General features: G+C 36.6%; 1 protein-coding gene across 1 annotated transcript; it reads left to right on the top strand.

Annotated features, from left to right (window-relative positions):
• The first annotated feature begins 33,967 nt into the window (after positions 1-33,967).
• Positions 33,968-136,118, top strand: Scml2 (Scm polycomb group protein like 2). Its single transcript, XM_036175461.1, has 32 exons — positions 33,968-34,034; positions 44,399-44,444; positions 46,756-46,833; positions 51,761-51,831; positions 52,625-52,859; positions 55,296-55,384; positions 57,251-57,494; positions 67,220-67,303; positions 73,672-73,758; positions 78,803-78,886; positions 90,298-90,381; positions 94,048-94,131; positions 96,241-96,324; positions 98,272-98,361; positions 99,660-99,743; positions 101,032-101,115; positions 102,494-102,577; positions 103,915-103,998; positions 105,371-105,454; positions 106,819-106,902; positions 108,250-108,333; positions 110,352-110,435; positions 113,111-113,194; positions 115,009-115,092; positions 115,371-115,454; positions 116,007-116,311; positions 118,784-118,898; positions 121,050-121,253; positions 122,149-122,331; positions 124,380-124,493; positions 132,973-133,124; positions 134,477-136,118. Exons 1-32 carry the CDS (start codon positions 33,996-33,998, stop codon positions 134,603-134,605), a joined length of 3,525 nt encoding a protein of 1,174 aa, XP_036031354.1. The 5' UTR covers positions 33,968-33,995; the 3' UTR covers positions 134,606-136,118.
• The last annotated feature ends 8,061 nt before the right edge of the window (positions 136,119-144,179 follow it).

Here is a 144,179-nt window from a genome sequence, read left to right as displayed (position 1 = left end):
CCATATTCTGAGGTCTTTGAAGTGTTTACATACCATCGATCTAACAAAATATATCTGTTTAACGTTAAAAATATACCTGATATGACTACAAATTTGATTATTGTAGAAGACTAAATACTAACCTGTATCTTTTAATTATGCATTACATTTTAAAATGTGTTTCATTAGCATAATATGCCAAACATGAGTAGAAACATACACAGAGTATAGCAAAAATAACTTTAAATTTGTATCAATAAATGAAAATCCATACTGATGTAAAATATTTTGAGATTAATAGTTCTTTGGATTAAAGTAGATTCAATAATTTACCCCCTTTTCATATTATTCCTATATCATATCTTCTTTTTCCTTTAGAAAGAGACCTTTGAATTTGACTCTTTTGGTTAGCTTTTTCCTGACTATGACCAATAACAACTTATAACCAACCCCTTTGAAATGATGACAAATATCCATAACCAATGTTTTGGGAATGTGGGCCTTGTTTTTTCTAGACTGCTTCCTGTTTTCTGGGGGTGCTGGAATATTTGTGGGACTCTAAGACAATTTAGGATAATGGTTAAGTCTTGGCTGGAGTAGTTTGTGGAGCTAGATCATCACAGCCAGCAGCCTTGAAGATGTTCTGGATGCAGAACTCTGAGGAAACTGCAGCAGAGGCATTTAGATTTTTTTTGAGCTGAGGACCAAACCCAGGGCCTTGTGCTTGCTAGGCAAGCACTCTACCACTGAGCTAAACCCCCAACTTTAGAGGCATTTTGAGATGCTGGATCACCTGGGCCATTTGTTTTCATTGGTATCTGGTACCCTTGCTCTGAAAATACATAAACTTTTAAAGGTAACATTAATACAAGTATAGACTGTGTGTTGTACACAAGTTAGCCAATGATTATTTTTTGTTTTATGTTTGAGCAGGTGAAATATACATTACATGTTTTGTAGCTTTTCTAGGTTTATTTGTTTATGTCTGTAGCCAGGATTTTCAGGGGATCTTCCCTGACCAAACTGATCTATATCAACCTGGGAGGAATCCACAGCCTCTCATTTCCTGTGGAAATAAAATTATAACCTCTTCCCCAAAGCAACATATCTTTTGACTTCCATTTTGAAGTCAAGATATTTTTTAAATATATAAGTTTGTTTAATCTAGCAGCTTTCATAATCCAGTGTCTCTTAGCACCTATTGCTTGTTTATCAGCATTCAAAAAAATACAAAGACAACACAATAACATACAGGATCCAGATTCTCTGTGTATTTCACATTTTTGCATGGCTTATTATTTTTTATTATTTTATTCATTTTAAAGCACTTTATTACTTTTAAACTATTTATTTATCTATGACTATATATTTTTCCTCTTTTCTCTCCCAAGCCTATGTATATTTTTAAATACACTGTAACCTGTTTAGAGGTTTCTTTCCCCTTATGGATCTGTTTTTACTGAGTATCTGTATTGTATTTTGATCACATGAGACAAATCTTAAACTGCTATGTCAGCTGATGGTGAGGCTCAACTTAGTGCATAGTGGTACTGCATGAAGGCTGGCAGCTGGTTCCATCCCACAGGCAGCTGCTGGGAGATGTGTCTCTGTACTGTGGCTGGCATGAGAGACACAAGACTAGGAAGCTGCATTTGGCTCCATTTTTGTGTGTTTAGAACATTTTTTTTTTTAGCTTTCTCAGGTCTTATGTGAATGTAGGTGCTGAATGTCCTGCTTCCTCTGCATGTGACTCCACCCTTCTTCTTCCCAGTGTCCTAGTCTGGCTCTCCCACCCAGTATTTTCCTGCCCAGCTATAGGCCAGTCAGATATTTATTAACAAATGAGAGTAATACATATTTACAATGTACAAAGATTGTTCCACAGCGGTTCGTTATATATTATAGTTGTTTGTGTTTCAGAAATGGTCTCAGAAGTGTGGTAATTCCTATAGCTCTGTAAATAGTTCAGAAGTATGGGAGAAAAGGACTCCTTGACACTTTAGAGGTATTGTGTTTTAGTTTCTTTCTTGTAGGAACCTGGATCTGTGATTATCTTCTGTAAACAGATTTTTCTTTGGGCCACCAGCTCACAAATAATGACACAAAGAATTAATTATAAAATCTCAGCCTTAGCTTAGGCTTGTTCCTAGCTAGTTCTTATAACTTAACACATATCTTTTAAATCTACATTCTTTTATGTAGCTTGGTTACTGTTACTCTGTATTCTGCCTATCCTGATTCCTCCATGTCAGGTTGATGACTCTGTCTTTCTTCCTCTCTGAGTCTTCTCTGTCCCCAGAAGTTCTGCCTAACCCCTTCCTGCCTAGCTAATGGCCATTCAGCTCTTTATTAAACCAATCACAGTGGCAAATCTTCACACAGTGTAAAGGAATATTCCACAACCTTTCCCTTTTTTTTGTCTAAATAAAAAGAAAGGTTTTAACTCTAAAATAGTAAAACAATGTACAGTAAGAACAATTATCATGCAAGAATTATATTTACAATGTCCAGTCCATTTGCATTTGGCACATTTAGAGAAAATACTTCATTATCTATCCTATCTTAGTCCAAACTGTATACCTAAACCATTTTTTGTCATAACTTGTATTACCTTACTAAAAAATCTTTTTAGACCTTAAAACATTTTTTTTTAGATAAACAACTTTAAGCTTTTATGTTTCTCAACCTTTTAAATCTTACATCTCTTATGGAAGATTCTTTTTAGTATTGGTAACAAGGAAAATTGTAAAACTATAACCATCTTGTCTTTAATCCTCCCTAAAGAAGGATATATTACTTGACTAAACAGGAAGTACAATGAAAGCAACTTCCAGAAGTATAGAAAGGACAGAGTCATCTGTATACCTTGGGGACAGTCACCCCAAGGTTCCTCTGCGATGTTAGGGTATCCATCTTTGGTCTATAGGCCTAGAAAAATTGAGAGACTTTTCTGTAAAGCAGGAGGAATTTTGTGTAGATGAATTTCTAAATGGTCTTATTAAATAAAAAACACAGAGCCAAATACGGGGGTGAAAATTTTAGAGAGATCAGGGAAACAGGAAAAGTCACCAGCCAACCTTACCTCACCAACTTGGCAGCTTCCAAATGCGAGTTACTTCCACGCCTTTATTGCCTTGCTGTTCTGCCCTCTCATTGGTTATCTTAGCCCAGCTACCTCACTTCCTTTTCACTGTCTGTCTGTACAGACCTCCAGGTCTCTATGGTTGGTACTGGGATTAACAGCATGTGTCATCATGCTTAGCTCTGTTCCCTAGTATGGCCTTGAACACACAGAGACCCCGCCTGATAAGTGATTTGATTTTTGTTCTGCCTGCATGTATTCCTGCAAGCCAGAAGAGGGCACCAGATCTCATTACAGATGGTTGTGAGCCACCAAGTGGTTGCTGGGAATTGAACCAATGTGAAATATTTGAGACTCATGGTTGTTCAAAAGTAGGCTCAACAATCCACCCTTTTATCCCGTTATTTCTATACTATATCCCCCTTTTTTTCTCTTCAGAAAGAGATCTTTGAATCTAATCTCCTTTGTTTAGCTTTCTCCCTGACCATTACCAATAACAACTTGTAACCAACCCCCCTAAATGATGACAAGCAATGATAGCCTATCCAATTACCAAAATCCACCCACTCCATCTCTTGGGAATGTGGGCATCATGTTCTCTAAACTGCTTCCTGTTGTCTGGGGGCAATGACATCTTTGGGGGACTCTGAGAAAATTGGGATAATGGCCTAGTCCTGGAAAAATATCCATAACTTTTGTTGTTCAGTCTCTGTACAATGGGAAAGCACAAGGCTTATCTGAAGTCCTGGTTAGAATAGTCTGTGAGGCTGGATCATCTCAGCAGCAGCCTTAAATCTGTTCTGGATGTAGAACTCTGAGGAAACTGCAACAGAGGCATTCTGAGAGGCTGGATCACCTGGGCCACCCATTTTCATTGTTTTCTGTTCTCCTTGCTCTGAAAACATACAAACTTGCAAAGGTAACATACATATCTGCATTAACACAAGTATGGGCTGTGTGTTGTACATAAGCCAGCCAAAGTGCTTTTTTATTTTATGTTTGAGCAGATTAGATATATGTCACATCTCTTGTAGTTTTTCTAGGTTTTTTTATGTCTGTAACCAGGATTTTCAGGGAATCTTTCCTGATCAAACCTGATCTCTGTCAACCTGGAATGAATACAGCCTTACATTTTCTTTGGAAACAAAAGCATAACTTCTCCATCAAAGCAATACATTTTCTGACTTTCATTTTAACGTTAAGGCACCCCTATAGTATCTAGGCTGGTTTAATTCAGCAGTCCCTGTTACTATCCCATGTCTCTCAGCAGCTGTTATTTGCTCACTAGTAATCAAAAAATTCAAAGTCAACAAGACACCACATAAGATTCAGACCCTTTGTGTATTTTCCCTCTTTATGTGGCTTATCCTTTTTTATATTTTATTCTCTTTTTAAAGACTTTATTATTTATAAACTATTCTTTCTATGACTGTCTATAGTCATTGTCTTTTCTTTCTTTAGCATCTAGGCACATTTTTAAACATACTATCTGTTCAGAGGTTTTCTTGGTCTGGACTGCTTTACTAAGTGTCTTCAGCCATACATCTGTGCATTTGTAGCATCTCTGATGCACTTGGGCCAAACCTTAAATTGCTATGCAGTGGCTAGGCCCTCTGCATCTAAGACATGGCCTGGAGGCTGGCTCCTCCCACTTCAGGTTGGTGAGAGCAAAGCCTCATGCCTGAGGGCCCAGCCTGGAGCCTGTCTATCTGCCCAGCTTCTACTTAGTTTCCCACCACCAAGTAGCATGTTGCCCACTGCTCATAAACCCCTTTTAAGTGCTCAGTAGCAGGGCCTCTTTAAAGAGACGTGCCTCTATACCTCAAGCCTACCTGAAAGCTTTCTCAGGCCCTATGTGGAAATATGTGCTCCCATGTTGGGTGTCATTTATAAATGGATTTTCCTTGGGGTTCCAGCTCACAAATAATGACACTGATATGGAGACTTATTATTAATTATAAAATATCAGCCTTACCATAGGCTTATTCTTAACTAGTACTTATAACTTAAATTAACCTATATATTTAAATCTATGTTCTTTTCTATGGCTTTACTCTATACTCCCCATTCTATTTCCTCTCCGTCTGGCTGGCCACTCCACTTTTCTTACTCTCTGAGTGCCATCTGTCCCCAGACATCCCACCTAATCTCTTCCTGCCTAGCTAATGGCCATTCAGCTCTTTATTAAACCAATCACAGAGACACACCTTCACAGAGTGTAAAGGAATATTCCACAACAACTTTCTGGGAACAATTGCTTTTATTAGTCCCCCATATCTTGGTGCTTTTGGCAATGTCTGTCATTTTGGTTATATGATGATAATGGAGGAATTATTCCCATTGGTGCATAGTAAGAACATGTCAGGATGCTACTGGGAATTTAGAGTAAGGAAGCCCAACTGAAACAAAATATTACTCCATCCAAAGTATGAGTCTGGCTGCATGTGGAAACCTCCAGTAGAAAGTTTATTATGGTCAAGTTCTTGGACTTTGAGGTGAAAATATACGATGGAATTGTGTTGGTGATTTTTTTTCAAGACAGGGTTTCTCAGTGTATCTTTGAGCCTTTCCTGGAACTCATTTGGTAGCCCAGGCTGGCCTTGAACTCACAGAGATCTGCCTGGCTCTGTCTCCCAAGTGCTGGGATTAAAGGCGTGCACCACCACTGCTCTGCCTGTGTTGGTAATTTTATGGTCCTTTAATCTTCTTTGTGATAAACTGGTTGAGTGTGAATCAGTTGTGTCTATTATGAACACATGTGACTTGTACAGGTTAGTAGATCCAGCATGCCATACTACATTCATCAAATGTGTGAGGAGTTCATCTGTACTTGTTTTCAAGCTACCAATTGTCCACACAACCAATGTGTATTCTGTGTATGTTTTTCTTTTCCTTGACAGTCCCACTTATTTTAAGTTTTCCTCTCTAATTTGTTTTGGGTTTATTCTGTGTTTTCTAACTTTAGTTTTAAGTCTCTCTTATTTCCTTAGCATATATTGCCATGCAAGTTTGGCCACAAAGCATTATAGTAGTGATATTAGCAAACACTCCTGTGTTTTGTTTCCTTATTTGGAATATGTCTTTAATTTTTTTCCTTATAACCCATTTTCTATTTCTGTTTTGTGTGCCCATGTCTTCTGTGCACCTGTCTATTGGTTTTTAACAGGTGAATGGTATTTGTCAAGGGTTTCTCATGCCTTGCTCCTAAAAATGACTTTCTCATGAATGTGTCCTGTGATCAAATAGGTTTTTAATTGAATACATAGCAGGTAAAAAGAAATTTTGTGTCCAAAATTAAAGCAGGAAACCTCATTATGATTCTGAAAGAAATCATGTTATTTTCCAGAAAGCCAAAGCTTAATAAATCGAGAAGAGCATGAAGAATTTATGTGGTTTTGGGAGCTAAATCAGTCAGGAGATTGTGTGGCTAGTTCAGCAAGTGGAATTCTAGATAAAGCTATCTAATAGAGGATGGGACACTTCACAGATACTTGAGGGACTTTAAAAATATTCCTTCAGTTGTCCTTGAGAGCAAGTCAAAGTAGGTTTCCTAGGCTGGCCTCAAACTATCCTGGGTTTAATCACTCTTCCTTTATCAGCCTTTCACGTTACTGGGACTACAGGCCCCTTTGACAGGCTCCATTATTGAGTTTTGCTTTCAGTTTGTAAGGAATGGAGTAAGGAGAGCTTCAGTGCTATTACTAAGCCTGGTAGACAGGCATTCAGGTTTGTGTTCAGTGAGAATGCATTTTCCTCTGTGTGAAAGTCTAATGTAAAGAAGCCATTTGAGACTGGTCTCATTTATGGCAATGGCTCTGCTCATTTCCTTCTCTTCAGAATCTTTGAACATTTAAAAACAAAATTTCATGGGAATGGAGACTGTCTTGTGGTTGTTTGGCACTGGATTCTTCTTCCTCTGCCTCTTGAGTTTGCTGTGGATATCTCTTTGTGTAAATAAAGTTCTGATTGGCCAGTGGCCAGGCAGAAAGTATAGGCAGGACAAGAGAGAAGAGAATTCTGGGAAGTAGGAGGTTGGAGAGAGACACCGCTAGTTGCCGCCATGAAAGCAACATGTAAAGACACTGGTAAGCCACAAGCCATGTGGCAAAGTATAGACTAACAGAAATGGGTTAATTTAAGATAGAAGAAGTAGATAACAAGAAGCCTGCCACGGCCATACAGTTTGTAAACAATGTAAGTTTCTGTGTGCTTTCTTGGTTGGGTCTGAGCGACTGTGGGACTGGCAGGTAAGAGAGATTTGTCCTGACTGTGGGCCAGGCAGGAAAACTCAACTATATGAGTTCTTGGATTATAGGCCCAATATGCCTTTATAAACCTTTCTAGTTTTTTCTTTATCCCTTTTCTAGTTATTTCTTTACTACAGTGTTCTCAGGTTTGCACCTAAACAAAGTGACTATTTTCATCCTCCTTTCCCTTTTTAATTTTGAGACATAATCTCCTCAGTTACTCACACATCTTTCTAATTGTTCTGTCTCTAAAGCAGTCTTTGGAAGTTGTGATACTTTCTCTTCAATCTCTTAAACAGCTGGACTATGCCACAAGCTAGATCAAACCCACTTGTTCTTTCAGTGGTGATGTTCTTTAGAAGTAAGTGTGTATAATGGTTTGGAATATTTGCTTTCCTACACATTCAAGGAATGTAATGTACATGGGATTATCCTTATATGATCATGTGCTTATAATTTACAGACACTGGTATTATGTGATATGGAATTCAATGTATGTCCTACTTGGATTTAAAAATTCTTGTGGGGATATGGGATACAATCAGAGTTTTGCTATTATGTCCTCTGGTGCTCTGAGTATATTTACCTGACCATAAGAATCACAGGGAGCTAATTTCTCAGTCATAATTCATAAGTAGGATGGATGAAACAGTAGGTGATGGTTGCCACATATATCATAGCCTTAGAATGTGTTCTAAGTGTACTTATCAGTTTTCCCTGGGAAGAATGTATAAAATATTCTGTTGATATGTATTCATGTCATTTCTTATTACCATCAAAAGCTTGTTTTGCCTAGTTGTGAACATTTTGGAAGTAAGTATTTGTGGTATTTTTTCATTACTTGAAAATTTCATACATGTGTATTATGGATTTTGGTTATTTCTGCACCCCTTTCTATTTCATATTCTGCTACTTAAACCATCTTTTCTCAAAATACCATTTGACATTTATACACATTTCTATCTGTCCCACTGATTTTGATTTGGGTTGCTGGCATGAGGACAGGTAGGGTATTATTTACTTGTGTATGAATAACTTCTCAGTGATTGTGGTACTGAAGAAAATGAAAGCCCTCTTTAATGACCACTGGTCCTGAATAGCACTTCCCCTGTCTGTGAGATCAGGAACAGAGTTGCATGTCATGTCCTGAAAACATAATTTCACAACATTTCTCCCCATATTCTGGCCTTTTCCCTTCATCCTATTCTGCTTTTGAGATGTTCTCTGGGCTTTGAAAAGTGTTTGTGTGATGGGATATATTCCATTCATTTCTTTTTCTTGGGGGGGGGTGAGCACTCAAACAATTAACTTATTTCCAGCCCATTGGCCTGTCATAAATCTGTATTAACTGAATTCACTGCAAAAAGAAGCGTTTCTCTTGAAGGCTTGAGAGAGTATGACCTTACGTATTTATCAAACAGTTATACATAAAATGTTTTAAATTTCCACTCGTAATGTTGAATGCATCGACCAGTTTCTGTGCAAACAGCTGGACTTATACCCTTTACCCATGAGTGGTCCTCCTGGTTGAAGATAACTGGGTCTATTCTATTGGAAATGCTTGGAAATGCCATCTTCCTTGATGATGAAACATAGGCTCATTGGGGGAAGTTCATAGAAAAAGAAGTGGAAAAGTATACTTAGCCTAGTCAGTATATTTAGGGAAATCAACTGTGATAAGAGTTTGCAGATAATTCTACACTAATCACCCTTTCTTCCTCTCCCCAGTGACCTTATTTTGAGACAGACTCTATTTTATATGTTTGCATTTCATTGTCATATGTGGGTATATACAAGGGTTTGTGCACCTGTGTGCGAGCCATGAAAGCATGCATACACATGCATTGCACATTATGTATATGATATTAGACACATTGAGGTAATAGGAATCTCCTTTCATCATGTTGGTTCTAGACATAGCACTCAGGCTTGGTGCCATATGACTGTATATGCGGAACCATCCTGCTGTCCCTTGAGACAGCCTTTTGCTGTATCTTTGCCCAGAACTGCCTCTCATCCTGGATCTACTTTCTTAGTCTCAGTATTATAGGTCTGTCACATTATGAGAAGTAGAAACTACAATTAGAATATACTATATGAAAAAAAATATTTCCAATAAGAGAAAATAACAAGTTGTATTTCTCTCTTTTTTTTCCAGCTATGGAAACCCTGTCTATCACGTATCAACCTGTATTATAATAGATGTCTCTTACAATGCAGATCAATGATTTTCTCTTTCCCGCTCCTGGGAGCTGATCCAGAGAGCAATATGGCATGGTCTAGCAGTGTTTACTGTTCTGTCCTGATTTGTATTTTCAATGTCTTTCTTTTGTTTTCCCTGCAGTTTGCTCTGTGCCTTCTCTTCACTTCAGTTGCTCTACGCTGTCCCCTGCCTGTCCTTTCCACTGCCTATGGCTCTGTCCTGCACATGGTCCTTTTGCAAATGGCTCTTCCCATTCTGCTGCTTCTGAAAACATCATCCCTTTCTCCTGTGCCCCTCTTATGTCCCATGTCAATGTATCCATGTTTTTTCTCTTCTCTCTCTCTCTCCTGCTTCAACCACATTTTCTCTATTTTAAGCCTCTTATTCCGTTCCCCCTGTGCCTGTCCACTTTACCCTTTACTACATTTTGCATTCTAGCTTTCTCATTCTTCTTAAAAAGTCTAAGTCATTTCAAACTTTTTAATGCAGGTTTCCTTATGGCATTGCTTTTATTTCCAAACTTTTATTTTGGTTTCCAGGGTCTAATAGAGTTCCCTTTTAAAAACAATTCAAATTTCTACTTAAAAATCATTACCCCCTTTACAAATTTTTAACCCCTTTTTAAATTTTCTTTCCTCCTCAACTCTTTGGTTTCTTTGCTGTCACTTCCTATGTCAGATCATATTCATAATACATTTTAACTTTCTAAGCACATTTGAAATATTTTCCCACTATTCCCACTTTCTCATTTTCTAAAATGATTTCAGAAGGCTTATTTCCTCCCTTCAATTCCCTGTATTAATTCTAATCTTCTGTCCTTACTACCATATTATTTTATCCTCACACTCTACCTATTCCAACATTAATTCCTGTGACAACAACATTTCTACACAGATATTTACAATATTAAAGTTGGATTATTGGAGAGACATTTATAAGTAAGACTCTGAAAATATGTGATTCTTTGAGAGGTGTCATAGCCGTTTAAGTCATTTTCACTGCTTAGTATGCTTTCTGATCCCCCTGGTCCCAGTGACACCCATTGTGTGTCCTTCACTCGTTGGATCGTTCAGTTGTTCATTGGCTCATCCGTGCTGTCTGTCCAGAACTCACAACTTTCCTTTTTCCCTCCTGATGGCTACCTCCCAAGGGCTGGATGGCATTGGCCAGCAGGGGTTGACTTTCTACCCCGAGTTTGTGTTTTCAGTGTCCTTTCTCTTTTCCCTCCCTCACCTTTGCTCCTCCACATTCTCTTGCCTTCCCTTCCTCTTCTGCATCCCCTTCCCATCCTTTCTTTCTGCCTATTGCCTTGTCCAACTCCCTTGTCTTTTGTCCTGTGTCTCCTCCTCTCCTGCCTCTTCTTGTAACTGCTCCCTTCCCGTCGTTGGTTGCCCAAGTCCTCTGCCTGTTCTTCCTTTTCCCTTGGGTCATTACTCCCGTTTGCCCGTTTCCTACTGCCTTTCTCTATTATAAGCCCCGGTCCTTTGGTCACTTGACCAGTTTTACTCCCCCCAGACCCCAACCCAACTTGGCATTGTCTTTCTCTCTTCCCACTTACAAAACGCTAAACCATTTTCCCATTTCAAGGCAGGAGAAGCTTCACTACCACTTTTCCGCTTTCTAATCCTCCTTTGACTTTCCGGCCTGCCTTACTTCTCCGTCATTTCATTTCATTTCATTTCATTTCATTTCATTTCATTTCTTTTTTGTTTTATGGAAAAGATAATGATGTTATTATCTTCACCACCATGATTATTACGATTGTTGTTGTTACTTTTATTTACCATAGAGATAGGGCCTGTCCACGTGCTTCTATTCCGGGGATTTCGTTGTGTAGACCAGGGTGGTGGGTCTCGAATTCAGAGAATCTCCTGTTTCTGCTTCCGGAGGCCTGGGAGTAAAGTCCTGTGCTGGCCTCCTGGCCAGATTGCCATTTTGAAAATTCGCTCCCATTTCTCCTTTCACAGTCCTTTGCGCGTGTCCCACCCTTTCACTCTCTGCCACCTCTTTCCCCATTCCCAACCCCTTTTCTTCCTTTTGCGCTCCTTCTCTATCTGACCGCTTTCCCTTCACCTTTTACCCTTCCCCCATGCTTTTCCACATTCCCTCCCTCGTGCCCTCCTAAGCCTACTCCTCCTAGTTGAGAGATTTCTCCCCTTTCCATACCTCTATCAGTTTCTCAACCTCTTCCTCTCCGTGCCCTGTCCCGGGTGCTCAGGAACACCTCCCCCTGCAACTCACCCCCACGTTTGCAAAATGCCTGTTGTTTGTTTCCCGCCTCTTTGTAAATACTTTGTTTTCGTTGACGAGCACTGCCCATCACGGCCCTTTCCCCACGGTAATAAAGCTTTCTCCCCTGGCCCCTGGGAAGGAGGGTGATCTTTTAGAAAAGCCCCAGGAGAAGAGATGAGGAGAGCCCTTCATCTTCAGTGTCCGTTAAAGGGACTCTTCTGTGGTTTTCACCCAAGGCTTGGTTCTAAATCCCGTGTGGGTTCTTGTAGTATCCCTGCTACCCGAAAGTCAGGTCAGTGTTGGGGCTGGGAGCCAAGTCCTCCAATTCCCTCTCCAAAGTAAGCTGGAGGGGCGAGCTTCTGCAAAGCAGGCTGTGTGGCCTAGGACCACAGGCTGTCTGTGCCGCCCTTCCAGTAGGGGGCGATGTAGGAGGTTGCTCACTTCCGGTTTCCCAGAATCCCCTGGTGTCTGACGGACCATGGGGGCCATTGGGCCGGCAGCTGTGGCGCTGAGGCGCTGAGGCCTTTACGGGTTTCACGGCCGGCTTTGTGGACTTTCTGGGAGTTGTGGGCTCTTTCCTTGGATGCCGAGTGCTGACTTCGGCCCAGTGGAGCCCTCTGCTCGCCATGGCAGTGAGTAGACTTGTTTCTCGCGATTCCTCCATCCCAAGGCCCCCGTTTCTCCTCAGGCGTCGTCTCACTTAGGACTTGACCGTTGAGGGCCTTCTGGAACTTTTCGAGTTTTTTTTTTTTTTTTTTTTTTTTTTCTTCCTTTTTTTAAGGCTGCCAATATTTATTTATTTATTTAATATTTTTTTTTACGTTTTTTTAAAAATTATATTTGTTTTCTAATTTTACGCATCTTTTAGCCCCAGGAGTTGGACTTGGTCACGCGCTTTCCCAAGTAGATTCTATTACATACTTGAGTTGTTTATCCCCATTCTTTCTGTTCTAGGTAGGTTTTAAAGGTCTTTGCCGATTGTTGGGGAGCGGCTTCTTTTCCTCTTTACCCTATCCAACCGCCCTTCCCCCTTCCTCACTTTCCAACACCTTCCTCATGCCTTTCACCCCTCCCCTCCACTGTGCCTAATTCCAAGCTCTGTCCCTCCTTCCCAGGCCTACCTCTCTCCCCTGCTGTCATTAATGCCCCCTCACACCCTCCCCCCACCCCCCCCCCTTTTATCTGCCTGCACTGTGCTTTCTCCCTGCCCAACACTTTCTCTCTCACTCTCCTCTCTCCCTGTGTGCCCCTCCTTCCCCCTCTCCCCTGATTTCTCCTGACAACTCCTAGAGTGTCTGCCCATCTTCCTTTCTCCACTTAATAATACCCATTTGTACCTTTTTCATCCTGCTCCTCTTTAGAAGCCCTTTACCTGGTTCCTTCTGTCCTGTTCTTTCTCTTTTCCACCCTAACCTCCGTTGTGATACCCCTAACCCCTGTCCAATTGCCCCATCCCTGTCCTCTTCCCAAACTATCACCACTTCTCCCTTTCCAGGTTCATTTCCCTGTTCCCATAAACTGGCTCCTTCCCATCCATTTCCTACCTCTTCTCCTTCTCCATTCTCTTTCCTTGGCACCACTTCTCCACATCCTTTGTATACCATTTGCTTTTCTAAACTCTTTCTCCTTTGCAACCCCTTAAAATTTCTTTCTTTTTTTGTTGTCCTATCCCGTTGTGTTTTTCAATTTTTCCTGTCCTAACACTTAGTCCTTTGCAACCCTGATTCCCATGTCCTCTTTAGCTGTCTTTCCCCTTTCCTAGTGCTTTCTCTCTTCTCAGCCCCTGTTCTTCTTTAGGCACCGCCCCCACTTTCTGAGTTCTTCTCTGCTTCCCTAAACCATTTCCCTTTCCTATACTTTCCCGGCTTCTCCATTTTCAACCCCCTTCTCCCCTCCAGTCCCTTTGCAGCTCCTTTCCCACTTTCCTTTTCTTTTATAACCTCTGCTTTTCTCCACATTTGTCCCTGTCCTTAGATCTCTGTATTTTTTCCGGTCTATTTTGGGGGTGGAAGTCGTGTGGTGGGGATTATATACCCTTTGCAATTGACGAATCTGGGGGGAATCAGGTGTTATATAGTCTATCAGTTTCCACTTAAGCACAATATGGAAAGGATTACTTTGATCTGTGATCTTATGTCCATCACTGGGTAGTGCCAGATTTAAAGTGATTCAATGTATAGATTTCACACAGCCTTAGACTGTGGTATCATCTTGAGAGGCCATCATCATGTATGTCTTAGTTTTGTGTTCATTCTCTCTCTCTCTCTCTCTCTCTCTCTCTCTCTCTCTCTCTCTCTCTCTCTCTCTCTGTGTGTGTATGTCTCTGTGTGTGTGTGTTCTCTCTCTCTCTCTCTCTGTGTGTGTGTGTGTGTGTGTGTGTGTGTGTGTGTGTCTGCAGGCGTGCGTGCTTTTATATTTGGTGTGCTTGTGAGAACCTGTCAGTTTTGTGTTGCCTTTACAGCTCTGAGTCCCTGGGAATGTAATTGCTTGTACTTACTTTAGCAATAGATTCGCAAGAAGAGCTACCTGGAGCTGGTTCTTTCAATCCACAATGTAAGATTTAGGATTGAACGTATTTGCCTTGTTTTATACCAAGCTGCTTTATGCAATTGTCCACTTGACGTTTCCTTACTTTTATTTATTTTACTATATATTTGTAGTTTCTTCTAAGGAGTACAGTTATTCTCACATGCTTATCTGAGTTATGGTCCTTTTTACGTGTTAATGTGGAATCAGGCTCTTTCTCGAGTACCCAGGTCAGGCTTCAAATTGCTGTGTATCTAAAACATGTGACATTGATTGTCTTATTGTGTCCTTGTGTGGACTGAGAATCTGGATCCTCTTGCCACTGTGTCTGCAATGCTGTGATGTCAGGAGTGTTTCACCCTGTCCACTCTGGAAAAAAAATGTATGTTTTCACAGCAGGGTTTCTTGGTGTCACAGTTTTGGTAGTTCTCAATCTTGCTTTGGAGTCCAGGCTAGCCTCGATCTGAGAGAGATCCCCATGCCTCTTCCTCGTGAGTGCTGGGATTTCAAATGGCCTTTTTGTTTTTCTAAGAGAGTATGACCTGGAAACTGGAACCTGTGCTCTGCTGACCTGAGGTACAACCTGATAGCCACTGCTGCCTCTTCACTAGTTCTGGGATTGTAGGTGTGGGCCTTGAAAGGTATACGGTGCTAGTTGGTGGTGCTGGTTACCAGTGGGATAGTCACAGGCCATGGCCATGAGTACCAGAGTTACAAAGAGCTTTATTAGAAGGAAGGGTGGGATAGGAGGGAAGAGATCCAGGTCTGGAGAGAAAGAAAGATGGTGGGAGCAGAGCTGAGCATGGCAAGGAGAGAGAGACAGAGAGAGATGGCACATGCAGAGATCAGAGAGAGAGAGAGAGAGTAGGGTGGGTGTTCGTGTCTGGCTTTTGAAGGCAGGTACATAATCACCAGCGCCCACCGATGATGTAAGACGAAAGACCCTGAGCTGTGCATGTGCGGGAGTGAGGGCAGGATCCCACATTCCAGCTTTTTTGCTTATTATAAAAAGTGAGTGAATAGGAATAGGGGCGTCGTCTCTCCCGGATAGACTGCTTGCTGCTGATGTTATGTGCCTTGGTTGGCAAATAGGGGGCTGTAGGGAAGGAATTTTTTTTGAGGTAGCAGGCATCTTGGCATGGTGGGCTGTCCTTCTGCCTTGGATCCGTCCATCCCTCTTGCCTTGGCACCCTGGCCGCTTTTGTGTCTGACAGGATGTTGGGGAGACAGAAAAAGCATGAAGTAGATGCGACCCATCCAGATGGATTTAAGCTAGTTTCAGGAGCTTGGGAGAATTTCGAACATGTTAAGAAGTAGCCAGGAGAAAATTAGTGACCATGGAACTATTTAGTACTCTGCTTATGTTGGTTAGTGTTAATGAGAGAGCAAGACAGAGACAGACAGACAGACACACACACACACAGAGGGAGGGAGGGAGGGAGGGAGGGAGGGAGACAGGGAGAGAGAGAGAGAGAGAGAGAGAGAGAGAGAGAGAGAGACAGAGACAGAGAGAGAGAGAGACAGAGAGACAGAGAGAGACAGACAGACAGACAGACATGGAGAGAGACAGAGATTGGAACACATTTTTAAGCTTTATCAGAGACAGATTATTTAAGGCACCCGTTTCCTTTATTAGTTCTTTGGAATTAGGGACAAGGCAGAGATCAGGGCCCTGTCTGTGTGTATGAGGAGGGAGAAGCACTTCTGACAGGTCTGGAGTAAGGCACGTGGTGGGAGCAATGAAATGAAAGCTCCTAGCTTAGCTGGAAAAATCTTTCTCATTAAGTAACCCTGAAAGTACAATTAAATCTGGTGAGGTGGGTAAGGCTGTCCTCTCTACCCCAACAATAGGGAAACGAGGAGAGGTGAGACCCCCAAACTCCCAGGACCAGGTTAGTGGCCCTGGTGTCCAGAAGGAAAGAAATGGATCGCTTCCATGGTGAGTTCTGGGTTCCCTGTGAAGGAGCCTGTACCCAAGCCTAGGTCAGCTGGAGGTCTTTGTCTGTCCCCCTGCCTCTCTGTGCCTGGGGGCGGTCAACTGACTGGTTGTCTTTCTGGGTGGCGCTTTGAATAAGGCTCAACCGATGGCCTGACAGGGCACGCAGTAGGCCGCGTGGTCTGCCCCTACCCTCCCGCACTTAAAACAGGGACCCAACAGCTTTTGGGAGCCAGCATGTGCCACTACAAGCAATTCTGGTCTCGGGCTTTTTTTCCTCTCTGCCCTGGCATACCTTAAATGACCCAGCTGAAACTTCCACCTGTGGAGTCAGGAGCCTTGTTCTACAGATGTTTAAGTTTTAGTCCTATGTATGGGATGTCTGTCTGGGGGACAAGAGAGAGATTTCACTCTGTGTCTCGAGTGGCTTTTTTTTTTGTTGTTGTTGTTTGTTTGTTTGTTTGATTTCCTTTCATGTCTGCTGGCTTGAGGACAGCTTTAGGAAGACCTGACACTCGGAGGCAGACTGTAAAGCCCGATATCTGCGAAATACTATTTCATGATGATTTTCACACTCATCTCTCGACGGCTTGTAGGCCTTTTACCCATCATGTTTGGTTAAGCTGTTTAAACTTTTCTTACTCATTTCTGTCACTCAATATGGTTTATATAGTGTTGTCGTTCTATGTATGTTATTACAAATAATGTATTCACTGTATGTCTTTAAATAGTTCTGGCCTATGTGAGGTGAAGTCTCCTGGAGACTTCTGAGTCATCCAGTTTTGGTGTGTCTCCTATAGGATCCTAGATGTGTGCTTATCTTTTGTGGAACAAAATCATGGCTTTCTTTAGTCCTCCGCATCTTGATGGCATATGTCACTGAGTGTGCGTTTTGGTTATGTGTAGATGATGGTGGAATGATCCTCACTGATGCATGTCTTAGGCCTTTCTTATTTCCTAGTCGTCTTTGGACACGCAGGTGACGTTGTAAAGACTCGTGCCAGTGGTACCTGCTTACCTACGTATAACTTGATTTCTAATTCTGAAAACCCCTTTATGTATTTTTCTTCCTGTTTTGCTGTCTTCTGTGCATCAGCCTACCAGTTTTGGGTAGGTGAATGGTGTTTGTCAGGGTTTTCGTATGCCTTGCTCTTAAAACCTGTGACTGTGAGTTACCTATGTCTTATGATTGGTTATGTTTGTAAATGGATACACCGTGGAAACAGGAGTTTTCCTCTTGAAAATAGAAACAGGTATCCCCTTTATTATCGTGAAAGAACCTGTCCTGTTTCCAAGAAAGCCAGGGCTTAAGTAGAGAAGGTGGTGCAAAGACATAGGATTGTGCAGAACTCTGGGAAAATGGTCAGGAGAAGGGGGAACAGTTCAGGTGGTTGGATTGTGGATAAGGAGTACCTCTAGAGTGTGGGGCCCTTCATAGCTCTTCGAGTGACTTGAAAACTATGTCTGTTCATTTGTCCTTGAGAGCAGGTCTCTTGAGGTTTCCCAGCTCCGGCCTTAAATTCCTGGGCTTAAGGCTTCTTCCTTCATGAGCCTTCCATATTTCTGGGATTCAGGGTCCTTTGACATCCCCAGAGTTGTGGTTTCCACTCAGTTTGTATGGAATGGATTAATGAGAGCTTCAGTTTTGTATCTACTTCTCGTGTTGTATGCAGTGCCATTTTGTTTTAGACCTGTGTCAAAGTCTACTATAAAGAGGCTGTTTTGAGAGTGTGGTCATTCACAGCAACGATCTTATGCCTTCTCTGGGTACTTAACTCTGCATAGGGATGGATGCACGTATGCGTGGACGTCCATCGATTTTACAGTGCTTCTGAGATGGCCATCCCTCTCGCACTTTGAACCCTGGGCTCTTCCTGCTTTGCCTCTTGAGCTCCAGGATTTCAAGACCAACATACCTTTATGAATATTTCTGTTGTATTTTATTAGAAGTTTAGTCTTCGGACCCTGTTGTTGCCCCTGACTTGTCTGGGGCTTCCCCTGAGGCGCAGATGTGTGGAGAAGGAACTTAATTCCTGGTCTAAAGCCAGCAACACGTTTCACAAGGCCAGGAATGACCTGGAGTGAGGCCCGCACGGGGGGTGGTGTCTTTGGATCCCGAGAACCCTGGTCCTCCCACCCGTACAGGCTGTGCTTCTCATTCCTCTGGCTTCTGTCTGCTCAGTTTGGGTCTCACTGGAGGTGCTCTGTGTTATGTTTGTGCCTCGTGGCTTGATTGACTTCCTGCTGACTTTGTCCCCTTGTATGAGATTTTTGTTTTCTGAAGCTGTCCCCTTTTTTCCTTTTGTGAAAACTGAGTATAGGATGCAGCATTTCCTGATAACCCAGTGATTGCATCGGCAGTCAGCTTTTGTGTAAGCATGCCTGAGCCCCAAATGTCCTATCTTCTCTAACTTCTCATTTCCTGGTCATCTCTTTCTCAGCAACCTGTCACTGGAAAGCCACCTGCTGGTCTAGGACAACTGATTCCTGAACATGGACCCCAGACTTCCAGAGGAGGAGGAGGAGGAGGAGGAGTAGGAGTAAGTATGGCCGTGATATAGACAAAAATAAGAGAAGCCAGGCCAGAGGGACTGCCTGGAGGAAGAGGCAGAGGGCTTGGGAGTAAAATACCATAGGACACGAGGATTCTAAGGAGCACGTTCTCTTCCCTCTCGCGCTGCTTTTGCTGTTGTGGACCAGTTCTTGTGTTGTATTGCTGAAGCCCTTAGGGTCTTTACTTTCATTGGAGAAATCTGCCTGCCTTTGCTTCCCTGAAAACGTTTCAGTAACTTTAAAGACATGGTAACAACGTACAGCTGAGACTACAAAGACAAAATGTTTTGTAACAGGGTCAAATGAGTTTCATAGTGATGGGTTTTGTGCTGTCTGTGTAGAAACAAGATTGCCCAGACCCACAGTACGAATATGATTTGATTGTAAACTGGTACCCTCATAAATCTGGTCAGTCTCGTGGACAACAAACAGGGGTACACAGGATTAAAAATCAAAATTGTAAACAACAGGGAGGAAAGGGACTGAGGAAGTAGTAGCTTAAGGTCTTAAATTTGTCTTGCTTCATGATGCCTGAGAGGACCAGGACATTGAATCGTATACGTATATATTTATACACATACACACAGACACTTTAGCGTGTGTGTGTGTGTGTGTGTGTGTGTGTGTGTGTGTGTGTGTGTGAAATACATGTATCCATCATACGATGTACATATTACCGGATTGAAATCACCGCAAATGGCTCTTACCTGTCTGTCTAGTAGGTCGCTGTTTTTAGACAAGAAACTAAGTTATGTCTCCCCGCTTCAGGGCCCAAGGGAAAGCTGTAGAGAGGCCTATCCCTTAAAATCCTCCAACCTAGTCCAGGGTTTTCAGGACTTTTTTAATGAGAAATCTGCCTGCGTTCACTTCTCTGAAAAATTTTCAATAACTTTAAATACATTTCAATGACGTATACATGAGACTACAAAGACAAATGCTTTTCTTCTGAAAGAGGACCAAATCTTTGTACTGTTGATATGTGTTTGTGTTTCTTTTCAGAAGCTTGGCATTGTGTACAGTAACTGTTGTCTATATGCATTATCCCTAGAATTTATGTAGTAGTTTCTCAGAATATATTTATTAATAGTATGCTTCATCATGTATGATGACCCTACTTTCCAAACAGAGTCTCTCATTGTTACAGAAAGTAGTATGTAAATATTCTTGTGATACAGAATCTTGATCGAAGTTGATAATGTGAGAACTTTAGGTTTTGCCAGTTAATGAGTTTAAGTAACATGTGACTGTTGTAAAATTTGAATGCCCTTGATCATTATGGGGTCATTAAGATGTTCAACACACATACAAGTTTAATACTGCTATTCCATTGACAGTACTAGTCTGTGGATAAAAAAGGTCCTGTTCTAGTGTGAAAATTGTCTACTTGGTAGAGTTGACCGTTTTAGACCTGGAATATAGGGAGAGCTGAGGGGGTGTGGTGTGATGCAAAGTACCTTCCTACACAATCAGATTAGCAGAATCATCTTGTTGTGACAGATGTTGGAATCTCAGTTGGCACTTCACAGTCCTTGGTTTTGTTCTTTGCTATATTTTTACTATTTTCTTGGCTGTCCTGAAAGCCTCAGTCCTCCTATTTCAGCCTCTTAAATACTATGATTTCAGGGATATACCCACTTGGGAACATTTTGTGTTTCTGAGACAGTGTTTCCATGGGTAGCTAAGAATTTGACATCATTCCTAATCTGCCTGATCTTGTGGATACTATTACTGACTTCTCCCTAGTGCTGGGATTAAAGATGTGTGTTTCATGACCCTGCAATATACATCCTCTTCTTAGAAGTTCATTTTTCATGCCTTTTACTCCTCTTTTCTGGAATGCCTGCATGCTTTTTACCCTTCACACTGTATTTAGTTGTTTGGACTTTGCTCATTTTTAAGGAGTTTATTGTGTATTTTAGTTGTATTTTAGATATGGTCTCATAAGTATGGTATTTACTATTAATAGTTCTATTTGGGAGACAAGGTCTTCTTGACCCTTCTGAAATATGCTGTTTTGGTCCCTTCCCTGTAGGACATTGTTTTCTGGGGAGCAATTGTTGGCATTTTGCATTATGTGTGAATTTGGCTTGTTTGTAGATGATGGAAGAATGATTCCCACTAGTGCATATTAAGAGTAGCTCAGGATAACTGCTAGATAAGTTAAGACTTAGGAATACAGTCCACTGAAACAAAATATTATGTTTTTCAATGTACCAGTCTTGCTTCTATTGGAAACCTACAGTTGAAGGTTTATAGCCATGTTATTGTGGTTTGTGATCAAAATATAATGATAGAAATTCCATTGGAATTTCATGGCCTTAAAGCTTCATATGTAATAAACTGGTTGACTATGTGCATTATTCATGTATTTTATTAACATGAATTGTTCAGTTCAGCATATTTAGCATGTGATCCACACATACATGCAGTGTGTGGAGATCTCATCTGAAAGGGCTCATTTGTGCTTGTTTTCCAATAACTATTGTCTGTGCTCTGATACCTACCTCTGTGTCTGTTTCGTTTCTATGACAGTACTACTTGTTTTGAGTTTTTACTTCTATCTACCTTTATTAGGTTTATTCTGAGTTGTTTGACTTCTACCAAGAGTTGGTTCATTAGTTTTAAGTCTTTCTTAATTTTAAGCTTCTATTTCCATGCATGTTATATTATAAAACATTATACTAATGTTACTTGCTAAACTATGTATATTTTTTGTTTTCTTACTCTGAATTTGTCTTTACTTTTTTTCTTACTCATAGCTCCATTTGCTCCTTCTGCTTTTCTGTCTCCCTGTTGTTTGTGTATCAGCCTATCAGTTCTTGATGGGTGAATGATCTCTGTCAGTTTCTTATGTCTTGCTCTTAAAATTTGTGAATGGGACCCTTCATAGCTACCTTTAGAGGTAGCTATGACCTAATTATATTTTAATAAAAACACTTCTGGGGATTTGTGATTCTTTCAGTGATTTGTTCTGACGTACACTGCTGATTTAAGTATATGCACATGAACATAAGAACCACAGTGAAATGTTTCTCAGAGGTGTATTTACAAATAATATAGATGAGATAGGAGTTGACTGTTACACTGTGTGTTCTAAAGTGAGTCTTGGCATTTTCTTAAGAATATGTAAAAGAATCTGTTAATCTGTAGTCTTATCGTCACTTAATATTGTTGCTGTTTAGTTTTGTTGTTTGCTTCTCCTACTTAGATGTTTGTGGTATTTTCTGTGTGTTTGACAATTTAATACTTGTACACCATGGAGTTTGATTATATTCACCCCCCCATACCCCCTTCATCCTCTTCCTCCCACTGAAACCTTTCTTCTTTCTTTTCATTTTTCTTTATTAAGAAAATTTCTACTCATTCTCCATACCAACCACAGATCCCCCCCCTCCTCCCTCCTCCCACCCCCACCCAGCCCTCCCTCCCAAGCCACCCCACATCCCTCAAATCAAGGTCTCCCATGGGGAGTCAGTAGAGTCCGGCACACTGAGCCTAGGCAGCCTCTCTCCACTGCACCAGGGCTAAGCAAGGCATCACACCACAGGCACTGGGCTCCCAAAAGCCTGCCAGTCCACCAGTGATGGATTCCCGATCCCCCTGCCTGGGTGCCCCCAAACAGTTCAAGCCAAACAACCATCTTCCATATCCAGAGGGCCTAGTCCAGTCCCATGGGGGCTCCACAGCCACTAGTCTACAGTTCATGGGCTTCCACTAGTGTGGCCGGTCATCTCTGCATGTCTTCCCATCATTAGGGCTATAATGAAACACTTTTTCCTCAAACACTTAAATAGCTGAGACTACAGCACCTATCTTGTTTTCTGAATCTGAATACATGCATGTAAATTTTATTAATTACTATTTTGTTACTTCCATTTTTTATTCACTCTGCATCTCAGTTATAGGATTTTTATGTTTTCATAAATGAGTAGTCTTTTGTCAGGGAAAGTCTTTTATATGCTGCTGTTAAAATTGTGTGACTGTTTTATTGTGATTTCATGGTTGATTAGGTTTGTCAAAAAATAACATAATTTGGAAAAGAAATGTGGGGATACGAAAAAATATGAAACTTCATTTTCATTGTTTAATGAGTCATGACTTTACTCTAAGGACCAAGACTCAAAACATAGGTGAAACCATGTAGAATAATATGTGGTTATGTCACTCAAGAGCTCTTAAAATGTTCAGTAAAAACTAGGTTAATACATTGGCTTATGGAATATAGTATGAGGAGCCCCCCCCCCCGTACATCTCTGAGAACCCTTCATCACTTACCATGGATGTTTAAAGGTTATTTTTCTTGTTTGTTTCCTCAAGAAGAGGTCTTAATAGGCTGCTGAGGCTGGACTTGAACTCCTGGATTTGGTGTAACCAGGTTTCTCCTGTCTGCCTGGCCCCCCACAGTCCAGACAAATCTCTCTCACCCACGGTCCTGCAGCCTCTGCGACCCAAGTAAACACACAAAGGCTTATATTATTTATGGACTTTATGGCCTATGGTTGGCTTCTTGCTATCCAGCTCTTATAACTTAACCCATTTCTATTTGTCAGTAAGTTGCCATGTGGCCATGGCTTACAAGTGCTTTCACATCTTGCTTCTCCTGGTGGTGCTGGTGTCTCTCTCCAGACTCTGCCTTTCTCTTTCCAGTCTCTCTCCTTCAATTTCCCGCCTGTGTCTAAGCTGCCTTGCCATAAGCCGAAGCATCTTATTTATTAACCAATAGGAACAACATATATTCACAGTGTACAGAAAGACATCCCCCAGCAATTCTGCCTTCATATTTCTGGGATTGCAGTCTTTGTTCACATACACCCCTCACACTCTTTGTTAGATAGTTCTTGTGTATAAGCTAACCTGAAGAACAGTGATTTAGACCAATGCTTCTCAGACATTCATCCACCCCCAACCCTGGACAGCTTTTTAAAAATGAAGATTCTCATTCATTAGGTTTAGTTTAAAGTGTGAGATTCTATCTTTGTAAGAAGCTTCTCCTTGATAGTGAATCTTGATGGTCTATCCTTTGAATAATTTTGTTCAGTACAATGGTTTTCAGTATCCAGTTTAATAGTTACTAGTTTGTTCTGGCTGTATAGCATTTGAAATGAGACTAGTATGATAAACTGAATACTTTTTTAATGATTATATTTATTTCACATGTCCTCATGGAAACCAATAGGGCAATGAATCAATCAAGCTTTTGATGTTACCAAATTATTTTGATACTTTTATAGAATAACAATAACATTACTTTGATTTTAAGTTTTACTATTTTACTAAATTAGTAATTTTCATGAGTAATTAATGCTTGAGAGTAGAAGTTGTTTGTATTGGAACTTTTAGCATATACATAATGAGATATGATCAGATCAGTCTATGCATGGAATTCATTATGATACTTATTATAGGTAATAGTTTTATATAATGCTTTTAATAATGTGCATGAAACAGGTTTTTATGATAGGCATTTTTCTTGAAGCATCATGGTTTTACTGGTTTTGGATACTGGAACATTTTAGTTTTTGATTTCAAGTTAAAGATGTTCAACTTACAATATGCTAAGAAAGACGATACTTTAATTTTTCTTATACACTGCTTTATAATACAGATCTCTTTAAAATTAAATGTTTTATGCTTGGCTATTTAAATGTAATGTTTAGTCTAGATTTCTGCTCTCAGATTTTTGCTTTTTAATTTTAATGGTGCTTACTTAATGAAAAGTTTTAATCAGTAAGTTCTCATCACTGAAATACATGGTTTTCCTAATTCTTGGGAATCTCGAAACATCTTATATTGAAGTTCAATAGTCCCACCACTTACTGGGATTGTATTTATTTTGTTCATCAGTCCTGACTTACTGCAATGTTCTGGCTTCACTTAGACTTTCAAGAGAAGCACTTTTTCCCCTTTAGCTTCAGGGTTTTTTTTTTTTCTTTCTATTTATTTTTCTTCATGTTTAAGAATTTTTCTCCCGTTTTCTGTTTTATTTTGGATATTCTCATTCTCAAAGCATATTTTAAGACAGGCATAACTTAATTATCCATTTTTCTGTTTGTTGCTGTGGTACAGTTTTGTGGTGCCTATATACAGAAACAAGTTAATACAGCTTCTTTGCTCGTCCTTAGTTTCTGTCTCTTTCCTTCTAGTAACCTTTCCAATTTTACTATGCTTGAAAAATACCTGCTTTAAGTCATTTTCAAACAATATGGAAAGATGCATATATTGCGCTCTTACTTGACATAAACCACAAAGCATTTCTTCAGGTATTGCTGTCCCCTGAGACAAAAGAGTGCTGAACCTGTGATTCAGCCCAGGCATAACCCTGATTCTCCTTTATCCCTTGCAGTGGCATTGGCATTATAGGCCTAATGAGGATCAGGCACAGAGACCAGGTGGTTGCAGTAGAAGTATTTCTGGATTTCCTTGCTGAAATTTTAATTATATTTTAATTAAATTTTCTGTGTTTAGTTCCAGGGTCTCCCACATGGTAGGCAAATGCTCTACCACTTAACTAACTTTCAACCCTGATTAATTTATATTTAAATTTAAATACCCACATATTGCTAGTGTTATTATAGTAGAAGTCATATTTATTACTTGTTTCAAGATACAGTGTTAGAAAAGACATACTGTAGAATCATTTCAAGTTCATAAGTGATGTAGCTTCTCAGTTCTTCAAATTGAAAATCAGCATGCCAATGTTGTAAAGACTGTGTGTGTTCTTCCTGGAAGTTTCAGTAGTCACATTTTCTTTATAGCATGATTTAGAGAAAAGAAAATTTTATATTTATTTCATGTGTGTGTTGGGGGGGCAGTATGCTACTGTGCTCCTGTGAATATCAGAGGTCCTCAGGCATGTGCTTAGGTGCCTCTACTGGCTGAGTCATTTTGTCAACCCTGGTTCCTAGAAAATATTTTATCTCAATTTTTGCAGTTTATCTTCTAAAATTTGTTTCTCACTTAGAAAATTTCCAAAGTCACCACCGTTTAAGAAAATAAAATAGGATAATTCCTTTATTTTAATGTTTATTATTGAAAAAAATGCATCCTAAAATAATCCTGAATATTCAGTTCAGAAATAGTAAAACATATCTGAGACAGTTGGTCACTTTGTTTACCATGGATTTAAACTACTTAAGGCTGTTCACACCAAAAAAACCTTTGCAGTCGTTTCCTTAGCGAGACCTCCAGAAAGCTGGCTCATCTTGCGCTACGAAAACATTTTATGAAACCTTAGTCCTTGCCCATTATTTGTGGAAACTGTGCTAGCAAATGGTAGATGACAAGAACCTGATTGTTCCTGACACTAAACCTTTAATATGCTGTACATTGGAAGTTTGCAGATTTTGGCTTGGTATATTTTTCTTTCACTTCGGTACTGCATAATAAAAATGGTTTTCACACTGTGGGTTTATACAAAGCATCCCACAAAGCCACAAATTTCCATCTTTTCTCAATCATATGGGTTGAAAGTCCCCACCACTGTAGGGGGAAAGATAGAATAATGGTCTATTCAAGGCTGGTAAGACCCTACTCTCTAGACCATGTAGGTGGCTGAGTGACTCTAGCTGCTCAGAATCAAGGTTCAGAAAGGCAACTTACTGGGGTGGGGATTTGCTATGGAGAATTATTGATTTATTTTTTGAAATTTCTAAAAACAATGGGGAAAAAACTTTGAGGGAAATGTTTTCTCTATGAATTTCATGTTAGCTTATCTAATGTTATTATGTTCTACATTAAAAGCACTATGTTTTACATCAAAGGCTATTTTTATTTATTTAACTTAACAGTCTACTTGTTCAACAACTGAGTCCCTTTTGTATCTATAAGCAATACATTGATTTAATTGTGAACTCACCATTGAAATATCTTAAGCATGTTTAAGACTCAGTGATAATTAATCACTCGTGTTCAATGACTGAGCCTCTGGATTTGATTTCTGATATACCCACTTCTCCCCAATCACTTGTCTGGGCTATGTATTTAGTACAGGTATTGGACCATGATACCTTCAGCAACTACTACTACTACTTTCATAAAGAGTGAAGAAATGCATCATGCTCCATTACAGTGTTGGAGTTGGTTTTAGCTCAATTGCTATAAACAGCATGGGAGATGCCAATATTTGGTGGGACAGTTTAGAGTTTGGTATATTTTGCATCAGTCACAATTCCAGAAATGAGCAGAGCCTACTTTAACTGCCTATTCTTTGTCTTGCTAATCCCATGAGAGACTCTAGATGTTCAAAAAACATACACATTGGATATAAAGGTACTGGTACAATACATGTATAGAATTATTTGGATTTTTTGCTGTATTTTTAATCCAGGTGTTCAAATGTTACTATGACTAAAATATTGCCTGTTCTTTCCATCCTCTTGCTCATTTCTGTTGTGTTTTTGCTGCTGAAGTGATGTTGATTACATAATTTACACTTTTCAACTCCTTATTTAAATGTTGTAAGGTTCCAATAAAGTGATAACATTAAAACAGTAAAGACACCAGTGTGTTCAAAGAACAAAAAGTGAGTTTAAACTAATCTAGTCGAAAAAAAAATGCCATCCTTCATAGGACAAAAAGTGCTATTTGCTGTCTTTTAGGTTCTGAGTTACAAGTTTATACAGTTGACAGCTTCTCCTTACTATATTACTTCTCTTCCTCCCCCTTTCCATTCATTTGAGTCTTATAGTCTCTATACCTTTTCTTCTCCCATCTTAGTTTGACTTTCTGTCCTTCCAACTAATTTCTTTTGATGATTTCCTTTATAATTTGCTTAGTTTTCTCAGCACAAGAGTGAACAAAAATGTCTCATCTATGAAGTGTATAGAAAGTAAAAATAAATAAATAGATAGATAAATAAATAAGATCTGAATATGCTTGTCCACTCAACTATCTGATTGGATTACAAATCTGTTTCAGACAGTGAATTCTTAAGGAAAAGAAAGGTTAATAGTAGAGACTATATAGTACCCTATAAGTACAAAATGAATCCTGCCCTTGACTATGAATAAGCAAAACTCCAAAGATACCTAAGATAGCTATTGTTTAGATTAGCTGGAGATCAGACCATAGCCTCAGAGAATTTATTGTCAAAAAGATTACATTAATTAGAAGATAAATTCCAATAAATTCAGCCAAGACCACATCTTGTGAGATGGAGATATATAGTCAATTTATCTGTAACACTTGCCAAGAATGAGCATGGTCCTTTACCAATAGGGAAGAATTTGAAGGACAGATGTTGGGTGAAAATAAGACTAACACAAGGGGTGGAGAGAGGCTCAACAGCTTAGAGCATTTGCTGCTTTTGCAGTTGACATGAGTTTGGTTCCCAGTACCCATATCATGTAGCTCACAGCATTCTCTAACTCCAGTTCCTGAGATTTGATGGCCCTCTTCTGGCTTCTTTGGTTACAACACACATGTGGTATACATACAGACAGGCAGTAACAACACAACCCCAAATGTACATTTAAAAAAAAAAGTGTGTGTGTGTCTGTGTTCATGAATAAGATATCAAGAAGAAGCAAAACTGATCCATAGTGATATAAATGAGAATAATGTTATTTGAGTTGGAAGGGTGTTCTTTACTTGGAGGAAACATGAAGAGATTTTTCTGGGTCCTAGGAGAAAGGGGAAAGATGATGGCTCAAATGGAGAATAAACAGTGCACAAAGTGTAAAATAAAAACTAGTGTTTTATTTGTTTTACTTTGTGTTTTTATGTTCAAAGGGCCATTTTTCAGCTGGAAAACTGCTTTTCCATTCTACCCAGTATTCTGTGATATGGGTCCATTTCAAATTGATACAAAAAAGGATGAGATAGAGGCCCTACTTCCTTTTAATAGATCTTAAAATGCCTTTCTCTTTTCTCTGGGTATAAACTCCTGGATTATTTGAATTTTCTCACTCATCTTGCTGTCTGTATTTCTAACAAAGCTGCACACAGTAAGCATTTAATAATCAACCTGTTTGAATAAAGGACTGAGTGAATGTATTGAGGGCTAAATGTAGTATAATGTAGTGTTCATGGAATCCATGCCAGTTTTCACAGCCTATAAAACACTTGATTTGGCTAGTTAGCTCAGATGTCAGATATTTTGCTATTACACAGTAATTTGTTTTTAAAATGTGAGGATTGGATAAACAAAATCCATGTGGTTTTCTGATCAGTTTGACTAATGTTTTCTCATCTGTGACTTAAATGTCATTTATTTCTTTACCACAGTTTTGAATTTTTAAAGTAGAGGCATAGAATTGGTTGTAAAGAAATAATTAATTGATAGAACCTGGATTTCAGACAATAACTCAAGGCTCCTGGTACAGCCATGTCTTCCTTTCACCTGTTAGGCTAGCTTCTCTGGCTTCCTAGCAGATTCACTTTGTGTTAGTAGATAAATTACTACTTTGAAAGTTATGAAAAGAGGCTTGTTAAAACTAACAGTATGCTAAAGCCAACTTATATCTTTTTATGTGTGCTTTCAATTTAATAATAATGTTAAATATTCTTCAAACAAGAATCTAAAGGTATTTGTAAACTCAGTTAACCCTTTCAATTAATTTATTAGTTATTTTTTCCCTATCATGCTTTTTATCACTAAGGTGGAAGTAGACGAATGGTGTTTACTAATTATACCTTGGATCTCTAGTTTCTGTCTAACATAGGCTTTTGTGTTATAATAAGAAGTACATGATGTAGGAAAAATAGTTTATATTAATTCATCCTAGAATGTTAACTTTGAGTTTGTAAATAGTATTCAGTATAAGCTATAGCATGTGTATTGATAAAATTCTGCATTAAACTTAACCTAGGAAATACTCTTTTCATTCTGTTTGATTAATATGAAACACTAAAGAAAAATTCAAAAGGAACTAACCAAACACAGTTGAGATATAGGATTTTGCATTGGATTTGGATTAGGACAAGGGTGTGGTAGGGTGATGTGTCAGTGAAGTTATTAGAGGCTTTGGTCTGGGTCAAGAGAACTATCAGAGAAAATTGATAGGAGGATATCTGATGCATACTTGCGAAATCATGAAAATGTGGATTATTCCAGCCTTTGTTCTTACCCTCTCAGTCCAAAGAGTCTTTTCTGTAAATTAATAAGATTCATTCTTTGATGGTTTTATACATGAATGTAATACATGCTGACTAATCTCACCCCAGGAACTCCCTGGTACCTCTATTTATCCTCCTTCTTTACAAATCTTTTTACTCATCTTCATGTCTATTCATTTTGGTTTGTGACCTACTAAGTTTAACCAGAAACATCAATGTGACCGTGGATTTGGGACTAAATCCTGTAGCCTGGTGGGCCTAGTAGTAGGTACATAATTCATGACAATGACTCCCCTTTTCCCAGAATGTATCAATAGTTACTAGTTTAGCAATAAGGGCTAGAGGCCTGTGAGCCCCTTCCATGACTGATTGCTGACAGATCCAGTCTTTTTGTGTAAGATCCAGTGTAGGGAACTGCAGTTGTGGGTTTGATTTCAGTGGTTGTATCACGGCTAGAGGATGATATACTTTAGCCTATTTTCTGGCTTTTACATATTTCCTGTATCCTTTTCAGCATTGTTCCCCAAGCCTTTGATGGAGATTATATAGACATCTTGTTTTAGGGCTGAGCCCTCAGCATCTTGGGCAATCATGAGTCCTTGAATTCACCACTCACTCACTGTTCATGGGGCTAGAGGGACTCTGTATAGCAGCTGTTGTGACTCAGGAGTCTGGAGGTGGCAGGCTCAAAGTGTCTTATTTTTAATTTTCTATGCAATATTTATTCAACACCATAATGAAAGTATTCATTCTCCCAGTTAAGTTATCAGAGTCTTACTACATATAAAATACTTCCATATAACATAAAAGAGTGATACTCTGACCGTTGCTATCATTTAAAAGAATCTCTATTTTGACAGAGAAAAATAGGGTATAAGTACCTCAAATAATTATTGAAAGATTACATGTATAGGATATGATGAAAGCATATGACTGATGACAGAGTTGGAAGGTTAGTTAGGAAATGTTCTAAAATATGTTCAGAAGCTAATTCTGATACTTACTTGCTTTGTGAAATTCATTTTCCTCATCTGTAAGGTGGGGATAAGAATATCTAACCTCATTTAAATAACATTTAAAATATAGGAAATTTAATTTAATTTTTAATTTTTTTTACATCTGTGGTTTGTAGTATGTGCATGCTGGCATGCTTATAGCACTCATGCACAACACAAGGCAGAGGACACCTTGCAAGAGTCAGTTCTCTTCTTTCAACATATGGGTCCTGCAAACAGAGCTCAGGTTGTCAGATTTGGCAGCAGATACCTTTATCCACTGAGTAGTCCACACTGACCCTAGAGGTTTGAGCACAGGAGCTCATTAAATGCAGTTGTCATTACTAATAACATACTTAACATAATAATCATTTCTATAAATCCTTTAGCAAGATGAATTATAGTTAGTGAGCAGATGTTCTAATGTAGATGATGCAAATTACCTTTTCAGAGTAAGGAATTCAATAATTATGCTTTAAAGAAATAGGGGGTGTAGTGAGGTATCAGTGAGGCTGGAAAATTAGCAATAAATATAAATTAATAAAGATATGTGAATTAAAAGAAGTGATAGCAAATCAAATCTTTCAATATACGCTGCAGAGCTGAATTTTCAAATATTCAGGATTAGAAAGACAATGACCACCGATTAGGGATTTATGTTCATCCAGTATTTTCATTTGTAAAGGGTTTGCTTAGAATAAAACTGTTCAATTTGTTTTCTGTTAAAATCTTTCTGGCTTAGAAAACTCATTGAATCTTCCTCTTAGATAATGCAAACATTCTTTATACAACAATGTATGTGACCAGATATTTCTTAAATATTTACCTATCACTGACCTAGTAATTTTTTTCACCTTGAATTTTGTATTAACATTGACTTTTATTTCAGTTTAAAAGGATTTGAGAACAATCAGAGCAGTTTAATTTTTGTTTATGTTTGCTTGTTTTTTGAAATGGAGGTCTTACTATGTAGCCCAAGTTGGCTTTGAATTAGTTACCTGCTTCAGTCTGTCCCTGGTGCTGGGATTACAACTGTGCCAGGCTTTTTTTTTCTTTTAAGAAAAACTATAAAATTACTATAATTCCAAAAACTCAAAACTACATGTACGCACACACACACACACACACACACACACACACACACACACACACACACTTCTCATTCAGTAATGCAAACAGTGAAATAAACAATTTTCCGTAACATACAACATTGACTTTTTTGTTTCTTTTCAATATCTCAGTTCTCTTTTTGTATATGTACTATGTATAATAATTCTTAGATTTAAGTGTCTTAGTAATATTTGAATACTTTCCCATGGCTACTGCTTTATACTATGAAGGGCAAAAACATTTGAACTTGAAAGGTCTCCTATCTGAAATCAAATAAATAAATACCCTCTGAAGGAGAAAATTTCTATATTATTTAAGATCTGATTTTATTTTTTAATAAAGTGTCTGCAAATATGAAAATGGAAAATTCTGTTATTGAATTTTAATGCAAGAAATCATATTTTTATTAAGATTAAAACTTGGAAAGGGGTATATATAGATTTTTAGAAGAATTCTAATAGATAAAAGTTGTAAAAGGTCTAATAAGCAGCCTTGCTCTAAAGAATAAAAAATATTTTAATGTTTATCTGTAATTATCAAATGATTTTCAAATTATGAAGCAAATCATTAGTAGTAAATTTGTATTTATATCTTTCTTGAGGTAGGTACATCCTGCATATCTAGTGAGGTTTGGAATAGCACTCTATGACCCAAGTCATCAGCTAATTTACATGGAGAGAATTTTGTATGATCATCTTTAGGAAGAGAGGTTGCTAGTTACTAGGAAGCAATACAAGAATTTAATACCACACCATTTTGGAGATCTTCAGGTGGCAGGCCTCTTCAGTTCCAAGAGTGGATATACTAGAGTACATTCTATTTTACTGTCTTAGGAATTACTGGCTTCTTAGGGAGATCAGAATTATTTCCCTGTTTCCCCTAGAACTAGCAATGTCTGATACATACTGTGCTAACATCTTTGAGGAACTTCCATTTGTTTTGTATTATAAAAGTTGCTTATGAAAATTTTATTTTATACTTAAGAAAATGGATAGATATACTCTTTGTTGTTGTGGATATATGCTTTTAGTTGTAGGCTCTAACTTCAGAGTTATAATTTTGAAAGTCCAGTATACATTACGGTAATAACAGATGCAAAACCTACACTCAGTTTTGGAAAGAGTTGTAGAGAGAGGAGAAGACCTATCAATAGTTTACTTTTGGCTAATATGGCACATTGTGTATTTTTCAAACAAAACTTTGAAATCAGCTTATAATAAACTCAGAACTAGAGGTGCATGTTTTTTCTGGATTTCTGTTTGGTATATTTTGTGCAGATTGATGGGTTGTTTATGGCATTTTTCCCTTCCTCTCTTCAGAGTGATCTTTATTCATGCTATAAGCTCCTCCAAGGTGAGGAAGTATAATGGAGGGGCAATTCTAAATTGTACTGTGTATGACCCTTCTGGGTACTCTTAAATGTGAGCAAATGCTTTCTGTCACTGGGCTAGTCTAGTGTCTTTTAGTTTAAGCATAAATTAAGAACAAAAACAAAATCCAGAAAGTGGGACTGTGAGGGTATTGGTGCCAAAAAACCCATGGTGAAGAGGGAAAAGCTCCAAGTGTTGGAACCATGGAAGGAGGGAGTGAGTGTCTTTGCTTGAATTCCTGTATAGGACCTGAGTTGAGTTTTCCTTGCTCCTTGGACTTGGTTTCCTGGGGAAGTCTTTACTTTTTTGAGTCAGTGGCCAAAGTAGGAGTTAGCCAGGAGTCTGACAGGCTAATGGGAGTGAGTATCCAGGATGGAACTTGATATTAGACTCCAGGGGTTTTGGGTGCAAGGGCTGCTGCTAGGATATTTTGTTCTGGCTGATAAGGAAAAACCTCCAAAATGCTTTTTCAGGGTCGTCATGTCTCTAATGACCACTGCTTGAACTCGTGCAAGCAGGTTGCTGGATCCTGGGCTCAAGCTCCATGAGGCAGTCTTAGGGCATGTTTGCAGCGACCACAGGGCACATAGCCTGTTGTGGGAGGGCGGGGTGGCTATGTCGGTTGTGGGGCATGCGCGGCTCTGCGCGCGGCTTCTCAAAAATGGCGGCGGCAGTGTGAACTCTGGTGTCTGCTCCGGGGAACTAGCATGACAGAAGTTTTGTTGCTAGGGCGGAGGAGACCCGAGGTGCGTGGTGCCCCCGGCCCCCCATGGGGAGTGCAGACTAAGTCCTGGTGTTGGAGTCCTGATGACTGCAGGGCGGGAGGCCGGGAGCCTTAGGGGCACGTCCTGCGCTAGGAACGCCCCCTTACTGCCGAGCCAGCGTCCCGCCTCAGTTTGTCCAGACACCCCTGTCTCACACTTCTGGACGCTTTACCCCAGATGCCATGGCTGCTGTGTTTCACTTAGTGTTTACTGTGGGCCACCTTGGCTGCTAGCGCACAGTGCTGCCCTTCACACTCGCTCGGAGCCCCTTCACCGCCCGTCTTGCTGGAGGCATTCTGGCCCCTGGCCCAGCTCCCTCAGAGGGCCCCTCTCCTGCAGTGCCTACAGCGCCCTCTGCAATCTCCCCAGGGTAGGTGGGACGAGGCTGAAGCCTGGGGGCTTTGCGGGTAGTTAGAATGGCTGAGGGGCAGGGATGACTTCGCAAGGTTTGGGATCAGACCAGAATTTGGGAGGTAACTTGGATTTTGGGATGGGACGTCAGCATAGAAAGATGCGCCTTTGGCCTGGAGCCTGCCTGGGGCCGGTGCCAGGTGTGTGCCTTGGGGCTCCTCAATGGGGGTGGGGTGGGGTGGAGGGTTGTTAGCCAGCAAGACTGGATGCCTCCTGGATGAAGCTGGATGGGAAGGCGCAGACAGACTTCTCCTGCAAGGATTTAGGCTAGGGGATGTAGTCAGTCAAGGCTCGAGTCTACTGACCATTGTACCTTTCATTTTAAAACAGCCCTGTTTTAAATAAAGGTTCCTCTCCTTTATTTATTGATTTTTTTCTTACCTGAATAGTATTTGTACTCTAAGAGTCTGATGAGATATTAGGAAAATGATCCAACTTATTATTTTTTTTTTTGGTGTCTTGAGCGGGGTAAATATCTTTGGGTATATGATATTCAAAGGTATTAGTGATGCCTTTTTCCTCAGAGATCTTCAGCTGTTGCAATTTCAGTGCTTCTAGGGACATTATTATTATTTTCAGTTTGAGGGAAGAATATTGGAAGATGTACTTGAGTGCAAGGAGGTTTTTTGTTTCCCCATATAGTAGTTCATTGGCATATACTTAATTCTACTTATTGCTTTGAAATGTTTCACTAATGACAATTTTACCTTTTTTGCTATTCTTTTTTCTTCATTAAATAACCTATTTGTAATGATGGGTGTCCTTTTAAGCTGGTTGTGGTTTTCTGTATTAGGAAGAATGTGAAAATAAACTTTCGAAAATGTGTCTAATTAAGATTTTGAGAAGACAGTGAATTTGTTACCCTGCATTGATCTATAGCTTTATCACCTTTAAAATAGTCTGAAATTTATAAAATGATTTAGTAAAGTCATTTAAAATAGCTTTGAAGATTCCGAATACTGTGTCTGTCCTCTAACCGTGTTAAGTTCCTTATGCGCCTGTTTACCTCAGAGAACTGCTTTGCTTTATAATTGTAGTTAGGGGAAAAATACTGCAACTGGTATTACACTATCTATATGAGGCTGTTTTTAAATTGATGATGTCATACATGTAGCCAGTTGCTCTTAAGCATCTATTCTTACTTGTCATGAGGCATTTGGTCAGTCTTTTTGATTTATGGCTCAGTTAACAGGTCTTCATTAAGCACCTGTGCTCTTTTATTTTATGGAATTCACCCAGTTTGAGGTATATCGATACAAAGCCCATTATTTGTTTTATTTCTGGATATTTAAGGCAACCAACCCACCAGTGGTACTTTATTCCTGTATATTTCAGTGTTGCTAAGAAAAGCATAATTGATGTAGAATAAACATTTCTTTGCTTAATGGACAAACTCAAGTATTTTTGCCACTGTTCTTTACATTCTGGTTGTAACCAAAAATTATTTCTGATTTGTTCTGTGGGAGACGGGTATGTTGCTAGTATTAGTTGAAATCAATATGCACATTGGAAGTTGGGTATTTTTAAATGCTAAGCAAGTGCACATTTATGACCAAGTAGCTTAGGTTATAACTAGATTTAAAAAGTACTTTTCTTAATTCAAAATATATCTTAAATCTCTCTAAAGCCAAAATAATAAGGACTATGATGGTCAGTTACAGGCTAGATGTGACTCTCATTTTTTTTTTTGAGTTTGTTCATTTTTAGCTGCCTGCCTGTTCCTCCCAGATGCTTCCTATCACCCCTTTTCCTGCCCATGTTCTCTTCTGTTGGTGTCTGTTTCCGCATTAGTGAAATGGTCTGGGTAATCCTGGGCTGTCTCACTAAGAAATAATTGATGAGGGTAAAGTGCCTTAAAAAGGCTGAGTAAATACTAGGTCTTTTGAATGAAAATGACGTATCCTCTTGGTCTATTATAAGTTAGTTCCAAATACAAATCTTTAGTTTGAATTCTTATAGGGGGATATTTTACTTGAAAATTTTATTGCCCCTACCTTTGGGTTAAATGTAATACTGGGGTGGTTGCAAGATGATCCTCTGTTCTTTGAGCTACTAGTCACCTTTTAGAAACAAAGTCATTATTGTCATAGAGTTAGTAAATGGCATCTCCAGATTAGAAGTGATTGTAGAAATAGAAAACCTGGAAATTTGACAATAGTCAATGTTGGTCATTTTAAAAGTTTACCTTTCATGGATAGTCTTGATACTCTTTTTAATAATCTTTTATCCTGTTGGATATAGAAGAATGCCAACTTTGTTTATCTTCAATCCAAAGTGGTATAATTTACTTATTCAATTTTATAAATATAGGAGTAAAATTAGTGTTAAATATGTTTTCCACAATTAGTAGCTTAGGTTTTGGTTACTTGAAGTATAGAAATGCCTTTACAACTAATGCTTCATTTGCAAAAAGTCTGACAGAAATGATAGTTATTTAAGTGGGATAACTTGAACAATTTTGAAATGGGCACATATTGTTTGGTTTTCATGAGTAAGGCATTTTTGGTTATTTTGCCTTTGTTATCTGGTATAAGTAAACCTTGGTAGCCATATAAATAATAGTGATGTTTATATTGTGGTTTCTATTAAACATAATGTCCCTAAATCTTTCTCTTGATTTTGTTATGGGGCATGTGGTGAGATGTTTTGAACAAGAAATGAGGAGTTACTTATTGTGTGAAAAGTTAAGTGATTTTCAGTTCACACAGAAGCTTGATATGATATGATGGTGTTTTCTTGACTAGATGAATTCTTTAAAGATTTAAAAAGTGGAGTAAACTTGTTGAGTTTTTGTGTAAGCAAAGAGCTGGGAAATATTTGAAAGTAGAGAAGACTTAACTTCCCTACTTGTGACTTGTGTTTATGGCTATGGTTCTGCCCCTTCCTAAGTTTATAGGACCAAATTGTTCTAAGAGCGGAAAGCGAGTGCTCACCTTTTGTAGTAATTTGACATTGTAAACTCCAAAGGGACAGACACAGTGCAGTTCTATGATATACTCGAGGATACGTTCATTTGAAAAAGCTTGTGTCTTCAGAATACACATCACAGTTTTCACAACTTTTGTTTTTCAAAAGGATTAGCTAGTACAGAATTCTAGACATAAACAACCCTCTTTGGTATGTACCTTGTAGCCTTTAGTAGTTATTTAAGAATGAATACTGTCAAAGTCCTTGGTTTTAATATTTGGTCACATTTTCTACCTTTCATCAGTTTTGGCTAGCTTTTATTTTGACTTATATATATTTAAATTCAAACACTAATCCAAAGGTATTTAAGTCCTCTTACTTTTGAACACAGAAGTATTCTTCTTGCTGTTGAGCTGTTGACTTTTTTTTTTTCTTTGAAAGAAATTTAAAGGGTGGTATTTGGGATGTTTTTCATTATACTTGGAAGTAATGTCCATATTCAATTTTTAACTAACTTGGTAGAATTTCATAAATATGCTGAGATAAAACAGTCTTTGTAGTCATTACTGAGATAAAATAGCAAATAGTGATATACATGTGTGTATTACTTTGCTTTAGATTATTTTATAACCAGATTTTTTACATGTTTAGATTTCAGAAGTTACAGAAATATTTAAATGACTAGTTTGCAGATACCTGCTACATGTTTGAAGTATTGTCAGGGATGTTTAGTTTTCAAGTCACTTTCGATTGTAGTTTATTGCATGCTTTTCTACACTCTGTTGTTTAGTAGGCACTGTTGTCATCATTCCCATTATTTTTTGTTGGACTGGTGTTAGAAACTATAAATCTAGGCTGTACTGATAATAGAAGCAGGCTGTAACTTGATCTACTTCTTTTGTCAAAGTATAACACCATGAGCTCCCTGTAGTAAATTGACATGCCACGCTGTTAACTCTAGCCCTTCACAAAAGTCGGTGGGCAGCAGGTCTTTGGGCAATTAGCCTGTGGCTGTGCTTTCCTTAGGAATTTACAACTATAAGCTGGAATTTTGGCAACCCTTGACTTGTATTTCATTTATCTATTTTCTGATATAAAATGCTACCTAACTATGTACAGAACTCCCACACAAATAATTTTAAAATGGCAAGTGATTCTTTAACTTGTAAGTTATAATTTTTAAGTAAGTTGAAAATATGATTCTTGGATTTTTTCTTTCTTTTTCTCCCCTCTCTCCTCTCTGTTTTTCTTTCTTTCTTTTGCCAGTGTGTCATGTAGCTCAGGCTGACCTTGAACTCCTCATCCTCCTGTTTCCACCTTCCAAGTGATGTTGAATTTATTTTGACACACTAAAGACTAATTTCTAATATGTTGGGTGTACATCTTGCTAAAAGATTGCTAAAATCTTTCCTATATAAAATGCTATTTCCTTTGGAAGATTCAATTTGATGCAAAAGCTTACTACCATAATACTCTTAAGTATTGGTGAGTGACCAATGGAATTTTTATTCCATTTTATCCTTAGCAATATTTTACTTTTGAGACACAGTAAATCTCCCTATTTGCCATCTTCTTGATTTAGCTTCTCATGTGCTAGTATTATAGGAGTGTGTCACCATGCCTGGCTATTTTTTAAATGTAGTTGTGCAATTTAGGTTTTTTTTCTAGTTAATTTCATTTATGTGTAAAAGTGGGATTTTTGATTATTTTAATAACCTGGGTGAATTACATCCATAATTGTGAAGTCTTGGCATGATGAATCATGAATGAATCAACAAGTAATATACAAATAATATACCTTTTCTATCGTTTTTCTTTTAAGGATAGCCATTGTACTGCAGAAATCTTAGTTATGAGAGCACTTTTGTTTGTCAGAGAGAAGTATGTAGCTACAATATATTTGAATTAAATGAAGACTTATTTCAAGTCCATAAAAAAACCTAAGTGTATGTTTCATGCTTTTAACTCATATTTTTCATTCTTGCATACTGTGTGGACAAAAGTTTTTTGTTTACCTGAAAATGATAGCTTTATAAATTTATAATATACGTGGATAGAATTTCATTGGAAGATTATTGGCATGTGGAACTTTGAAAGTGTATATAAAATACATACTTTCAAGTTTATGTTGCTTATGTGTTTTTGTGTATGTTAATTTTTAATTGGATGTTAATTTAATTGGATGTTAATTTTTAACAGATGGATAGTAGCATGTATTTCTTGAAAGTGGGGTTATAGGTAATTTTTCACCCTCTTACATTTACTTATCTGTATAATTTTGAGGAGAGAAATGAGAAATGTTTGATGATTTTCTTTAAAGAAAAAAAATCCAGTTTCTAGGAATACACAAGGCTGGCTCAGTATGGGTTCCAAAAGTTTTTCCAGTGTTAACTTACCTTAAAGGGAAAAATGTTTGTGAATATTTATCTCACAGTTATTCAGCACAAGGTGACATTGGTTTGCTAGACTACTTCTCTGATAATTTCTAGACAATGTCTTCTCTTTTGGCAATGAAAATATTTGATCATTGTAAACCTGTATATTTAACCTACCCCATTTATTTTGTTTCTGTCTTTACGTTCTCATTTGTTCAACACTCTAGATTGGGTGCTGTACCTACATGGCTATATCTCATTTTCATGGCTACATGGTATAGTCTAAGAAGTGTTAGCTATAATTTAACATCAGAAAACTCCTGAGCCTCGAATCTTCTTTTATTATCTTCTGGACTCATGCAGTTCGAGCTGGTATCAAATAGTTTCCCCAATTGATTACTCTAGTCTGACTTTTAGAGGTAAGGTCAATGAGAGATAAGTAATGTTTTGAGTTGTGTATGCATGGGTACCTCCTGAAGCCTTGAGCTATGAGAGAATATAGAGTGACTTGAGGACCAAGAAGAAACCTGATCAACAATGGATTTCATAAAGCTAATGGCAGAGATGGGAGATTCTTTGTGTCTTCAGTCTGAAATTCCACTTTGTTCTTTATCTGCTCATTGAAACTGTTAGCTGTGTGAATGACTCACACCACCACTCCCCCCACACACACTGTATATGTGCACACTCGAATATAACCTCATGATTTTACTGTCGTCATAACAAAGATGACGCTTAGAAGCTAATCACTTGACACTTTCTCTGCTTAGTATCCTCTTTATAGCCAGCATTCTCTTAGATCTGCTGTTGGGTTCCACACATTCAAGCCTCAGTATAATCTTTTGTGTGTGTATAGTTTTTTTTTTTTGCCTCTTTCTCCTTGGAAAAAATTGGGTAAGATTGTCAACAAAGCCACTTTATTTCCTATCACAACACCTCTTTCCCTGGGCATATTAGGAATCCTTTTCCTGCTTATTCTATATTACTCTGAGGTTGGAGCTTGCTTCATTTCTTACACAAAGCCTGGTGGGTTTTAGGAACATTTATCATGTTTGTAGGAGTGTTCTAAGCACACACACACAAAAAAATGAAATTATCTTTGTTATATGATAAATTCAAGAACCTTTTATTATATTTTTCTTTTATAATTTAATTTAATTTTACATATCAGCCATGGAATCCCCTGTCCTCCCTCCAACTGCCCACCCCACCAACCCACCCATCCCCATCCCCATCTCCTCCAGTGCAAGGACTCCCCTGGGGATTCAGCTCAGCCTGGTAGATTAAGTCGAAGTCAAGGCAGGTCCAGTCCCTCCTCCCTTCACCCAGGCTGAGCAAAGTATCCCTGCATAGGCCCCAGGTTCCAAACAGCCAGCTCATGCACTAAGGACAGGTCCAGGTCCCACTGCCTGGGGGCCTCCCAAACAGTTCAAGGTAATCTACTCTCTCACTTATCCAGAGGGCCTGATCCAGTTGGGGGCTCCTCAGCTATTGGTTCATAGTTCATGTGTTTCCACTAGTTTGGCTATTTGTCCCTGTGCTTTTTCCAATCATGGTCTCAACATCTCTCGCGCATACACTCTCCTCTTTCTTTCCGATTGGACTCCTGGAGCTCCACCTGGGGCCTGGCCATGGATCTCTGCATCCACTTCCATCAGCCATTGGATGAGAGTCAAGAACCTTTTTTATTCCAAGTAAATTGTACTTTCTGATAATAGAATATCATTTCATCCCCTTTTAATTCCTGTATTTTTGTTTTGTTTAATAATGCTATTTTTCTTTCTGTGGAATTCTCAGCTGTGCCAGGCTTTTTCTTTTGTGCTACCAACCAGCTCCCATATTATGACACACAGACTTACTAGTTTTTAATATTCAGCCTAGCTTAGGCATGTTTCTGGCTAGCTCTTTTAACTTAACATGTTTCTCTTTGTCTACCTTTTGCCTCAGGGCTTATTACCAATCCTAATTCTTTATATCTTAATTTCACTGCTTCTCTATGTCTGGGTGGCTGGCGTCTGCCTAAGTTCTTGCCCTGGACATTATGTTTCTTGTTCTCTCTTCCTTCTCTCCTGTTCTTCCTCTCTCTTGAGCCTAGATTTTTCTTCCTACTTACTCTTTCTGCCTGCCCAGCCCCACATATCCTTTCTCTGCCTAGCTATTGTGCATTCAGCTCTTTATTAGACCAGGTACCTTAGGCAGGCAAAGTGAAACAGATGCAGTGTATCTTTACATAATTAAACATACATCTTTACATCATTAAACAAATTCAGCATAAATAAAAGAAACACACCTTTACACAGTTAAAGTAATATTCCAGAGCATAAACAAATGTAACACATCTTTGCCTAGTTAAAATAATAGTCCACAACACTCAGTTTTAAAAAAGATAGCATGTGTGCATGAGCCTGCCTACCTGCATGTCTGTCTATTACCATGGTTTGTGTTTGTGCTCTTGTCTGTCTTATGCTTTTGTCATTCGTAAGATGGCTTCAAATTCCCTGGAAGTGTAGTTACAGCATCTGTGAACTCCTGAACATGTTCTCTGGGAACTGAACTCTAGTCCACTTGACAGAGCTCTTAACTACTGAGCCATTTCCCTAGCCCCAATTTCCTAGTGTTTATGTAGTAAGCTGTGTATCTTTCCAGCCATTCTTTCCTTCCTTCACTTACAGGTCTTGCTAGTTAGCAAAACTGGCTTCAAGTTCATGATTCTCCTGTTTGGGCCTCCTAAGTGCTGGGATTATAGGCATGTTCTCCACTGCTAACTCGAGTGTGTATCTTCTATCCACATTGTACCAAGTACATCATAGGAATTATATCAGTATTTGTTAAGTAAATGAATAAACCAAATATGGAATCAGATACTTGTGAATTGAGAATAAAGAATTGAATAAAGAAACACAAAAGCTTTCAGAAAATAGGCTGTATTTATTGATGGTCTCAAAGTACTGGTAGTATTTCAAAAAGCAGAAAAGGAGAAAAGGGTATTCTATGTAGTCAAAATAAGATGAAGAGTCATTGAAACAATCTTCTTGGGTTAGTGTTTAGGGTATGTTTGAGTGATAAATGTCTGCTAGTTTTGAAATTGTGGAGGATCTTAGTGTTAACCCATAGAAACATGTAGATGGAACTTTCTGTCCTGCCCGGTCCTGCAGCCATTCATTCCCAAATAAACACACAGAGGCTTATTTAATTACAAGCTGTTTGGCCTATTGCTCAGGCTTATAACTCACTAGCTCTTAATGCTTAAATTAACCCGTAATACTTGTCCATGTTTAGCCATGTGACTTGTCAACTTTTCTCAGTCCAGCATTCTCATCTTATTTCCTCTGCATCTGGCTGGTGACCCCATCTCTTCTTTCCTCTTCCCAGAATTCTCCTAGTCTGGTCTCCCTGCCTATACTTCCTGCTTGGCTACTGGCCAATCAGCTTTTTACTAAACCAATAGGAGTAACAAATCATTACAGTATACAAGAGAATTTTCCCACAGCAGAAAGCTCCAAATTTTTTCTTAATTGTGTAGCCAGTTGAAACAGGAGGGTGATTTGGGACGAAAACAGCCCAAATTATAAATGACAGTATGTATTATTATGGTAGAAAAGTACACCAATGAAAAAACAATTTGAACAGCTGTGTTACTACACCAGGTAGAAGGGAATGAAAGTATAAACCAGTGAGTATCAAGGGGAAGGGAAACTAGGTGTGTAGCCTATTATTGGCCACTGAATGAAAGAGTAGATACACAGCTAAGTATTGAGAGAAGTATTGGTATTGGTGAGAGAAAACTATCAAAAGAAGCAAAGTTGTGGGAGTTGAGGCTTTAAATGCAAATAAATCTCTTGGGTTAGAGATATAGAAGTCTTTCTGGGTAACTTCATAAGTATATTCTCTTAATTACCAAATGATATTCAGTCTATACAGCACTACATTGTAACAACAGGCATATAGCATTTGCATTCTATATTGAGATTTTCTATGCACCTGATATTTTTTATAATTCTTATTCTGTGTTTTATTAATATTTCAATTTTGGCCTTGATTGAGCTCTTTTGGTAGAAGGACAGTCCAATAAATATATTTGTTTTAGAGTATGGGACATGTTGAGGACATGCAGGAAAAAAGTCAAACTAATAATAGTGGTTTGAATCTATCAGGCCTCCTAACAAGCAGTTTGCCCCTAAAATTAATTTACTTGAATTTTGAGACATAATATTACTATGTAATCCAGGATGACTTTAAATTTAAGATCCTCCTGCCTCAGCTTCCTGAGTGCTGAGATTATAGGCTTGTACCACAGTACTTACTTGGCTCTCAAAAAGTAATTATTTGTTAGGAGATTTGATTCATGGAACCTTCATTGCATTCATGATTTTTCTACTTCCCACCAACAATATGTAGGCTCTGGTATGGCCTTAAATAGAAAGTCAGTAACTGCCAACCTACCATCATCTCTGATTTACCCTTTCATTTTTGATACCCTAAAATATACTTACCCATGTTCCATTAGCAATTATTACTCATACACTCTTTTCTAGATAACAGCTACCTTATCATTTTATTGAAGTGATCTGACTCTGAAACTCATTTTTGCTACTATTATCTCTCAGAAATTTATGGTACTTAACATAAGGCATTAATTGTTTTCCTTTGTAGGAAAGTAAAACAGACAAGAATACCATGGGACAAACAGTGAATGAAGGTGAGATTTGCTTATCTAAAGATAATTTTTAGTTGTTTGTAACAAGTGTCTTACTATATAATAAACTTGTGAAATAAAGCCTTTACAGTGTTTTAACAAGTAACATTAAAGAAGTACCTGCTGAGTTATACCCTTTTCCCTATCGAATACTGTCTGTTTCTGGTATTTTCCTCCTAGGGTTATTTTCTTTTGCTTATTTGAAAGAAGAAATCGTGTCTTAGATTTCTCTTAAGACATATTTTATTGACAACTGATTAGAGTACAGCATTCTTAGAAGCTTCTTTATTTAGAAGATAATCAAGTTATTGAGAAACTAAATGGCTCCTCATCTCAAGAAACTCTTTGCTGCATACTTGGAATTCTTATATTTGTTTCTTGAAGTCATTTTTATTGCCCTTACTTATTCTGTTGTCCCTTAGGGGATTCAAATGAAGTCTTTTTTTTAAATGATTTTTTATTTTTAATTACATGTGTATGTGTATGTCTGTGGGTATGTGCATGTGAGTGAAGTGGCCTATGGAAGACAGAAGAGGGCATCAGATCCCCTAGAGTTGTAGTTTCAGGCAGTTGTCAGCTACCTAAAGTGAGTACTAGGAACCAAAGTTGGGTCATCTGCATGAGTAGTAAGTGCTCTTACCAGCTGAGCCATCTCTCTAGCCTCCAAATTAAATGTTTTTAGTTTTAGGTTTGTTTTTTATTGTTTTGTGGTTTTTTTTTTGTTTTTGTTTTTTGATACTAGAGATAGATGCTTAGAATTTTCCATTCTAGTTTTATAAATCAAACTAAAAGTCTTAGAAGCACCTGAACAGGTCTTAAAATACTCTTTTACAAAGCCAAGGTAAGAATAGAAATATCCTTGGCTAGGGATGTAATTTTGTCATTAAGAGTACTTGCCTAGGCTTTTTTTTTTTTTGTTAAAGTTACATTCTCAAGATAAACTTTGTAAACATTTGAAGAAGACAATAAGAAATAATTATTAAAGCAACCCCCCCCCCCAAAAAAAAGAGTACTTGCCTAGCATGTGAAAAGCACTTTTTCAGGTCACCTCAGCAAAAAATAAGATTGAAAATAGTAGAAAATAGGAATTAAAAAAGAACTAAATAGAATTAAGTTCTTTTAACTGTAAAATGAATGAATAATTCTTTCACCCTGTCTTTCTGTAGGTATAAATCTGCTTATTGACTTGCTAATATGCCATACTTGTTTATATTTTGTTATATTTTATTTGCCAATACATTCTTCACACATTTGCCCTCTTGTTCCTTGTTCAAATTTTGTATATCATATTGCTTTTCTTCTGATTACATGTTGAGTGATGAATGCTGTGCTTTAATTTTATTTATTAGTTTGTTGACCTTGGTATAGTATTTATAAATAGATTATTGGTTTCCCTAGAACAAGACCCATGCCATTACATTTTTGTCTTTGACCTTCTTACTATTGAACTATTTAGTAAGTTTTGTAAGTGTGTGATTTCTTTAGGTAATTTGAACAGAAGATGGCTATATATTTCTCTAAAATATTCATATACCTTGAAGAACTTCTTAATCAAAACCTGAAAGACATGTCAATATGGGAATTCAATGAGTCCTGAGATTCAAGCATTAATACTTAAGATAATGAAGGCAGTTTGAAAAACAGTGATACTGTTGGTTATTTGATGATATTAAGAACTTAGGATAATTTTTAGCATTATATTTTGTATTTTGTTCATATATACTCTAATTTGTCTGCATGAAGTGATATATTTTAGATTTGGAGACATTTCAAGGATTTTGAGTACTCGTTGAAATATTTAGTTTATCATAGAGAAAAACCTGAGTATTTCATTGAAGTACATTGTATTGTATTCTAGCTGGCATGTGATGTTTTAAACACTTGAAAGCATCACTTTATTTCTAGGAAATTATTTTAAGCAGTTTAAAGAGTCACCAAAAGTTCATTTAGATTGTTGGCACATTCATTTAGTGAATGCTTGAGAACATTCTGTATCCCAGATCCTGGTCTATGTTGTAAGCATATATTACTGAGAAAGATAGACAGACTTAAATTCCTGATTTTTTTGAAGCTCTCATTTTAGTAGAGAAAAATACAGTAAAGAAAATGCCCAAGTAAATTATAAAGTATAGAATAAAGAAAATACCCAAGTAAATTATGAAGTATAGAATACACTAGAAATTGTTATGACACATAGAAAATGAAGGTAATCATAAAATTTAAATAGGTTCCCATTTAAAAATTAAGTTAATTTTATAATTTTTGAAGTGCTCTTTAAGACTATTCCAATGTTATTTTCTTTCCTTTTGGTTAGAATCGATGGATGCCAAGGACGACAATCAAGAGAAAACTACTCAATCTACTCAGTCAAGTACATCTTCTGCGCAAAGCAGTAGGTTTTTAAGTAATTTATTACATCATTTTTCTTCCTCCTTCAGTGTTTAATGAACTCATATAGCTTCTGGTATAGTATGTGTGTATACTAACTTCCAATACTGTAAAATCTTAGTCATTGAAAGAGCAAACAATTTACTGTGACATTTTAACTTTAATTTAAGATGAATTGGTAAAGATTGTATGAAATTACAACTGTATATTTAAATGCAAATTTGTCCAATTTTTAATGATAGAAATATTTTGTTCAAAATTATCAGACTTTTTATTTTAAAAGGTGATTACTTAATCAACTAGGCAATTACATGAATATATTTTCAGGATATAGACTCTGGCATTTCATTTAAGTAATCAGTGAGTGAGTGTTCAAGGTAAAGGTTTTGTTTTGTTTTAGCTGATGCATCTGTAGTAGTTAGGATAATGCTCGACACACATTAATGGCTCATGTAATAACCTAGCACCAAACAGGACAGATATGATTCCTGCTTTCTCTGATCTTAAGTGGGCTGGTAGATAGAAAATACCTAATTATAGTTGTAATAAATGCTATGAAGTAATGTATGCTGTTTATTAAACTGAGAGACTTCATCTGAGATATTTTCTGCTCATTGTCTTCACATAGCATAGGAACCCAAGCCTGGCACTGACTGGTAAAAGACATTATAATTCTGATTCACTCCAGAGAAAATCAAGGAGGTTGATAAAAATTATATTCCATATGCCAGAATGTATTAGACCTAATACATAAATTAGAATGGAGTAAAGGCTAATATGAAGAAGAACTCCATGGATGTGTGTGTGTACAGTAATCAGATCACACAGTCATGTATTTGCACCCATCTTTTGGAGAGATTTATCAGTTTCCATATATCTTCTCCAGAGAAAATGACCTCAGCCTCTTCTATTCTAATGAGAACATGACACAAAAGCAGAAAAAATCTTCAGGTTGACTTTCGATTGCTGGTTAGGAATTCCAACTGTGGTGCTAATGTAGGTGTTAGGTGTGTTAAATCTAAACTAACAAATTTTGGATCCATGTGTATTTTCATTGTGTTAATGGTAGTGATTATCACATGAGAAGCCAAAAACAATTTTGTTAAGGCAAAGTAAGTCTCTCTTTGGTATATACCTTAGATTGTCATTGCCTAACAATATGATAGAAAATAATAACGCTAATAGAAGAACACTGCTGGATAGGAATTGGCAACAGATTATAGCCATGTCCAATACAAGTGAAGATAGAATATGTAAATTGTGTTGCTAAGGGTTTGTTGAACAGATCTGTAATTCCCATACTTGGAGACTCAGGTAGAAGATGGAGTTTGAGGTCAGCCTAGACTATGTATGTAGCAAGATTTCATCTCAAACAAAATTTTGTGTTAGTCAGACATGTTAAATATTTTCTCATTTCATTTAAAACTTCACCAATACTGTTTCAGAGAAGAGTATTAACTCTGTGAGGAATAAATGGAAGGGGATTTTAGTCATTGTTTTCCTTTTGGGGTGTCATAACCTTAACTATATCTTGATCTTTTTGTTGTTTGTAATTCATGTTTATTTTGTTCTTTTCTAAATGCTCTGTTAGATCATGTGGTATTTGAGGTTCAATTGGAATTGTAATATTCCTGATTCTTATGTTAGGAAACAATGGATATATTTTGACAGTTTAATTGTAGACTTGTGGATCTCGGTTTTTACTTTTGACAAAGCTAAGTATTTACAACTTTAGGGACAGTTTTATCATCATCTGTACAGTACACTAGTGCTCATAGGTGATACTTCATTTCATTCTAAGCACATGTGGTACCATAGACACTAATTTTAAATACTGTAAATAAGATAACTGAGGCAGAGAAAGGGAAATGACATGCTCAGGGTTATATAATAAGAGGTAGAGCCGTAGCGAAAACAGGCAGCTCTGCCTCTGAAGTGCATGTTCTTGACACTTTGCTTCATGATTTTCAACACTGATGGTACGCACGTTACATCATCTGGAACAGGATCAAAGTATAATTTTAGATCATTGGCTGAGTTTTCATGAAAAATTCTATAATCTTATATACGGCATGTATACTACACATGCATAGATATGTGAATACTTACATTTTATGATATACAAGGGATGGCTCATACTGACTTGGAGGAGCTAGTTGTGTATATCTTTCCCCAACTTTGGGCTTAATGGCTTTGGTTTGGCCTACTGCAGTCAGCCATGGTGTCAATATTTATATTAGAGAAATCCACAGATACTTACAGTCACATTTTTTTTATTTGTATTTTCTAGAAAATTGATTGGTAGACAATCTCAGTGTGCAGATAACTGTACTATCCTTTGAAGGAAGTAATAGTCCTCCCCTTGGGGGAAGTATATTCTAGGATTCTTTTCTGGTAGATGCTTGAAACTGGACAGTAATGCATGCTTTACATATCAATATATGATGTTTCATTTATAAACAAGACACAATAAGAGGTTGGCAGCTATTAGCATAAATATCTCAACATACTGTTTTTCTTTCATTGTTGAGAGCTTTCATTTTTCCATTAAATGAAAGAGTAGCCCTTTATGGTTTCTCTCTGGCATATATGAAATACCAGCATCAGTATTCTTGTAGTTTGTGGCCATTGTTAAGTTGAAAGCAAGATAAGATATTTGAACAGTTTGTTACCTTAGCAGGCAGTCTGATGACAAAAGTTGTTACTAAGTGATTAACAGGCTGGTTGCATTCATGTCATAAGTCTCCTGAGTGGATTAGAGTGTGACTATATGAGATTTCATCACACTACTTTGTACTTAAAACAACTGTACAATTTAAAGCTTAGGAATTATCTCTGGAATTTTCTCTTTAATATTTTGGACTGCATTTGAATCAAGGTAATTGAAATCATACAAAAGGGAGGCTGAGGATAAAAAAGTACCACTGCATTATCAGAAGCTGGTAATGCAGATTCACTTAGGGAAGAGAAGTCAATTTGACAAGAATTTCAGAGTAGTTTTTTTGTTGGTGGTGGTTTTGTCGAGACAGGGTTTCTCTGTGTAGCTTTGTGCCTTTCCTGGAACTCTTTGTAGACCAGGCTGGCCTTGAACTCACAGAGATCTGCCTGCCTCTGCCTCCCAAGTGCTGGGATTAAAGGCGTGCACCACCACTACCCAGCAAGAAGTCAATTTTTATAGTGTTTAACATAAATATAAAAAAAACCATTCTGTTGCTGAAAATTAAACTATTTGTGAATATGTATTTTTTAGTATTTCTAATCAGTTTGTTAATTGTTTTGACAGTCTGGCTAGCATAACAAAAGTGTTCAAGCCAGGCAGAGTACACTGCTTTCTGATAGCACTGTCATATGTCACGAAGAGTACATGAAAGAATGTATAGAAGATGTACAGGAGTGCAGCAAGAATATATAGACGATGTACAGGAGTGCAACAAGAATGTATAGATGATGTACAGGAGTGCAGCAAGAATGTATAGAAGATGTACAGGAGTGCAGCAAGAATGTATAGATGATGTACAGGAGTGCAGCAAGAATATATAGACGATGTACAGGAGTGCAACAAGAATGTATAGATGATGTACAGGAGTGCAGCAAGAATGTATAGAAGATGTACAGCAGTAAAATCTATTTCAGTGGCTGCACTGTTCAGTTGTTTACTGCTCTATCTGAACGCCATATTCTTGACATTGTGGAGGAAAATTTAATAGCCCATTAAGAACTGCTCTGGTTCTTAGAATTTTCTTTTTGTAAAACACTGCAGTGTTAAAATTCTGTTAGAACAAACATTAAACACCTTTAGCGCCCCATAAAATACAAAGTACCTTCACATTAATGGATGATAGTGTCAACAAAAATTGTTGAGCAAATGTGTATTTGATACATATGCATAGATTTTCTAGTCTATAAAATTTTTCTAGTTGTTTCTAATGTCCACACTTTTTGCAGTGTAAAGTATTGAACATTGTGCCTCTACTTGTACTTCATACCCATAGCCCATTCTTTGCAAATGACTCTGCTTTAGTCCAAAATTCATTGAGAGGATGTGGGTTAAATTTTCCATTAGGACCATTATTATCAGAAAGTTGCTTTTATTTCTGTGCATAATCAAATGTAAACTGAGAACTTTGAACCTGGTTTGTAGAAAGTATTGTTTCCTTTTATTTTTATTTTTTTATTTTTTATTATTTATTATATTTGTGTTTTAATTTTACACATCAGCCATGGGTTCCCCTGTCCTCCCGCCCCGCCCCCACCTTTCCCCCCATCCCCTCCCCTCCATTCCCATCTCCTCCAGGGCCAAGACTCCCCTGGGGATTCATTTAAACCTGGTGGATTCAGTACAGGCAGGTCCAGTCCCCTCCTTCCAGGCTGAGCAAAGTGTCCCTGTGTAAGCTCAAGGTTCCAAGCAGCCAGCTCATGCACTAAGGACAGGTCCGGTCCCACTGCCTGGATGCCTCCCAAACAGTTCAAGCTATTCAATTGTCTCACTTATCCAGAGGGCCTGCTCTACCTGGGGGCTCCACAGCCCCTGGCTCGTAATTCATGTGCTTCCATTCGTTTGGCTATTTGTCCCTGTGCTCTTCCAATCTTGGTCTCAATAATTCACACTCTTACAGTCCCTCCTCTTTCTCCACAATTGGACTCCTGGAGCTCCACCTGGAGGCCAACAGAGGATCTCTGCATCCACTTCCACTGGGCTTGAGAGATGGTTCAGCCGTTAAAGGATAGGCTCACAACCAAAAATATAAGACTTCCTTTTTTTTTAAATTCTTGAGATTATAATGTAATAACACTTTCACTTTCCTTTACTCCCTTCAAACCCTCCCATATTCCTCCTTTTTCTACATATGGATTAAAACTTACTTTATTCAGAAAAAAATCTTATTATATACTCCAAACCCAGCCTATTTTGTATGTTTTTTTTTTTCCAGATAATTTTGACTGGGACAAGTATTTGAAAGAGACTGATTCTGTAAGTGCACCTTCAGAATACTTCAGACAGGTATGCCAAAATTCTCCTGAGACTTTATACAGTAATGTATAGCATTAACTTGTGGAAGGGTATCTGTAGTTTAAGGATTCTGGTAGTACGAGGAGAAGGTGGGATTACGTTTGTGCCACTCAAAACCAAATGTCCTATTTATAGTTATTTTGTTTGATATACTAAGTCCTTAAAATTGCCCATGTAGAGGGAAAGACAGAAATAGCAAATATAAGAAATGTGATAACCCTGGACTGAGAAAGCTCATGGAACAGCTGTGATATAAGATTATTAGAACGAGAAGAAAGAAAATATCCAAAATAATTTAAGTATCAAGGTATGGCACCGAGTGGCTGGAGTGCAAGGTGGATAGAGGTACTACGGGGGAATCAAGGTTAAAGGTGTATAGAGGTGTTTGAAGTGTGCTGAAGAGTTTAACTTTATCACAGTCTTTGCTATGACTTCTAGTTTGCTCATTTCAAGGGGAATAGCTTAATGTGATTCTTAATTTTTAAAGTCTTTCAGGAAGTATTTTATAGTCTATATTTGGGTTTCTTGAATATGCAAATGACTGAGACTAGTGATAGTCAGTGGTTTTATACTGCGTGTCAGTCAAAAGGGAAACTTTAATAAAATTTGAAATAAAAAAAATAAAAAATAAAAAAAGGGGAAACTTTGCCTTGAGCCTTGTAACGCTGACCTTATTCACCTGCTGTGACTCTACCTAAAAAACATCTAAGTATTTTGGTAACATAATTTGCCATCTGTTTTTCTTATAGTTCATGCATTTTAACACAGTGTTATTTATATATAGTCTAAGACTCCACCAACTAATGAATTCCAAGTTGGTATGAAATTGGAAGCCCGTGACCCTCGCAACATCGGTTCAGTGTGTGTTGCTTCTGTTATTGCAACTACTGGTGCCAGATTACGTTTACGACTGGATGGTAGTGACAATAAGAATGATTTTTGGAGACTTGTTGATTCATCAGACATACAGCCTGTTGGGACATGTGAACAGGCAGGAGATTTACTTCAACCTCCACTGGGTAAGGATAAATAGTTCTTAAAATACCATAGTCTTACTAGTAAGCTATTCACTAGATGTGGCTTGAAGTGTCCTTTTAAATATTACTTGGGCCTTCTTACAAGTATATGGTCAGGGAGTTATTGTAGAGGATATATGATTGGAGAGGAACTCAGTACCATGTCACTTGTATACATTCTGCACAAGTGTGCCGAAAGGCCTCATTTTGAACAAATGTTAGAGTAATCCTCAAATTTAAAATACCAAAAGAAGCCTACTTATAGCATGCATATAAATTCAGAAACTCTTCTAGAGAAGAAGCCTGTAACATTTCATATGAGTGACAGACCTCTTGATACTTTTCATTGAGCAATTCAATACTTGCAGCATGAGCATGAGGATGAGGATAAGAAGAATGTGGGAATCTACATTATGAGAGGAGTAAACGAATCAGTACTTTTTAGTTATTGAGACAGTTCTTTCATTCCTAACCATTAGACACCAAGGAGCCTCGTTACTGTTAGGCATAGAAAAAGATGAGAGAATGGAAATTTTAGCAAAGCTTTAAGTTTAAGCACATGTAGTGTTTGGTTGGGCCATGTTTTTAAAATGTGAAAAGGTTATGACATTTTGGAAGAAAATCTTTTTAGAACTGAGGAATATCTGTATAATCTGTAGAAACATAAGTGATTAGTTTATTTGGTCATCATTCTTCGTTCCCAGTGAATTTCAAATGTTAGTTTTCATGTTCTTCACAATGCTTAAGATAAGAAATAATGTAAAACTTACAATGAATTTTCCTTATTAGTGACATTTCCAAGACCCAGTAATACAGAATACTGAGAATAATTAATAATATCTTTTAAATTTTTGTTAATTAAAATGATTTAGTTTAAGGGCTGGGGTTTAAACCAGTCAGAGGTAGGTTTGTTTTTTTTCTTTTCTCTTCTTTTCTTTTTCTTTTTTTCTTTTTGAGACTGGATCTCAGTAATTTAGCCCAGGTTGGCCTTGAACTATTGATCCTCTTGCTTCAGCTTCCCAAATATTGAGATTGCAGATATGTGTCACTACACAAAAAGCACTTTTTAATTTTTCATTCTTTTTCTTTTACACTTATTTGTTGGTGTGTGTGTGTGTGTGTGTGTGTGTGTGTGTGTGTGTGTGTCTCTCATAGGACACATGTGAAGGTCAGAGTACAACTTGGGGAAATCCCTTGTCTTCCATGTACCATGCGGGTTCATCAAACTCAGGTGGTCAGGCTTGACAGTAAGCATTGAGTAACAACCATTCCATCCATTTCCGCTATCACCATCTGTTTTCCTAGTTATATTTTGGGGAATTTCAGTAAAAGTTTATTTGAGGATGACTTGATCTGTCTTAGCATTTTTGTATATGTTGACTGGTGATAGCCAGTGATTCACTTGTACCCCTATCTTAGTGAATGAATTCATCAAGAGTGCATAGAAAACTTTTTTCTAATTCTAGTATTTTGGGGAGGCAGGTTTTGAGTGAAAATGTTTTCCCCAGAAAATAGTAAAACTAGCAAGCTTGTAGTCCCTGCTGCATATGTGAAATGCTGATATAAGTTGGTGAAATTTCCGAATAAACCTATTTTGGTAACTTCTGTTACAAATTTAAAGATTATGCTTAGTATATGTAAGAATTGCTAAAGGTAGAGAAGTCTTTTCCCTAATATTTTGTGAAGTTTCAGACATTCACAAAATGTAAAAGAATTTTACAATGAATATCCATAAACTCACTACCTCATTATTTTACCATATTGTTTTATTAATCTATTCTTCTACCTTATCTTTATGTATCCAAGAATAGTTATTGATATTAATATACTTTCCTTAAGTACTTAAGCGTTAACTAGAATATACATTCATTGTTTTTCTTCTTTAAAAATTTTAAATGAGATGCATTTTGTATATACATTTGTGAGGTTCAAAAGACATGGTCTTTTTGAAAATCGGGGTGTCTAAGGCAAAGGGCTAGAAGCCTTTTGCAGCCTTCTTCCATGTTTGCACCACCATTTCCACTATCACCATCTGTTTTCCTAGTTATATTTTGGGGAATTTCAGTAAAAGTTTATTTGAGGATGACTTGATCTGTCTTAGCATTTTTGTATATGTTGACTATTATATAGATAGCTCTGTTACCAATGCTTCACTTGCACCCCTATCTTAGTAAATGTATCAACTGTATTATTATGGCCTGTCCCCAACATAAGTGTGTTTGTTGGCAAACCCTAGTCAATGGCTGCTCTAAAATGAAAGTTTCTGGTTCCACTTTGACATTGTTGTCAGACATCAGAGTGATGACTGTAGGTATAAGAAGATTCATCTCCTTTTACTTAAGTCCTTAGAAAGTCATTCTCTGAAGAGGATATGTGAGCATAACATGTTTGTTCTCTACTACCATAGTTTCACAGGTTTTTCATTAATTTATAAAACAGGGTACAGAATGAATGTTTCATCATGGCCCATGTTCTTACTACGGACACTAACTGGATCTGAACTGGCCCCTGCAGTGTTCTTTAAGAAGGTAAGAAAAACATTACAAGAAATTTTTGTTCCCTAGAACATGAGTTTAATTTTTTAATGGGACTGCTTAATAAATTGTCTTTTTTCTATATGGACAAAAAGTTTTGTTTTGTTTTGTTTTACATTGCAGGTTGGCAAATACTGATTTAGTTTGTTAGGACCACTATAACAAAGTGGAGTGGCTTACATAATAAAAAAAGTTTCCCACAGTTTGGAGGCTACAACAAAAAGTGTCCTTTATGGCCTTTTCTCTGTGTGCACACCTACTGAGTCTCTTCCTTTTATTATTACACCACACCAGTCAAATTGGATTAAGGGTCTATTTTTTAATGTATTCATATTGGTAGTAACAGAAATTTGTGTTAGAAGAGACACAATTCAGTTCATAATAGCAGCTATAGTTCCTGTGAGTTCATGAGTCTAATAGTCCTGTAACATCCAGAAATTTTCTGTTTTGCTCTGGTTCTCCCTGATATCTGGCTTTTAGAATCTTCCTGCCTTTCTTTTCCACAATGATTCTTGAGCCTTGTTGTGATAAGATGGTGTGAAATGGTTATCCCATTCATAACTGAGAACTTTTATTCTCTGCACGATGACCAGTTGATTAACAGTTTCCTTTTAGTACACAGGCTTTTGACATTTCATAAAGTCAAAATTGTTAATTGTTGTATTTATTCCTGGATGACTGGAGCCCTGTTCAGAAAGTCCTTACCTAATACTGCAGTGTATTCCCTACTTTTTCTTCTAGAAGTTTTAGATCTATCATTGAGATTTATGATTCATTTGACATTGATTTGTGTTCAGGCTGAGAGAGAAGAATCAAATTTACTTCTTCTATATGAATATAGCTGGATTTCTCAATACAATTTGTTTAAACAGCTATATTTTCTCTAGTGTATGTTTTTGGCATCTCTGTCAGAATTCAGGTGTTGTAGGTATGTGTAATTATACCTGGGTCTTCAGTACTCTTCCCTTGTCCACAGTGTCTGCTTTTGTCCTGATGCCTTGCTGGTTTTACTACTATGGCTCTATAGTGTAACTTGAAATCAGCAATAGTGACACCCCAGCAATGTTTTTTTTTCATTGTTCAGGATTGTTTTGCCTATCTCTAGTGTATTATTTTGGGCTTCAATATGAATTTTAAGATTGATTTTTCAGTTACTGTACAAAATGTTTTGGAATATTGGAGATTACACCGAACCTGTAGATTGTTTGGGTAGAATAACCACTTTCATATTATCAACACTCCCATTCCATGTGCATAGGAGGTCTCCCTTTCTTGTGTCATCTTCCATTTTTTCTCCAATGTTTTAAATTTTTTACTGTAGATGGCTAGATTTATTTAAACATCAGTTCTGGAGATTGGAAGTCTGACATGAATGTGCAGACAGGACTTCTAATGCTTCCTACGTTTCCCAGCATGGTCTTTCTGGTCATCATGCTTTTCAACATCCTTACTGTTTTGTAACTGATTTCCAGGGCCCTTCCTGTTTTTATGTCTTCAGAATAAAATCTCTCCTTTGATATTCTGACTCTTTCCTGGAGTCAGAGGGGAAACCTTTTAAAGTGATACTTCCCTAGAGACAGTATTCAATATTTTTGTCAGTGAATCTTAAATTTCTGCCACATGATAGAATTTCTTGTATGAGTGGATGGATCAGGCTAATTTTGTTTGCTTCTACATCCTTGGCTCTGCAGGAAAAAAAGTGAAATGTAAAAAGAATATTTTGTGATTTTTTTTCAGAATACCTTACTTCCTGATAAATATGAAGCCTATTTTTTGGTTACTAGGGATTATAAAAGAACACACTAAAAAGATAGTTCTTAATGTATCTTAATTGTGAAAAAATTAAAAATATTTTTGTAGGAACCACCACCGCCACCCCTAAATAATTTTAAAGTTGGGATGAAGATTGAAGCTGTTGATAGAAAAAACCCATTTTTGATCTGTCCTGCCACAATTGGAGCTGTCAAAGGAGATCAAATTCATATTACTTTTGATGGGTGGAGTGGAACATTTGATTATTGGTGCAAATATGATTCCCGGGACATCTTCCCAGTTGGATGGTGTTGCCTTACAGGAGATATATTGCAGCCACCAGGAAGTATTGGTAAGCTAATATCTTATTATATGTTGTTATTTTAGATATTATTTTGATGGCATTGTGTTTAGTAGTGGTGATATTAAGACTTCATGCCAAATTAGAATGGCAGGTAGACCAGTAATAACATTCTCTAGTCTAGGTACTAGAGATTATGCAAGTTTCATATTAGGATAATTAGAATTCTTGAGAGCTCCCTAGGCATCTTATGTTCCATTTCATGGTGAGCATATTGGCAAAGCCAAAAGTCACATTTAGAATGTTAGAAACATGTTATAAACATTGGATGTGTTTAGGAGATGGTTATATTTAAAATTACTTTTGTAATTACTATTCAATTTAAATGTATACATGAGTTCTGGGGATATAGCTCAGTGGAATGAGTGCGTAGTATGCAGAGGGCCCTGGATTCTATTCTCAACACCAAAGCTTTTAAAAAAACATTTGCACAGGGTATTTCATTAGTCACATCTCAACCATAATTTTAAAAGTTGGACAAAATAAGTATTTAAATATATTTTTATTTATATTTTAAAGATAACCTGATACTTTGATATTATCAAGTAAAATCTGTATGCGACTATAGCTTCTGTGGAAGTTGTTGTAGATTTCTGTTCAGTCATTGTACTATTCATCATTTGTAATGTTGTTTCTAGATTGAATACTGTGATCATGTAAATACCTACATTCAGAGAAATGTCTCTGAAATATCAGAATTCCTTGGCAACTCGTTCAAGGGCTTAAGCAAGCCTGATGTGGTCTTTGAAATAACCACTCCCGAGATATATTAGCCTTGAGTTTAGTACAAATTTACTGGTGGAGTCAGATGTAAACAATTAAAATTTACTTCACTGAATGTTATCTGTATCATAAAAAAGAAAGATAAAATAAGTAGGTAAAGAAAATAGAGGAGGTTGGGGCTAGGAAAGTGCTTTATAGGTATGTTATTCTTGTAACTGACTGCTATTGGAAGTCTTCTGTGATTTAACACATCTCATTATAGTACAGTAATAAATACCAGTTTCTTGATGCTATATCTAGCAGGTAGATGTTAGTGGTTAATTTTGATAAATATTTATATTACAAAGATCTATATATGATACTAAGGTAGCCAAGGCATATTATCTGCCCTCATGAAATCGACCTTTTAGTGAAGAGAAATGGACTGAGGGATAAACCTGTTAAAAATTACAAAAATAGAAATGTATGGTAAATAAGGAAGTAGCTCAAATTCTAGAGAGAATGGTGACTGAGTAAAGAAAAGCCTCAGAGAAAAAAACATGACTAATCAGAGAGAAGTATTTTGCTATGCAGAATGGTACTGTAGGCAGGATAGACATCACAGGTATAAATTTTGAATTTACTCTGAAAACAGATGAATTTTGCTTAAGACATGGTTAGTTTGGAATGTGTGAATAAGAATGCTGTTACCCTTGAGTACCTTCTTTTTCTTCTATATTGAGCTACATCTCCAACTTTGTGGTAGAGGGTCTGGTTATGTTTTTGTGGTGATGGAAATCATACCCAGGGTCTCTTTAGATGAATTATTTCCATAATCCCTTTTGGCTTTTTTCTTTGTGTAATAACAAGAATATACTTGTACATCACTTTATGCTTTAACTTGCAGTTTGGAAGAGATTATCCTGAATATTCTACTTCCTTACTTATTTTTGCATGCTATATTGTGACTGTGGAGAGGATCCCTAACTTCGGATGACTACATTTACAAGTTTTGTCTGTACAATTCAGTGAAAGCAAAAAATATTCAGGAGAAACCATACTTTGAATAATAAATTTTAATAATTTTCTAGTCTAGTAATATGTGATTAAAATATTTTATTATGCTAGGTACTGGCAGTGGACAACAAAGCAAAAAATGCTTTGATAGTAGATATGTTTCTTTTGTATGCTATGTTTATGTTTTCACAATTGAGTATGTTTGAAAAATGCCCATACGTATCTCTTATGTCCATATACTTTGTGATAGTTTTTTTAATAAATTAAGATCCCAATATTTTATTTTAAAATGGAATTTTTGTTAAAGTTAAATGATTTTACTAAACTATAAGCAAACATAAATGTTCTGAGCATGTCTTAAGATAAATTAGGTTTATGTTTAAGTTATGATGTTCAGCAAGCAGTGTATCAAATGCAATTTTGACTATCAAAATGCAATCCCATCATAACTTGAACAACACTTACATTCTTGTGTAAAATATATCCTACAAATTGCAATTTAATTCTATTTGCATTCCATCATGTGGCTATACAATAATTGACTTAACTAAATTTCTGTTTTGTTAGATATTGAAGTACTTTCACATTTATGTTATTAGACTAGATGCTTTAAGTACTTTTATGTACATATGCTTGCATTCCTCCATATTTCATACAATATTTTTGCTGAAGTTGAGAATGTGTTCTTATGTTAACAAATTGTATTTCAGGAAGTCATATATATTACCCTCTGAATTAGATAAAATATTTTTCTTTATCCTGCCCAACCTTGGATAAAGTTTCTAATTTCTTTATTTTTTACATTTTTCATTCCATAATTTGCTAATGAGTTTTGGGCATTAATATTCCTTTATAGTTATCTACTAATCACCTTTTTCTCATTTTTCATCTTAGAATACTACTTTTTAAAACTAGTTTGTCTGTTTTATTTATTGCATAGCTTAAACCCATGTCCCCCAATTAAAAGTATTTTCCTCAGTCGTTGATTTTTAACAGTATAGTCCTTTTTCAACTAACAAAAGTCTTTATTGACTTAATAATTTAAGGGCCTTACTTTTAACTATTTTCAAAAAACATAAATGATAGTAAGATAATCAGATATTATAAATTAAAATTTTATATTCATTTTGAGTATTTCTTAAATATGTGATGTTTTCGAACTTATAAACAATTTCTTTTTCATAGCACTTAAAACTTTTGAAAGATAATCATTTAAAGCAATAAAGTTGCAGTGAAACATGAATACTATTTGATTTAGAGAACAGTAATGAAGTTTAATTTGCTTTGAAACTTCTTCCTTTTTTTAAGCTCTGAACACTTCTATGATCAGAAATAATGGAATTTTTAATTGGGCTTTGCAGGGGTTAGTAAATCTGTGCTTTTTTCTTATTTATCCACATTTTCTTTTCCAGGCTCTTATTATGACCTTGTACTCCTTCAAAGCTCACTGTGATGTCACAACTGATCGAATTTCTTTCCAAGACTGTCAATATAGGATATCTAGGGAAAAAAGTAGTAGAACTGCATATGTGTTGCTGTGTCTTTAGCAACATGGAGGAGACAGTCTCATAAGTGAAAACAGGGCCTTCTGCAATTTTCTTTTAACAATTTATTTGATCTTCCTTTTTTTCTTTTTTTTTTTTTTTCCAATTTCTCACACTCCCATATCTTCTTTGTAAATCTTAGTTGCATTTAGGTCATTTATATACTGATAGACATTTAATGATTCTTTATAAACTCCTATTTATTTTTCTCCTATTGCCCTTTCCATGTCTCCAGCATGTTATAGGACTTTATCACCAGTCATTACAGTTATATAATGCAGAAAGGAACAAACAGGATATTCCAGTCATTTAGGATCATAACTGGAATGATCTCTTTCTTAATGTATGAAGATATTTTTCTTTCTGTTTTTGGATAGGGATATACATTTGTCATTTGAGGCATTCAGAAGAATAAAATTCTGTTTAAAATAATGTCCCAGGGCCTGGAGAAATGGCTCAGTGGTTAAAAGCACTGTCTGCTCTTCCAGAAGACTTGGGTTTTATTCCCAGCACCTATATATCAGCTCACAACTTTCTGAAATACCAGTCTCAGGGTATCTGACAACTTCTTAGGTCTGCTGATGGCATCTTGCATGGCATACACATTATGTATGCATAGAAATACATGCTGGCAAAAAATACACATAAAATAAAAATTAATTAAAAAATTTTTGCCCTAGTAATTTTCCTAAGATTATGAAATTATTCAGACTTTAAGAAATAGTTCTATGGTAAATGTTTTACTTTGTTTTAACAATCCTTAAGTACTTTAAACATAAACTATGTAAATTAAATTTGAACTTAAATAATTTCTAAAACAATGAATTTTTAAAATTTAGCTATATATTTATATATTATGGATGGTAATGATTATCTTCAGTTGTGTAAAGTTGTCTTGTGCTTACAGATACTGTTCTTATGCTGGTCTACTAGTCATCTGTGTTTTGGGTTATGTCACTTTAGGAGCTGATTTTTTAGTTAAGCCTTTGTTTGATGGATACTTTTTGGATGTTTTTCCTCTTACTTTCTGTTTCCTCTCTGGTCTTCTGGCCTGAGTGACCAACTGTAACATTATATACTAGTATGAAGAGCAAGAGGCAAACTTTCACATGATTTGGATCTATAAAGTTGCAGGATCTCTAGGGTATGGAGGAGTTTCTTCTGTCTAAGAGGAACTGTGGAGGAGGGGCAAACATAGATTCAGCAAGGTGTTGCTATGCATTATTTAATTTGTACCATTCCTAAGGTTAAAGTAAAAGAAAAATGAGATAGATCTTAACCATAATTATCTTTGTATTATTTGCTGTCTGTTTGAATGTTTATTTTATACTTTCATGCATAAATACTTAGGTTTTTCTTCTTAACTAAAACTCTAAAGGAGTATCTAAAAATGTGTAACTGGTTCTTTTATGTAGTCTTCCCTTATTTTGGAAAAGTAGCATTTAGCATTTTTCTTCTTAACTGTTTTAAAGTTTGTCTCTTGGGAAGTATTTCACACCTTTAATTTGCAAATAAGCAACAGCTTTATTTTCTACTTTTTTATTACTCTCCCAACCCACACACATCAAAACATGTAAGTTGTGGCTGCTGTTTTCCCTCTTCAAAGGAGTATGTATGTTCTATAACTTATGCCTTACCTATCTAAATTTCAAAATTAAGATTTTTGTACATTTTAAACCATGTATTTATCAACTTTATTATTGTAGGACTGTGTGTTTAATTTAAAACTACATTAAATTTTCTGTCAGGTAGATCAGATAATAGTAGATGTTCATATAATGAAGGCTGTAAAGAGTTTAAGGTAGACTTGATCATAATACATTATATGTACATATAAAATTCTCAGAAAAAAATTGAAACAAAATTCAGTGTGCCAGTCTTGCTGACTGACATTCAAATACTCATTTATATTTTTCCTCTTCGTGTGATTTGTAATGCAGTATAGATTAATATACTTAGGACACTGAACATTCTTTTTGTTAGGAATGAATGAAATTGCTAGAGATGCTACGAACCCAAAAAGGCATGAAATCTAAAACGTGATTATTTTCTTGTCTTATACGAACAGCTTGGATCAAGTGTTTCACTTGTGTGAATGAGAAGGCTATTATGATGCAAAGAAGTCGCTTGGAATAAATAAAAAGGCTTTTCTCTCATTTAAATATTTTTTCCTAAATATTACAGTAATTACAAGCAGTGCCTCAACTTTGAAATCTTCCTTGGTTCTGTGCTATGATATATTTTAGCAGGATTCTCTTAAGGCTATTAAAAATGCTTTGGTTAAAGGAACATGCAGTTCAAAAGGATAACTTTCTCGACAGACACAATGGATTGGTAGTTAGATTTTACGTATCTTTTCATTTCTTTCCAAATTCTCTGACCCAGGGTAACCTTTGGTCCTTCTTGGAGGGTAAAAATGAAGGGAGTTTGAGCAGGTGACTGATGATCCCTGTCTCAATAGCTCACAGACAATATACAAATTACATTACCAGCCCCCTTTATCTATTCCCTTCACTCCTCCCTCCTTAAATCAACAATGCAAATAGCTCCATCCCCATTTGCTAGAAATGCAGGCTTGCTCAGGCAACATGGGCTTTGTTGTTGAGTCCTTTTCTCCAGAAATACAGTTTTAATCCTGGTTAGAAAGAGTAAGGCTATGAAGTGGAACCTAAGTCATCTTAATGGTAAATACAGCAGCAGCTTGTCACTCTGGGGTATTTCTAAAGGTAGGAATTATCTTTATACTGTAGCTAAAATCTGGTTAAAGAAATCTATTGTTTGCTTTGTTAGCTTTTGTGCACTACATATACCAAAGACTTTAGACAGTCCTGTTTTAAATATTACTTATTGATACTTTTAGCACTTATTTGAATAGTCACTTTCAGAAGTTGTTTTTAAAATACATGGGGAAAAATTCAGTCTTTGATTTTTTTCTACCATGAAAATGCTTGTATTTTTTAAAAGCAAGGAACAATCTGATTATAAGTAGTATTTAATTATTTAGATGAGCAATTTATAATGAAAGCATATTTTTTCTCTTAAGTTTTAGGAATATGACCATGAATAATTTTCCACTGACTTTGAATGATACTTACTAAAAACCTTTACGCTATGGAAATATGAATAACATTTTGCTGGTTATTACATCAGAACATTTAAATGTTTTTTTTGTGAAATTTGTAGCAGTTACTGCTGTGATTATTTTGAACAACACAGTGGAAGTCAGTGCTAGAAATTCTTCAGGAAGAAAAAAGATACTATTTAAAATTCAAGTGATTTTTTTTCAAAGCTTATATTGTTAAATTAATTTCCAATTCACCTAAAACTGCTTTTTTGTGTGTATTTTCTTCTGAAAATGTTAATGATTATAGCTATTGTACTTTTTTAATACTGTCAAGTATATATTTGTAGCAGTTGTGAAATAAAATAGTCACCATGGAAAATATTTCCCCAGAGAGGTGAAGGGGATAGTTTACAATGCTTCTGTGATTTATAAGCAGAAAACTCATATGCTTTTAAAATTTGACTCTAAAGCCCTTCTAAATTCTGATTGTGATTTCTTGTTTATTGATTTTTTTTTTTTACTTCTTTACTAGGATGAATATTTATGAGACACAACTATATAATAGGACTGAAAAAGCATGTAAATATTGTTCGATCTAATTTTAATTTAGTATAGAAAGTGTGCCAAGGGGAAAAAAACACTGTTTTTCAAGGATAGGATCTCACTCTAATATGGGCTAGACTTGAATTTGCAGCTGTTTTTCTGTGTCTCCCTCGCCCAAGTGCTGGGATTATAGGCCTCAATAACCATTCTAGTTTTTTCCTTCTGTAACTTTTTAAAATAACTTAAATCCACAAGCCAAGTTTTGCAATAGGATTGAATCAAAGTTATAGATAGAACCTTTAAATATAGTTCATTTTTGCTTTAGTTATATAGGCATAATGTTTTAAATCTCTTAGAAATGGCATGTAATTGGTTCTCATTGACTGTGCTGTATTTGACACCTTCCAAAGTAAAGTCTCTTAGATGAATCCTTGGTTTTCTGAAACGGATCATTTCCTTTTAAATAGGAGTCACTTTTCATTGTGTGTTTAGATATTTTTAGTACTGGAAAATGTCATTGATTCTTATAAATCTATTTGGATCATCAAGAGACTCAGGAAAGATGATGGGGGAGCTGAGGTCCAGACTTGTTAATGTTATTAGAGTCATGAAGTATAGATGATAGATAAGTAGGCAATTAGTGTAAATCTTCAGATTAGAATTTAGAAATTGATGCAAGACCCACCAAGTTTTAAAATAAAAACTGGGACAGTTACCACTAAATTTTAGAAACATTATTTTCCTTTGTAGCTAGTTCTTTGTCCTTGTTATAATCAGTTTGTAAGTAATAAATATTTGAAAATGGAAATGTTAGGGGACAAAAAAAATCATCTTTTTTTTCTTCTTGGGGGCACTGTGTAGGAAAGTAGAAGACAGTGGGAAAATGGTATCTAGAAGTCTAAATCATGACACAGGAAGAATTATAAGTGGAAATCTGTGGAATTGGATGGCTAAAACATAAAAGAGAACATGTATTCTTGTAATAGAGGTAGCATTGTGTGTTTGTTAGAATTCAACTACCTGGACAACAGAGAACCCTTTTCCTTTATGGAATGACTTTTTGAAGGACTTCTAATTAATATAATTAATCTACACTTGAATTCTGAAATTGCTTGAGACTGAACTGTAGATTATTGTGTATTAGGTTTGAGGACACTAAAGATCACTGCTGACATGCAATGAAACTGTATAAATATCTGTTATTTTTAGTTCATTCATAGAGAGTCATCCCTCAGTATCCTTAGGGGATTGGTTCCATGGCCTCTAAAGATAGCAAGATGCAAGGATGCCCAAACCCTTTATAAAATGGAGTATTTGTATATAACCTATTTATACCATCCTTTATATTTTATCTTATTATTTTTTTGGTTTTTGGTTTGTTTGGGTTTTTTTTTTTTGATACAGCATTTCTATATGGAGTTTTGGTGCCTATCCTGGATCTTACTCTGTATACTAGGCTGGCTCTGCCTCCCAAGTGCTGGGATTAAAGGTGTGCCACCACCGCTTGGCCTCCATCCTTTATATTTTAAATCATCACTAGAATACTTTCACCTGGTCCAATATAAGTGCTATGTAAATAGTTATATCATTTAAGAAATAATGACAAGTCTGTATATGTTCAGTAATGATACAGAATTTTTTCCTTAGCATTATCTATCTATTGGTGGTCAAATCTACAGATTTACTATAGGGACAGCTATATGACTATTTAAGTGGAATGTTATGCTTTGTCAAATAATATTTTCTTTAGAATAGCTGATTCTGTTATTTACAGAAGTGGCTAGATTATTCATCTTTATTGAGGCATTTTGCATTTTTAATTACAAATTGGTGTTTATTACAGAACATTCAGAAAATAACAGTACAGTGGTCAGAGGCTAACCTAAAATTGTGTATATGCTTTCCTTCAAGAAATAATGATTGCTAATATTTTAGTATATAGCCTTTAGGATATTTTAATTAAAACTTAGGATATTATTTGCTAGTACTCATAGAGACCAACTAGAAACATCTTATAGAGCAGGTATTGTATTGTTTTCATATATATACAATTATATTGATATATGGATATATTAATCTATTTACTTACTGTTATCATAATTAGTCGACAAACTTACTCTACGAAATGTTAAAGAACCAAGAAATTTGTTGGAAAGTACTCCTCCATATATTTGGTGTACATTTTTTTGCTAGAATGTATATTTAACCTATGAAATTGTAAACTCAGTTAGTCTTACTCAAAGTATTTACTTTGAGGTCAAACAAAAGAAACCTGTATATCAATAAAATTGAAGAAAACGAAATCACCTACTAATTGGCTTACCAAGAACACATTGGTGCTTATTTACAACACTAGTTTAAATTGTATTCCTTTGAGGTTTACTTTATATTGTGATACTACCTCTTTTATCCCTATTTTTACTGATTTGAGTCTTCATTGTTTTGGCTAGCTTAAAGGTTTATCAGTCTTACTTATCTTTCAAAAAATCAAATATGTATTGTCTTTTTCCCCTTTAGGAATTTTTAATTTGGCTTGTTTTTACTTTTCTAAGACCTTTAGATAAATCATTAGGTTATTAATTTGATATCTGATTTTAATGTAGGCACTCTTAGCTATAAAATTCCATCTTTATATCAAAAGTGTGTGTGTGTGTGTGTGTGGTCTCTGCCAGCCAAAAATTAAAATTATGTGAATTAGGCCACATGAGAATGAATATTTTTATGACAACACTATATTAGAATATATAAATTATTACTAGAAGCTTTAATATTTGGCATGCATCTAAGAACCTAACATGTTCTAGTTTTTAAGTGCATATAATTTTTTCCATTTTATTTCAAAACAGCTGAAAAGAAACCAAGGAGCAGAGGAGTGACTAGACCTTGGAAAGATGGAGCCACAGCTTTGGAAAGTGTAGAAGCAGCCCCAGGTGATTAACTTTTTCTGCATCAATCTAAAAAATGATTCCTGTACATTGATTAAGAGTATAGCGTTTTCAGAAGGAAAGGCTCTTTTTATGTTTTAAGAAAACAAAAATGTAAATCAATGTTAAATTGTTAGAAATTTTCACTGTGGTAAGTCAGTGATGCTTCGTATTTAATGAAAGCCTACTTTTGAGAAAATCAGACTGTTTATTGACTATATGAAATTCTAATGTACCTAAAACTTCCATTTAAGTGGCACCTTTGTTTAAAATATTTTTAGTTTTACATTTTAATGCTTTTCTTTGAGAATTTCATATAATTTATATTGATCATATACTTTCCCTGCCTCCAATTCCTTCAGGATCTTCCCATACTTCCCTGTCCACCTGAATTCCTGTTTTTGATGCTATTAATTAATAAAAGAGAGCAAAACACATAAAAATGGGAGTCTGGTACATGTTTTCAGACTATTCTGGAACATGGGGCCTGCCTTGGAATGGTAGCCAGTGTCATTCCGGTGTACAAATCTGATCTTCTCTTATCCAACAGGTCTCAATTGTAAATTGATTCTTAGTGATTCTTGGCTAGGGCTGGGACTTTGTTGTTCCTACTTCCTCTCCTCCATTCTAGGATTTTTTTTTTGTTTGTTTTGTTTTTCGAGACAGGGTTTCTCTGTGTAGCTTTACGCCTTTCCAAGAACTCACTTGAACTCACTTGGTAGTCCAGTTTGGCCTTGAACTCACAGAGATCCACCTGGCTCTGCCTCCCGAGTGCTGGGATTAAAGGCATGTGCCACCACTGCTCGACCATTCTAGGATTTTATCAGGCTTGAGCTTGTTCAAGTATTATACATTCTGTTGCAGTCTTTGTGAGTTCCTTTCTGCATCTACCCTGTTAGATTTTGAAAACCCTGTCTCCTTGAAGACTTCTACCATCTCTGGTTCTTCCAGTCTTTCTGTCCTCATTTCCACATAAATCCCTGAGCCTTGACAGCAGGGGTTTAATACAGACATCTGTGTAAGGTTGGGTATTTCAAAGTCTTCTCACTTTCTTCAGGTGGTCTACTTTTAGGTCTCTATATTAATTGCCATCTACTGCATGAAGCTTTTCTGACAGAGTTTGAATGATGCACAGATCAATGAATATGTCATTTTAATATGTTTAGCAGAATAATAATGGTTGATTTTTTTTTACTCCCTAAGGTCCCAAGACCTATCTTGTCACAGGTTATTGGCCTCATTGACATTGTCAGTTATAGATTCCATTTCATGGGATGAGCCTTAAGTCCAGTGAAAAACTGGTTCATTTCATAACATTCTTACCACTATTGTGCCAGTGAGCATATTTTGAAGGCAGGTGGTTATTGAGTTCAGAGGGTTCATAGCTATATGGTGTTGATTTCTTTTTCTGCTAGTAGTGTCTATAGTACATTTTAGTAATGTGAACACTAGCCAGTAAGGGTGAAGCTTCCAGTTGAGTACCAGCTGGGTTTCTCTATGTACCATGACATAAATATGTGTTATGTTCAGCAAATTAAAACTATTCTGAGGCCAGGCAGTGGTGGTGCACGCCTTTAATGGGAGGCAGAGCCAGGTGGCTCTCTGTGAGTTCTAGGCCAGCCTGGGCTACCAAGTGAGTTCCAGGAAAGGCACAAAACTACACAGAAAAACCCTGTCTCGAAAAAACAAAAAAACAAAACCAACAACAACAAAAAACTACTCTGAAATTCTTGTCAAATTGTAGAGGGTTACCAATAACAAAGGAAATGGCCTATGGTGTTAGGGATTGGGTCTATGAGAAAACTTTGGCCAGTACCTCAAAAAGAAGTTCCAGGTACTAGGACTTTTATTTGTAGTATGTGCTGTAAGTTTGGGTTGTTGTCCCTCCATTTCATATTACCATTTCACTTAAACTCTTTTTAAACATGTACATGTATTTCTCACCAAGCTTTTATTGTACTGGTTTGCCCTTTGATGGTTTGAAAGGTTTTTCATGTTATCACTTTCTACATTCTCTCTTCTAACCTCTCCCATCCTCCACCCCTTAAACCCATATATTTCTTTTACATTGGTCATACTCCTAACCATTCCTACAAGATTTATAAATGTGTCTGTGAATTGTACACTCTCATCATTACCCATATATATGCTATGTAACTGATGATTCCCACTGAAGGACATGAGTTGTGATACTCACAGTCTCCATCTGGCCTGACACTCATCTCCAGGCCTGAATCTCCTTCTCCTTTCCTGGGACCAGTGAATCACTGATTTCAAATATTGATTTATTCATTTTTTTTGCAGAACCTCTGTCTCTTTGCTATATTTTATATCATAGTCGTTGAGTTCTCATCTCTCCCTGAACTGCCTGGCTGAATTTATTTACCTGTTCTTTTAAATCCACTTTGAGGTCATTAATTGTCTGTAAAAGTAGACTTTTGAATTCTTTGTCCAAAATTTTTACCATTTCAATAGTTGGATTTGGTTATGTAAGAGTTGGGAATGTAATATATATTTATCTCTCTGTGTGCATGTGTTTTTGTACATGCATGCAGGTACAGAGACAGAAGAGGGCACCGGATACTCTCAGCAGCTATAGTTACAGGCAGTTGTGAGCCACTTGATTTGGGTGTTGGAAACTGAACTCATGTTCTATGGAAGGGCAGCAAAAATACTTTGAATTGCTAACCCACTTTTTTTCAGTCCCAAAGAGAGTTTTAAGATGGTATAATGGAATGTGTAAACTCACTTCCAGAGATAGCCTTTAAGCTTCATTTAAAGTGGAGGTTAGGAACATTTGTTGAATGGAGCAGAGAGATAGAGGTGGGAATTTAAACAAAAGAAAACATTGTAACAGGAGAATATAGTTAGAAATCAATTGCAATAGCTATTCATTCATAGAGGTTCGAGTGGACATTACAGAGGGCCATAACCAGCACATGTAGTTGTGTGAGGAGATTGTTTTTTTATGTTCTTTGATAGTTATTCTTTTCTTTAAAGCACACAAAAATGTGATAAACACAGAGACTATATGTATCCTTCAGAATGTTTACTGTCTAGCTCCTTACAAAACAAAATTGCTAACCTCTAGTTGCTTCTGACTAGAAAAAGTAGATGAGAATGTGACTCAGAAGCAAGAGCTGACTCAATGCTCAGAAAGGGATACTTAAATTAAAATTATTGGTGGTATTGAACAGTTATGAAAGTTGAATCAGATATGGAGCAAAGCCAGAAGAAACATAATGGATTGAATGAAAATACAAGGAACTATGAAGAAACTTTACAATGAGAATGTAATACTTGATCAGTTTGTCTGAAATAAAAGATAGCAAATAAGGGATTTGAAGGGTATTCAAAGGGACACTGTTGTCTTGTTGATAAAAGAGTTCCAGAAATTGACAGGAGTAACCATTTCTAGGAATTTAGGTGAATCTTTGTTGAAAATGTCAGTGTGGCCAGGCAGTGCTGGCACATGCCTTTAATCTCAACACTCAGGAGGCAGAGTTTTAGGCTATCATGTTCTACAGAGCAAGTTCCAGGACAGGCTTCAAAGCTACACAGAGAAACCCTGTCTTGAAAAATCAAAAAAAAAAAAAAAGAAGAAGAAAAAGAAATAGAACGAAAATGTCAATGTGATGCTCTGATGCTAGTCAAATCCTGAAAATGGATGACAGAGAGACAATGTTAAAAAAAAAATGTGAGTAACATCACTAGAGCTCTTTAAAAAATAGTGGATACACTGAACCAAGAGTGTGATGTAGTAGTTAAAATAAGAAGAATCTGGCTTGTATGGGTGAATTAGTTGTAAATGGAGGGTGAAGTTATGTTGATAGTTAAATGATTTTATATTTGCCTTGGTAGCTAAGGATAGCCTACTTCTATTAAGTGATTTGTAGAACTAAAATAAGAAATTTACAGAAAGATGGGGTATTTGCTATGACAAGTCTTAGTGCAAACTGTATGGTCTTTGGATATGAAAGAAACAAGTAGTAGACTGCTCATACAAAGGCCTCAGAATGATAGCAGTTGGGCTTTAAACACAAGGGCATTTTTGTGTGGGTATATATGTTTCATATATCTCCTAAAAAACAGTTTTATTTAGAATGAGTAATTTTTGTTATGTTACATATTCCCCCTGAAATAACCAAATTGTGAAGATATTAATACTGAAATATCTCTTTTTTTAAACATAGACACAAGTAACCTAGGAGGCAATTTACACAAAATAATACAATTATCTGAATTTGCCTACCAGCTAGCTAGCTTTTTCATGACACTATAGAAGCATCTATATTTTATAATAGGGTGCTTTATTATTTGGCATATAAACAGGAACACAATGGAATACACTGATTATATCAACCACATCTTAGTCTTCTTTAGAGACCCACAGAGGTTGCCTGGTGAGAACTTACTCAGGGTCTGAGAATCTGAGCTTTCTTTATCTAGCAGGGCTGCATAGGGGGATAATTTGACCATGGACATGTTACCAGGTGTTTGGAGGGGTCTACATTTGGCTGTACAGTGTGCTTTGATCTAGCACGGGGGAGGTCTTTTGCCCCACCCCTGTCAGTGTTCTAAAAAGCCCTTTTGAAGAGGCAGAAGGGACCATTGGGTTTTGATCCTGCTCCTCTTGAAGCTATCCTGTGTTTCTTTCTCCTTTTTGGTATCTTTCTATTTAATATTTTCTTATTCCTCTCTCCTCCTCATAGAATCCCTTTAAAAGGTGGGAGCTGGCCTCCCACAGTCTTAGTTGTAATTGTATATCATTTTTATTTTTCATTTCATATCCCCCAAAAGCTGGAAAAAAAAACCATAACCAACCAACCAAACAAAAACCCCAAGGGCACTATATTCACCAACCTTTTGGAGGTTGAAGACAGACCTGTGAAAGATGACAAGGCAGCCCTAGGTCATTGCTTTGTTTTTTATATTGATTTGCAAGATAATTCCTGTACATTGAATAGTGCTTTCAGAGGAAAGGATCTTTTCTGTTTTAGGAAAACAGATATAGAAAGTAGCCCAGTGATACACTGTTCACTTTGCTAATCCAATATTTTTGTTTTAATTAAAGCTTCCTTTTTTTAGAGAAATAGACTATTGCCTCCTTTTTTGAGAAATAGACTATTTCCTGATATGTGAAATTTTAAAGTATATAAATCTTCATTTATGTACCATCTTTGTTTAAAATTATTTTTCTATGATCATGTTTTTCTTTGAGAATTTCATACAATTGATTTTTATCACATTTCTTGCACTCCTCCAACTCCTCCCAAATTGTCTGTCACCTTTCCATTCTGTAGACTTCATATTTTTATTCTTTCTCTTTTTATTATTTTTAATAAGAGATTTTTCTATTCATTTTGCGTATCAACCACAGTTTCCCCTGTCCTCCCTCCTCCCACCCCCACCCTTCCCCCCCAACCCATCCCCCATTTCCACCCCCTCCAAGGCAAGATGTCTCATGGGGAGTCAGCAGAGCCTGGTACATTGAGTTGAGGCAGGTCTCTCTTAAACAAATGTGGAAAAACACATAAAAAAATTGGAATTCGATTTGTGTTGGCTGACTACTTTTGAACATATGGCCTGCCTTGATGTGTATTGATATACTGTGTATTGCTGTGGATTTTCATATGACTTTTTGAAAGAATTTTCTTTTTAAACCTGGGGTATATAGCAGTTGTTAAAAGTTAAATAAGAGTCTGGTAAATAAAGTTGAATTAATTGTGAATGAAGGATAAAGTTAAGGCAGCAATTAAATTTAATTAAATAATCTTTAAAAATCTGATATTTGCTCTGATAGCCAAATATAGACTACTTCCTATTCTATGAACAGAAGAAGTGGCATAAAAAGGTTCTAGAAAGATGGGGCATTTGTTTTCACATATCCTGTTTATTCATAGTATATGTATGGTCTTTGACCCAGAAGAAGCAATTTTGTAGACTGTTTCACATTATGAAATAAACCCTCAAAAAAGTGTAACTGAGGTTTGTACACATATATTTGTGTGTATGTTTCAGATTTCTCCCTGCAAAGAAGTTTAGAAATATTACTTTTTAATAAGTAAAATTCATTTTTTTCTAGTAATCAAATTGTGAAGGAATTGGTTGTGTAATTTTTCTCTTCTTAAACATAGACACAAATGATCTGGCAGGTATTTCTCACAGATAATATTAAAGCCTTATCAGAATTGGTATATTACACAACTGGAAGCCACATATCATATGAGTCTAATGGTATTATTTTATTGACAGAACTATAGAAGATTCTATGTTTTATTATAGGAGGCTTTATTATTTGGCATACATAAAGGAATATAATGTGTTCTTGCTTTTAATGTACATCATTTTTATTTTTATTTCATACCTCCAAGAAGCTGCAGAAAAACCCAAGGGCAGTATATTCACTAACCCTTTTGAGGATGAAGACAGACCTGTGAAAGATGAGCAAGCAGCCCCAGGTGATTGCCTTAATTTTCCATTTGATTTGCAAGATAATTCCTGCACAGTGAATAATGATGTGATGTTTTAGAAGGAAAGACTCTTCTGTTTTAAGAAAACCTATAGAAAGTAGCCCAATGATAAATTACTCGGAATTTTTAGAAGTATTCTAGTCCAGAGTTTTTGGTTGTTATAAATTAATGTATTTTTAACTACTTTCTGATTCTATGAAATTCTCCTCTATGTAAATCTTCATTTATATAGCAACTTTGATTTAAATTATTTTTTAGTGCTTTTAGTAGTAATATGTTCATGCATTTTAATTTTGTTCCTTTTCTTTCTCCTCCCCCATCTCTTCCCAAATAATCCTCTATGTCTCCATCTTCTGGACTTCATGTCTTTACTTTCTCTTAAACAAACATGTAAAACACATTAAAAAAATAGGAGTCTGAGTTGTGTTAGTCAACTATTCCTGAACACCTGGTCTGCCTTTGTGTGTAGTTGATATAATCAGTGTTATTCCATTGAAGAAAATGGATTTTCCTTTTCTAACAGCTATCAATTTTTGGATAGGGCTGGAATTGTGTACCTGCTTCCCTTTCTCCATGCTGGGATTTTGTCAGGCTTGAGATTGTGTAAGACGTCCATTCAGTTGCAGTCTTTGTGAGTTCCTTTGTGCATCTGCTCTGTTGTTTGAAAAATACTATCTGGGGAACGTCCTTTTCCAGCTCTAGCTCAACTCTTTCTACCTGTTCTTACACATAGATCCCTGAGTCTTGAGGGGAGGGACGTATTACATACCTATTTAGGGTTGAGCACTGCAGTCTCTTGCTCTGTGCATATTGTCCACTTGTAAGTCACTGTCTTAATTATCCCCCACTGTAAAGAGCTTCTCTGATGATGCTTGTGTGATGCACTGATCAATGAGTAGAGCAATCTGTCAAAGGAGTCATTTTATTTCTATGTACATTCATCAGAATCATACTAGTAGGATTTCCTTTCAAGCTTTTGGCCTGCTAATCTCAGGTTCTTAGCTTGATTAACAGTGTCAGTATGGGGTCCATTTAATGGAGTGGGCTTTAAGTCCAGTCAAACAGTCCTTTGTTACTCCCATAACATTTGTTCTATTTTTGCACCAGTATATTTTACAGGAAAGTTGATTTCGTACATCACTAGGTTAGTATATGGGCCAGATTGATGATTTCTTTGCCCCATTTGGCAGTGTGTGTAGCACCTTTTGGCACTATGAAATATAGCCAGTTAGGGTAAAGCTTCCATTTCAGTGTAAGTTTGTAATGCATTCTGCAGATTAAAACTACCTTGAAATCTTACTGTCAAATTTTAGTGAGTAGCCAATAGCATTACCAGTGGCTTGTAGTGTATTAGGGAGGGGGATCTGTGAGAAAGCTTTGGCCAGAACTTCCAAAGGTGGTGACCCATTTCTAAAATAGGTTTTTATTAGGTAATGAGTGGTGTCTGCTTGGAGGGAGGGAGGATCCCTCTATTGCATGGTCACTCTATTGTAACTTTTTTAATATACCTATTTCTAGGAATTTCTATTACAATAGGTTTTATTATGGCCCTTTTGAAGGGCTTCCCTTTTTAAATATCCCTCCCCACAATTCTACCTCTATTCTTCAATTCCTCACCCCATTTAATTCATGTAAATTTTTTGGTCTACATGATTAATCTTTTTAAGTATGTCTATAGCCATTCAGTGTGTTGCAGGCTCTTTTCCTTATTCATAGATTAACTATGAAATTTGTGATTCCTCCTGAAAGAGATGAGGTATGACACTCAAAGTCCTTGTTTGTCTTACCACACTCATAGTCTTCAGGTCTATATCTCTTCCTCATCCCTGCCTGAGAACAGTTGTAAATTGAGTTTTAAATTTTGATTTATTTGGTTTTCTGTGCCTAGATCTTTTATTCAAAATCACTCTCTGTTTAATTTTCTATGCAAGTTACTGAGTTTCTCATCTTATTTCTGAACAGACTGCCTGAATTTTTCTGTTCATTATATCCATTTTGGGCTCATAAATCATCTTTAAAATTGGACTTTTGAATTGTTTATCTTGTATTTTTACTAATTAACTATTTGGGGATTTGGTTATTGGGGAATTAGAAAGTTTAAAATGCGTATTTTTTATTTATCTGTGTGTCATCACATGTGTTTTTGCACACATGGAGGTGTCCCCAGAGGACAGAAGAGGGCATTGGAATTTTCTGGAGCTAGAATTAAAGGCAGTTGTTCTCCACTTGGTATGGGTGTTAGAAATGAACCTCTGGTCTTCTGCAAGTGAAGCAACAAGAACTCTTGCCTTTTGAACCCCATAGTCAACCTCAAGCATAGTTTTAAGGTAGTATAGTGGGGATAACTCAGGTCATTCACAAAGATAGCTTATAGTCTACTTTCATATAAAGTGGGACATTGAAAGCTTTTGCTGAATGTAGCAGAAAGAGAGACTTAACCAGAATAAAACATTGTAGGAATCTACTTAGAAATAAATTACAGCAGCAACTCTTCTTTTGAGATTATCTTGGATGTTACAGAGAGCAGGCTATATCTATTCCATGTACTTATATGATAAGATTTTTTTGTGTGTGTTCTTTGGTTTGTTTTTGTTAAAATCAATCAAAGAAGAACATATGAGAAACCAAATGGAACTCAGAATGCTTCCCGTCTAGCTCTCTACAAAACTAGATTTTTAACCTTTATTCTGTTGCTTCTGACTAGAGCAAGTTGATGATAAATGACTTGGAGGTGAGCTTACTGCTCAGGGTTGTAGAAGGAAGGGATACTTCATTTAGAGCTGTTGATGGAGGTGGACAGTTGAGTTCAAGTTGTACTAGGAATAGAATAAGGCCAAAAGAAACCTAATGGTTTGGATGAAAATAGAGGGAGCCCTGCAGCTCACGCCTGTAATCCCAGCACTCGGGAGGCAGAGGCAGAGGCAGAGGCAGGTGGATCTTTGTGAGTTCGAGGCCAGCCTGGTGTACAGAGTTAGTCCAGGACAGGCTCCAAATCCTGTCTCAAAAAACCAAAAAAAAAAAAAAAAAAAAAAAAAAAAAAAAGATTTAAATAGCAGGGTGGTGGTGGCGCAGGCCTTTAGTCACAGTACTCAGAAGGCAGAACCAGGTGGATTTTTGTGAGTTTGAGGCCAGCCTGGGCTACCAAGTGAGTTCTAGAAAAGGCGCAAAGCTACACAGAGAAACCCTGTCTTGAAAAAACAAAAAATAAAATAAAAATAAACAAAACATTTGCCAGGCGGTGGTGGTGCACACTTTTAATCCCAGCACTCGGGAGGCAGAGCTAGGCGGATCTCTGTGAGTTTGAGGCCAGCCTGGTCTACAGAGTGAGTTCCTGGAAAGGCGCAAAGCTACACAGAGAAACCCTGTATCGAAAAACCAAAAAAAAATAAAATAAAATAAAAAGGGAAAGAAAGAAAAAGAAAAAACAAAAAAGAAAATAGAGGGAACTGTGGCTAAACATTGTAACGAGAGTGTAAAACATTATCAGGAAGGGTGGACAAAGAGACCTTGTTGTTGTTGTTTGTTTGTTTCTTTTTCTCTTTTTGGAGGCCTGCCACCCAGCTCTCAAATCACACAACAGTGGCTTATTCTCAATTAAGAATAGAAAATAATCCTTAGCTTGGCTTTTCCTAAATTATTCTGTCTAGCATTTGTCTTTGGTCTTGTCTTTTCTTACTTCTGTAAATCTTACTCTTACTCTGTGGCTTGCTGTGTAACTGGTTGGCTATTCTCCTTGAGTCCTCCTCTTTCTCTGGCTACTTCTCTCCCTCTTCCCTCAGATTTCTCCTTCTATTTATTCTCTCTGCCTGCCACCCCCACCTATCCTTTCTCCTACCTCCTATTAGCCATTCAGATCTTTATTAGACCTTCAGGTATTTTAGACAGGAACAGTAACACAGCTTCACAGAGTTAAATAAATGCAACATAAACTAAAGTAGCACTCTTTAAAATAATATTCTACAACAGACTCTGTTGTCTTGAAGACAGAAGAGATCCAGAAATTGCCAAGAATAACCATTTCAGGGTATTAGCTGGACTCTTTAATGATGATGTCAAAGTAATAAGGCATAAGTGGTATGGTCCTGGTCAACATCCTGAAACTAATGACAGGGAGACTATGAAAAGAAAAACTAATGTGAGTAACATTACTAGAGTTCTTTAAATTGGGAGTTTTGAACCTGGAATGTAAGTAAGGTTAAGAATAAAACAAGAAGAGTCTGGTGTATATAGGTGAAATTAGTTGTAAATAAAGTATAGACTTTTGGCAGCAGTTGATCTTATATTTGCCCTGGTAACTGAGAATAGACTACGTCCCATTTTTGTGAGTAGAAGTAGAATAAAAATGCTGCAAAAGATGGAATAGTTTTCATCACTGGTCCTATTTATGAATAGCTTTGAGCACAGAAGAAATAAAACTATAGATTGTTTTAAGTTATAAAATAAACCCCTTAAAATGGGAGTAGTTAATCTTTGAACACAGATATATTAGGCTATGTGCATGTATATGTTTGTGTGTGTGTGTCATACCTCTATTTAGAATTGGTACATTTTGCTATGTAAAGTCCTTTTTATCTGATAATCAAATTGTAAAGGTGTTGAAATTGAAATCTCTCTATTTGTTAAAGTGTGAACATTGACACAAAGAACATGGCAGCTATTCTTAACACGAAGGATTGAAATTGTCTAAATTGGGTTACCAGATAACTGAAAGCTGTGTATCATGTGAGCATAATGGTACCTTTTCATGACAACACTATAAGATAGTCTGTATTTTATTATAGGAAGTTTTATTTGACATCCATACCAGGGCATAAGGTGTTTTAGCTTTAAATGTACACAATTGTTTTTCATTTTTTAAAAATAAATGTAAAACTCTTTATTTTTATTTTAAAGTGAACTATGTTGGAGGTAGATATCTAACCAGTCCAGAAAATTTAGTTTATTACTTATGGCTTTGCTTTTGGTATCAAAATAGCAAATATCACAGTTCCCAAGTGCATTCTAATTTTTTTCATTTTATATCTCAACAAAGCTGGGGGAAAAACCAAGGGCAGAGGATTCGCCAAACCTGGGCAAGATGAAGCCAGATCTGGAAAAGATAACCAAGCAGCTCCAGGTGATTGCTGTTTTTATATTTTGATTTGAATATTAATTCCTCTACATTGAATAATGCTGTAGTGTTTCAGAAGGAAAGACTCTTTATCTAATAGAAACAAATACAGAAAATAGCCTAATGATTAACTGCTCAAAATTTTCAGTGTGCTACTATACAACATTGCTGTTTGTTCTAATGAAAGCCTCCTCTTTGAAGAATTAGACCATTGCCTTTATTTTAGAGAATAAAAACTGTTTCTTGATGATATAAAATTATATTATTTGTAAAACTTTGATTTTTGTGGCATTTATGGTTAAAATTGTTTTTCTGTGTTTATTGCTGTTATTTATTCTTTGAAATTTTTTGTAGAATTTTATTTTACCATATTCTTTCCCCTGTCCTAGCTCATCTCAGATCATCTTCCACCATCCTATCCTTTAAACTTCATGTTATTTCTCTCTCTTAAAAAAATGAAAATCACATAAAAAGCATTGGGAGTCTGTCTTGTGTTAGTCAACTATTCCTGAACATATTGCCTGCCTTGCAACATGGTTGATATACCTACCTAGTGTTACTCCAATGAAGAAAGCTGATTTTCCCTTTCCCAGCAGCTATCAGTTGTGAATCAGTTTGCTAAGACTGGGACTTTGTGCCCACTTCTCCTCATCCATGCTAAGAATTTGTCAGGTTTGAGCTTATACTCATCTTGTGCATTCTGTTACAGTCTTTCTGATTTCATGTGTTTGTCTACTCTGTCATTTCTGAAAAATATTGTCTGGTGGAAGTCCTTTTCCACCTCTGGGTAGAATCTTTCTGCTTCTTCTTCCATATAGATCCCTGAGCCTTTAGGGGAACAGTGTGATACAACTATCCCACTTAGCGTACAACACTCCAAAGTTTCTCACTCTCTGCAGATTGTTCAGTTGTTGGTGCCTATGCTATTACCATATAGTGCAAGAAACTTCTCTGAAGAGTTTTTGGCATTATGGTGACCAATATGTATAAAAATATGCCTTTAGGGGGTGGGTTTATTACTGTATCCATTTAGCAGAATCATACTAGTGGGACTTTCACTAAGTTGTGTGACCTTATCCATATTAACAGTGTCAAATATGGGTTCCATCTCATGGAGTGGGCCCTAATTCCAATAAAAAACAGCTGGTTTTCCCTATTACAGTTGTATCACTATTGTACCAGTGTATGTTGCCAGCAGGTTGATACAGTAGGTCACAGGATTAATAAATGATTCAGACTGATGATTACTAGCACTATAAATCATAGTCATTAGTGCTGAAGCTTCCATTTAAATAGCAGCTAGGTTTCTCCATACTCTATGACAGAAGTATATGCTTTGTTCAATAAATTAAAACTATCTTGAGATTCTTGCCATCAAGTTGATGAGGGTAATTAATAGCTTTGGCAGTGGCCTATAGTATTGGGAGTGGGTTCCCTGGGACATCTTTGTCTAACACAATCTTTGTCTAAACTGTGGTAACCCATTTATTGTATTACAGGGGAGTTTTGGTAATAGTTGTTGTCTAGTTGGGGTTATTTCCCTCTTTTACATGATCATTTAAACTTTTTTGTTGTTGTTTTTGGTTTTTTGAGACAGGGTTTCTCTGTAGCTTTGGAGGCTGTCCTGGAACACGCTTTGTAGACTAGGCTGGCCTCACACTCACAGAGATCCACCTGCCTCTGCCTCCTGAGTCCTGGGATTACAGGTGTGCGCCACCACTGCCTGGCTAAACTTTTTTTATATATGGGTGAGAATATGTATATGTTTCAGGAAGCTTATACTACAGTAAGTTTCCATATTGGTTCTTTGAAAGTGTTTCTTGTTAGATATTCTTCCCCACTTCCTAACTCAGATCTTTACTCCTTTCTCCTACAACCTTTAATCTGTGTAGTTTTTTAGTTTGGCCTACATGATTAATCTTTTTTTGGGGGAGTGTAACAATTCTAGTTTACTAACAGGGTATTTTTATACAGAAATTATTGAGGTGGACATTAAATCTCCAAAGTAACTTCCCAAAGTCATATTTTAAAATTTAATTCTGGAGACATTGACACTGGGAGATGTGCCTTTAGGAAGTTATCAGGCCATGATAGTAGATCCCTCCTTATTGTGATAGTGTTATTTTTTTCTTAATTTTTTTTTTTTATTCATTTTACATACCAACCACAGATCCCCCTCTCATCCCTCCTCCCACTCCCTTGCCTTGGCTTTCCCCCAAGGCCAATCCCTCATTCCCTCCAAAAGGGTAAGTCTGGTACATTCAGTTAAGGCAGGACCAAGACCCTCCCCCTTGCATCAAGGATGAGCAAGGTGTCCGACATAATGGGATCCAGAAAGCCATCTCATGCACCAGGGATAAATCCTGATCACACTACAAGGGGGCCCCTTAAACAGACCCAGCTACACAACTGTCTCTCACATGCAGGAGGTCTAGTTCGTTACCATGCACGTTCCACAGCTGGTGGTCTAAAGTTCATGAGTTCCTACGAGATTGGTTCAGTTGTCTCTGTAGATTTCCCCATCATGATCTTGACACCCTTGCTCATGTAATCCCTCATCCCGCTCTTCGATTGGACTCGCGGAGCTTGATCTGGTGCTTGGCTATGGATCTCTGCATCTGCTTCCATCAGTTACTGGATGAAGACTCTATGATGACAGTTAGGTATTCACCAATCTGATTACCAGGCCAGTTCAGGCACCCTCTCCACTATTGCTAGTGGTCTAATCTGAGTTTGTCCTTGTGGATTCCTGGGAATTTCCCTAGCACCAGGTTTCTCCCTTACCCCATAATGTCTACTCCTATCAAGATATTTCTTTCATTGTTCTCCCATGTGCCTATGGTCATTCAGTTGTTGCAGATTATCTTCATTACTTATAGATATGCTATGCAACTGGTGATTCCTCCTGAAGGAGATGAGATATGACACTCATAGTCCCTATCTGATCTTCTTCACTCACCACCTGCAGGCCTATATCTTCTCCTTCTCCCTGCCTGGGGCCAGTTGTGTATTGAGTTTTAAATTTTGATTTAATTAGTTTTCTTTGCCTAGATAACTTGTTCAAAATCACTATGTTTAGTTATCTATGCAAGATGCTACATTTCTCATCAATTAACTGCTTATCTCTTCGTTTGATTCCAATTTGGGATAATTAGTCATCCTTAAAACTAGACTTTTGAATTCTTCATCCCAAATTTTTACCATTTAAGTGTCTTTGGATTTCCTTGTGGATGAGTTAGGAACTTAAAAAAGATTTTTTAATCATCTGTATGTGTGTCTGCTAATGTTTTTACACTTACATGCAAGCATCTTCAGAGGACAAAACAGGATATTGGATCCTCTGGAACTGTAGTTACTCTGAAATGTAGTTGTGAACCATTTGATAACAAGTGTTGAAAATAAACTCTGGTCCTTTGTAAAGGCAGCATATTTTTTTAAAATTTTTTTTCTTTATTATTATGTGTTTTAAATTTTATACATCAGCCATGGGGTCCCCTCTGTCCTCCCCCCTCCCGCCCCCACCGCCACCTTCCTCCCAGACCCTCCCCTCCATTCCCATGTCCTCCAGGATCAAGGCACCCCTGGGGATTCATTTAAACCTGGTGGATACAGTACAGGCAGGTCCTGTCACCCCCTCCCAGACTGAGCAAAGTGTCCCTGTGTAAGCCCAAGGTTTCAAACAGACAGCTCATGCACTAAGGACAGATCCTGGTCCCACAGACTGGGTGCCTCCCAAACAGATCAAGCTATTCAATTGTCTCACTTATCCAGAGGGCCTGATCCAGCTGGGGGCTCCACAGCCTTTGGTTAATAATTCATGTGCTTCCATTCATTTGGCTATTTGTCCCTGTGCTTTTTGCAATCTTGGATTCAACAATTCACGCTCTTGCAGACCCTCCTCTTTCTCGACAGTTGGACACCTGGAGCTCCACCTGGGGCCTGGCTGAGGATCTCTGCATCCACTTCCATCAGTTATTGGATGAGAGTTCCAAGACGACTGTTAGGGTGTTTAGCCATCTTATCACCAGACTAGGTCAGATCAGGCTTTCTCTCGACCATTGCCAGCAGACTACAGAGGATATATCATTGTGGATTTCTGGGGACCTCTCGAGCACTCTGCCTATTCCTGGTCTCATGTGGTCTTCATTTATCATGGTCTGTTATTCCTCATTCTCCCTTTCTGTTCTTGATCCAGCTGGGTTCTCCTGCTCCCGTAAGCTTTCTTTCCCTCAAATCTTGCCCTTCATTACTCCCACTCTCATCCAGGTTGTTCATGTATATCTCATCCATTTCTCTATCATTGGGTGATCCTTGGGTCTTTCCTAGGGTCCCGTTTTCTAGGTAGCCTCCCTGGAGTTGTGTAGCAGTCTAGTCATCTTTGTTTTACATCTAGTATCTTCCTATGAGTGAGTACATTTCATGTTTGTCCTTCTGAGTCTGGGTTACCTCACTCAGGATGATTTTTTCTAGATCCACCCATTTGCCAGCAAACCTCATGATGTCATTGTTTTTCTCTGCTGAGTAGTACTCCATTGTGTATATGTACCTTATTTTTTTTATCCATTCTTCAGTTGAAGGGCATCTAGGTTGTTTCCAGGTTCTGACTATTACAAACAAACAATGCTGACATGAACATAGCTGAGCAAATGCCCTTGTGGTATGATTGAGCATTCCTTGGGTATATGCCCAAGAGTGCTACAGCTGGGTCTTGGGGGAGATGGATTTCCATTTTTTTAAAGAAGCGCCATATTGATTTCCAAAGTGTCTGTACAAGCTTGCATTCCCACCAGCAGTGGGGGAGAGTTCCCCTTGCTCCACACCCTCTCCAGCATTAGCTGTCTTCTGTGCTTTTGATCTTAGCCATTCTGACAGGTGTAAGGTGGTATGTCAGACTTGTTTTGATTTGCATTTCCTGGATACTTAGGGATTTTGAGCAATTCCTTAAATGTCTTTCAGCCATTTGAACTTCCTCTGTGGAGAATTCTCTGTTTAGTTCTATAGCCCATTTCTTAATTGGACTGTTGGGCATTTTGATGTCTAATTTCTTGAGTTCTTTATGTATTCTGGATATCAGCCCTTTGTCAGATGTGGGGTTGGTGAAGAACTTTTCCCATTCTGTAGGCTGTCGCTTTGTTCTAGTGACCATGTCCTTTGCTCCACAAAAGCTTCTCAGTTTCAACAGGTCCCATTGATTCATTGTTTCTCTCGGTGTCTGTGCTACTGGTGTTATATTTAGAAAGTGATCCCCGGTGCCAATGCATTCAAGAGTACTTCCTACTTTCTCTACTATCAGGTTCAGAGTAGCTGGATTTATGTTGACGTCTTGATCCACTTGGATTTAAGTTTTGTGCACGGTGACAGATATGGATCTATTTGCAGCCTTCTGCACATTGACATCCAGTTATGCCAGCACCATTTGTTGAAGATGCTTTCTTTTTCCATTGTACATTTTTGGCTTCTTTGTCAAAAATTATATGTTCATAGGTGTGTGGATTAATGTCAGGGTCTTCAATTCGATTCCATTGGTCCACATGTCTGTTTTTATGCCAGCACCAAGCTGTTTTTATTAAGGTAGCTCTATAGTAGAGCTTGAGGTCGGGGATTGTGATGCCTCCAGAGGTTGTTTTATTGTACAGGATTCTTTTGGCTATCCTGGGTTTTTTGTTTTTCCATATGAAGTTCAGTTTTATTCTTTCCAGATCTGTGAAGAATTGTGTTGGTAATTTGATGGGAATTGCATTGAATCTGTAGATTGCTTTTGGTAAGATCGCCATTTTTACTATGTTAATCCTGCCTATCCATGAGCATGGGAGATCTTTCCATTTTCAGACATCTTCCTCAATTTCTTTTTTCAGGGACTTAAAGTTCTTGTCATATAGGTCCTTCACATGCTTAGTTAGCATAACCCCATGGTATTTTAAATCATTTGTGGCTATTGTAAAGGGTGATGTATCTCTGATTTCCTTCTCAGCCTGTTTGTCTATTGTATATAGAAGGAATACTGGTTTTTTTGAGTTGATCTTGTATCCTACAATTTTGCTGAAGGATTTAATTAGCTGTATCAGTTCCTTGGTTGAATTTTTGGGGTCACTCATGTATATTAACATGTCTTCTGCAAATAGGGAGAGCTCGACTTCTTCCTTTCCAATTTGTATCCCCTTAATCTCTTTATGTTGTCTTATAGCTCTGGCTAGAACTTCAAGTACTATATTGAATAAGTAGGGGGAGAGGGGACAGCCTTGCCTTGTTCCTGATTTTAGTGGTATTGCTTTGAGTTTCTCTCCATTTAATTTGATGTTGGCTGTTGGCTTGCTGTAGATTGCCTTTATTATGTTTAGGTATGTTCCCTGTATTCCTGATTGCTCCAAGACCTTTATCATAAAGGATTGTTGGATTTTGTCAAATGCCTTTTCTGCATCTAGTGAGATGATCATGTGTTTTTTTTCTTTGAGTTTGTTTATATGGTGTATTACATTGATGGACTTTCATATGTTGAACCACCCTTGCATGCCTAGGATGAAGCCTACTTGATCATGGTGGATAATTGTTTTGATGTGTTCTTCAAGTCTGTTTGCCAGAATTTTATTGAGTATTTTTTGCATCAGTGTTCATGAGGGAGATTGGTCTGTAGTTCTCTTTCTTTGTTGCATCTTTGTTTGGTTTAGGAATCAGGGTAATTGTAGCCTCATAGAAAGTGTTAGGTAATATACTTCTATTGTGTGGAACAATTTAAAGAATATTGGTATTAAGTCTTCTTTGAAGATCTGGTAGAATTCTGCAGTGAAACCATCAGGTCCTGGGCTTTTTTTGGTTGGGAGACTTTTAATGACTGATTCTATTTCCTTAGGGGTTATTGGACTATTTAAATGGTTTATCTGGTCTTGATTTAACTTAGGTATGTGGTACCTATCCAGAAAATTATCCATTTCTTTTAGATTTTCCAGTTTTGTGGAGTAGAGGTTTTTGAAGTATGACCGGATGATTCTCTGGACTTCCTCATTGTCTGTTGTTATGTCCCCCTTTTCATTTCTGATTTTGTTAATTTGGATGCTCTCTCTGTGTCTTTTGGTTAGTTTGGATAAGGGCTTGTCTATCTTGTTGATCTTCTCAAAGAACCAACTCTTTGTTTCATTAATCCTTTGTATTGTTCTCTTTATTTCTATTTTATTGATTTCAGCTCTCAATTTGATAATTTCCTGGCATCTGTTCCTCCTGGGAGACCTTTCTTCTTTCTGTGCAAGGGCTTTCAGGTGTGCTTTCAAGTCACTAGCATGAGATTTCTCCAGCTTCTTTATGTGGGCATTCAGTGCTATCAATTTCCCTCTTAGCACTGCTTTCATAGTATCCCATAAGTTTGGGTATGTGGTGTATTCATTTTCATTGATCTCTAGGAAGTCTTTAATTTCTTTCTTTATTTCTTCCTTAACCCATTGGTGATTCAGTTGAGCATTATTCAGTTTCCATGAGATTGTAGGATTTCTGTAGTTTTTTCTGTTGTTGAAATCTAACTTTAAACCATGGTGGTCTAATAGAACACAGGAGGTTATTCCTATTGTTTTGTATCTGTTTAGATTTGTTTTGTGGCCTAGCATGTGGTCGATTTTACAGAAGGTTCCATGGGGTGCTGAGAAGAAGGTATATTCTTTTTTGTTTGGGTGGAATGTTCTGTTGATATCAAATAAGTCCATTTGAGCCACAACATCAGTTAAGACCATTATGTCTCTGTTAAGTTTCAATTTGGCCATCTGTCCAGGGGTGAAAGTGGGGTGTTGAAGTCTCCCACTATTAGTGTGTGGGCTTTTATATGTGATTTAAGCTTTAGTAATGTTTCTTTTACATATGTGGTTGCCCTTGTTTATAATTGAAACTTCATCTTGGTGCATCTTTCCTGCGATGTGTATGTAATGTCCTTCATCATCTCTTTTGATTGATTTTAGTTTGAAGTCTATTTTGCTGGATATTAGGATGGCTACACCAGCTTGCTTCTTAAGACCGTTTGATTGGAAAGTCTTTTCCCAGCCTTTTATTCTTAGGAGGTGTCTCTCTTTGAATTTAAGGTGTGTTTCTTGTATGCAGCAGAAAGATGGGTCCTGTTTTTTTATCCATTCTGTTAGTCTGTGTCTTTGTATAGGTAAATTAACTCCATTGATATTAAGGGATATTAATGACCAGTGATTGTTCGTTTCTGTTGTTATTTTTATTTTTTGGTGGTAGTGTGTGTGTACTTTTCTTCATTGGGGTTTACTGCTGTGGTGTTATCTATTGCCTGTGTTTTCATGGGTGTATCTGCCTTCCTTAGGTTGGAATTTTCCTTCTAGTGCTTTCTGTAGGGCTGGGTTTGTGAATAAGTATTGTTTAAATCTGGTTTTGTCTTGGAAGGTCTTGTTCACTCCATCTATGATGATTGAAAGTTTTGCTGGGTATATTAGTCTAGGCTGGCATCCATGGTCTCTTAGTGTCTGCATTATATCTGTCCAGGTCCTTCTGGCTTTAAAAGTCTCCATTGAGAAATTGGGTGTTATTCTGATGGCTTTGCCTTTATAAATCACTTGGCCTTTTTCCTTTGCTGCCCTTAATATTCTTTCTTTATTCTGTACGTTTAGTTGTTTAATTATTATGTGGCGAGGGGACTTTTTTTGGGGTCTAGTCTGTTTGGTGTTCTATAGGCTTCTTGTATCTTCATAGGCATTTCCTTCTTTAAGTTGGGAATGTTTTCTTCAATGATCTTGTTTTTAGTTATATTTTCTGTGCCTTTGAGTTGGTATTCTTCTCCTTCCTCTATCCCTATTACTCGTATGTTTGGTCTTTTCATGGTGTCCCAAATTTCCTGGACATTTTGGGTCATCACTTTGTTGGTTTTAGTGTTTTCTTTGACTGATGAATCTATTTCTTCTACCGTATCTTCAACACCAGAGGTCCTCTCTTCCATCTCTTGCATTCTGTTGGTTATACTTGCCTCTGAAGTTCCTGTTTGTTTACTCAGATTTTCTATTTCCAACATTCCTTCTGCTAGTGTCATCTTCATTTTTTGTATTTCCCTCTTCAGGTCTTGGATTGTCTCCCTTGCTTTTTCATGATTTTCTTTCAGGTACTTATTGTTTTCTTCTGCTTTAATTGTCCTTTCCTCTAGTTTTTTATAGCGTTCTTCCCATTTTTTGTTTGTCTGTTCCTCTACTTTATTTTTGATTACTTCTATATAAGGCTCTAGCCTCTTCATGATGTTACTTATAAGGTTGTTTTCTTTGTCTTCCATTCCGTGATATTCAGGTCTAGCTGTTGGAGGAGGGCTAAGTTCTGGTGATGCTGTATTGCTCTTTATTTTGTTGTATGTACTTCTCTGCCTTGACGTCTGCCCATCTCCTCTTGTGTTCTTTCTTGGTCTTATCAGTGTACTTGGTCCAGAGAAAGTTGACAGATTTAGGGAGCCTCTCTCTGGTCCAGATGGAAGTTCTGTGCCAGATGGGAGCTCTGGTCCAGATGAGAGTGCTGGCCGGATAGGACCTGGGGGGCTGGACTCTGAGTATCAGGTAGTCTCTGGGGTCTCCTTATTTTGTCCAGATGGGAGCTCCTCTTGTCCAGATGGGAGTTCCAGGACAGAATGGAAGCTTGGGGCTGGTCTCTGAGTCTCAGAAAGTGGCTGGCGTCTCGGGCAAATGGGTGTGGGGGCAGGGTGTGGAGACTGCAGTGTCTGCCTGCAGTCTTGGAAAAGGGGAGCCTTCCTGCAGGGCCTGCCGATTGGCCGGAAACTGGGGCCAAGTTAGTCAGGTCCTCCTGGTGTGGCCAGGTGGGACCCAGGCACAGTTGCCTCTCTGACTATAACCCAGGCACTCATCTCTGGTCTAGATGGGAGTTCGGGGGCGGACAGAAGCTGGGGGCTGGTCTCTTGTACTGCTCAACCATCCCTTCAAGTCCCCAGGAATGTTTTAAGATAGTGTGATGGAATAGTTAAGGTCATTCATAAAAATAGACATTAGTCTTCATATAAAGTGGAGGGTTGAGTCATTTGCTGAATGAAGCAGAGAAAGATAGAGGTAGTAACTTAAGTAGAAGAAAACACTATAGAATGACAATATACCATAAAATCAATTACAAGGGTGACTCATTCTTGGAGATTAGTGTGGAATTTTCAGAGTCTTATCCAGCCCATGTGGTTGTGACGTGATTGTTTTTTATGTTCATTGGTTTATTTTTAATAGCACACAAATAGGTTTATGTGACAGAGACTGTATATGGCCTAGCTCTTCACAATGCTAACCTCTAGTCTGTTGATTCTGCTAGAGGAAGCTGATGACAAATGACTTGGAGGTGAGATCTGAGTCACTACTCAGGAGTGTTGAAGAAAGGGATGTTTCATTTAGAAATATTGGTGGAGGTAGATAGTTGAGTGCAAGTTGCATCAGAAAGAGAGCAAATCCAGCAGGAGCCTAATGATGTGCATGAAAATAGAGGGAACTTTGGCTAAACATTGCATTGAGAGTATAAAACATGATCTTTTGTTCTGAAATGAGAGATAGCAAATATTGATTTGAAGGTAGACAGAGACACGGTTGTTTGGGGACAGAAGAGATCCAGAAATTGCCAAGAATAATCATGTTAGGGTCACTACAATATTTAGTGATAAAGTCAATATGATGGGGTATTAGTGGTCTGATCCTGATAAAAATCCTGATAATGATGACAAGGAGTGTGAGTAATATTACTAGAGTTCTTTATTTAAAATAGGAGTTTTCAACATGAAATGTAAGGCAGTTTGTAAAAAAATGAGTCAAGTATATTTAAGTGAATTAGTTATAAGTGGGGAGTAAAGTTATGGCCACAGTTAAATGATCTTATATTTTCCCTGGCAGCTGGGGATAGATTACTTTCTTCTTAGTAATTAACAAAAATGGCATTAAAAGGCTGTTTAAAAATTGGTATTTGGTATCACAAGTCCTGTTTATGCACATTACATGGTCTTTGGGTAAGAAAGAAGTGAAACCATAGACTGTTTCAACTCAAAATAAAGCCCTAAAAATAAAAGCAATTGAGCTTTGAATACAGATATTTGTGAGTGTACATATTTCACATCTCACTTGCAAATAGTAGTTAGTTAAATTCAGTATTTTTTGCTATGTAAAATTCATTTATCAAATAATTGCGAAGTCATTGATTGTGATCAATCTCCCTTCCTCCCTTCCTCCTCTTTCCCTCCCTCTGTCTCTTTACTGTGAACATAGACACAAATAACCTGGCAAGTAATCTTCACATAGAATACTAAAGTTTTCTGAATTAGACTACCAGGGTGAACCTCTAATGATCGTGATTGTAGCCTTTTCATGTTATATGAAGCTTTATTATTTGGCATGCATACAGGAACATAATGAGTTCTGTTTGTAAATGTACATCCATTTTGTTTTTCATTTCATACCTCAACAAAGCTGGGAAAAAACCCAAGGGCAGAGGATTTACCAAACCTTGGGAAGAAAAAACCAGACCGGGGAAAGATGTCCAAACAGCCTCAGGTGATTGCTTTGGTTTTCCTATATAGATTTTCATGATAATTCCTCTATATTGAATAATGGAGTAGAGGTTCAGAAGGAAAGACACCTTTCTATTTTAAGAAAACAAATGCAGAAAGTAGCTCAATGATTAACTGCTAGTAATTTTCATTGTGCTAGTCCAATATTTTTGGTTGTTCTAAGAAAAGCCTTCTTTTGAAGAATTAGACTATTTCTTGATTATATGAAAATCTATTATATGAGAAACTTCAATTTTGTTGTACTTTTGTTTGAAAATATTTTACTTTTCTTTAATTCTTTTATTTATTTCATCATTGATGGTTTATTTTGTTCATATTCTTTCCCCTCTCCCACCTCCTCCAAAATTGTTCTTCATGTCCCTGTCCTCCAATTTGATGGCCTTTCTATTTCTTAAGAAATGAAACACAGCTTAGCGGTGGTGGTGCACGCCTTTAATCCCAGCATTTTGGAAGCAGAGCCAGGTGGATCTCTGTGAGTTCAAGGCCAGCTTGGTCTGCAGAGCAAGTTCCAGGACAGGCTCCAAAGTTACACAGAGAAACCCTGTCTCGAACCCCCACCCCACCCCCCAAAAAAATGGAACACATAAAAAAATGGGAGAGTGATTTGTGTCATCTAGCTACTTCTGAATATGTAGCCTACTTTGGAGTTTAGTTGATATAACCAATGTTAACTCCTTTGAATAGAACTGATTTTCCCTTTCCTAGAAACTATCAATTCTTGGATAGTTCTGTGTTTTATGTCCACTCCCCTCCTCCATGCTGAGATTTTGTGATTCTTGAGCTTGTACAAGACATGTACATTCTGTTGTGGTCTTTTTGAGTTTTTTTTGTGCATCTGCTCTTTTGTGTTTGGATAACTGCATCATCAAGGTCCTTTTATACCTCTGGCTCAAATATTTCTGCCTACTCTTCCACATCAGTACCTTAGCCTTGAGTGTGCAGGGCTGTGATACAGACATCCCATTTAGAGTTGAGCACTACAAAGTGTCTCATTCTCTGAGTTGTCAGGTTGTAGGTCTCTTTGCTAATCATCCACTGCAAGAAGCTTTTATGAAAAGGATTGGGTGATTGTACTAATCAATGAGTGTATATATATATATATATATATATATATATATATATATATATATATATATATAAATCAATAAGTTATTAGGAGTCATTTTATTACATTATACCTTTAGCACAGGACCTATCTAGTCACAGGTTCTTGGTATCTTTAACAGTGTCAGATATTAGTTCTATCTTATGGAGTGGACCTTAAATCCATTTAAAACATGGTTGGAAACTCCCATAACATTGTGTTTGTATTATACTAATCAGCATGTCTTGTGGGCATGTGGTTATTATAATTCACAGTGTTAGTATACAGGTAAGATTGAAGATTACTTTTCTCCTCTGTTAATATGTATAATACCTTTTAACACCATGATTCATAGCCAGTGGGGTGAAACTTGCAGTTGAGTACCAGCTAGATTATTCCATGGCCTTGACAAAAGTTTGTGGTATGCTCAGAAATTAAAACTACTTTGAGATTTTTTTCCATCAAATTTTAGAATTTAACCAGTAGCAATTGCAATGACCTATAGCCGTAGTTATCAACCTTCCTAATACTGTGATTCTTTAATATAATACCTCGTTATGGTAATTCCCAACCATAAAATTATCTCATTGCTACTTTATAACTATTACTTTGCTACTTTTACGAATTGCAATGTAAGTATCTAATGTGTAATCCCTTTGGGGGTCATGACCCACAAGTTGAGAAGCACTGGCCTATAGTATTGGGATAAAGCTGTTTGACCAACACTTATAACCCATAGCTGGCATAGCGTTTTGGTTTTGTTGTTGTTGTTGTTGTTTTTTGTTACATGTCTTGTCTGATTATGATAGTGTCCTTCCAGTACATGGTCACTTCATTAATCTGTCTTTATATGTGTATATGTAAATCATTAAGGGTATACCTATGGCCATTTGGTTTGTAGTTGGATTTCTTCATTATTCATGTGATGCACAACTGGGAATTCTCATTGAAGGAGATGAGGTGTGACACTGAAGTCCCTCCCAGCTCGTCCACACTCAGGATCTTCAAGCCTATACCTCTCCCTTCCTTTCCTAGGGCCTGTCGTTCACAAAATTTTAGATTTTGATTTATTAAGTTTTTTCTTGGTTAGTTCTTTTCATAATCTCTATCACTGTACTGAATTTTGTATGCAAGTTGCTGAATTTCTCATCTTAGCCCTGAGTTCCCTGTATTTGCTTGTTCAGTTGAGAATAATTTGAACATGAAATATTTAATTGAGCTGTATGTATTTTTTCACATGCATTCCAATGTTGTAAGAGGACAGAATAGAGCATTGTTTCTCTGGAAGTAAAATTCCAGGCAGTTATGAGCCACTTTATGTAGATATTGGAAATTAACTGTGGTCCTGTGGAAGGGTAGCCACAAGCACTCTTTATAGCTGTCCACCTCTTCAGCACCAAGAAATGTCTTAAGATGGTGTAATGGTATAGTTAAGATTATTCACAAAGACAAATTTTACTCTTCATATAAAGTAGAAGATTAATGCTTTGCTGAATGGAACAGAGAGAGATAGAGGTAGGAACTTAAGCAGAAGAAAACATTGTAGCCTGGAAAGATACTTAAAAAGCAAGTAAAACAGTGAATCCTCCATAGAGAATAGCTTGGACTTTACATAGAACAATATACAGCCTATGCAGCATATGTGATGAGATTGCTTTTTATGTTCTTTGGTTAGTTTTTCTTAAACAATCAGACAAAGAAGAATATGTGAAAGAGATCATATGTGAACACCAGAATGTTTACTGTCTAGCTGTTTACAGAACCAGATTGTTTATCTTTATACTGTTGCAGGAAGAGAATGTAAGAACCAAGTAATGTAAGTAACAGTAGAGGTTTTTTAAATTTTGTTTTTTATTTTGTTTTTTTTTAAACTGGATTTTTAAAATTTAGAGTGTAAGGTAGTCGTTAAGAATGAAATGAGTCTAATGCATATAGATGTATTATTTATAAATGATGGATAAATTTATGATGCCAGTTTAGTGATCTTATATTTGCCCTGGCAACAGAGGATGGACTCTGTCCTTTTTTTGTGAGTAGTAGAAGTGGAATAAAAAGGCTGAAGAAAGATGGGATGTTTGCTATCCCAGGTCATGTTTATGCATACTCTATGGTCTTTAGGTAATGAAAAAACAAACAGTAGACTGTTTCAACTTAAAAAATAACACCCTCAATATGTTAGTATTTGTGTGTGTGTGTGTTTTTCATATATACCTACAAAGCATTTTAAATTATAATTAGTAAGGTTTGCTAGGTAAAATTAATTTTTCCTAATAACCTAAATTTGATGGTATTGATACTGATATTTCTTCTTTAACTACAAACACTTACAAAAATAACTAGGTGGTTATCTTCACAGAAAATACTAAAATCACCTAAACTGAGCTACCAGGCAACAAAGCAGTGTATCTTGTGAGCATGTTGGTAGCCTTTTCATCACAACACTGTAGGAAGAGAGTCTATATTTTATGATAAGAAGCTTTATTGTTTGTCATACATACAGGAACATAATGAGTTTTATCTGTAAATGTACATCATTTTTATTTTTCATTTCATACTTCAACAAAGCTGGGAAAAAACCCAAGGGCAGAGGATTCACGAAAGCTTGGGAAGATGAAGCCAGACCAGGGAAAGATGTCCAAACAGCCCCAGGTAATTGCTTTGTTTTTCTATATTGACCTATTGATTTGTAAGATAATTCTTCTATTTGAATAATGGTGTAGTGTCACAAGAAAAGACTCTTTTCTGTTTTAAGAAAACAAATGCAGAAAGTAACTGAATGATAAACTGCTGGAAATTTTCACTGTCTAGTTCAAAGTTGCTGGTTCTCATAGAAATCTGGTTTTTTTTTTTTTTGGTGGTGGTGGGGGATTAGACTATTTCTTAGTTATATGAAATGCTAATGTATGTTAAACTTTGCTTATGTTGCATCTTTGCTTAAAATTATTTTTCTTTGTTTAATGATTTTATTCATTTTTTTTAATTTCATGCAATTTACTTTGGTCATACTCTTTTTCCCTCCCTAATCTTTCAAATTGTGTTCCATATCCCTGTCTGTCTGTCTGTCTCTGTCTCTCTGTCTCTGTCTCTGTCTCTCTCTCTCTCTTTCACACACACACACACACACACACACACACACACACACACACACACACAGAGCTGAGTTTGGTTTGTGTTAACTGACTACTGAACATGTGGCCTGCCTTTGGCTAGGGCTGGAAATTGTGATCAACTTCCCTCCTCCATGCTATGATTTGTGAGACCCGAGCTTTTACAAGACCTATGCATTCTGTTGCCGTCTTTCTGTGTCTTTGTATTCATCTGTTGTTTCTGAACAATGTTATCTGGGAGAAGTGCTTTTCTACTTCTGCCTAGAATCTTTATGTCTGCTTTTCCACATAGTTACCTGAATTTTGAGGGAAAGGGTGTGGTACAGGCATCCTATTTAAGATTGGGCACTCCAAAGTCTCTCACACTCTGAACATTGTCCAGTTGTAGGTCTCTTTGCTAATTACTGTCCACTTAAAGAAGCTTCTCTGATGATGCTTGAGTGATAAATTAATCAATGAGTATAGCAATATATCGTTAGGAGTTGTTTTATTGCTGTGTCTATTCTGAACCTTGTTAATAGGATTTTGCCTTTGAAATGTGACATCTTGTTACAGGTTCTTGGTCTCACTAACAGTGTCAGGTATGAGTTACAGCTCATGGAGTGGACCTTAAATTCAATTAAAAAGTACTTTGTTAGTCCTATAACATTTGTGCTGTTATTGTGCCAGTAGGCATGTCTTAAAGAAAGCTGGCTATTGTAGCTCACAGGGATAACAGACCTGTCTCTTGTTGATTACTTTCCTTCTGTGGTAATGTTTATAGCACTGTTTAGCAATATGAACCACAATGAGTAGGACAGGGGCTTCCATTTGAGCATCAGCTACATTTCTCATTGGGGCATGACATATATTTGTGGTATGCTCAGCAGATTAAAATTAAGATTCTTGGTGTCATGGTATAGAATGTAACCATTAAGCCTTAAACCTGGAATAGAAGGTAGTTGTTTAAAATGAAATAAGATGAAGCTGGTTGTAAATAGATGAACTAGTTAAAAATGAGTGGGAAAGTTATAGTGGCAGTAAAATGATGTTACATTTGCCCTGGCAGCAGAGTATAGACTGGCTTTTTGGGGTATGAAAAGTAAAAGTAGGATGTCAGAGCTGCACAAAATTTTGATACTTGTTGTCACAAGTTTATTGTATGCATATTATATCATCTTTGAGTATGGAAAAGACAAAGCAGTAGACTGACTACTCCTTAAATTTGTAAAGTAAAACAGTCCAAGTAAATGTAGTTGATCTTGAATATGTTTATAGTTTCATCTCTCTCACTCAAAGGCTTGTTTAGTTAGAATTAGTATATTTTACTATGTAAATAAACTACTTTATTAATAAGTTGTTAAGGTGTTGATACTGAACTATCTCATTGGTTTATTTGGGTTTTATTTATTTGTTGCTGGGAACATAATCAAAATTAGCCTGGCAATCAGTCTTCATCAGAATATTAAAATTGACTAAATTGGGTTGCTATGTAACTGGAAGCTGCATATCACATGAGCATGTTATGAAGCTGTGTATCCCCTGAGTCTTTTAAAGATTAGAGTCTATACATTAGGATTAGAACCTTCATAATTGGCATACATACTTAATACAATGTGTTCTGGCTTTAAATGTACATAACTTTTGTTTTTCATTTTATAACACAACAAAGTTGAGAAAAAACCCAAGAGGAAGAGAGTCACCAAACCTTGGAAAGAACAGGCCACACCTTTTGAAGATGAAGCAGCAGCCCCAGGTGATTGTGTTGCTTTACCTATCTATATTGACTTACAAGATGATTCCTGTGTATTGAATACTGGTGTAGTGTTTTCAGAGGGAAAGACTTTTTCATTTTAAGAAAAAAAATTAAAAGTAACACAGTGATAAATTGATAGAAATTTTCACTGTGATAATTCAAATTAGATAGTGATTCTAATAAATTAATCCTTTTGAGAATTAGATGTTTTTTTACCTGATTATAAACTCTTTTAGGTCTTAAAAGAGAAAATTCTTGGTTGTGATTATAATTTAATTTTAACCTTTCTCGCTTTCCTTTTCCTCTCTCCAAACTGTACCATACACCCCTCCTGCTCTTCAAATTCATGGTCTCTTTCCTCACTAATTGTTATTGCATGCATATGTGCATGTGTATATACATATATGATGTATTCCTAGATGTAACCTGTCCAGTCTGTATAATGCTACATCTATGTATGTTTCCAGGGCTGGTCTTTTGGCACCAGACAACTGACTGTTGTACTTTTCCTTGAGGAAGGCCACTTCTCTGGTTTCCACCTTTCCTTGGTTGCCTATATTTCACTGTATAGGGCTGATGCATTGTGGACTTTTCTCTTTTCACTTTGGCATATGAATAGTGAACTCAACAATTACATGTGGGTGTAAAGGCAAATGTTTATAGACTTTTATTGGAAATTAAACTGGTTTAGCAAATTAGTGGTTGTAGTTTTTCCTCCAATAACCATCACTTCACTAGCACTGAGCTTTTAGCTGGGTTTCAAATAGCAAGCATAGTCTCCCTCTTGTTGAGTGGGTCATAAGTCCAAGTAAAGAGCTGTTGGTTACTGCCAAGGGTATGTGTGTCACTAATGTATCCTTAGGGTTGTCATTCCACAATGGGAATTGTGACATATCAAGTGATCAAGGTGGGGGCCTTTTCATGACTACACTGTAGTAGAAGCTTTACTTTTTGGCATGCATGCTGGGATGTCTTTTTGTATAAATAAAATGCTGATTGGCCAGTAGCCAGGCAGGAAGTATAGTAAAGGTGGGACAATGGAACATAATGCCTTCTCGCTTTAAATGTACATATTTTAATTTTCATTTTGTAATACAGCAGTAACACTGAGAAAAATTATCTATATTGATTTGCAATATGACTCCTGTATATTCAATAATGCTATAATGTTTTTAGTATAGGGTTGTGGCCTGGTAGACTTTCCTGTGTCTAGTTTGTAGATGTATAGGTGTCATTCCTGTTTAGCTTCTGTTTGGGCAATCATGTTGGTGAGACTTTATGGTTGTTGTTTCTGATATTACTAGTGGACACAGTCTTATAGCAAACACTCTGATCCTCTGGCTCATAGAATCTTTCCATTGTATCATGGGCAGTGTTCCCTCAGCCTTACTTTAGGTGCAGGACTGTTCTGTAGATTTATTCATTTGGATTAGACTCCACCAGTCTGCATTTTGATTGGTTGTGGTTTTCTGTAGTGGTTTCTGTCTCTTGCAAAGAGAGGTTTTCCTGATGAAGAGTGAAGACTACAATCATCTGTGGTTATTAGGACAAATATTTATACATTCTTGTTAGTAATTATGCTGGTTTACTGAAATAGTAGTTATAGATTGACCCCTAGGAATCATGACTTCACTCACAATGATTTTTTAGCTAGGTTTTCGGTATCAGGCATATTCTTCCTCTTGTTGAGTGGCTCTTAAATCCAAGTAAAGAGCTGCTGGTTAACATGAAGGTATGTGTGCTACTACTGCATTTTAAGGTTATCATGCCATGATGGGCATTGTTACACATTACACGAACATGATGGTAACCTACTTTGTAACAACACTGTATTGGGGGTATGCATTAGCATTAAAATTTATTACTTGGCATACATACTGAATGGAACATAATGTGTAACAGCTTTAAATATATATAATTTTTTTTTCATTTCATACCTCAACAAAGCTGAGAAAAAACACAAGGGCAAAGTAGTCACTAACGTTTGGGAAGACGAAATCATAACTATTGAAGATGATGATGATGATGAAGCTCCAGGTGATTGCTTTGCTTTGTTTTTCTACATTGAGTCACAAGATGATCCCTACTTTTAAATAGTGGTGTAATGTTTTTAGATGGCAAGATTGTTTTTTGTTTTAAAAAAAAATAACAAGTAGTAGCACATTGGTTAATTGATAGAAATTTTAACTGTATTGTGTGAAATTTGCTTGTTATTCTAATAAGTTCATTCTTTTGGAGAATTAGATTGTTTCTTGCTTGTAGTTATTTTATTTTGATGTTTTACATGAGAAGTTCTCTGTTTTTGAGATTATAATTTAATTTCAGCTATTCTCCCTGTAAAGCCTCCCAAAAATTCCTCCTTATCTCTGGAAAATCCATACCCTCTTTTTCTGACTAACTCTACTACATGTATAGAGGTTGTGCGCACACTTATAGTCCTAAATATAACATGTTCAATCTGTACAATAGTACCTGTACGTATGTTTTTAGAGCTGGCTTTTTGGCACAAGACAACCAATTGCTATATTCTTTCTTGGGGGAAGCTAGCTCTCCTGTTCCTAACTTTCCTCAGTTGCCTATATTTCTTTGGAAACATGTAAGGCACCGTGGGCATTACTGTATCCAGTTGCATATGTATTGGTGCCATTCTTGTCAGGTCACATACGGTCAATCGTGTTAGTAAGAATTTATGGGTGTTGCTTCTGATAGTACTGAGTGACACAGTCTTACAGCAAGCTCCCCTATCTTCTGGCCCTTAAAATCATTCTACCTCCTTTTGGGCAGTGTTCCCTGAGCCTTACCTTAGGTGCAGGAGTGTTTTGTAGATGGATCCGTTGTGACTGAGCTCCACATGTCTGTGTTTTCATTGCTTGTGGATTGCTGTAGTGTTTTCTGTCTTGCAAAGAGAAGTTGCACTAATGAGGAATACAGGCTCCTGTTACATTAGGACATGAGGACAAATGTTTATCAATTATTGTTAGGGATTGTGTTGTTTAGTAAATTAGTGGTTGTAGATTATTTTACAATAATCATTTTATGAGTACAGAGTTTTAAGCTGGGTTTCCAATACCAGTTACTCTCACCCCCTTGTTGAGCAAGTTTTAAGTCCAAGTAAAGAGCTGTTAGTTACAAAGAAGGTGTAAGTGCCATTGCTCTATAATTGGAGTTATCAAGCCATGAAGGGCATTGTTTCACATCCCTTGAAATTGATGTTAGACTTCTTTAGTATTAGAATCTTTATTATATGGAAAACAGTAGATTAAACATAATGGGTTCTAGGTTTAAATATACATAATGTCTGTTTTTTTTTTTTTTTATTTCATAACTCAATTAAGCTGAGGAAACACAAAAGGGCGAAACAATCACCACACCATGGAAAGACCAAGGAGGACTTTTTGAATTTGGAGAAGCAGCCCCAGGTTATTGCTTTATTTTGTTTTATCTATATTGATTCACATGATGCTTGCCTTATATTGAATAATGATGTAATGTTTGTAGAAGGCAAGCTGGTTTTTCACTTATAAAGAAACAAGTATAAGTACCACAATGATAAACTTGTAGATATTTTCACTGCGATAACTCAAATTTGTCTCTTATAATAAGTTCATCCTTTGAAAAAATTACATTGCTTCTTGATTACTGATTCTTTTCATGTTCCCAAGAAGATTGATAATCACTTTTTATGAAATTACCATTTAATTTCAACCTTTCTCCATACCCTTTCATCCTTCCAAAACCTCCCATTTCAACTCCCTTCTCTTTGCTAAAATTCATGGTCTCTTTTCACTCTAATTGTTAATGATCGTATTTAAGAATATATATGTACACACACACACACACACACACACACACACACACACTCCTAAATGTAACCTGTTCAGTCTGTATAATAATACCTATATATATGTTTTCTTGACTGGCTTTTTGGTACCAGTGAATTGGTGTGTTCTTCCCTGGGTACTCCTACCTTTCTCTGTCTTAATTTGTATATATATTGGTGCCATTCTTGTTCAGCTCATGTTTGAGCAGTGATGTGTGTGAGATTTTATGTGTGTTTCTCCTGATATTACTAGGAAACACAATCTTAGAAGAAGTTCCCTGAACCTCTGGCTCTGATGATCTCTCAGCCCCCTCTTGGATAGTGTTCCCTGAGCAGGAGAATTCTGTAGATGTATCCATTCTCATTAGACTCTACCACTCTCTGCAATGATTGGTTGTGGATCTCTGTAATGGTCTCTGGCTGTTGAAAATGAAAATGTCTTTGATGAAGAGTAAAGACTACAGATATCTTCAGGTGTAAGAACAGTGTTTATAGATTTTTGTTAGGGATTGTGCTGTTTTTTAGTAAGTTAGTGGTCATAGATTCTTCTCCAATAATCATCATTAGACCAGCACAGTGTTTTTAGCTGGGTTTCCAGTGCTAGGCATCTGTACCCTCTTGCTAAGTGAGTCTTAAGTCCAAGTAAAGAGCTCTTGGCACAAAGAAGGTCTGTATTCCACTATTGCATACTTAGAGTTATAATGCCATGATGGTAATTGTTACACATCAGGTGAACATGATGGTAGCCTTCTTTATAACAAGGCTATAATAAAGCATGCGCATTAGTACTGGAAGCTTTATAATTTGGAAACATAGTGAATTAAACATAATGTGTTCCAGATTTAAATGTACATAATCTTTGTTTTTCATTTCATACCTCAATAAAGCTAAGAAAAAACAAAAAGGCAAGACAGTGACCAAACCATGGAGAGACCAAGGCGGACTTTTTGAATATGAAGAAACAGGCCCAGGTGACTGCTTTGCTGTGTTTTGTTTTTATCTCTGTTGATTGACATAATATATGGTATATATTGAATAATGGTGTAATGATTTTAGAAAAAAAGACTGATTTTCACTTTTAAGGAAGCAGGTATAAGAACCACAATGATAAATCCTTAGAATTTTCACTGTGATGAGTCAAATTTGTTTCCTATTTTAATAAGTTCATCCTTTTGGAGAATTAAATTGTTTTTGATTATAGATTCTTTTTGTGTTTTCAAGGAGAATTAATTTGGTTTTATTTTTATTTTTTTGAGATTCTCTTTAAATGCAACCTTTCTCCATATGCTTTCCTCCCTTCAAAACGTCCCATGTCAACCACCTGTTCTGTGCCAAAATTCATGGCCTCTTTTTTGCAGTAATTGTTAGTGATTTTATTTAAGGATATCTATATGTGTACACACACACACACACACACACACACACACACACACACACACACACGTGTTCCAAAGTATAACCTGTTCAGTCTGTATAATAATACCTGTATGTATGTTTTCATGACTGGCTTTTTGCCACTAGAGAGAGAATTGCTGTATCCTTCTCTGGGTATTTACCATGTCTGTCCTCAGTTTCCTCAGTTATCTATCACCCTTTCAGTCAGTTTGAAGCACCATGGCCTTTTCTCTGAGCAGTTTGTGTATGTATTCTTGCCATTCCTGTTCAACTTACGTTTGGGCAGTGATATTTGTGAACTTTTGTTTCTCCTGATATTACTAGGAGACATAGTCATAGAACAAATTCCCTCACACTCTGATGATCTTTCTGTCCCACTTGGGTAGTGTTCCATGAGCCTTATCTTATGTGCAGGAAAGTTCTGTAGATATATCCATTCTGATTGGGCTCTAGCACTCTCTGCTTTAATTGGTTGTAGATTTCTGTAATGGTCTCTGGCTGTTGCCAAAAACAATTTCTTTGATGAACAGTAAAGACTACAGTTATCTTCAGGTGTAAGAATGTTTATACATGTTAGAGAGTATGCTGTTTTAGTAAGTTAGTGGTTGTAGATTCTTCTCCAAAAATCATCACTTGACCAACAGTGTTTTCAGCTGGGTTTCTAGTGCCAGGAATGCTCTCCACTTGTTCAGCAAGTCACAAGTCCAATTAAATGTTCTTTGACTAAAAAAAAATGTCTGTGTTCCACTGCTGCATACTTAGAGCTGTCATGTTATAATGGGCATTTTTACACATCAGGTGACCATAATGATAGTCTTCTTTATGACAAGGCTATAGTAGAGAATATGCATTACTATTAGAAGGTTTATTATTTGGAAAACAGTAGATGAAACATAATGTGTTCTAGAATTCAGTGTATATAATCTTTGTATTTCATTTCATTCTTCAATAAAGCTGAGAAAATACATAAGGGCAAGACAGTGACCAAGCCATGGAGAGACCAAGGAGGACTTTTTGAATATGAAGAAGCAGGCCCAGGTGACTGCTTTGTTTTCATATCTATTTTTTGAATAATGGTGTAATGTATTCAAAAGGAAGACTATTTTTCACTTTTTAGGAAACCGGTGTAATACCACATTGATCAATTAATAGAAATTTTTACTGTTCTAGGTCAAATTAGTCCCTGATAATAATAAGTTAATCCTTTTTGAGGATTAGGTTGCTGCTTCTTTTCAGATTCTTTCATGTTTTCAAGGAAATTGATCTCATTGTTTATGAAATTATCATGTAGCTGCAACCTTTCTCCATACCCTTTCCTTACTCCAAAACCTCCCATATCAACCCCCTTCTCTATGCTAAAATCATGGCTCCATTTCACACCAACTTTAATGAATCTATTTAAGAATATTTACATACACACACACACACACACACACACACACACACACACACACACATTCCAAAATGTAACTGGCTCAGTCTGTATAATAATAACTATATGTGTGTTTTCATGGCTAGATTTTGGGCAGCACACAGTGACTTGGTGTATTCTTCCATGGCTATTCCCACCTCTCCTGTTCCTAGTTTCTGTTAGTTTTCTACTTCCTTTGAGTAGGGTTGAAGCCTAGTGGACTTTTCTTTGTCTATCTTGTATATGTATTAGTGCCACTCTTGTTTAGTTCACATTTGAGTATTGATTTTAGTGAGATTTTATGTGTGTTTCTCCTGATATTACTAGAAGATAATGTCTTAGAAAAAATTTCCTCATCCTCTGGCTCTGATGATCTTTATTCCCTCCTTGGGTAGTGTTTCCTGAGCCTTATCTTTTGTTCAGGAGACTTCTGTAGATGTATCCATTCTAATTGTGTTCCACTCCCCTTTGTTTCATTGGTTGTGAATTTCTGTAATGGTCTCTGAATGTTGCAAACAAAAGTTCATTTTAAAAAGTGTAAAGACTACAGTTACCTTCAGGTGTAAGAACATTGTTTATAGATTGTTGTTGGGGATTGTGCCTTTTTTAAGTAAGTTAGTGCCTGTAGATTCTTCTCCAATAACCATCATTTGACCAGCACAAAGCTTTTACTCTGGTTTCCAGTGCCAGGCAATCTCTCCCTCTTGTTGAGCTATTTCAGTACAAGAGCTCCTGGTTAGAAAGAAGGTCTGTGTTCCACTGCTGCATACTCAGAGCTATCATGCTGTGATAGGCAGTGTTACACATCAGGTGAAATGATGGAAGCCTTCTTTATGACAGGCTGTATTAGAGAATATGCATTAGTCCTGGAAGTTTTATTATTTGGAAAACAGTGAATTAAACATAATGTGGCCTAGCTTTAAATGTACATAATCTTTGTTTTTCATTTCATACCTCAATAAAGCTGAGAAAAAACAAAAAGGCAAATCGGTGACCAAGCCATGGAGAGACCAAGGCGGACTTTTTGAATATAAAAAGGCAAGCCCAGGTGACTTGTTTTGTTTTTATCTGTATTCAATCACATTATGTTTGCTATTTATTGAGTAATGGTATACTTTTTTTTAAAAGGAAGTCTCTTTTTCACTTTTTAGGAAACCATTGTAATACCACAATGATAAATTCATAGACACTTTCTCTGTGATAAGTCAAATTTGTCTCTTATTGTAATAAGTTCATGCTTTTGAAGAATTAGATTGCTTCTTGATTACAGATTATTTTTGTGTTTTCAAGGAGAATTATCTATTTTTTATAAGATTGCTTTTCAATTGTAGCCTTTCTCCATATCCATTCCTCCCTTCATATACTACAATTTTCAACCCACATTTCTTCCCAGAATTCATGGTCTCTTTTCATCTTAATTGTCAGTGATTGTGTTTAAGAATATCTCTGTGTATACACACACACACACACACACACACACACACACACACACACACACATTCCTAAACCTGTTCAGTCTGTATAATAATACCTGTATGTGTGGTTTTCATGACTGGCTTTTTACCACTAGACAGACAGAATTGCTGTATCCTTCCCTGGGTATTTAGCATGTCTGTCCCCAGTTTCCTCAGTTACCTATCATCCTTTCATTAGGGTTGAGGCCTCATGGATTTTACTCTTAGCAGTTTGTGTATGTATTAGTGCAACTGTTCTTCACTCATGTTTGGGCAGTGATATTTGTGAGATTTTATGTGTCTTTCTCCAGATATTACTAGGAAACACAATCTTAGAAGTTCCCTGACCCTCTAGCTCTAGTGATCTTTCAGCTTCTTCTTGGATAGTGTTCCCTGAGTCTTATCTTATGTGCACGAAAGTTCTGTAGATGTATCCATTCTCATTAGACTCTACCACTCTCTGCAATGATTGGTTGTGGATCTCTGTAATGGTCTCTGGCTGTTGAAAATGAAAATGTCTTTGATGAAGAGTAAAGACTACAGATATCTTCAGGTGTAAGAACAATGTTTGAAGATGGTTGTTGGGGATTGTGATGTTTTTTAGTAAGTTAGTGGTCATAGATTCTATTCCAATAATCATCATTAGACCAGCACAGTGTTTTTAGCTATGTTTCCAGTGCTAGGCATCTGTACCCTCTTGCTAAGTGAGTCTTAAGTCCAAGTAAAGAGCTCTTGGCACAAAGAAGGTCTGTATTCCACTATTGCATACTTAGAGTTATAATGCCATGATGGTAATTGTTACACATCAGGTGAACATGATGGTAGCCTTCTTTATAACAAGGCTATAATAAAGCATGCGCATTAGTACTGGAAGCTTTATAATTTGGAAACATAGTGAATTAAACATAATGTGTTCCAGATTTAAATGTACATAATCTTTGTTTTTCATTTCATACCTCAATAAAGCTGAGAAAAAATACAAGGGTAAGAAAGTGACCAAGACATGGAGAGACCAAGGAGGACTTTTTGAATATGAAGAAGCAGACCCAGGTGATTGTTTTGCTTTGTTTTGTGTTTATCTGTATTTATTTACATGATGTTTGCCATATACTGAATAATGGTGTAATGTTTCAAAAGGAAGTCTGTTTTTCACTTTGTTAGGAAACCAGTGTAATACCACAATGATAAATTCATAGAAATTTTTACTGTACTAGGTCCAGTTTGTCCTTTATTATTATAAGTTCATCCTGTTGAGAATTAGATTGTTTCTTCATTACAGATAATTTTCATGTTTGCAAGAAAAATTTTCTCATTGTTTATGAAATTATCATTTAATTGCAACCATTCTCCATATCCTTTCCAACCTTCCAAACCTCTCACTTCAATCCTCTTCTCAATAACAAAACTCATGGCCTCTTTTCACACTAACTGTTAGAATTGTATTTAAGCATATCTCTATACACACACACACAGACACACACACACATGCAATCCTAAATATAGCCTGTTTATTCTGTATAATAGTCCCTGTTTATATGTTTTTTGACTGGCTTTTTGGCACCAGACAGAGAGTTGCTGTAACCTTCCCAGGGTATTCCTAGCTCTCCTGTTCCCAGTTTTCTTCAGTTTTTGGTCATCCTTTGAGTAGGGTGAAGCCTCATGGGATTTTCTCTGTTCAGTTTGTGTATGTATTGGAGCCATTCTTGTTCAGCTCATGTTTGAGCAGTGATGTGTGTGAGATTGTATGTGTATTCCTCCTGATATTAGTAGGAAGCACAGTCTTGGAACAAATTTCCTGACCCTCTGGCTCTGGTGATCTTTCGGCCACTCTCTCTTGGGTAGTGTTCCCTGAGTCTCCTTATCTTATGTACAGGAGACTTCTGTAGATGCATCCATTCTGATTGGATTCCACTACACTCTGCTTTAATTGGTTGTGGGATTTTGTAAGTCTCTGGCTGTTGGAAACAACAGTGTCTTTGATGAAGAATAAAGACTGCAGTTATCTTCAGCTTTAAGAATAATGTTTATAAATTATTGTTAGTGATTAGGCTCTCTTAATAAGTTAGTGGTTGTATATTCTTCTCCAAAAATCATCATTTGACCCACACAGAATTTTAGGTGGGTTTCCAGTGCCAGGCAATCTCACCCTCTTGTTGAGCTATTTCAGTACAAGAGCTCCTGGTTAGAAAGAAGGTCTGTGTCCTACTGCTGCATACTCGGAGGTATCATGCTGTGATGGGCAGGGTTACACATCAGGTGAAATGATGGTAGCCTTCTTTATGACAGGCTGTATTAGAGAATATGCATTAGTCCTGGAAGCTTTATTATTTGGAAAACAGTGAATTAAACATAATGTGGCCTAGCTTTAAATGTGCATAATCTTTGTTTTTCATTTCATACCTCACTCAATAAAGCTGAGAAAATACACAAAGGCAAGACAGTGACCAAACCATGGAAGGACCAAGGAGGACTTTTTGAATATGAAGAAGCAGGCCCAGGTGACTGCTTTGTTTTCATATCTATTTTTTGAATAATGGTGTAATGTATTCAAAAGGAAGACTATTTTTCACTTTTTAGGAAACCGGTGTAATACCACATTGATCAATTAATAGAAATTTTTACTGTTCTAGGTCAAATTAGTCCCTGATAATAATAAGTTAATCCTTTTTGAGGATTAGGTTGCTGCTTCTTTTCAGATTCTTTCATGTTTTCAAGGAAATTGATCTCATTGTTTATGAAATTATCATGTAGCTGCAACCTTTCTCCATACCCTTTCCTTACTCCAAAACCTCCCATATCAACCCCCTTCTCTATGCTAAAATTCGTGGCTCCTTTTCACACTAACTTTTAGTGAATCTATTTAAGAATATTTACACGCACACATACACACACACAGACACACATACACACACACACACACACACACACACACACACACACACTCCTAAATATACCCTGTTCAGTCTGTATAATAATACTTGTGTGTATCTTTTCATGACTGGGTGTTTGCCACCAGACAGTGAGTTGCTGTATCCTTTTCTGGATATTCCCACCTCTCCTCTTCCTAGTTTCCTCAGTTTTCTATCATCCTTTGAGTAGGGTGAAGCCTCGTGGAATATTCTGTCTAATTTGTCTATGTATTGTTATCATTCTTGTTCAGCTCATGTTTGAGCAGTGATGTGTGTGAGATTTTATGTGTGTTTCTCATGATATTACTAGGAAACACAGTCTTAGAAGAAGTTTCCTGAACCTCTGGCTCTGATGATATCTTAGCCCCCTCTTGGATAGTGTTCCCTGAGCAGGAGAGTTCTGTAGATGTATCTATTCTCATTAGACTCCACCACTCTCTGCTTTGATTGGTTGTGGATCTCTGTAGGGGTCTTTGGCTGTTGCAAATGTAAATTTCTTTGATGAAGAGTAAAGACTACAGTTATCTTCAGTTGTAAGAACAATGTTTATAGATTTTTGTTAGGGATTGTGCTGTTTTTTAGTAAGTTAGTGGTCATAGATTCTTCTCCAATAATCATCATTAGACCAGCACAGTGTTTTTAGCTAGGTTTCCAGTGCTAGGCATCTGTACCCTCTTGCTAAGTGAGTCTTAAGTCCAAGGAAGGAACTCCTGGTTAGAAAGGTCTATGTTCCACTGCTTAGAGCTATCATGCTGTGATAGACAGTGTTACACATCAGGTGACCATAATTGTAGCCTTCCTTATGACATGGCTATAGTAGAGAATGCAGTAGTAGGTGGAAGCTTTATTATTTTGGAAAACCTAGTTGATGAAACATAATGTATTCTGGCTTTACATGTTCATAATCTTCAATTTTCATTTCATATCGCAATAAAGCTGAGAAAAAACGCAAAGGCAAAACAGTCACCAAACCATGGAAGGGCCAAGGCGGACTTTTTGAATATGAAGAAGCAGGCCCAGGTGATTACTTAACTTTGTTCTGTTTAATCTTTGTTGGTTCACATTATGTTTGCTATTTATTGAATAATGGTGTAATGTTTTCAAAAGGAAGACTGTTTTCCACTTTTTAGGAAACCAGTATCATACCACAATGATAAATTCATAGAATTTTCACTTTGCTAGGTCAAATTAGTCCTTTATAATAATAAGTTAATCCTATTGGAGAATTACGTTGCTTCTTTTCAGATTCTTTTCATGTTTTCAAGGAAATTGATCTCATTGTTTATGAAATTATCATTTAGTTGCAACCTTTCTCCATACCCTTTCCTCACTCTAAAACCTCCCATATCAATCCCCTTCTCTTTGCCAAAATTCATGACCCCTTTTCACACTAACTTTTAGTGATTGCATTTAACAATGTCTACACACACACAGTCAGTGTCTCTCCCCCCCCCCCTCTCTCTCTCTCTCTCTCTCTCTCTCTCTCCCCCTCTCCCTCTCCCTCTCCCTCTCTCTCCCTCTCCCCCCCCTCTCTCTCCCTCTCCCCCCTCCTTCCTTCCCTCCCTCCCTCGTAAATATACCCTGTTCAGATTTAACCTGTTCAGACTGTATAATAATACTTATATGTATGTTTCCTCTTTTTGTTTGTTTGTTTTCATGAGTGGGTTTTTGCCACCAGACAGTGAGTTGCTATATCCTTCTCTGGATATTCCCACCTCTCCTCTTCCCAGGTTCCCCAGTGTTCTATCATCCTTTGGAGTAGGGTTGAATCCTCATGGGATTTTCTCTGTCTAATTTGTCTATGTATTGGTACCATTCTTGTTCAGCTCATGTTTGAGCAGTGATGTGTGTGAGATTTTATGTGTGTTTCTCCTGATATTACTAGGAAACACAATCTTAGAACAACTTCCCTGACCCTCTGGCTTTGGTGATCTTTCAGCCACTCTCTTTTGGGTAGTGTTCCATGAGTCTTATCTAATGTACAGGAGACTTCTGTAGATGTATCCATTAGGATTGGACTCTACTCTGCTATGACTGGTTGTGGGTTTCTGTAATGATCTCCAGCTGTTGCAAACAACCATTTCTTTGATGAAGTGTAAAGACTACAGTTATCTTTAGGTTAAAAGCAATGTTTATAGATGTTAGGGTTAGTGCTGTTTTGGTAAGTTAGTTGTAGGAGCCTGCCAACAGTCAGCTGGGTATCTGGGTAGAGGCATGTGGATTGAAGAGACAATGAAGAAGACAGACAAAAGTCAAGAGATCTGCCTGTCAATGCTGGACAGCCCCAAGTTTATTTCACAACCAGCCTATGCACAGTTTTGAAGGACAGAGGTAGAACAATGCACAGCATAGGCATTCAGCCACTATCTATCCTGTTCTTGAGGCAAGGATCAGGCAGTTTCTTTTTCTCTCTCAATATACCTCTGGCTGTCATCAGCAGCCTGCATCTAGCTAGATACTGTGTGTGTTCCTTCTTGTTGGCTAATCAGTACTTTCTGTCAGCTCTTCAAGGATGCTCTGTGGGCTGATCAGGACTTTCTAACAGCCCTTTAAGGAGACTCTGCAGGCTAATCAGGACTTTCTCACAGCCCTGGAGCTAGGAAGCTTGAACTCTATTGACTCAGAATTGACTTCAGATTCAAACCGAGAAACTGTGAGTTAGTTGTGGGCTTCCACAGTTAGTGGTTGTAGATTCTTCTCCAATAATCATTATTTGACCAGCACAGAATTTTTAGCTGGGTTTCCCATGCCAGGCAATCTTTCCCTCTTGTGGAATGAGTCTTAAGTCCAAGTAAGGAGCTGTTGGTTACAAATAAGGTCTGTGTTCCACTGCTGCATACTTAGAGCTATCATGCTGTGATGGACAGTGTTACACATCAGGTGAAATGATTGTAGCCTTCCTTATGACAAGGCTATAGTAGAGAATATGCATTAGTGGTGCAAACTTTATTATTCTGGAAAACCTAGTTGATGAAACATAATATGCTGTAGCTTTAAATGTATATAATCTTTATTTTTCATTTCATACCTCAATAAAGCTAAGAAAAAATACAAGGGCAAAACAGTGACCAAACCATGGAAGGACCAAGGTGGAGTTTTTGAATATGAAGAAGCAGGCCCAGGTGATTTCTTTGTTTCATTTTGTTTTTATCTATATTGATTGACATAATATGTGCTCTATATTGAATAATGGTGTAATGTTTTCAGATTCTTTTGTTTTCTTTGTTTTTTGAGACAGTGTTTCTTTGTGTAGTTTGGTTGCCTGTCCTGGAACTCACTCTGTAGATCAGGGTGGCTTCAAACTCACAGAGATCTGCCTGGCTCTTCCTCATGTGTGCTGGGATTAAAGGCGTGTGCCACCACTGCCAGGCCAGTGTAGTATTTTCAGAAGGCAAGCCTTTTTCACTTTAGGGAAATAAGTGTACATACCACAATAATAAATTCATAGATATTTTCATTTTGATAAGTCAAATTTGTCTTTTATTATAATATGTTCAACATTTTAGAGAATTACTTTGCTTCTTGATTACAGATTCTTTTCGTGTTTTCAAGGAGAATTAGATCATTTTTTGTGAGATTATAATTCTGTAGCAACTTTTCTCCATATCCATTCCTCCCTTCAAAGCCTTCCTTTTCCCTGTTTCTGTCAGTTTTCTATCCTTTTTTTGAGTAGGGTTGAAGCCTCGTGGTCTTTTCTCTGTCCAGTTTGTGTATGTAATTTGGCCATTCTTGTTCAGTCCATGTTTAAGTAGTCATGTTTGTGAGATACTATGTTTGTTTTTACTAATATTACTAGGTCTTAGAGCAAATTCCCTGACCCTGTGGCTCTGATGTTCTCTCAGCCCCCTCTTGGGTAGTGTTCTCTGAGTCTTATCTTATATGCAGGAGAGTTCTGTAAATGTATCCACTAGGATTGGACTCTACCACTCTCTGCTTTGATTGGTTGTAGATTTTTGTAATGGTCTCTGGCTGTTGCAAACAACAGTTTCTTTGATGAAGAGTAAAGACTATAGTTATCTTCAGGTGTAAGAACAATGTTTATAGATTTTTGTTAGGGATTGTGCTGTTTTAGTAAGTTAGTGGTTTTAAATTCTTCTCCAATAATCATCATTTGTTCAGCACAGAACTTCCAACTGGGTTTCCAGTACAAGGCAATCTCTCCCTCTTGTTGAGCTAGTCTTATTTTCAAGTAAAGAACTGTTGATTACATAGAAGGTCTGTGTTCCACTGCTGCATGCTATGATGGGCATTGTTACACATCAGGTGACCATAATGGTTGCCTTCTTTATGACAAGGCTAGTAGAGCATATGCATTAGTATTAGATGCTTTATTATTTTGGAAAACAGTAGATTAAGCATAATGTATGTGTTCTAGCTTTAAATGTGTATAATCTTTGTGCCTCAATAAAGCTAAGAAAAATGTAAGGGCAAAACAGTCACCAAACAATGCAAAGTCCAAGGTGGACTTTTTGAAAATGAACAAGCTGCTCTAAGTGAATGCTCATGGTTGTGTGTATATGTATTATATTATAAATATGAATTATATATGAAAATTAAGTATATGTGAATAAATTTAAATATATGAGAAACACCTTTTGAATATATATAATCATTAGATAGATAGATAGATAGATTCCCAAAGTGTTTACCATATATTGAATGATGGTTTTAGATGTTTTTAGAAGGAAATTTTTTTTCTTTTTTTCAACAAATGTAAGTAGCACAATGATATATTCATAGAAATTTTCATTGTGATTCATCAAATTTGTTATAATTATTTTGTTTGAATTAGATTGTTTTCTGATTATAGCTTTTTTCATATTTTCAAAGAGACAATTCTTTTATTTTGAGATTATAGTTTAATTTCAACCTTTCTTCCTACCTGATCCTCCCCCAAAAGTTTGTATATACCCCTCCTTCTCTCTGCCAAATATGTCCTTTTTTCTCACTAATTGTTAGTGCTTGCATTCAGGAATATCTACGTACACATATAGCCCTGAATATAACTTGTTCATTTTGTATAGTAGTACTTGAATGTATTTTTTTACGACTGTCTTATTACACCAGAAATTGAATTGTTATGCTCTTCCCTGGTGATTTCCACCTCTCCAATTCCTACCTTTCTTGAGTTTTCTAGCATTTTCTAGAGTTCTTTTGTGTAGGATTTAGGCCTTATGGGCTTTTCTCTGTCCAGTTTGTATATGTTTTGCTGTCATTCTTGTTCATCTCATGTTTGAGCAGTGATATTAGTAATTTCTCCTGATATTACTAGGAGATTCAGTCTCAGATTAACCTTTTTTACCCTTTGGCTCTTTTATTGGTCATGGTTCTCTATGATTGTCTCTGTTGCAAACAAAAATTCTCTTGATAAAGAGTAAAGACTACATTATGTACAGGTATAAGAACAATGTTTATAGATTGTTGATAGGGATTGTGCAATTTTAGTAAGTGGCTTTAGATTCTTCTCCAATAACATAATATGACTAGCACAGAGGTTTTAGCTGGGTTTCCAGTGTCACACATTCTCTCCTTCTTGGTCAGAGAATCATAAGTCCAAGTAAATAGCTGTTGCTTATAAAGAAGTAGTTCCACTGCTGCATACTTAGAGTTATCATGCCATGATGGGCATGTTACACATCACATGAGCTTGATGATAGTCTTCTTTATGACAAGGCTATATTAGAGCATATGCATTAGTATTAGAAGCTTTATTATTTGGAAAACAGTGGATTAAACATAATGTGTTGTAGCTTTAAATGTATATATTCTCTGTGTTTCATTTCATACCTCAATAAAGCTGAGAAAAAACGTAAGGGCAAAACAGTCACCAAATCATGGAAAGACCAAGGTGGACTTTTTGAATATGAAGAAGCAGGCCCAGGTGATCGCTTTGTTGTTATTTTTTGTTTGTGTGGGGTGTTTTTAAATCTGTATTTATTCTCATGTTTTCTGTATATTGAATATTGCTGTAATATTTTTAGAAGGGAAGACTTTTTCACTTTTAGGAAGACTAATATAAGAAGTAGTATAATGAAAAATTTAGAAATTTTCAGTGTGATAAGTCAAATTTGTCTCCTATTGTAGTAAGTTTATTCTTTTGAAGAATTAGATTTTTCCTGATTATATGGTTTTTCATTTTTTAAAAGAGAACATTTTCTTTTTTTAAGATGATTAAATTTCAAGCTTTCTCCTTACCCTTACCTTCTCCATCTCTGCCAAATGTATGGCCTCTTTTCTCAGTAATTGTTAATGCTTTCCTTCAAGAATATCTATGTAGCTAGGCATGTGAGTCACATGCCTTTAATCCCAGTTCTCTGGAGGCAGAGGAAGGCAGATCTTTGTAAGTTCAAAGCCAGCCTGGTCTACAGAGCATGTTCCAGGACAGCCAGGGCTGTTACACAGAGAAACCTTGTCTCAAAAAAACCAAAAGAAAAAAAAAGAATATTTATATACACGTACAGCCCTGAATATAACTTGTTTGGTCTGTATAATAGTAACTATGTATATTCTCATGGCTGGCTTTTTCACATTAGACAGTGAAATGGTGTGCTTCTACCTGGGGATTCCCATCTCTCCCATTCCCTGTTTTCTATAGTTCTTTTGTGTAGGGTTGAAACTTCATGGTCTTTTCTCTGTCCAGTTTGTATATGTATTAGTGTGATTCTTGTTCAGCTCATGTTTTGGCAATGATGGTCATGAGTTTTTATGTGAATTTCTGTAGACTGAAGTTTCTCGGTCCTGCCCAGTCCCACCCAGGCAGCAGCTGTTTTAATAAAATAATCACTCAGAGGCTTAATACTAATTACAAACTGATCTATGGTTCAGGCTTATTGCTAACTAGCTATTACATCTTAAATTAACCCATTCTCATTAACCTATGTATTGCCATGTGTCTTGTGGCTTTGCCTGTATCCTAATACATCTTGTTCCTCTGGGCGGGTCACAGCATATCCCTCCGTCTGCCTTTCTTCCTCTAGTATGTCTGCTTGGATTCCCTGCCTGCCTCTCTCCTGCCTTGCCATAGGCCAAAGCAGCTGTATTTATTAACCAGTGGGAGCAACACATATTCACAGCATACAGAAAGACATCTCACATCACATTTCTTCTGATATTACTAGGAGAACCTCTGGCTCTTTACAATCATTCCACCTCCTCTTGAATAGAGTGCAGGAGTGTTCTATAGATGTATCCATTCTGATTGGGCTCCACCACTCTTTGTTTTGATTAGTTTTTTGTTTATTCTAATGGTCTCTGTTATAAACAAGTTTTCTTGATGAAGAATGAAAACTACTGTTATCTGGGTGTATGAAGACAAATGTTTATAGATAGTTGTCGAGGCCTGTGCTGGTTTATTTAAATTTAAATTCATGGTTGCAGATTGTCTTCCAATAACCATTACTTCTCTAGCACATAATTTTTAGCTAGATTTCTAGTGCCAGTTATAGTTTCCCTCATGTTGAGTAGCTCTTAAGTCCCAAGTAAAGAGTATTTGGTTACTGCCAAGATATGCATGCCACTACTGTGTCCTTAGAGTTATTGTGCCATGTTGTGCATTGTTAAATGTCATATGAGTATGATGATAACCTTTTATGACCATGCTACATTAGAAGCTTTATTATTTAGCATGTATACTGGAATATAATGTGTTCCAGCTTTAAATGTACATAATACTTTTCATTTCATACCTCAACAAAGCTGAGAAAAAACGCAAGGGCAAGACAGTCACCAATCCTTGGAAAGAACAAGCTGGAATTTTTGAAGATGAAGAAGCTGCCCTAGGTGATTGCTTTGTTTTTTTTTTTTTTAAATCCATATTGATTCACAAGACGTTTGCCATATATTGAATAATGGTGCAATGTTTTTAGAAAACAAGACTGTTTTTCACTTTTAAGGAAACAAGTATAAGCACCACAACGATAAATTCATAGAAATTTTCACTGTGATAAGATTCATGACTATGCTGCATTAGATGCTTTATTATTTAATATGCATACTAGAACATAATGTGTTCCAGCTTTAAATAAGCATTTTTTTTTTCATTTCATACCTCAACAAAGCTGAGAAAAAACGCAAGCGCAAAAGAGTCAGCAAATTTTGGAAAGACCAAGCCAAACTTTTGGAAGATGAAGAAGCAATTCCAGGTGATTGACTTGCCTTGTTTTGCTATATTGGTTTACAAGATGCTTGATCAATATTAAGTGATAGCATGTTCTTTTCATAATGAAAGACAGTTTTTGTTTTAAGAACTCCAATACAAGAAGTAACACAATGATAAATTGATACAATTTTTAATGTGCTAAATCAGATTTGCTGTTTATTCTAACAAATTCATCATCTTTAGAGAATTAAATTGTTTCCTGATTATGAAAATTTAATGCTCCTAAAATTTCATTTTGACTGGCATTCTTGTCTTAACACTGTTTTACTTTTTAGTGATTTTATTTATTGTTAAATAATTTATACCTTATATTTTGATCTTAATGTGTTCCCTGCCCCAGCTCTTCCAATGTCTTTCCCTCATCTTGCTTTGTATAGGATATTATATTCCTTCTCTTTCTTAACTCAAAAAGGAAAACTTAAAAATTAGGTGTCTAATTTGTGTTCTTGTGTACTTTTAAAGATATGCTTAAAGGTTTTTGAGTCATATGATAGTGTTTTTAACTATATCATTTTCTTTAATTTTTGTTTCTAAGCTCTTTTCTCAGCCCTTTCAGTGCACAGTACAGAGAACACACCGCCTTCCTCCGCTGAACAAACAAAATCTTCCACTTCTGAGATAACAAAGCCTTCCACCTCTCAGAAAACAAAGTCTCCCACCTCCAAAGGGGCTCAATCTTCAAAGAAGTCTTCACGGAAAACAACCATTGTACTACCAATACCAAAGGCTAGCAAGAAGTCAGGACAAACTAAGCCAACTAGAGATACTTCAGCTACTAAGAAAGGCATTACTATTAAAATTGTCCTACCAAAGAAGAAAGGTGGAAAGTCAGGAAAAAAGGTTAGTCATGTCTCTTGCTAATTTGTATTGTAAGTCTTTGTATTGGAGTATTATTTTTAACATGCAGTTTAGCAATTCACTAAAACTATGCTGACGTTTTTAGTACTGTTTTAAATGTATAAGGTTTTTTTTTTTTGGTCTTAGGTTTTCTATTTGGAGAAACATGAGGAACTTATACTTCTATATTACAGTTCATCATCAAAGGCAGTCAAAGCAGGAACTCAAATAGGGCAGAGAGGGGAGCTGGAGTTGGGGGTGGAACAGAAGTAATATCTAAAGTAAAGTAGTCATTGGACAGTATTAACTAGTATTTACTGATGATGAAAGAACAAAGAGTAAATGAGTTGGAGAATAGAATAGAAACTATCCAATGCAAAAAGCTGGTACAGAATTTAAAATATAGAGAAAGAGAGTAAGTTGATATTTTCTTAACATGTAATTAGTCAAGAGGAAGTGAGTCAGTGATAGATTGGGACAGGAAAATAGTGAAGAAAATTTTTTCTTATAATCATTTCTAGTCCTGCACAGTTTATATCACAAATAGATATAAATATATAAACAATTACATTATGAAAGCGTGAATGGGGAAGATAAGAATCTATATAATTTTAGTTTCAACATTTTATCTGAAATATGGTACATTATGAATGTTCATTTGAAAATTATGCACAGTTAAGGATTAACTTCTAATCATAATGTAAAAAATGTAGAGAAGTATGTGTACCTAAAAACCAAGGAAGAAATTAAAATGGAATTTTAAGTATTCAGATAACCCCTCAAAAGATAGGATAAGTAGAACCACTACAACAAAAAAGAATAAAGAAAACAAATAGAAAGTATATAATAAAATGGTTTACCCAGACCCAAATATAATAATAATTATATTAAACTTCAATGAATTAAATTCTTGATTAAAAGGCTGAGATTTAAATAACTGGAATTTTAAAAATAAATATAGTGTCTGTAAGACATGCACTCTAAATACAAAGGTAAAAATATCTCAGTATTGTCTTATACATCTAATATTTCCATGTGATACCAGCATAACGTTGTTTCTATGAATGTTTGCCATATGTAACAAATAATGTCATCTTGCTTTTAAAATACTTAACACTATCATTTCTGTTTAAGACATTTAAAATTTATAAGAATCAGTATGAAATATTTGTAAATATATTATGATAAACATAAAAAGATTACTGTAAAGCAGTAACACTTTAAAAATGGGAAATAAAATTATGAAAAGTTGATCTTGAGAATTAATGTGAAGGTATATTTGAAAACATGTATTATTACCTGCTTAGAAAGTTAGTGTAATAGTAGTGATAATATCTTTTGTCTCCTATGTTTTCTAGTATCAATACTAATATAATTTTGAAAAGGTATTTTGGTAAACATTATTTAATGATAGATATAAAGAACTAGTAGTATATTTCATAATTTGTATTTTTTCAAAAAAGCATCATTTAATTTCACTATCATCTAACTTCATTTCATATGAAAAATAAAGATGTTCACAGTTTTAATAACTGAGAAAGTTTTTGAGCTATACAAAATATTCGTAAAATAGACTCCTTTATTAAATGTCATTTTTTCCTACATTTAAGATTTTAGCACAGGGGCTAGAGAGCTTGCTTAGTGGTTAAGAGCACTTTCTCAGGGCCTGAGTTTGATTCCTAGCACTCACACGGCAGCTGACCTCCCTCTGTAGTACCAGTTCCTGGGATACAGTGCCCTCTTCTGTGGGCACAGGCATACAAATACAAGCAGAACATCTATACATAACACATTTCATCAAATTTAAGTTTAGAAACTTTAAAACCCTTGTTAGTTCATTTTCTAAATAGTTGTCTTTTTGTTATAATTTTTCTAGGCACAGGAGTCTTTTCTTGTGATAAAGCAAAACAGTTTGAAAGTAGCTCCTAGAAAAATCCCAAGATTTTACATAAGCAGAGTATTAGTAATATTCAACTGTGTTTAAGAGATATTTGTCTCTTATGTGCAACAAGCAGTCTTCACCAAGTTACATACCATTTTATGAAGATTATTGGTGGCTAGACACAACGGGAATGAACAGCTGCTTTCTAAAGCCCTCTGCCTTGTTGAGGTTATTTTTGCCTATAGGAAAAAAGATTTATAGAATTAACAGTGATAAAAAATGCCTTGCAGGGAACCTCAAAAATTTTGGGGGATTAACAGGTTTTTACACAGTTAACTAATTTCACTAAGGTATCAACAGAAGATAGGATAAGGAATCCTCCCTAGCCTTTTGGTCTCTTTCTCTGTCACCTGAACAGCTTGTGAGCCTGAGTTCAGTTTCCATCATTGCAGTTCTTGGTACCCAGAAGGTTTTCATCCTTTTTTTTTTTAAACTAATGATTTTGTGATCCAGTGATGTCTACCATTTTTTCTAATCTAGAAGCTCTTAAAAGAGAACATATACCTTAATTCTTTATTCCATTTTTAAAATAGGAAAAAGGTATTCCAGTTGTTTCTTCTACATCTTCAGCTTCTCTCAGTTCACTGATGAAAAGTTCTTCATCTAATAAGTCTTCTGCAGGGCCATCTAAAATAGTGATGTCTACAGGTAAGTTAGTATTTTCAAAACAGTAATAAATATTATATATTTTGTTTAGCATTGATTTCAGTGTTGTTGAAGTACTAGAAACAAGTAAACAATATATTTGTTAAGCTTAAGTAGTTCAGGTTAATGTTAAGCAAAACCAGTCTATTTAAATCCATGTCACCTAAAAATAAATATCCAACATTTTGAATTTGTGTCATTATCAAATCTTTCTTCTTTATTTTCAAAGCATTTTGTCATTTTGTATGATACGTGTTTTCCAAAATGTAGCTCATGCCTTTTGAAAATAATGTTTCTGTCAAAGGACATGGTGATTTTAAATTCCTCTCTGGTATGTTTGAAAGAGCACAGACCAAAGCAAATTCTTTTTTATCATCCACTATACATTTTTTAATCTTAATTTTCCTTTCATTTTTATTTTGTATGTATGAATATTTTGCCTACACGTGTATTTGTGCACCATGTATGTGCCTTTACCCAGACAAGAATGTCAGAATGTCAGATATCCTGAGACCAGAGACACAGACAGTTGTAAGCTGTCATGTGGGTGCTGATAAGCAAACCCAGGCCCTCTGGAAACAGCAGCCAGTGCTCTTGAGCCAGCTCTCTAGCACCCTGTTTACATTTTTAAAAAGTGTGTCCTATTACTTCTTTTATATCCTTAATTACCTCCTTTATATTCTTATATTTCTTGAACTTTTCCTTATTTTTTCTCACTTAAAGGGAATTATTTTTGAAATACCACTTGTTTATCAAAGATACATTTAGCACACTATGTTTCTTATTATTTATGATTTTTAATCCACTAGCTAAATGAATACAAGTTGATCATATTCAATCCAAGAATGTGACCTTTGAACCTTTTGAGTACTGACATGACACCAGAAGTAAAAATCACCTGACTTCATATGATGGGTTGCAGTCAAAACACAAGTGCCCCCAAATTATTATATCAAACTATCTTCAGATTTTGTGTATAAAGTGTATAAGAAGTATACATGAATTTTATGCTCAGACTTATGTCCTCTTTCCAAGTTATCTCATTATGTTTGTACTAAATTTTCTGGTACCAATGATTTCATCTAAGGGATGCTTAACAAGTGAGGTAAAAATATGATAAAACATTGAAACCCTTCTTTTGCTTTACTTCCTGAATATATTTGTGCCATTATCACCTTGGGCTGAGGTTTTAATTACTGCTTCATTTTGTGACAGAGCCTATCATTGTGACTGTTGTAACAAATCTAATTACCATATATTTCAACCCAGTGAAACTGAGATGAATGGGTTTTTAGTATGCTAAATATATATATAATTTTCCAGTACAGATTAATACCTTAAAATGTCCTTGATTTAAGAAAGTAATAGTTTCAGTAATAATAAACCTGGATGTTTTTATAGTATACCTTGATTTGCCTTTGTTGATTTAAATTATCTGCACTTGACACCATAATTATAGATAGGAAACTTCTATTCATATGTTTTTATTGTACAAAGAAAACAGTTTAAAATTTACATCAGTGAGCCTAGGCATGTACAGAAGGAAATTTTTATTTTCATTTTCAAACTCTATATCATTAGTATTTAACATTACATATACCTTAAATCATTTTATTACTTTAGAAAATGCAATTGAAGTATACGCTTGGTGATTTATAAGAAATTCAGTCATAAAGTGAGTAAAGATGACCAACTTTCAAAGAAAATTCACATACTATATGTACAATGAACTTGAGTAACTAGAGAATTCGGAAACCTCTAGGAGAAGTTAGAGGGGAAAGTTCACAATTTAAAGAATAAGAAAAACAGGAAACTACTCTTTAATTTTTGTACCATTTCTTGCACTAATAAATTAAGAATGATGATATGATGCTCCTAAGTCTTCTCAGCCATATATCTTATATAATCAGTTTGAGTAGAACTCTAAAATACTGAATAAGCTGTTTTTTTTTTTTTTACTATTGCATGTCCCATATCTTTATATAATACGATAATATATCTATTTGCATGTTTTCAGTAGCAGAAATGGTTAATGATATGAACTATATTTAAATTTTCTTTAAGTGAAGTCACTACTAGGATATGGCAATTATGTAATATTTTCAGAAAATTTATTTTAATTCATCTCATTGTTTGTATACATTTTTTTTCAAGTCTGTGTCTATATAAATAAACATGGAGATTGTGGCCCCTACCTGGATCCACAAAAAGTTCAGCAGCTGCCTGACCACTTTGGCCCAGGCCCTGTGAATGTGATTCTCCGGCGGACTGTGCAGGCCTGTGTGGATTGTGCCATTGATGCCAAGGCTGTGTTTCTATTTCTTAAGCCAGACACTCGAGGAGGAGAAATAATAACTGGTATACTAATCTAATTCTTTATTCAACTTCTGTTCTAAATTTGATTTGAGGTTTAGAAGGGCAGACTATTATTGCATATAGATTACTTATAATATTTATATCATACTATAATATTTTATTATACTGATAAAATAAGTATAGTGGTTATATGCTTAACATATTTTAACTCTTATTTGGAAAGTTTACTTTTATTAAAGCAGATAGATGAGAGAAGGTATTGTGGCATATAACTATTCCACTTGTACTCAGGAGTCTGAAACAGAAGGATTACTGTGAGTTTAAGGGTACTCTGGGCTATAAAGTGCCAGATCAGCCAAGGCTATATAATTGAGACCCTGTGTCACACAAACAAACAAAAAACAAATAGAGAATAGTTAGTATAATACTATAAGTTTAAGTAAAAGACACCAATGTTTTCCTTGAACATGCTTTGTTAAGCTACAGATGTAGGCATGGTTGACATAAAGTTTTAATTTTTATAGGAAATTTCTATGAAGCTTTAAAGAATAGTGTGACACAAAAGAAAATCTCACTAGGATAAAATGAAAAGGCTAGGGATTGTAGCTCAGGGGTAGTATGCTTGCCTTGCATGTACAAGACCATGAATTTAGTCCCCAGCACCAAAAAAAATTTTAAAAATAGGGTAGGATAGGTTGTAGTCAGTGTCTGTCATGATTGTATAAGCAGATACCATCACATTTGTACTCAGGAGATGTTTAGAGTAGAAAGCTTACTGTAAACCAAGCTATTTTTTACCCTGCTTATGAATATTTAAAATTTTCAAAACCTGGAAAGCAAACTTAAAAGTACATTTCCTGAATTGATTCTTTTGTTACTGTATTTCTCATCTGTCTATGAGATGACTGATGACTGATATTACCTCCCCACTTCATAGCCGCCTTTGATGGGAAAGTTCATACCGTTGAGCTCCCTCCAGTGAATAGTGCATCATTTGCGCTTCGCTTTCTTGAAAATTTCTGTCACAGCCTGCAGTGTGATAAGTTTTTGAGTAGCCAGCCTTTCAACCCTAAGGCTCGTATGGATACCCCTACAACAGACATTGATCAAAACAAACCAGGTAAGAAAAATAAAAGTTTTTTATACTATATATTTAAAGAAATTGTGTGTGTGTGTGTGTGTGTGTATGTGTGAGAGAGAGAAAGAGAAGGGGGAAAGGGTTGGGAGCAATGCACATATAGAAGCCAGAGAATAAGTTTATAGAGTCAGTTCTATCCTTCCATCTTTGCATGGGTTCCAGGAATTGAACTCAGATCACCAGGCTTGCATAGCAACTGCTTTCTCTGCAGACCCCTAATATACTTTTATTTTTCATTTTAAACTTGGGAATCTGGGTATTTCAGAGTTTTTCTTTCATCCTCAAACATATAGCTACACAAAACTAATGAAAAACATGTAGTATATAATTATACTTTCTTCACATAAAGTGAGAAACTAATTTCTTACTCTATTCATAATGAACTTGAGAATTAATGCCAATGTGTTATGTTTTGCTTCGTTGTGACTAATTGATAGTTACACTTTTTCTGTTAGGTTGAGGCATGGCTTTAACATTATTGACTTTAATCTAAAGAAAGTAGCAAAGACTATAAAAAGTGATTTTCTCAAAATTAGCTATGGTTACCTGTCTTCCATAGACTCTCAAACTGATGCCTGAAAAAAAAAAAAAAAGTGAGTGCAGTGTTGGCCTATAGAACCAAAGGTGATATTCTTGTTTCTGATCTCTACAGTGAAAAAGTTGTTTGAGCTTTTTGGCCACTTTTTGGAAGAAAAGTTTGTTATTCTTTCATGTGACTATTGACAAGTAACCATGTTCTGGTTATAGTAGAAGTTTATGTATATCTTAAGAGTAGCTAAAATTTCAGGTATTAAAGCTGCTTTGTTTTCTGGCCAAATGCTGCCAGTTCTGGAAGTATAGAATACCATGACAGACTTAATTTGTCCAGTGTATTCCAATCAGGTAGAAAACTAGGGTATCATCTCCAGTTACTCATTTTCAGGTCTTTGTGATAATTCTCATTTTTTCATCATAAACTTTATTGCCTCTGTTTCAGTGAAGTCTCTCCTGTCTATTCCTCCCTCTCCCATTTCCTTGCCACTACCCTCATCCCATTCAGAACTCTATTGCCCCACGGCCCTTCTCTGGTTTAGTAAAGTGATCTCCTAACTGGAGTCCCCTTCCTGGTTTCTCCCTGCTGGTATAACTGCCCAGTGAATCCCTTTGAAATAAAGTTATGTTACAGGAAGTCCTTGCATGAAAGTACAATAGTCATAGCCATAAGGTGTTGGAATTTGTCAAATTGGGTTCCAGTGCTGACTCTGTAGCCTGTGTACTAAAAGAACATGAAGTTGGGCAAACTGAAATTTTAATTCAAGGCCTGCTGTTAATTAGCATTATACTTTATGGACAAAATATTGATCCTTCCTGATTCTCAGTTTGCCTCTCAACAAAGTGGTTACTTTCTGAATTATTAGGAAATATGTATAGCCATGTCAGTTGACATAGACCTATAATCTCAACTACTAGAGAGGTTGAGGCAGTCCAAAGCCTATGTGAGATACGGTGTTGTAGTCAAGCCTAGCTTGAATGCCTTAGTGAGATTCTGTATCAAAAAAGAAAATAAATAGGGCATATAGCTCAGTGGTAGAGTGCTTGCCTGATGTGTGTGTGACCACAGGATAAATAAAATTTAGACATATCCTTCTCTAAATTCTTCTAAATTATTGCAAATACACAACACACACACACACACACACACATTTTATTTATGTATGCATGTGTGTGAAAGTGCCCACAAAACCCAGATCTCTTGGAGCTTTCAGGGATTTGTAAGCTGCCTGATGTGGGTTTGGGATCTGGTATTCGATGCTCTGATAGAGTATTAAGAGCTCTTACCTGATGAGCCATCTTTCCAATCCAACTCTTTAATATATTATTTCAATAGAAATACCTAATAGGATACAGTGAGCCTGTTAATAATAGTCAAATAATTGACACTGTTGGTGAAGTCATAGTATGCAAATTACTATGAAACAAAAGTACTTCGTATAGATAATACAAAAATACCTGACTATAGTAATTATAACGTGTATCTTTTCTTTTTTAAGCAGTAAATGAGGAACTAAAGGAAAGGAGAAGCCTCAAACGATTTTCTCAGCAACCTCTACCTTTGGCTCCTGCCTCATCAAAGGCTCCCAGAAAGACTGGGCGACCCTCTAAAGGTAAATAGCATACACACACACACACACACACACACACACACACACACACACACACACCAGAATTGAGAAAGTCCCTCTGTAGATGAAGTCTTATTAAATAAGAAACACAGAGCCAAATGCAGAGTTAAAAGCCCAAGAGGTCAGAGCAGTATCTGAGAGCTGAGACTTAAAACTGCCTTCTTACCCTTCCTGCCACTGCTGTCCTTCCCCTCAGCAAGAAACCTACTTTTTGTGTATCTTTTTATTGCCTTTCTGTTCCGCCTTCTCATTGGTTGCAAACCCAACCACATGACCTCCTCATCACTGCCTGTCTATACAGACCTCCAGGTCTTTTATCCTTGAACACACAGACTGTCATGTGATCGGGATTAAAGGCGTGCGCCACCACAGCCCAGCTTCTGCTACAGCTTGCTATTACCTCTGACCCTCAGGAAACTTTATTTATTAACATATAAATAAAATCACATTTCAGTACAAATAAAATATCACCATATTCCTCAGTCACCACCTATTTATGCTCTTGGTGTGATGATTTTGAGGGTAAGAAGTTAAATTCACCCACGTTTGACAATTAGGTTACTACTTTGGTTACTGAGCACTGCATTACTTTCAGAAATATATTTTTGCCTGAGTTAAAAAACAAAACAAAAACTGACTTAGAATAGCCCTTTCCATTTCGTCTTGTATTGCTTATATAACTAAGAGAATGAGAGATAGAAAAGCTTATCTGCTTTCTCCAATTAAAGTGTAAGTAAATGTGAAAAAACAACAGTAATGGTCATGAGGAATAGTTCTGAAGAATTGTGCTCCTAAGAACAAATGGTTTTTAAAAGTTTACAGCTTTGGTGGCAAGATTGGAAAGATATACTAAATTGTCATAAAAACATAGATGATGGCCTAGAATCAACATGGCTTTTAGGACAGTGTCCATTACTATGTGTGATGAAAAAGAGCTGTCTGTGTATTTTGTGTTGGATGCTTGCCTTTTGGTAGAGCATTAAGTTATCTGTTATTGGAAATACGGGATTTTTCTTAAGAATTGTACATATATATGTAATGTATTTTAATCAAGCCTCACGTCATTCCTTCCCCCTCCAACTCCTCTTCTACACCTACACCATTTCCTTCCTATTTCATGCTTTCACTCTGTCTATTGTTGTGGTTATTATTATTATTTAAACCCACAGAATCCACATAGTTACGAGTTATGCTATTATGTACATACATATAGGACTATCTATTGGAGCGCAGTTTCTCAGGGGCTGCATCCCTGAAGAAAACTGTCTCAGCAGCAATCAATTGTCAGTAGTTCCTTGGCTAGGGGTGAGACATCCTAAGCCCCTTTCATATTGGTGCTAGAATATTTGTCTGGTTTAATCTTGTGTATGAAGTCACAGTTTGACAGTTTATAAATGCAATTGCCAAAATGTATCTAGAAAATACTGTCTTCTTGTAGTTATCCACTGCCTCTGGCTCTCATAATCTTTCTGCCCCATCTTCTGAGGTGATCCCTAGCCTTGGGGTCACAGTATGGGATAGATTCCACTTTAGGGCTGAGCACTCTGTAATCTCTTCATTCCCTACACATTGATCAGTTATTGGTCTCTGCTAATCTCCATCTGCTGCAAAAAAGAAGCTTCTCTGAGGAGAGTTGAGAGAGAACACTTAACTGTATGCATAAGTCTCTAGGAGTCAGTTTAATACCATGCACGTTTAGTAGAATAGCAGTATTAAATTCTCCCCCTAGGACCTATAACCTACCTATACTCAGATCCTTGGCCTCATTAACATGCCAAGCATGAGTTAAATCTTCTAAAGAAGGCCTTAAATACAATAATACAATACAATCAGAAAGTGATTGGTTACTTCCATAACATTCATACCACTATTGTACAGTACATATATCTTGACAGACCATAATTATAAGAGCTTTCAGGTTCATATGAGGGTAAGACTAGTCATTACTTTTCTCCCCTAATAGTATGCCTAGCACCAACCAGAATGATAAAAGCTAGCCAGTAGCTTACAGGTCAGAACAGCTTTATTTCTCTTTAGCAAGTAGTAGGGTCTTATCATCAAGGTCTGGGGGGGCGGTATCCAAGAGAAATAGTAATAGCCCTGGTTATAATATTTACTGGTCTATGAAGCCCCACTGACCAACCATTTCAAAAGAAATAACCCTTTCCTGCCACTGGCATTTTATTTGATAGGCTATCGTGTCTATGAGAGGCCCCATTTGCACTGTTTATGTATGTATATGTTTTCGAAGCTTGTACAGTAGCAGGTTTCCGTTTGGCTTTTTCAAAAGTCTTTAGGGTTAGTTACCTCTCTGAAAACTCCCTCCTCTACTGTGCCCTCCAACTCCTAACTCATTTGACCCTTCATGTTCCATTATTCCCTCTTCCCCGTTAATATTACCTGTGTTCTTTCTTCCTTCTCTTAAAAGCACCCTGGGGGCCCCTTACTGTTTTCCTGACTTCAATGGGCACTCCAAGTTAAATACACTTATCTGAAGATTAAAAGCTAGAGTTCACTATGAGCAAAAATGTGAATATTTGTCTAAGTCTGGGTTACCTCACTAATGGTTATTTCTAATTCCATCCATTTACTTGTGAATTTCATAAATTCATTTTTCATAACAGCTGAATAATATTTCATTGTATAAGTGTACCACATTGTCATTAGCCATTCATCTGTTGATGCACATCTCGGCTGTTTCCATTTCCTGACTCTTGTGAATAGAGCAGCAGTGAACATGGATAAACAAGTATCTCTGTAATAAGATAAAGAGTCCTTTGAAAATATATACTCAGGAGAGTTATAGCTGGATCATATGATAAATTTATTTTTAAAGAACCTCCATACTGATTTCTATACTGGTTGTACCAGTTTATTCTCTCACCAATAGTGGAAAAGTATTCTCCTTTTCCCACACTCACACCAGCATTTGTTGTCCAACTTTTTTTTTTCAATCTCTTAGCCATTCAAACTAGGGTAAGATAAAACCTCAAAGCAGTATTAATTTACATTTCCCTATGGCTAAAGATATGGAACAGTTTTTTAATGTTTCTAAGCCATTTGTATTTTGTCATTTGAGAACTTTATTTAGTTACATGCCAAAAATATTAAATTGAGTGTTTTGTTGGTGCTTAGTTTTTTTAGTGCTTTTATGTTCTAGACGTTAGCCCTTTATGAGATGTAGAGCTTGTAAAGAATTTTTCTCATTCTATGGACTGGTTCTTTGCTCTAATGATGGTGTCCTTTGGTGTACAGAAGCTTTTAATTTCAGGAGGTCCCATTTTTCAATCATTGATCGTAATGCCTGCACTACCAAGAAAAGGTTATATCAATTAATAGTGTTGGTTGAACTGGATAGATTCTCTAAATTGATCAAAGATCTCAACATAAGAAATATGCTAAATCCGGGAACAATATTAGCAACATGACTAGAGGTTATTCTGGTGATATTTTGGATAAATTCAAGATATTTTAGACAAGAACAATATTAGCAACTTGGCTAGAGGCTGTTCCTGTGATATTTTGGATAAGAATGTGGCTGCCTTTTGTCCTTTTCTGAGGGTCTTCATGAGGTTAAATTAAAGTTTTGGATTAATTTAATCTGCAGAAGAGATTTCAAGACAGCTAAATATTGACTCTGTCATGTGATTATTAGTAATCACTCTTATGTTGAGCTACAATGAAAAAGAATAAGCAGGACTAAGAGAAATACAAAATACACAATTTAAGTAGAAAAAGACCAATGGGAAATTTTATGGTGGAGCATTGGTTTGTGTTGAAAAAGATTAGGAGAAATGGAATAAAGGGAATAGTGATCTCAGGGCAAGAGCCCACCCAGCTAATTCTCCAACTTGTGTAAAGGCCTAAGGTATTTTCTGTTCCTTAAGAGCAACAACAAATCAAAGTTCAAGGAGGGAGCTAGGTTCCATCCCAAGCCTGCAGCAGAACTTGGCAGCTTCAGCCCACGCTCTGGTTTTAGAGTCAAGAAGGATACAAGAGTAAAGGGGTTGTGGAATCTTCCTACACCATTAAGGAAAGCTGCTGATGCCAGGAGTCTGTCAGGAAAGTCTCTGCATGGAGGCCCAGAGAAGCCATTGCATGAAGCTGTGAAAATGATGTCTGGATTATATTGGAGCCCCCAGGATGTTAGAGATGACAGAACTGTAGGATACGTTCCAAGGAGAGCTGCACATAGTGAATAGAACCAGTTCAAGAGAGAGAAATGAGCCAGGTGGTGGTGGCACATGCCTTTAATCCCAGCACTCAGGAGGCAGAGCCAGGTGGATCTCTGAGAGTTTGAGGCCAGTCTGGTCTACAGAGTGAGATCCAGTAAGACACCAAAACTACACAGAGAAACCCTCTCTTGAAAAACCAGAGAGAGTGTGAGGGAGAGAGAGATGTGTTGCAGTCAGCAAAGCTGCAAGGGCAGAGCCATCTAAACCCTTTGACATCTGACATAGAACTACAGGATTTGGAGTTTTCCCTGCTAGGTTTCAGTCTTGCTTTGGTTTAGTATTTCATCACTATGCCCCTATTCCTCCCTTTTGGAATGGTAATGTGCATTATGTGCCATTGCATGTTGGGTGTATATAATTTACTTTTTTATTTTACAGGGGCTTACAGTTAAGAAATTGCTTCAAGTCTCAGAAGAGACTTTGGACTTTTAAACAGTTTCAATGTTGAAAGGCTATGGGGACTTTTAAAGTTGAACTAAATGCATTTTGTATAATGATAATGGCTATAAGCCTATGAGGACTATGGAGTGGAATGTGGTGGAATGAGAATGGCATCCATAGGCTCATAGGGTTGAATATTTTATCCCCAGTTGCTAAAACTATTTGAGAAGAATTAGGAGGTGTGGCCCTGTTGGAGAAGATATGTCACTGAGGGAGGTCATTGAGGTTATAAAAACTCATGCCAATCCTAGTTGTTGTTCTCTTTCTCTCTTTGTCTGTCTGTCTGTCTCTTTGTATTTGTCTGTCTGCCTGCCTCATGCTCATGGGTCAGATGTCAGCTCTCAGCTACTGCTCCAGCACCATGCCTGCCTGCCTATGCCTATGCTTCCCACCTTGATCGTCATGGATTCTAATCATCTGGAATCATGAGCTCCCAGATTAAATACTTTCTTATGCCTTTGTAATGATGTTTGTCATGGCAATGGAAAAGTAAGACAGCCTTCTAATAGTATTTGAGCTCTTGAAGATAATTTCTTTTCTCCCTGTAGTATTGTCTCCTGAGGGACATGGCATGTCTAAAATGAAAAGTTTTTCTGAAACTTCTAATCAGTAGGTGATTCTATGTATCCTGCATTTACTTCAGTCTCCAAGAGTGTTTCTGACATTGTGTCAAATACTCAATTATATCCATAGTTATGAAAAAGTCATCTACCTCAAAGACTTACAAGCACATTAAATTCCAATGGAAGAAGACAAATGAAGATATATTCAAGAATATTTCTCAGCCAATGTGTTTATCATTTTCCTTGAGGATTCCATGCCTGACTGTACCCGCTGAGTACCTCTTAAAATGCCAAAACTAGAGAGGTCAGGTTCTCTCTTTCACATTGGAAAGAACAATACTATTGTGGCTGTTCCTGTCCTTGTGGCATCACAGAACTCTTTCTGGGTATTTGGACCACCAACCATATTTGATAGAGACTTCTCAGATTAGCAGTTCTCAAACAGGTGTAAGCAATTCCTGAGATACTGTGAGGACTCTTAAAACCTCTTATGACCCTAAGACCAAGAAGGACACATTCCTTCTTGTTTCTGATGTGCTGTCATATCTGTTGAGACCTGAATCAAGTCTCTCTCTGGCATCCTGTTTCTGTAACCACACCATTTCCCTAATCACCACATCTCTGTCATTCTCTTAGATCTTCCAAGGAAAAAATGGAATCTTATTTCTGTAAAAACAAAAACAAAAACATAGCCTTTCCTGCTGCTACCACTTACCCTTTTAAGGGTTAAGAGTACAGGAGAGTGAAGGAAGTAATGTGTTCTACGAACCATTTTCTCTAGGCTGGGTTGAACAGTAAAGAACATAGAAAGCAAGTGATTTCATTTTTTTTAAATCATGGATGTTATCTATGACCAACCTCACTATACACATCTATGACACATTTAATGTTATCCCTTCTATCCTATCCCAACTGCTGTAGTGATTGTTTCTGTTTTTAAAGTGATATTGTTTACCAGAGGTCTAAAGATTGATATTCATTCCATAAGAACTAATATGAAATGTTATAACTAAATATCAACTTGTGATAAAAGGCTTTCTTAGTAAAAGGATTTAAACAATTTCTAATGCTAGTTATCTGACTTCCAAATGTATGAGTACTACTATTGGCAACCCTAGGAATGGAGAGACAAATAGTAATGATATTGCTTAATTAGTACACTATGATGCTAGAAATCATCATTATGTGACATTATTGCCAGGCACATATTTTTATATGGCTGCATACATAATATTTTTTTTAATTCATTGAAGAATAGCTACTGGTAAACATTTTCAGTAAAAAAAAATCACAGAAGTCACTTGACTATGATCCCTGAGACAAAAAGGTGGCTGGGCCTTGAATCTAGACACTGGCTGCCTGCAGCTCTAGAGAAAAGATAACAACTTTCATTTCAAAGTTGTCTAGAGATGTCATTATTTTCTTTCAGATCCTGTGACTGTTAGTTTAAGTTTAATTTATCACTGTTGCTCACACAAACTACTATTGTATCATTCCCCCATTGTTTGAATAAAAGAAAATTATTGACCTTTACCTTATGATAAAGATAGTCAGGGAGAAGTGAAATCACTTTATTTCAGATATATTTATTGATAACCCAATCTATAAAGGCAGGAAAAAGTATGACTGAACTTTCTTTTCTCATGATTAGTTTGTTTCATATATTATTTGAGTAGTAGCCATGTAGTATTTATAATCACCTTTGATTATTTTTGAAGACAAATCTCCAATTTTAAGTAATAGAGTAGAAACAGAAGCTCTTATAATCTTACTTTACTTAAAAATTAATTTTATGCTTGAAATAATATCTTTGCAATACAGTCTATTTGTAAAGTAGTTAAATGTTATACAAGACATAACTATACCAGATTCTGATGACAGAAACTCTTTAAAACCTAGGTTGCTTTAGAAATATGATGATTAACATTGTAAATATTTAATGTTTGTGCCACTGGTGAGTTAAAGATAACTGTTCTAATTGTCCTAATTACCAAATGGTACAGCATTGTCTGTAGACTTGTCCAGCCTGGGGCTAATGGGTCACAAGTGTGCCAGGACAGCTGAGAATGTGGCCCAACAGATTTGTAAATGACATCATATTGCAGTGTCAGAATGCTGGAAACTACTGGCTTCATTTTTACCACTTTCACCTGAATTGATGAAGTCCAGAAAAAAATTGATTCATTTTTTATGACAAGTTAAGGCTAGAATATATTTTAGTAAAGAATTCATATTAAAGTTGTGGTTTTGGAAAGAAAAGAAATTAGAGCTACAACCAGAAGGCCATTATAATTTTGAACACTTTTTCTTTTCTTTATACATCCTGGGGTAAATACTCAAAGCACCCATAAATTCGCCATGACCCAGATGATAGGAAAGAAATTATATACCCTTAACTAATTCATACCTAGAAATATAAACAGATTTTCCTATCAAAGTCTAAAACCACCTTTAGTTATCATCACACACTAACAGTAGGAAGTTGAGCATTCTCCTTGAGTTAATGAGTATTTTAACACAGAAACTACTAAAGCTACTTTCTGACTTAGCTGAGCAGGAAATAATTTTGTTTTCTTTAAAATTGAGATTAACATTGAAGCCAGAGATGAGAATCTAAAGTGTAAAGGTGATGCTAAAAAATGTCCATACTGAATAAATTAAAGTGGTTCAAATAATTAATTTCCTTCTCAAACATAGTGGGATTACTGAAATACATTTAGTTAAAATTGAACAAATATAGGGAATTATGATCCAGTAAACTTGAGAATCTCATAATATTTAACAAAATAAAGTCAACGTAGAAGAAAAAGATATTAAGAGCAATTTGTGAGAAGTTTGTTGGATCCGTTCAAAGAAGACAGTACTGAGTTATCTTAGATTATCCCACTTTAATCCAAGTAGCACCTTTTCCTGTACCTGCTTGTGACCTAAGAAGCCTTGGATTGCTACACGTGTTTCATGAACATTGAAGCTTTAAGGTGCCTTCTAAAGTGAAACTGTTCCTGTTCCTTGGGGGAAGTCCAGTGACACACTTATGCAGCGCTCCTCAGAGCATCTTCCTTCAGGCTCTCATGAGATTTGACAGTTGGAAATCCTGAGTCTTTAGTTCGGTACTTAAGAGAAGGTTCCAGGAGTGAGGCCATTACTTTCTACCTAACATCTCTTCTTTCAGGATTATGATCAGGTCAAGTATGATTTGTTTTTTTTCCCCTCCCATTGAAGCTTCAAGTTATATAGCTGTACCTGACCCCAGTGTCCTGAAACAAGGCTTCTCTAAGGACCCTTCAACCTGGTCTGTGGATGAAGTGATACAGTTTATGAAACATACAGATCCTCACATATCAGGCCCCCTCGCCGACCTCTTCAGGCAACATGTAACGTATCTTTTGATCCGGTTTTCCTGCTGCCCTAATGCCTTTGAATGACCTCTGTGCAGGCCTTTCAGTTTGACACCGAGTTGTATGGATGGTGGGGGAACCCTATCAACTGATCTTTTTCATTTGTGAGAAAGATTACTTTGCCCGACATTCAGGCCTGACATTCAGGCCTTAAATGGTAGGTTAATTGCCTGTTCTTTAAATGGGTATCCAAGTATCTAGTACACTAAACAGATTTCAGATTTCAAGAGGTGGTATTACAGGATTGCCACTCTGATGCAGACCACCCCTTCTTGTAATGACAAATACAAGAACCCTCTCCTGACCTGCTCCCTGTTCTACTCTAAGACTACAAGTAGGAGGGGTTGAACTACAGCATATGCCAGGGTGGCCTTCTCATGATACCCAGTGAAACCAGCAACTCCATTATGATTTGAATACCAAATAATAAGCTTCTGTCACATAAATTGTATAATTATAATAATAAAGACTTTGTAAATGATTCCTTGTGACTGTTAAGCAATGTGTTCACAATATTTTCTAACAAAATTATTGATTTAATGTCTGATGTATACTATTTTATGTGTGCGTGTATGTGCACTTGTGTGTGCAGGTGTAAATACACATGTGTATGTGTCTATGGGAGTCAGGATAATCTCAGGTATCATCTTCAGTAAGGCTATCCAAAATCCTTTGAGACAGGGTCTCTTTGTGATCTTGGGGCTCATCAACTAGGTTACATTGATTGGCCAGTGCACCCCAGGGATTGTCATGTCTTTACCTCTTCAGTGCTGGGATTAAGTACATGCCACTGTGTCTGGCATTTTGACATGGATTCTGGAGGTCCAACTCCAGTCTTCATGCTTTCAACACAAGGGCTTTACTGACTGAGCCCAGCCCCAGCCCCTCTTCAATATTTTAAGTAAATCAATATTTGTTTAAGCACCTAACTAGCTTCAGACAGCTGATTAGCTTTCAACATGAAGATGAAACTGTATAGCATGTTTACAGTTTGCATTGATACTGACATACTCCTTTTCCTTCTCAGAAAGTTAATAACATGAAATTCATTTCTACTATTCACAGTCTTTAACCATTTGTCATAAATATGTGGTAGTATTTTGTTCAATACACAGTAAAGTCTAATACTTTGAAAATACTGGGTTAAACCTTTTTCTTAAAATTTAGATTAACTTTACAAATTATCAAATGATGCTCCATTGTAGAGATCAAATTTTATTAGTTTTCATAGAAATATATTCTGAGAATATATAAGTATTTTATACATTCTTATAAATAAACAACTTAAACTATGGAAGAATTTTTACTGTAATTTCTTTTCTCTGTAGGAAATTGATGGGAAAGCTCTGCTACTGCTGAAGAGTGAGCTGATGATGAAATATATGGGGCTGAAACTAGGACCAGCATTAAAACTATGTTACTACATTGAAAAACTTAAAGAAGTAAAATACAATTGAAAATGTGCAAATTTAGATTAGAGACAATTCTCAGGTATACTGAAAATATTTTACCCTACAAATAGTTTTCTTCTCATCAGTTTTTGTTTTATAAAAGGTTTTTATGAAAATGTTTTATCAAAATTGTAGTACAATTACATTGACAGTATACTCTTACTCTTTAAACACCATTGAATATGTTTTATTAGCATACTTATAACTGGCAATTTCTTATTTATGTCTTTATTACTTTTATTGTGTTTACAAGTGTACTTCATGTAGCAAACAGAGGAAAACCTTTTATTTGGATTAATCTTTATATCTAGAACCAAATAGCTAAACCCCAAAGGGGAAAATACCAGCAACCTAACCTCTATTATAAAAACATGAGAATTTTTCCTCAAAAGAGAATTTAAAGATGCACTTAACTCTCAACTCCTTCACAATTATTTTGTATGTCTGATTTTACAGTGTTCTGTTCATGACATACTACTACAAGAAAGGGAAGAGCCATATAAATTATTTTCCTTTCTGTTGGTGCCCTTGGTGGTATATTTGTTCATACAAAGGGGGAAAAGCAAGTTTATAAGCTTGCATAAAGTGTTCTTACTAGTCTTTGATATTTTTTAAACTGTGGGATAGATTAAAGTGAAAATTTTTGTGCAGGAGATGTATATTCTACCAGAGTTCATTGGATGCAATTGGACAAACTTTATACCTATTTTTCAATTTTCTGTATTTTTGCTAAGCTCGAACATTAGACATTCAATTCCAACATCTCTATTTCCAAAAATATTTGTGTCCAGACTTTAAAATGTGTTTTATTTTGTGTTTATTACTCATACAGATACTTTAGCATATTTATATACTATTCTATATCTGTGAGAATACACAAGTGATCTTTTGATTTATTATGGCACTTTACACTGCCAAAGAGGTAATAAAGAACTATATATAGATGTTTATTCTATTAAAAATATGTACATCATTTTGCTATCACCAGTACCTCTCAACTTATTATTCAGGTAATAAGAAACTCTACATTGATTGGCTCTCACACAGGGAAGCTCTCTATCCTATGCAATATTTCTAATTAATTTACTTAGTTCTGAGCCATCAATTCTACTACATTTTAAAAGATAACCTTAGTTCTGACATTGGGGCTCCATTTTTATAAATGAGAGCTTTCAAAAGAAAATGACATTGCATGCCATTACTTTATATAGTGGTGTAATACATTATAAACTATGAGAATCAGTTATATATGTATTATCCATTTGTTCTAAATGTCAACAAAATGTTCACCAGGACAAGAATATGATTTTTCTCTTTGGAATACCAAATGTGTTTTATACAATTCAAATGTATAAAAGATTACTTCACCTATGTCATTTCTGATACGACTAGAATCTTACTTAAACTTGATCTTCTTGCAAATTGTTTGTATGAAGATGCTATGTCCAGTTGAATGGTCCTCAGGTGTTTATAATACTGTGTTTTATAAACCAGATTTAAAGAATATAATAAAGTTAAATAACAGCAATTAACACCTAAGCCTGAAATTTTATTTTACTTACCTTCTTTACAGTGTATTAGTATGTGGGCTTGTTAGTCTTGGAAAAAAGGGACTTTGAGACTACTTACTAGTGTACTTAAGAGTAAAACTCTGATTTTTCCATACTAAAGGAGAGATTTTACTTGCAGTTTTCTGTGTAAATGAAGTAGGTTGAAATTTCTGGAGCTCTTTCTACAGGCTGAAGCTGTCACATCTTATGAAATCCCCTGAGACTGACCCAATGTGGAACAATGTAGGATAGAATATATACATACACAAATGCTCATCATCAGAATACATGGCAGACAATATTTCTTTTCTCTACTTCCTTTGTATTTCAGAATTTCACATGAACAACAAAGTTAGGATACCTTTCTTGAGTGTACTAAGAGTCAAGCCCAAAGTGATTTGTCACTAAACTATACCTCCAGCCATTAGTGTTTTCAGTTTCATCTGTATAACTTAAACTGATCTTGAACTCACAATGTTTCAGCCTCCATGGTCCTAGAATTGTATGAGGTATGCTTACTCTCCTCTTAGAGACTTATTAGTTGATATTACTATTATTTTATTTTTAAATAAAAAGGTAAAGTGAGGAATGGAGAAATTAGAGCCCTTCTGTATTACTAGTGGAAATTTAAAGTGTAGCTACTATGTAAAACAATTACTGTATTATATCATGTCTTAATTACTCTATTATATCATGGAGCTGTGTCCTGTTTTGTTTTTATAGCTTTCTCGGGCCCTATATAGAAATATGGGCCCATGTTGGAACACCAAAATGTGGTGGTGGTGGAGGTGGTGGTGGTGGTGGTGGTGGTGGTGGTGGTGGTGTTGTTTTTTTGGGTTGTTTTGTTTTGTTTTGTTTTGTTTAGTCTTTACTCTTTGGGAGGCCTGCTACCTAGCTCCCAAATAATCACATGGAGACTTATTCTTTCTCTTGGCTTATTTCTAGCCAGCTTTTCTTAAATTATCCCATCTACCTTTTTCCTCTGGGCTTTTACCTTTCTCTATTTCAGTATACCTATTCTGTCCTCCTTATTTCATGTGTGACTGACCCCCATCATCATCATCTCTTTCTTGCTCATCTCACTTTGCTTTTTCTCTATTCTCTCTGTCTGGCAACCTTCACCCCATTTCTCTCTTGCATAACTATTGGCTGTTCATCTCTTTATTATATCGATCAGGTATTTTAGAAACACAGAGTAACACACTTTCACAGAGTTAAATAAATGCAACACAAAGGAATGCAACACATCTTTGCATCATTAATGTTCTACAGCATAAACAAATTTAACACATCTTCAACTAATATTTCATAACAGTACTATATTTGTACATCCACATATCTGAAGCTCTTCTCACTATTTAATGCAGCTTATCCCTTATAGTGATTTGGAATCTCAGGCTCCACATTGTGGTCCATAATTCCCTTGGGCCCTGAGATCCTTCTAGGTAGCTATGATACATGTCATGTTTGTTCCTATTGCTGTGGACTTTGGTCATGGGCCCACTCCTTACTGTAACAGTGTCTGACCAAGAAGATGAGGAAATGGATCTTTGGTAAATAGCAATTTCAACTGCTATTTTTCCTAATAACACATACCATAAATGCCTTCTTTAAACCTGTCAAATCTCCCTATTCCACCTCCAGTGTACCAGTATACCTGGATCTTCCCAGACTCTGCTTTATTTTATTTTATTTCATTTCATTTAACCTTGTGAATTTTTATATTGTTCCCAGTTATTGCATCATATTGTGAACTCTTGTTTGTCTAATGCTTACAAGTGCCTTAAGAACACCACATCCAACTAGAATCCTTAAACACTGGCAATAAATGAATCACAGATGTATTTTATTCTGCCGCAAGAGTGGTTTACACCAAATAGTTGCTGCCTTAAGACTGAGTTGTGTTGACAGCAATGAGGCTGAGCTAAAGGCATTCTGTCATCTTAATATTACATGAACAAGTTAGTCAGTGATTATGTGTCACTGGGATTTGGGGACTTTTGTGGTTCAAATATGTGGTGATATGTAACTGACGCACTTATATCATCAGATTAGTTGTACATTGACTGTCTTTTCCCACTAAAATGAATTCTTCAAGGGCAGTCAGTGAATTTCATTAATTTGATTATTGTTACCTAGCACTTACACAGTCCAGTCATACATTGAATGAGTAATCTTGGGGCTCAAATATAGATTGTTGCTTTAGTATTAAATGCATAAGCTTTCCATATATAAGTAATGCCATAAGTTGCTATTTAATCTTTAGATTTTGTTTTAACGTTTTTGCTTCCTGTTTTAAATACATACTGTAAGGCACTGAAACAGTGGGAAGAAGTGAGGAAAAGTCCTTATCAGTCATGTGGGTTAACAGGATGTTTTGCTGGCAGCCATTGAGGCACTCTTGCATTCTCACTAAATATTTGTATGAAAATGAAAACCAAGGTGGGAGGGCAAGATTTTGCTTGATTTCTTTAAAGTAATCCTACTAGTTCAAAGGTCAATGATGCCAGAATGATAAGGTATGTACACCACTAGTTCAGAGATGTTCTGCCTCCACACCCAAACAAATATGAACATGTCTGACTTCTGGGTACATTTTAGCATCACATCTTCAGATTCCATAAAGTATGATGATTAGTGACTTGGCCATGCTTCATATTGTGATTTTTCTACTGTTCAAAACACCCTGCAGATCCTAGCCAAGGAAACAGAGGAAAGTGGTGTAGTTCTTGGGGGTGTGAGACCTGTGCAACTAGCCTCCATAAGTAGACAATGCACTACAGGAAGATACTGAAGAAAATAAACAAACAAAAAAACTTAACAGGAGCAATGACTAGAGTCTGTGTATGTGTGTGTCTGTGTACAGTGACAAGGAACTAGGATATGGGTTGGTTACTTGTTGCTGTGACAAGCAACAGGAACAAAAAAGGTTTATGTAAGCTATATTTTTGGTCAGGAATTAGAATATAAAATCCACTATGGTGGGAAAGGCAATGACAATAGTTCATGGACAGCTGTAGAGAGATAATTTGCTCATGTATGAGATCAGGAAGCAGAGCTAGGAGGTATCAGGGTCAGGATATCAACTTCAAAATCTATCCCACAGTCACCCACTTTGGCCAGCTAGGCCTCACCTCCCAAGCTTCCACAATCCAAAGCAGTGTTCACACATGTGAGCCTGTAAGGGAGATTTCACATTCAGACAATTGTAAGGCTCAAGAAAGTGATCCCATGAAGGTACTGAATAAAGGCTGTCAATTTAGCATGTAGAAGTAAACCAGATAAGCCCCTTGACCTCAGGAAACATGCAATAGGTCTTGGGAAAGAGCTCTAAGTAATAAAAACATGTAAGTAATCTGTAACTGTAAAATATCTGGCAAAAATGAAGTAGCCATGTAAGAGTGACCTTTATGTGGTGAAGAGCACAGTGGGCTTGCCTGTATAAGTATTGATTTCACTAAGAACTGCAGGACAGCAGGCAAGTGCAAAGGAGACGTATGTTGAAGGCAATAGCTAATGAACAGGAGGATTTCTATCAATACATAACTATCTTCTCTAGTAGATTTCTTTTGTAGGGGTCATAAAAACATTTGATAACCATTTTGGAAATTTTCTATTTATCTCTGTATGGTAAACTAAATATTCCTATGTCACTGAGTGAATAATTTACCAAATGTTAAATAATACTAAAAATATATAAGATTTCTATGAGTAAGAAAGAAAAAGTTGGGTTGGAGATTTAGCTCAGTGGTAGAGCACTTGCCTAGCAAGCGCAAGGCCCTGGGTTCAATCCTCAGCTCAAAAGAAAAAAAAAGTTTTGCTTTTACTATTACTTTGTATTTATTGCCAATATGTTTTCTCTTTAAAATAGCCTACAAAATAATGGGTTCATCAGGCCTTATCTTGTGTTCTTTCCCCATATGTATCCCCTATTACCCTCTTGTTCTCCCTTTCTCCTCTCACTGGGCTCCTACCTCCTCCCCAGTATTCCTCCTTTTAGTTTAATATATCATGTTTCTTTGAATCTCAACTATTTATGTGAAAGAAAATGTTATATTTGTCTTTCTTAATCGAGCTTATTTCACTTAATATGGTCTCCAGTTTGATCTGTCTTCGTGCAAATGACACAATTTCCTTCTCCTTTGTAGCTGAATAAGGTTGCACTGTTCATAGATACAATTTCTTTGTCTGTTGATCTTTTCTTGTCTGCCTAAGGTGATTCTGTATCATAGTGTTAATAGTGCCACAAAAACACAGATATATAGATATTTCCCTTAGCCATGAAAATTAAAACTTTGTTCAGAGAGTCCTTCTCTTCCCAGTCAGAATGGCCATCATGAAAACAGACAAGGGTGGAGGTAAAAGGAACCCTTATACAATGCTGGTGGGAATGTCACTATATAAATCAATATTGTAGTGGTACAGCTGGACCAGATACTAGTACTGTTTTTAGTATCTTTCAGGAAAACAATATTCATTTAAATAGTGACATTTTTCATGGCTAAGGATGTTGAATATTTTTTTTCTCTGAGAGAGAAAACATCTCAGTGTGGTCTCTTGACAAAAAGGCATGACTTGTTACTACACCTTCTCAGGCCCCATCTACTTGCTGAATAATAAAGTGTAATGGAGCCATGGAATCTGTTTCATTAGCCTTCCATGAATTCTGATGAGCCATCAGGTATGAGAACCATTTCTGGGGTTTAGGAGCCATAAAAGATTTTAATGTGTTTACCCTTTATCGCCTATATCCTCCTATTTGGGACAGTTTGAGTCAAGTTGCAAGACATGATGCTAAGGGAAAGAATCTATCATCAAACATGAGCAATATAAATTAATCAAGCTCACAAAAAAGTAGAGCAGTTGTCAAGGACCAGAGGAAGAATAAATGGGATGCATTATGCTAAGGGTATAAAGTTTTGCTTGTGAAGTCATAGAGATCTCAAGCAAAGCATAGTGATCATAGTAAGCAGTATTGTATTGTTCAGTAAAACACTTGCTAAGAGAGTACACCTTAACTTGTTTTAGCTACTGACAGGACTGCAACCAAATACCTAACAAAAAGAAGTCTGAAGCAAGGGCTTAATTATGCTCATTGTTTCATACATATATTTAACATCCATTTATGAATGACAGTTAAAGCAAAACTAATAAGGTGAAAACTATAGAGTATAAAACTTAGTAAGGGTGAGGTTTGTCAGTGGAAACACAGCAGGGGAAACCATGTGGGGATATGGGGTAACGAGATAGTGGGAACAGGACATTGGAAATCAGTCTCTGGTAGATTTTGTGGTCTGAGGCCCCATTGATGATAAATGTAGTGGCTATTGAATATTGGGGATTGTTTTCCAGTATTGTTGGTTGCAGAATTGTTTATATGAATGCCTCCCTAGTTTAGTATAGGATATAAACCTAGGTAATAAACTAGAAGAGTGGAATGATAGTAATTTGAGCATTTGGGTATCCAGAGAAGAAAAAAAGTGTAGCCTAAAGGGAGTAAAATAAGTCTTTGGCCAGTGAATGAAGGAAAACTCAAACCCTTGCAACCTACGTAAAGGCAATGAAAGCTTGAAGAAAGGACAGATACACAGCCACATACACCAAAAAGCTAGCATCAGGTAGGCTGTGCACACTGATGGAGATGCATGAGCAGCATGGAAATTCATTACTTTTATATATACCATTGAGAAAGAAGGCGAGTTTGTTATCTAGAGCTGAAGGAGGATGAAGCAGGTAAGCTAATCCCTGTTGGGGAGTAGTTTGAGGTTGCAGTCATCTATGAGGAAAAAGCTATGGTTGAAGGTTTCTATATACATTGATTTTCACTAAAAGCCAATCATTCATAGCATCTATTCATGAACCAGACAAAGTCTATGCCAATCCTCTGAACCTGACCTTGGGAACACTTTGTCTGTAGTTAGAGTTTTCCTGCCTGGCCCAGTCAGGACAAATCTCTCTTACCCGCCAGTCCCACAGTCGCTCAGACCCAACCAAGAAAGCACACAGAAACTTACATTGTTTAGAAACTGTATGGCTGTGGCAGGCTGCTTGTTATCTACTTCTTCTCTCTTAAATTAACCCATTTCTATTAGTCTATACTTTGCCACATGGCTTGTGGCTTACCGGTGTCTTTACATGTTGCTTTTCATGGCGGCGGCTGGCGGTGTCTCTCTCCAACCTTCTACTTCCCAGAATTCTCTTCTCTCTTGTCCCGCCTATACTTCCTGCCTGGCCACTGGCCAATCAGAACTTTATTTATACAGAGCGATATCCACAGCATTTGTCACTGGGGTTCATGATATAGCTGTGCTCATGTTAAGAGTACAATTCACTCAGGACATAAAATTCCCACAAGCCCTCTTTATTTGTTTTAGTGGCTTATTTATTTTTTTTGAAATTATGATTTTTTTGTAACATTAACTTTTTAAATTTTTTTCTTTATTATTATGTATTTTAAATTTTATACATCAGCTATGGGTTCCCCTGTCCTTCCTCCTTCCACCCCCACCCCCACCTTCCCCCCAGCCCCTCCCCTCCATTCCCATGTCCTCCAGGATCAAGGCACCCCTGGGGATTCATTTAAACCTGGTGGATTCAGTACAGGCAGGTCCTGTCACCTCCTTCCAGACTGAGCAAAGTGTCCATGTGTAAGCCCAAGGTTTCAAACAGACAGCTCATGCACTAAGGACAGATCCTGGTCCCACAGACTGGGTGCCTCCCAAACACATCAAGCTATTCAATTGTCTCACTTATCCAGAGGGCCTGATCCAGCTGGGGGCTCCACAGCCTTTGGTTCATAATTCATGTGCTTCCATTCGTTTGGCTATTTGTCCCTGTGCTTTTTGCAATCTTGGATTCAACAATTCATGCTCTTGCAGACCCTCCTCTTTCTCGACAGTTGGACACCTGGAGCTCCATCTGGGGCCTGGCTGAGGATCTCTGCATCCACTTCTATCAGTTATTGGATGAGAGTTCCAAGACGACTGTTAGGGTGTTTAGTCATCTGATCACCAGACTAGGTCAGATCAGGCTTTCTCTCGACCACTGCCAGCAGACTACAGAGGATATATCATTGTGGATTTCTGGGGACCCCTCAAGCACTCTGCCTATTCTTGTTCTCATGTGGTCTTCATTTATCATGGTCTGTTATTCCTTGTTCTCCCTTTCTGTTCTTGATCCAGCTGGGATCTCCTGCTCCCCTAAGCTTTCTTTCCCTCAAATCTTGCCCTTCATTACTCCCACTGTCGTCCAGGTTGTTCATGTAGATCTCATCCATTTCTCTGTCATTGGGTGATCCTTGAGGTTTGCAGGCAAATGGATGGATCTAGAAAAAATCATCCTGAGTGAGGTAACCCAGACTCAGAAGGACAAACATGGTATGTACTCACTCATAGGAGGATACTAGATGTAAAACAAAGATGACTAGACTGCTACACAACTCCAGGGAGGCTACCTAGAAAACGGGACCCTAGGTTAGTGGCTTATTTTTTAAAGTAACTAAATTAGAGGGGCTGGAAAGGTGTCTCAGTAGGTAAAGTGCTTGCCATGCCTTCATGAAAACTTGAGTTCAGATACACAGCATTGACATAAAATTCCAGGCATGACTAAATTTACCTGTAATCCCTGCAGAGACCAGGGAGGCAGAGACAAGGATCCCTTGGGCTTGCAGGCCAGTCAGACTAGCCAAATAGGTGAGTTCCAAGTTCAGTAGAATACCCTATCTCAAAAACTTAATGTTTTCTTGGTCGATTTGTCATTTGGATATAGGAAGGCTACTGATTTTTCTGACTTAATCTTGTATCCAGCTATTTTGTCAGTGAATGGCCATTTCTAATCATTGTATGTACATATATAAAAGCATGTTTAGATATTTTTATATGTACTTATATAGCAATCCAAGCATAAATGTTTTCATATATAAATATCTGGGAGAAGATAACTTTTCCTTTCCTAAATTTAAGCTTTTTCTCATGAATTGTACCATTCTCCCAGTGGGTTTCTTTAAATCACTTGGAAATTAAGACAATGAA

The sequence above is a fragment of the Onychomys torridus genome, chromosome X, assembly GCF_903995425.1.
Source record: "Onychomys torridus chromosome X, mOncTor1.1, whole genome shotgun sequence".
NCBI classification, from domain to species: domain Eukaryota; kingdom Metazoa; phylum Chordata; class Mammalia; order Rodentia; family Cricetidae; genus Onychomys; species Onychomys torridus.
This window is presented reverse-complemented; position numbering and strand designations above follow the sequence as displayed.

Coding starts and splice junctions, on each gene's coding strand:
- Scml2 (XM_036175461.1), top strand. CDS start 33,996: ATGACAGAAGTTTTGTTGCTAGGGCGGAGGAGACCCGAG. Junction 44,445..46,755: donor GGGACAAACAGTGAATGAAG/GTGAGATTTGCT, acceptor CCTTTTGGTTAG/AATCGATGGATGCCAAGGAC. Junction 110,436..113,110: donor ATATGAAGAAGCAGGCCCAG/GTGATTTCTTTG, acceptor ACCTCAATAAAG/CTGAGAAAAAACGTAAGGGC.